The 144,179-nt window shown below is 38.6% G+C and overlaps 2 protein-coding genes across 2 annotated transcripts; one reads left to right on the forward strand and one right to left on the reverse strand.

Moving 5' to 3' along the window:
- The first annotated feature begins 44,296 nt into the window (after positions 1-44,296).
- ERMN (ermin) lies at positions 44,297-52,900 on the forward strand. Its single transcript, XM_010586309.3, has 3 exons — positions 44,297-44,596; positions 45,275-45,367; positions 48,968-52,900. Exons 1-3 carry the CDS (start codon positions 44,356-44,358, stop codon positions 49,483-49,485), a joined length of 852 nt encoding a protein of 283 aa, XP_010584611.1. The 5' UTR covers positions 44,297-44,355; the 3' UTR covers positions 49,486-52,900.
- Positions 52,901-58,665: 5,765 nt separating this feature from the next.
- Positions 58,666-105,707, reverse strand: GALNT5 (polypeptide N-acetylgalactosaminyltransferase 5). Its single transcript, XM_003406011.4, has 10 exons — positions 104,176-105,707; positions 84,064-84,230; positions 81,886-82,005; positions 76,051-76,186; positions 75,342-75,461; positions 72,783-72,900; positions 71,418-71,741; positions 65,205-65,285; positions 61,790-61,951; positions 58,666-58,856 (listed from the first exon to the last, which is right to left on the reverse strand). The coding sequence occupies exons 1-10, from the start codon at positions 105,624-105,626 to the stop codon at positions 58,716-58,718; spliced, it is 2,820 nt and encodes a 939-aa protein (XP_003406059.1). The 5' UTR covers positions 105,627-105,707; the 3' UTR covers positions 58,666-58,715.
- Positions 105,708-144,179: the final 38,472 nt, after the last annotated feature.

Raw genomic sequence — 144,179 nt, forward strand, 5'->3', positions numbered from 1 at the left:
GACCTTGCAGGTCAGTTTTTATAAATGAGTTTCTATTCTCTCTCTGTTACTGGAGTCAGCACGAACCAACTTTTGCTAAAGGGATGCACTCAGGTTAAAAATGGTATATTGCCAGGTGTATTTGCTTTCAGCAAAATTTTTCGATTTTAATGTGTGATCATGTTTGCAGTATCTTTGCTGATTTTACAATTTTAGGGGTTATAAAAAATTGATGTGCCTTATGTTATGACTCCAGTTTCTTGATTGCTGCTGTTTTATAGAGATTTCATAGCCAAAAAGGCTCAAAAGATATTCATTTTTCTTCTAAAAAAAAAAAAAAAAAGCTTGCGTAAGTATCATTTAGGCATGGAACAGATAAAAATTTGGCCGCCCTTTAAGAAAGCAATGGAAATATATGTGACCTTTGGGGTTATTTTGGAAATAAAAATAATTTGAAAATGTCAGATGTTTAATAGCAGAATCCCCTTGTGAAACACCAGAACAGGGAACATGCTTAACAGGCGTTAAGTAGGATTATCAAATGTGCTCAGATGAGAATGTTCATGAGCAAAGTTGCTTGGCAATGACAAAACAATTTTATTTATTACCAACTAGAAAATGTTTCCAGTTAACTCTTACTCATTTCCCCAGAGATATCACTGCTAACATTTTAGTGAGCTTTCTTATTGGCCTTTGTCTGGTATATTCATAAAAAACAAACATGTTTAATACATTTACATGAATTATAAAATATATAAAATACTCTGCAATTGGTGTTCTAAATTTCATTAGAGGTATACTTTCTCAGTCCTTGACACCTGAAAATGTCTCTCCTTTACGTTCTCATATGAATGCTATGCTAGCAGGATAGTACATTTTAGAATCACAGTTTTTTTCTCAAGATGGTTGTAAACATATTTGTTCTTTTAGCCTTCAGTTTCACAAATAAACAATTCAAAGGTTTCTTTTGCGAAGTTGAAAAAATTATTCTTGGAATTAAAAAAAATTCACACGTATATCTGCATAAAAGTATGAGGACTGTGTATGTTTTATTACTCTTGTCTAGATTGATGTTTTGATCTGAAAAATTCATGTTGTTTTTATCTCAAGATGGTTTGATTCTATTTTTTCTGTGATTATTGCCTCTTCCCCATCTTTTTTTCTCTGCTTCTTGAAGTCCCATTTTTTACAGCTTAAAAACCTTAGCTCTGTTCTCGAAGTCTTCTATTTTTTTTTTTTTCTTGTGATTTCTATTACTAGCCTCCATTTTTTACTTTGTCTGTGAAGGTGGTTGTTGTTGTTGTTAGGTGCCCTAGAGGTGGTTCTGACTCATAGCGACCCTATGTACCACAGAAAGAAACACTGCCGGTCCTATGCCATGCCAACAATCATTGTCATGCTTGAGCCCATTGTTGCAGCCACTGTGTCAATCCATCTCGTTGAGGGTTTTCTCTTTTCTGCTGACCCTGTACTTTGCCGAGCACGATGTCCTTCTCCAGGGACTGATCCCTCCTGACAACATGTCCAAAGTGTGTAAGATGCAGTCTCGACATCCTTGCTTCTAAGGAGCATTCTGGTTGTGCTTCTTCCAAGACACATTTATTGGTTCTCTTGGCAGTCCATGGGATGTTCAATATTCTTTGCCAACAGCACAATTCAAAGGTGTCGATTCTTCTTTGGTGTTCTTCATTCATTGTCCAGCTTTCCTTCTTCCTAGTCTGTCTTAGTCTGGAAGCTCAGCTGAAACCTGTCCTCCATGGGTGACCCTGCTGGTATCTGAATACCGGTGGCATAGCTTCCAGCATCACAGCAACATGCAAGCCCCCACAGTATGGCAAACTGACGGGTACGTGGGGGTCTGTGAAGGTGCTCCTTGTCAAATCATGTTCTATTTTTCTATTCAGTATGTCTACTTACTGTTTTTTCAATCATAGTTTATTATCTAAGACTTTTTTTTTTTATCATTTAATTATTTTAACTTAAAATTAGTGCTAGATAGATAGCTGCCATTGAGTCAACTCCATCCCTTGATACCCTTATGGACAACACATTGTCTGGTCCTGCAGCATCCTCATGAGCTCCAGCATGTTCAAGTCCATCATTGTGGCTGTTGTGCCAATCCATCTTACCAAGGGTCTCCCTCACTCTCACTGGCCTTCTACTTCACCAAACATGATGTCCTCCTCTCTTGATTGATCCCTCCTACTGATGTGTCCAAGGCAAGCCAGTCAGAGAATGTTTTGTTGTGATCCAAAAGATTTTTATTGCTAATTTTCAGAACTAGATTGCCAGGCTTTTCTTCCCAGTCTGTCTTAGTTCGAAAGCTCCCCTGAAACCTGTCCACTGTGGATGACCCTGCCGGTATTTGGAACACCAGTGGCATACCTTCCAGCACAACAGCAACATGTAAGCCACCACAGTATGACACACTGACAGATGGGTGCTGTATTTATGCCCCCACTGCTCTTTGTAGCTATTTTCCTCTTTTATTGGCTTCTTTTGTATAAGTCAGATATTTTTAATACCATTTTGTTTCCTTTATTCACTTATTAGTTAAAACTCTCCTTTTAAACATTTGCTTTAGAGTTAATAGCATACATCTTCCACTTATCAAAGTCTATCTCTGAATAATATTATACAACTTCATCTATAAGAACTTTATAATAGAATACTTCCATGCCACCCTTTCAGATTTTGTGTACTTGTCATTCATTTTACTTACCTAGGACCACTTTGGTTCCCTTTAGGTTCTAGCTGAACGTGTGAATCTCAGATTCAGCGTCTCTCACTTTCAGAAGGAAAGCGTCTAGATCTCAGACTGTTGTTAGTATTTCCTCTTAGGAAGGCTTAACTTGTTTATGTACTGTTCATTGTTCTTTTTTCAGTTCACCTTTTATTTTCGCTTTACATCTGGACAGTTCCTTTTCTTTCTTGTAAGCTCAGTAATGCTGTAAAAGGTACTATTGTTATGATTTACCCAGATTCTAGTTGTATTTGTAACCCAGGAGGCTTCCTAATTTCCTGGTTCCATTGCTAGAAGCAGAAGTCCCTCACTCTCTTTTCACCAGTATCTATGCTATTTTTCCTTGTTCCTAGTACGGTATTTATTTAGCTAGTTCTTTATGTTTTGTTTCTGATAATTTTCTGAGCTGTGCCAGCTTGCTTTTCATTCACCTCTTGGTGTTTTACTATATATATATATATATATATATATATATATATATATATATATATATATATATATATATTACTTCTCATAGCTCTTCTTTGGAAACCCTGGTGGCCTAGTGGTTAAGTGCTACGGCTGCTAACCAAAGGGTCGGCAGTTTGAATCCGCCAGGTGCTCCTTGGAAACTCTGTGGGGCAGTTCTACTCTGCCCTATAGGGTCGCTATGAGTCGGAATCGACTCGGAGGCACTGGGTTTGTTTTTTTTTTGTTGTTGTTGTTGTTTATAGCTCTTCTTTGAATCCTTTTTCAGAACACATATTCTCTTTAATTTCGTAAGAGAATAGAGCAGCATAGGTTTATTTTCTTCTATTTTTAGTATACTATTTTATTTGATTTTTACTTGTTCTTATTCTTTGTTTTAAAACATTTTTATTTTTGTAGCTTCTGGTCAAGGGTCTCATGTCGGAATCTTTATGAGACCCAAGTCTTTGAATGGGCTAATTTCCGCGCACCTGCACTTTGGTTAAGAGCAGTGTCGGGGAGTACCACTGGCCTGAACTGGGCATGGGCAACTTCCAATCAGGAATGTTGTCTCAGAACTCTTTCTCACCAGTGCAGTGTTGTTTTCCGATCTTGTGGCATGTTTCCTTTCAGGTGAGTAGGTGACTTAGGCAGAGTCATCTTGGATTTCAGTAGAGCCTGTTGGCTTATTATGGTTTTAAAAATAATCATTGTAAATTTATTTCTCCTCAGCTGCATTTAGTCAGTAACTACAAATCTGGTCTTTGTTTACCTTTAATTCTCCTCATGTTACCTCCAGATGGTTCTTTGAGGTTAAATATTCTTGCTTCAGTGGAAGTTTCTCCTAGGTCTCTTGGCAGTGTTAACTTTGACTCTCTCAGGGATATATTCTGAGCCGTTCATGGACCACCTGTGCCCTTTTTTCTTCTTGCTTTTTTTTTTTTTTATATAAGATGTCATTGGCTGGGTCTCTAGAGAACCTCTAGCTTTCTTTAAGACATATTAGTTTGTGGCCTTCTCCTTCAGTTTAGTTCCCATTTCACTGACACTGGTGGTTTACGTGTGCGACTGGTTTTTGTTGTGGTGGTTTGTTTTGTTTTGGCAGCTGTTTCCTGAACTTGTAGATACAATGTTTTTTTTGTTTTTGCCATTTTAAAAAATTTCTTTATTGCTTCTGATAAATTCCAAGGAGGTAAGTAGAATAAATATGCCTTCAATCTGACATATTTTCCTGAAATTTCATACCAAACACTTAGAGGGACAGGGTTAAATGTAAGACCAGTCTGCTTCTTTTTTAGTGTACATCAGCAGGACAGTTCTTTGCTGTGGTGTGATATGAGAAGCTGCCACGTGGCCAACTCCAACAGCAAAACAATGAGAGAAAGAGTGCGCACTCAATTAACTGTTTCCTAGAAAAGCACTTTTAGGAGAATCCCTCCCCTTCGCCCACACGTTATTTCAATCATAAAGAAATGACGCCTTGTACTCTCCTTTCTATTCACCAGTCTTATAAGCATTTTGAAGTACAAAAGTACTATTTGAGCTTTTACTTATAGCCCTACTTTCTATAGAACTCAGACACTAGCTCCCAATGAGAAGTGAATTTAAGCCAAAAGAAGAAATACAAGCAAGAGTAACCACCAACAACTAGAATTTTAACAGTATGTCATTAGGTTGTGTTCTTTCTAGCAAGTTGCTCTGTCTTGTCATGATTGCATCTGGACCCCAGATAGAACCAGATGTGTCTATATAGAGTTCGTCTTTCCATTCAAAGAAAATGGAATGGTTTTCTTTTTAATAAATTCCCTTGGGAAAAAAAAATAAGAAAATAGGGAGATATTCAGGTCCTTACAAAAATGGCAACAGTAAGTTGTCTGACTGCATCATATCATACTGTTCTTTTTGATGAATTAGATCCCTAGGGTCTGCCTAAACACCAAGAGCTGTGAGATTGGTAAGTGAAAATGTTATGGAGGGAGGCAGTCAGTTTGTGTAAAGGCCAACTACTGGGTGGGGCTTTGGAACCAGGACCAAAAGACCAAATTGCTTTTTTTAGCAAAGTGATTCTACATCATGCATAAGTCTTTTAGTTTCTCTTAGTTCTTGAATGGATGTTGATTTGCTTTAAACACAGATTGCTATACTTTTCCGTCCTATACTTAGTGAACACCCTGTAAAGATGTCCTAGATAGTATCTACATGAGCCAGTGCTTCTAGGGTAGTACCGCATTTATTTTTTTCAATAGCCCCATGAGATATATTTTTGAATCTTTATTTTAAAGTTCAGGATGCTGAGGCTCAGAAAGGTGAAGTAATTGGCAGGCATCACCCAGCTAAGTGATGAAGCCTGGATGTAAATATGTCTTTCTTAACAGATACTTAGTGCTCTTTTGCAGTACCACACAGCTTTCCAATAAAGTAGCCTGAATACACGGATTGTACTGTATGCATTACCTTGCTTTCAGTATTTTATTTTTCCAGATTTCCCTTAACCACTCCAATATAGACATACTAGTTCTTTTTCCTCTCTTTTTTTTTTTTAGTTCTTTTTCCTCTATTACTAGAAAATATTGTTTCCAGAGGGGCATGCTAGTACTTGCTGATGACCATTAAAAAAGGAAACTTATTTTCTGCTTTTAAATCACTAAAAATAATCCACTCCTACTTGCAACTTCATTATTCAATTTGCCTTGAAAATGCTTATTTAGTGAAGCAATATCTTTGATTTTAACTCAAGTGCCTCTTTGTATTACTTACTCATGTTGACAAAATATGTTCTGTAATTGTTAAAAAGAATGAGTTAATAGAGTTTAGAGCTTTGAACCTTTAAATTTCTTCCACTCTTTATTTGATTACTAAAATGAGCTGAATAGTTCCCAAATGCAATACATTGAAAAAATTGGATGTTTACAATTATATTGAGACTTCAGAACTAAAAGCTTTATGAAATTTTCTACAACCAAGTCTACTTTCATGATGTTCTGATTGAAATTCTCTTGCCTCGTTTATAAGGCTATGCAACTAGGTTTACCAAAATACTAAGGGCCATGAAGTTCAAGGCAGAAGCTTTCCATGGGCAATCTTACACAATGATATTTATGCTTCAAGGACTTAGCCTGAGATGCCATGCTATTCTTCCATTAAGGACAAACGGTCCTAGGCATTATCCCTGCAATACAAACATAGATTGCAGAGCTTTTTTTCTTGTTTGTTACTCTTCACCTACACAGAGACAAAGCTTTAACAAAGATAATGTGATTATTTTTAATTCCCTTCACAAAGAGCTCAGAACTTTGTCTTGTCTGTCAACAAGATATAAGTTTCCTGGGTTAAAAAAAAAAAAATTTTTTTTTTTTTTCTCTAAGTTAGCCAGTAAAAAAGGATGAAAAAACAAAACAAAACAGAGGGGAAAGGCCTGAAATGCAATAATTCAGAGTCCCAATTCTCTGCAGTTTTCCTGTCAGCATTTCATAAAAGTTGGCTCACTAAACTCCTCTTTCAGTGAGAGAACTGATTTATTGAACCAGGATTAGGTTCAGCTTTTTTTTTTTTTCCCCACTGAGAAGCTCAGTAGAGGGCTTCTAAATACGCCTCCCTCAAGTAACTCAGTTAGATTTTTCTGTTAACAAAGACCCTTTCATCAGTCTTGACTACTTTTTGAACTCAACTCAGCTCAAAACTTCCTTGTTCAAAAGTATACACAGAAGCTGATGATTAGAATTGAACTTTCTTTGGGTTTTCCAGGTGCATTTCAGACTTTTCATCCTCTTTGCCTTGACTTTGTTTTTAGCTTTTATTTTCTTCTTGTGCTATCCACATCTATGCTGACCGAATTTTATTGATACTCGGTAATCTGGCGATGGTTCTTAATGAAGCATTACACAAGATTTATAGTCTCCTGTAAAATGGAAAGGCAGAAAGAAGATAACTTGTTTTAACATAGAAAGGAGGTGGAAAAGTCCACACACCCAGGATACTTGATCTTTCTACGGTAATCACAAAACTGTAGATGGTATTTAACTTTGACTCTACAGGGACCTCACAATGCACTGATCTGTAGTTCTCTAATATCCAATAGACGCTTTTTCATTCTCAAACCTTTTGTTAAGTAGATATAGTTTATTTTTAATATCAACCCTGACCTGCTACCATGCAATGCGGAGGCCATTTCAAAATGGACTGAGGAATAAAAAATTGCAATCTTGATTCCTCATTTGTTTTCTTTATCCCATGTCATGTCAGACATAAAAACTTTTGGTCTTGTCTCTAAAATATATCCTGAACGTGACCACCTCTCACTGTTAACATGCCTGCAACAGTAGTCCAAGCATGTTTCAAAAGCCTAAACGGTTTCCCTACTTCCATTCTTACCCCCACATAACCAGAATGACCTCTTAAAAACCTGAATTAGGACATATCAACCCATTGCTTAAAACTCTCCAATTGCTTCCCATTGAACTTGAGTTAAATCCAAACTCCATATCATGATGTACATGTCATCATAGGATCTGGCTTCTGCCTACCATACTGACCACATCTCTAGTACACTTACTTTCTGTGCTTCTGCCACACTGACCTCTCTTCCCCAATCATGTCATGCTTACCATTGTGGCTCCATCTGCATTAATGGTTCTTCCTTCCAGTGTTCAACTGTGGGCTTTTCGTTACTCTGTTATTCACTTCTTTTTTTTTTTTTTGGTGAAAATATACACAGCAAAACTTACTCCCATTCCACAGTTTCTAGACATAATTATCTGTGACATTGGTTAAATTCTTCACATTGTCAACATAACATGCTCATTATTTCTGTTCTAGTTGTTTCACTTCCATTTACTTACTCTTTCTGCCCCCCAACTTTCTCATCTATGCTTTAAAATTGCTGTTAAACTTTTGGTTTTATATAGGTAATTTTTTTAATGTAATGCAATACTCAAGGGTGACAATCTTTACTCTTTGGGCTAAACTGTTACTTGGTATAAAAGTGACTTCAGGGGATAGTTTTCAATTCAAGGTGTGAAGAGCAACTCAGGACATAGTCTTGGGATCTCTTCTAGACTCAATAGGTTCAATAAGTCTGAATTCTTTAAGAATTTGAAGTTCTGGTCCAAATTTTTCTCACTTTTTTATCAGGGTTTCTCTATTATGTTCCTGATCAGAATGTTCAGTAGTGGTAGCTGGGCACCATCTAGTTCTTCTGGTCTCAAGGTGGACGTTCTTCACTTCTTAAAAAGCCTTCTATAATCATCCAATCTAAACAAGCTTTTTCTCATTTCCATCCCTGTTGCTTTTTTTTACTCTATTACCCAGTCTAGTTTCTTTATAACACTTATCTCCATCTGGAATTATCTATAAATGTATCTTTTTGTTTATTGTTTGCCTTTTTCACTCAGAATTTTAAATTTACTTGAGTGGGATACTCATCTGTTTTGTTGATTGCAATATCCTCAGTCCCAGCACAGTGCCTGGCACATTGTAATTACTCAATAAATGTTTGTTGAATGAATGAATATCCAAACAAAGATGTCTGACATTTCCTACTTCAAATGTGAGTTCTTTATGAGTAATCCACAGCAAGATTTGTCTCAAACAAGTCTATTATTATGAACAGGAAGATATCTTTGGTTTTGGCAAGTTTGATTATAGTATGTCTTGGTGACTTTCTTTTGGAATCTACCTTGTGTAGGGTTTGATTAACATATTGGATAGATATTTTCACATCTTTCACAATATCAGGGAAGTTTTATGCCAATAAATCTTCAACAATTCTCTCTGTGTTTTCTGTTATCCCCCCTCCCCCCGTTCTGGTACTCCAATCACTCGTAGGTTATTCCTTTGATAGAATCCCACATAATTCTTAGGGTTTCTTCATTTTTTTAAATTCTTTTATCTGATTTTTCCTCAAATATGTTGGTGCCAAATGCTTTATCTTCAATCTTGCTAATTCTAATTTCCATTGCCTCAATTCTACTCTTACGACTTTTTGTTGAATTGTCTAATTCTGAAATTTTATTGTTAATCTTTTGAATTTCTGTTTACCGTCTCTCTATGGATTCTTGTTGCCTATTAAATTTGTCATTATGCTCTTGTCTAATCTGCTTAAATTCCTCTGATGTTTTGTCTGTGCATTCCTTGGCTTGTTCTGTGTTTTGCCTGATCTCCTTCCTGATCTCTTGAAGAGTTCTGTATATTAATCTTTTGTATTCTACCTCTAGTAATTCCAGGAAGTTTTCTTCATCTTTGTTTTGTGAGCTTCCTGAAACCATTGTGGTCTGCCTCTTTATGTGATTTGATATTGACTGTTGTTTCCCAGCCATCAATAAGTTATTGTATTTATTTTATGTTTGCTTCCTGCATGCTGGCTTCTTGTTTTGTTTTGATATGGCCAAATAGGCTGCTTGAGGAGCTAGTTTGATAATTGGTGCTTTGAAGCTCTAACATCCCGCCATCAGGTGGTTAGAGCTGTTACTAGGTATGTGAGCCCAGGAGCCCATTCACTCTTCTGGTATGGATTCAGCTCAGGTGTCCAGATAGTCAGTCACCAAGTCTGTGGTGTAGGTCCTTACCTACAGTCCTAGATGATCAGAGGTGATTGGCGTAGGCACAGGTATCTGGGTGGAGTAGGGGGTCATGTACTAAGCAAGGCAGGGGGCTGACAACTGCCCCTGAGTGTCTGTGAGGAGAGCATGTCCCTGTTCCCTAGAGCATGTAGGTGGGTGGGTTTTACACCTGGACTATGGGCACAAAATGCTGTTGTCTGTAAGGACTGGGAGGCACCACTTGTTCTTGGACCCCTGTCATGCGTGGCTAGGTATTGTAGGTGGAGCTATCAGTCCTCAGGCCCCTGATGTGGGTAGATGAGGACCCTGCTTAATGGGCAAAGCGGTGTCAAATGACATAAATTTGCCTCTCCACTATGTAGCTGAAACAGCTGAAGTTAGACTTCAGGTATATACCCTGCTCTACTGTGCTAATGAGGGCCTATGCTATTGAAATGGGCCCACACAGGCTTATGCAGGGGTTAAAGGCATTCAAAGTCCGTGCATACCTTATGCCTGTGCCTAGGCAAAGGGGCTGTTTCTGCCCTGAGTTCTCAGCTTAGGGGAGCTGGCAGATTATTTTTTCCCTGTTTGTTAATTTGTTGCCTCTCCAAGGGTGGGAGAATGGCTCAGGGTGAGTGCAGCGTCCTTCTTCTGGCCCAGGGGATACAGCCAGCTGGGACCCAGTGCAAAGCAGGAAGGGAGCAGGTAGGTGGGTGAGAGGTTTGTCCCGAGGGGTATTTTTGGATCACGGTTGGTTAAACATAGGTACTTATCATTTGCCAATTATGGGCCATTTGTTGTTTGTTCTGGAGGGTGGAGCAGACTCTCCGCCGTTTGGCCTCCCCTGATGTTGTACCTTCTCAGCTACTCAGTAAAATGATTCTTGGAGGCTAAATGTGTTTAAAACAAACATTGAAGAAGCAAACAAACAAAATAAAACAAAGAAAAACATGCTTAGATGTGTGTATGACAAAAACCACACAGGAAACCTATTTTTAGAATGAAATGTGCTGTGATGTTTTTAATAATATCTCTGCTTATGCCAAAAAACAAAAAATGTGTCATGGTATTCTTTTTGGCATTTCACCTAGGATTTATTGTCTAAGTTGTAACATAATTTAGTTTTCAGAGCATAATAAGAAATATAAAATAACTGGTGGCTCTATACTTATGAGGAAACCCTGGTGGCATAGTGGTTAAGAGCTACGGCTGCTAACCGAAAGGGTGGCAGTTCAAATCCGCCAGGCGCTTCTTGGAAACCCTATGGAGCAGTTCTACTTTGTCCTCTAGGTTTGCTATGAGTTGGAATTGACTCAATGGCAATAGGTTTGTTTGTTTTTTGGTTTTATACTTATGAATCATTAAAGGAAATCAAGTGGCAGAAAAACAGGGGAAGGAAAAGTGGCAATCAAGGCAGAACAGCTGGCTGGTAGTAAATTGTTCACCTAAGAGAATGCCTGAATAATTTTTACCCCTTTGAAAACTCCAAATGCTTAATCATCACCTATGCATGGAACAGGTACACTAGAATTGCTTGTAAGACCCTACTTTGTTAACTAGGGATACTGGGGAAAAAAGTTTTGTATTTTTAGCCATTTCTGGATTATTGGTTAAGGGTTCTGTAGAGAACCTGCAATTTATAAAGAACTACCATAGCAATGTTATAAAATTTGAACCCCATATCCTGTAAGTCAGTTGATAGTTTTTCATTTTTTAAACGAGAAAGCTGAGTCTCAGAAAGATCAAGAGATTTGCTTAAATTCAGCAAGTAAGAGTCAGGGTGGAATGTGTTATATTTACAACTTATTCTAATTTTCCTCTTTTGCTTCATTTATTAATAAATGGTCTGCACTAGAGGCTTCTGTTGGAAGTGGTTGTAATTAGTTCAATTATGCTTTGAGTTAAATATGGTGGTAGTAAATCTATTCTTTCCATGACAAATATTTAGTTTATCAATGTGAATAAAAATGATGTATTAGAGTTATGCTCTAATAATAAAATATTAGTGCTGGAAGGGACTATAGAGGAGATCTTATTTAACCTCTTATATAAAACAGAAGTCCCTTTTAAATTATTCCTATGAGATGGTGGTTCTGGACAGGCATTGAGAGATGTTTGCCCTTTATGTTGCCTCTGAAGAACTTCCTTTACATAGGTTGCAGTATTTATCATCACATGACTCCAGCATCCTGGTCACAGCTGAGTGGACTATGGATGGGTAGCTTTCACGCAGTCTATAAAACGATCTGGTGAGAAAAAAACTAACAGTAACGCACCATACTCTATGTTGACAGGTCATCCAATAGAAGTATTTATAAGGAAGTTATAAGTATCTTGGTGACTTCAGGCTTGTTATGAATCTCCTTGAATCATGGCCTCCTAATCCATAAAGTAGTTGTAAAATAGCAGTCCTCTCATAAAATTATTGTGACTATTAAAGGAGATGGTGCATTTGAAGTACCTGTCTTAGTGACGACCCACGTAAGGGGCTCAATCATTGTTTTTTCTTTTTCTTATTCCCTTTTGTTAAGATTTTTTGTACACTATGTTTATGACTTTTCCTGAATATGTTGTTGTATTTACTCATATTGTTATTGTTGTTGTTAGTTGCCTCGGAGTCAATTCTGACTCATGGTGATCCTATGAGCTTTAGAATGGAACTAGTTTTCCGTAGGGTTTTCAAGGCTGTGAACTTTTGGAATCAGATCACCGGGCCTGTCTTCAGAGGCGCTACTGTTGTGACAGCGACCCTTCACCCTTTCGGCTGAAGTTAAGAGTTTACCATTTGTTCCACTCAGGAACCCCATTTACTCATGTTAAGTCCACAGAAAATGTTTATGCTTGTATTCCTTCAGTTTTTCAATAGAATTACCAGCCATCCCGTCTTCTCTGGTGTTTTCTCTATTCTTCGTGGTATGCAATTTTATCTAGAATTACTTCTGTCTTCTATTCAAATATCAAATTAAAGTTCCACTTTGTCATTTGATTAAACTTTTGATAAAGTTCAATTCAACAGTCATTTCTTGAGAATCCTTGTGAGCCATGTTAACCCTGGACTTTCCCAAGTGCCATGAACCATCATTATCCCTCTCCATCCGTTTTCTCACTTCTCCCCTGAGTGCCATCACATGAGGTTTCAGACTTTCTTTGACTGTTTCAATCCAACCTCTAAATCAGACACAAGTGCTTGCCTACTGAGATGAATAGCTGTTTACAATAAAGTGACTATTTCAAATGGAAACTCAATTTCAAAGTTACTCTTGGCTGATATTTGCAAAGTTTCTCCAGTTTTTTTTTTTTTTTTTTGTCTTTTTCTATTTTGCCTGTGGTGGAAATTGAAAGAAGAATTAAAGAAACACGTGAGAATGAGCTGGGAATTGGGACTATATTTTCAACTTTTCTCTTTCAGTGGACCCTCTGTTCATATAGAAGATGCACTATCTCCCTGGTATCTCCCAACCCAGGTGTCTGGGGCAGCCCCAGGGAATGGCCCAGATGTCTCACTTGCTGTGCAGTGACCCAGAAAAGAACAGTGATAAAGGGAAGAGAAACAACGGGGTGTGAAGATTGTAGTAGAATGAGCACATTGGTTCTAAATTAACAACTCCTAACTATTTGAAGTATTAGGACACATTTTTAATTTATTTTTCTCAATGCCTCCTCCTGATAATTGTTGTACTTTTATTTATTTGGTCCACAAAAAATGCTAGGTAAGTATTTAACATGGAGCACAGTTTTACAGTGCAGCACAGGGGATTGTCATGAGTCAGAACCGACTTGACTGCAGCTAGGGAAAAAAATGGCTCTATAAACCAGTTACCACCAAATCCAGTCCAACTTACGGTGACCTCATGTGTGTCAGAGTAGAACTGTGCTCCATGGGATTTTCAGTGACTGACTAAGTGGACTTGAACCTCCAGCCTTTTTGTTAGCAGCTGAGTGTGTTAACAGTTTGCATCACCCAGGGACTTCCATTGGTTATATAGGATTTAGGTATTTCAGACATAAAACGTGAGAAGCCCAAAAGTAGAGAATACGGATGTGGCGGAGATCCCTGAAAAGTCAAAAGGTCTCACCTTACACCTCTCTTAAAAAAGACCCTTTTTGTAGGATGCATGTTTTCATGGTGACGGGGAAGAGGGACTGAATGGGAAGGACGTTAGAGAAGACAGTATAAAAAAACCTGCTGCTGTGGTGTCAATTCTGAATCATAGCGACCCTAAATGACAGAGTAAAACTGCCCCATAAGGTTTCCAAGGACTGCCTGGTGGATTGAACTGCCAGCGTTTTGGTTAACAGCTGTAGCTCTTAGTCACTATGCCACTAGGGTTTCCGAGAAGACAGTATAGTGTGGTAAGAAAGCTTAGGATATCTAAGCTTTGGAGAAAAGTACACTTCCTTGATCTAGTCTTGGACATTACACAGCCTGTTCTCAGGAACTTGGAGACACTATGGAATAAATGCATAGTTAAAGATTCTGTGAGCCAGATTGCTTTCTTTCATCTCTACATTTTGTGAGCTACAATTTCAAAATTAAGAATTAGAGGAAAAAAAAAAAGGAGGGGGGGATGAAAATTGTCCTGACGATGTTAACGTTGGGAGACACTTTGAGAAGAGGTGAAGAGGCATTGATATTTTAAACACAAAGTAAAAAAAAAAAAAAAATTTTTATTTTTATTTTTTTATCTTCATACATCTGAATGTCAGTTGAACTCATTTGAATATTTATTTAGCAACAATTGCACATTCAGTACTCTGATGGTTGCTGTAGGCAGGGCCAGGTTAAAGCATGTGAGGGCCCTAAACACTGATAATATTTGGTGCTCCCTCCTACATTTACTCACTTTTGAACAGGATATGTGAGTTAGATATATACATGTGCATATATGTGTGTATGTGTGTCTTAGCTTTCCATGAGGTAACTTTTTTTTTGTATTAAATTTATTGAGCTTCAAGTGAACGTTTACAAATCAAGTCAAACTGTCACATATAAGTTTATATACACCTTACTCCGTACTCCCACTTGCTCTCCCCCTAATGAGTCAGCCCTTCCAGTCTCTCCTTTCGTGACAATTTCGTCAGCTTCCAACTCTCTCTATCCTTCCATCCCCTCTCCAGACAGGAGATGCCAACACAGTATCAAGTGTCCACCTGATACAGATAGCTCACTCTTCATCAGCATCTCTCTCCTACCCACTGTCCAGTCCCTTTCATGTCTGATGAGTTGTCTTCGGGAATGGTTCCTGTCCTGTGCCAACAGAAGGTTTGGGGACCATGGCTGCCGAGATTCCTCTAGTCTCAGTCAGACCATTAAGTATGGTCTTTTTATGAGAATTTGGGGTCTGCATCCCACTGATCTCCTGCTCCCTCAGGGGTTCTCTGTTGTGCTCCCTGTCAGGGCAGTCATCGATTGTGGCCGGGCACCATCTAGTTCTTCTGGTCTCAGGATGATGTAGGTCTCTGGTTCATGTGGCCCTTTCTGTCTCTTGGGCTCTTAGTTGTCGTGTGACCTTGGTATTCTTCATTCTCTTTTGATCCTGGTGGGTTGAGACCAATTGATGCATCTTAGATGGCCGCTTGTTCGCATTTAAGACCCCAAACACCACATTTCAAAGTGGGATGCAGAAAGTTTTCATAATAGAATTATTTTGCCAATTGACTTAGAAGTCCCCTTAAACCATGTTCCCCAAACCCCCGCCCTTTCTCCGCTGACCATTGAAGCATTCAGTTTATCCCGGAAGCTTCTTTGCTTTTGGTCTAGTCCTGTTGAGCTGACCTTCCATGTATTGAGTATTGTCCTTCCCTTCACCTAAAGCAGTTCTTATCTACTAACTAATCTGTAAAAAACCCTCTCCCACCCTCCCTCCCTCTCCGCCTCGTAACCACAAAGTTATGTGTTCTTCTCAGTTTATACTATTTCTCAAGATCTTTTAATAGTGGTCTTATACAATATTTGTCCTTTTGCCTCTGACTAATTTCGCTCAGCATAATGCCTTCCAGGTTCCTCCATGTTATGAAATGTTTCACAGATTCCTCACTGTTCTTTATCAATGCGTAGTATTCCATTGAGTGAATATACCACAATTTATTTATCCATTCATCCGTAGATGGACACCTTGGTTGCTTCCAGCTTTTTGCTATTGTAAACAGAGCTGCAAAAACATGGGTGTGCATATATCTGTTTGTGTAAAGCCTCTTATTTCTCTAGGGTATATTCTGAGGAGTGGGATTTCTGGGTTGTATGGTAGTTCTATTTCTAACTGTTTAAGATAACGCCAGATAGATTTCCAAAGTGGTTGTACCATTTGACATTCCCACTAGCAGTGTATAAGAGTTCCAATCTCTCCGCAGCCTCTCCAACAATTATTATTTTGTGTTTTTTGGATTAATGCCAGCCTTGTCGGAGTGAGATGGAATCTCATCGTAGATTTAATTTGCATTTCTCTAATGGCTAATGATCGAGAGCATTTTCTCATGTATCTATTAGCTGCCTGAATATCTTCTTTAGTGAAGTGTGTGTTCATATCCTTTGCCCACTTCTTGATTGGGTTGTTTTTCTTTTTGTGGTTGAGTTTTGACAGAATCATATAGATTTTAGAGATCAGGCGCTGGTCGGAGATGTCATAGCTGAAAATTCCTTCCCAGTCTGTAGGTGGTCTTTTTACTCTTTTGATGAAGTCTTTAGATGAGCATAGGTGTTTGATTTTTAGGAGCTCCTAGTTATCGGGTTTCTCTTTGTCATTTTTGGTAATGTTTTGTATTCTGTTTATGCCTTGTATTAGGGTTCCTAAGGTTGTCCCTATTTTTTCTTCCATGATCTTTATCGTTTTAGTCTTTATGTTTAGGTCTTTGATCCACTTGGAGTTAGTTTTTGTGCATGGTGTGAGGTATGGGTCCTGTTTCATTTTTTTGCAAATGGATATCCAGTTATGCCAGCACCATTTGTTAAAAAGACTATCTTTTCCCCAATTAACTGACACTGGGCCTTTGTCAAATATCAGCTGCTCATATGTGGATGGCTTTATATCTGGGTTCTCAATTCTGTTCCATTGGTCTATGTGTCTGTTGTTGTACCAATACCAGGTTGTTTTGACTACTGTGGCTGTGTAATAGGTTCTGAAATCAGGTAGAGTGAGGCCTCCCACTTTCTTCTTCTTTTTCAGTAATGCTTTGCTTATCCGGGGGTTCTTTCCCTTCCATATGAAGTTGGTGATTTGTTTCTCTATCACCTTAAAAAATGACATTGGAATTTGGATCGGAAGTGCATTGTATGCATAGATGGCTTTTGGTAGAATAGACATTTTTACTATGTTAAGTCTTCCTTATCCATGAGCAGGGTATGTTTTTCCACTTAAGTATGTCCTTTTTAATTTCTTGTAGTAGAGCTTTGTAGTTTTCTTTATATAGGTCTTTTACATCCTTGGTAAGATTTATTCCCAAGTATTTTATCTTTTGGGAGCTACTGTGAATGGTATCGATTTGGTTATTTCCTCTTTGATGTTCTTTTTGTTGATGTAGAGGAATCCAAGTGATTTTTGTATGTTTATCTTATAACCTGAGACTCTGCCAAACTCTTCTATTAGTTTCAGTAGTTTTCTGGAGGATTCCTTAGGGTTTTCTGTGTATAAGATCATGTCATCTGCAAATAGAGATAATTTTACTTCCTCCTTGCCAATCCTAACAAAAACTAGTGCCAATCCAGATGCCCTTTATTTCTTTGTCTAGCTTAATTGCTCTGGCTAGGACCTCTAGCACAATGTTGAATAAGAACGGTGATAAAGGGCATCCTTGTCTGGTTCCCGTTCTCAAGGGAAATGCTTTCAGGCTCTCTCCATTTAGAGTGATGTTGGCTGTTGACTTTGCATAGATGCCCTTTATTATGTTGAGGATTTTTCCTTCAATTCCTATTTTGGTGAGAGTTTTTATCATAAATGGGTGTTGGACTTTGTCAAATGCCTTTTCTGCATCAATTGATAAGAGCATGTGGTTTTTGTCTTTTGTTTTATTTATATGGTGGATTACATTAAAGGTTTTTCTAATATTAAACCAGCCCTGCATAAAACAAAACAAAACAAAACAAAAAAAACTATAAATCCCACTTGGTCATGATGGATTAATTTTTTGATATGTTGTTGAATTCTATTGGCTAGAATTTTGTTGAGGAATTTTGCATCTATGTTCATGAGGGATATAGGTCTGTAATTTTCTTTTTTTGTGATGTCTTTACCTGGTTTGGTATCAGGGAGATGGTGGCTTCATAGAATGAGTTAGGTAGTATTCCGTCATTTTCTATGCTTTGAAATACCTTTAGTAGTGGTGGTGTTAACTCTTCTCTGAAAGTTTGGTAGAACTCTGCAGTGAAGCCGTCCGGGCCAGGGCTTTTTTTTTGTTGGGAATTTTTTGATTACCGTTTCAATCTCTTTTTTTGTTATGGGTCTATTTGGTTGTTCTACTTCTGATTGTGTTAGTTTAGGTAGGTAGTGTTTTTCCAGGAATTCATCCATTTCTTCTAGGTTTGCAAATTTGTTAGAGTACAATTTTTCCTAATAATCTGATATGATTCTTTTAATTTCAGTTGGGTCTGTTGTGATGTGGCCTATCTCATTTCTTATTTGGGTTATTTGTTTCCTTTCCTGTATTTCTTTAGTCAGTATGGCCAATGGTTTATCAATTTTGTTAATTTTTTCAAAGAACCAGCTTTTGGCTTTGTTAATTCTTTCAATTGTTTTTCTGTTCTCTAATTCATTTACTTCAGCTCTAATTTTTATTATTTGTTTTCTTCTGGTGCGCCTGATGGATTCTTTTCTTGCTCACTTTGTATTTGTTCAAGTTGTAGGGACAGTTCTCTGATTTTGGCTCTTTCTTCTTTTTGTATGTGTGCATTTATCGATATAAATTGGCCTCTGAGCACTGCTTTTGCTGTGTCCCAGAGGTTTTGATAGGAAGTATTTTCATTCTCACTGCATTCTATGAATTTCCTTATTCCCTCCTTAATGTCTTCTATAACCCAGTCTTTTTTGAGCAGGGTATTGTTCAGTTTCCAAGTATTTGATTTCTTTTCCCTAATTTTTCTGTTATTGATTTCCACTTTTATGGCCTTGTGGTCTGAGAAGATGCTTTGTAATATTTCGATGTTTTGGGTTCTGCAAAGGTTTGTTTTATGACCTAATATGTGGTCTATTCTAGAGAATGTTCCATGTGCACTAGAAAAAAAAGTATACTTTGCAGCAGTTGGGTGGAGAGTTCTGTATAAGTCAACGAGGTCAAGTTGGTTGATTCTTGTAATTAGGTCTTCCGTGTCTCTATTGAGCTTCTTACTGGATGTCCTGTCCTTCTCTGAAAGTGGTGTGTTGAAGTCGCCTACTATAATTGTGGAGGTGTCTATCTCACTTTTCAGTTCTGTTAAAATTTGATTTATGTATCTTGCAGCCCTGTCATTGGGTGCATAAATATTTAATATGGTTATATCTTCTTGGTCAATTGTCCCTTTTATCATTATGTAGTGTCCTTCTTTATCCTTTGTGGTGGATTTAAGTTTAAAGTCTATTTTGTCAGAAATTAATATTGCTACTCCTCTTCTTTTTTGCTTATTGTTTGCTTGATATATTTTTTTCCATCCTTTGAGTTTTAGTTTGTTTGTGTCTCTAAGTCTAAGGTGTGTCTCTTGTAGGCAGCATATAGATGGATCGTGTTTCTTTATCCAGTCTGAGACTCTCTGTCTCTTTATTGGTGCATTTAGTCCATTTACATTCAGCGTAATTATAGATAAGTAAGTGTTTAGTGTTGTCATTTTGATGCCTTTTTTGTGTGTTGTTGACAATTTCATTTTTCCACATACTTTTTTGTGCTGAGACGTTCTTCTTTGTAAATTGTGTGATCCTCATTTTCATAGTATTTGACTTTATGTTTGCTGAGTTGTTACGTTTTTCTTGGTTTTTATTTTGAGTTATGGAGTTGTTATACCTCTTTGTGGTTGAGGTAACTTTTTTATAAATGCAATTATAATATTAGCGATTGGAGGCAAAAGTGGTGTACACCGTTTTAGTGGAATCAGAGGAACTGGATTATAAAATTTTTAGTGGATATGGGGTACTAAGATTTTTACTATATACCACATTTCCTACAAAAAAGAATATTCCGCATATTCTACAACAAAGGAAATGAGTCAGCCAACTTGGTTGTTTCAACAATGAATGTAAAATTCTGTTGATTTCCCACAACATAAAACTGACCTTCACCAATTTTGTCTTAAGCAACTCATACTTCAGTTTTGATGTTTGTTTCATAATAAATGCTATAATTGTAAATGAACAAATGAAGAGGTGTAATTAAAATAAAATTCAATGATCAGAAAAGAAATACACCTACTCCTCACTTACTATCTCATTATCCAACATTTTACATTCACAGCAATAGTAAAAAAAAAAAAAAAAAACCCTACTATCCTACTATTTCACACAGGAAAGACATGTGTCTGGCAGTAACAAATTCTGAGGTGTGAGGTGAGAGTAATGGTGGCTGTGATGGTTAGGGTTATGGGTCAGCTGGGTTGGACCATGATTCTCAGTGATTTGGCAGTTATGTAATGATGTAATTTGGCAGTTATGTAATGATGTGGTCATCCTCCATTTTCACATAACACTGATTTTTGCATAACCACCTGGTCTTTGGAAACTGACCATGTCATTAAGTGAGGAGTGGGTGTATTACAACAAATCAGTATATTTTATTTTTAATATCTCTTTCACCTCTACCTGTTATAATTAAAAACATTTCTATTCTTTGCTCTTATAAATTTTTCAAAGATTTTGTCACAATTAAGCTGTCAAACAATATCTAATTTTACACATAATAAAGAGAGTGAGTCGAGTCTTTCTTGAATCATTGTAGTGCTCACTTTTCCTTGTGTCCTGTCTGCTTGGCATCTATGGGCCTTTGCTTTGGAGAACTGGTACCCTGTTTTGTTGAACCCCTAAATACATGCTTACCTTGCTTATTGGGTTATCCATTATGACATAAAAATGAGGAAATGGTGTTATCCCCACCTTACACCAAATAAAAGTCAGATATCAAATGCAAGTTGTATTTTTATTATTTACTCAAAAACCCTTTAAACTTTCTTTGCAGAAAGTCTTGGAACTTAAGCTTAGGAAACGGGACCAACCACTAAATTATCAAATAATTATTTTCTTTAAGTGATAATTAATACAAGTGTAACTTTATTGATAATACCAGTGCAACACATTAAAAATGTGTTCATTATATTATAGTGTATTTCCTCGGTCTTCCATATAGGAATTTCATGATTTTTTTCTAAACCTCAAACCACCTGTGCTAATTTTTGCTTGTTATTTTTTAAAAAACCAAATTCTTTTTTTATTAAAATTAGTTTATTTGAAAAGGAAATGGAAAATTGAAAACAAATATTGATTGCCATAAACAGAAGATAATATAAAAATAAATATAATCAAAACAAAATAATGTGAATAAATTCCAGATAAATGTTGTTGCCTGCTGAAGAGAGGTCTGTGACTTACTCTTTCTTTGTCTGAAATGGACATTAACAAGTGCTGGAGAGGTGTGAAACAATACTAGCACCAGGAGAGATTTTTCTTCCATGTTATAAGGATTAAAAGACAATTGAAATAATTTTGATACTACGCGACTCAATGCTATTTAGTGCATGTCCAAGGGACTTTAAAATCATCCTGTTCCACACTTTGGAATTTACTGCTTTAAGGCTTGCAAGGTTAACTTCAGGCACTGTATTTCATTTAGCCTAACAAGAGCCTTATGAGGTTGGCATTGGAAGCACATTAGTTTATTAGCCCAGTTTTACAAATCTGGATATGTATAGGTACACATGCCTTTAGTATGAGTATTTATGTTAATTTGGCTAGGAGTTGGGCAGTACTTAATATTTGCTATAGCTGTAGATACCAGAGGCTTCAGATTCTTCTTTTGACCTTGATTTTGTCTCCTCTTTTGACTTTGAACTTCCATAAGTACTTCTCCTTAAAGAGAGCATGTGTCTCATGGCTCTTTCAGTTGTAATCCGCTGCTATTATACTGGCACCCTGTTGGTATGCTGGGAAGGTATGGGGAAGTGTTCAGTAATCTTATTATTAAATCCCAGCCTTTTATTGGGCCTGTGACCTTCCAAGTGTTTCTTCAGCCATATAGCTTTTTATTTTTCTCTCAGGAATGGAGGAATGCCCATTCCTTCCCTGAAATAAGACCCACAGGGAATGCCTTTCCCTCTGGAGAGTTGTTGTTGTTAGGTGTCATCAAGTTGGTTCCAACTCATAGTGACCGTATGTACAACAGAAAAAAACACTGCCCAGCCCTGCACCACCCTCATGTTCATTGTTATGCTTGAGGCCATTGTCACAGCCACTGTGTCAATGCATCTCATTGAGGGTCTTCCTCTTCTTTGCTGGCCCTCTAATTTACAAACATGATGTCTTTCTCCAGGGACTAATACCTCCTGATAACATGTCCATAGTATGTGAGATGAAGTCTCTCCATCCTCGTTTCTAAGGAACGTTCTGGTTGTACTGCTTCCAAGACAGGTTTGCTTGTTCTTTTGGCAGTACAGGGTATATTTAATTTTCTTCACCAACACCATAATTCAAAGGTGTCAATTCTTCTTCAGTCTTTCTTATTCATTGCCCAGCTTTGCATATGAGGCAATTGAAAACATCATGGCTTAAACTTAGGTCACGTGCACCTTAGTCCTTAAAGCGTCATCTTTGCTTTTTAACACTTTAAAGAAGTCTTTTGCAGCAGATTTGCCCAATGCAATAAGTCTTTTGATTTCTTGACAGCTGCTTCCGTGAGCATTGACTACGGATCCAAGTAAAATGAAATTCTTGACAACTTCAGTCTTTTCTCCGTTTATCATGATGTTGCTTATTGGTCCAGTCGTGAGTGTTTTTGTTTTCTTTATGTTGAGGCATAATTCATACTGAATGCTGTAGTCTTTTGTCTTCATCAATTAAGTGCTTCAAGTTCTCTTTACTTTCAGCAAGCAAGGTTGTGTCATCTGCATATCACTGGTTGTTAATGAGTCTTCCTCCAATTCTGATGCCACTTTCTTCTTCATATAGCCCAGCTTCTCAGATTGTTTGCTCAGCATACAGATTGAATGAGTATGGTGAAAGGATAGAACTCCGGAGAGTAGGCCTTTATAATGGAGAAGGCTCTGGGCATATTTCACAATGATTACTCTTCTCCTCTTCCCGCCAGAGCCACAAAGGGATTTTTCTCAGATTTTCACCAAGAAAACCTGGTCAGATTCCTAAGACTGCAGCCCTCAGGAACTTCTCCGCTTATGTTAGTCTACACTTGGCCTCCAAAAATTTGTCAAAATAAGTGTTCCCACTAGCTTATGGCTCCAGCAGGTTCTGCTTCATGTAAGCAGATCTCGGCTGTGTCTCTCTGAATAAGCCTGCCTCTCTAGATTTGGGAGTAGTGTTTTGCCCTGAAACCTCAGTTCTCAGGTGAGTCCAAGGAAAGTCATTGATTTTTGGTTTTTCCAGCTTTTTCTTGTTGTAAGGATCAGAGCAACCACTTCCAATATTTTCATGTTGGACCTGAAAGTAGAAGTCCTCGGTTCTTCTATGTTTAAAATTTTTAATTGTCAGTCTAGGTGAAGATGCAGAAAACATGGTTAACAAGTCTGAGGATAAATTAAAACCAGGTGATACAGTGACTACTGTTTCAGATTTACGAGATCGATAAACAGGAACAAAGCATGACTTTAACTAAACCTAATATAAGAAGGATACATTCAAGCTCCTGCCCTTGGGTCCAAATACACATTTTTCAAGACTAGGAAAGGGGAGTTGATCCTTAACAATGATATTCATGAAAAAGATGGGGAGCTATGAATCATCATCTAGATTGCCATGAACTAACAGTGAGGATCAGCTTCCAAAATAATTAAAGTATTGGTCTCCCAAGTGCTTATGGTTATTAAACAAGAAAAGGGTCAAACCTCAGATATAAACCTCTTCCTTTATTGAAGAATTTAGAATTTTTAATGTGTTCAAGTTCATTCTGATTTTCCAAAAGGATAAAGAACCTACAACATTAACCAGATTTATTTGACCACTATTCTGGTTTTTGAGTCTTGCTGTGACATTTAATAGTTGTGAAAGAATGAACGAGTTATGTGAACTCTAAGAATCTTAGTTTTCTCGTTTATAGAATAACAGTTCCTGCTTCATAGTCTTGATGTGAAAATTAAGTAATGCTTGTAAAACACACTGTGGAGCTGGGCATGTCAGAGATGTTGACAAAATGTTGAACTTTTTAAAGTTATTAATCTTTCTATTTCTAGGCATCACTTTTAAAGAGATACACAGGAATGAGTTATATTTAAAATACTTAGCAAGTGGTGTGATTTGGGTACTTACCAAACAAAAAGGTACTGGCCCAGGAACAACCCTTGAATTATCGGTTGTGGAGATATCACAAAAGTTCCAAGTAAGGGACAGGGCAGTGTTGGGCACTCAACGAGGGACTTAGGACCATGACATTATATTGATTGTAGTGAAGGTATTTAAATATTTTAATCCACAGTTTGCTTATGCTAGTATATATCTGCCCATTTTTAGCCCTGAACATAGATGGGCAATGGAGAATAAGTTCAGGGAAGAATAATTTACAGAGTGAAGGTACTCAAAACAACGGCATATAAGGAACAGCTAAAGGAGCCAGTGATGTTTATCCTAGCAAAGGAAGACTTGGGGGAAGAAGGTGGGCATGAAAGCTGTCTTCAGATATCTGAAGGATTGTCAGGTAGAAGACAGACTAGACTTGTTCTGTGTGGCTTCAAAGGGTTCAATCAAGAACTATCAGCATGTGAAAGCTTTAGGTCATGAAAGTTCAGCTCTGCACCAGAAAAAGTTTTCAGAAATCAGTGCAGTTCAAAGAGGGGTTGCCCCCATTAAGTCTTGAATTCTCCATTATTTAGAAAAAAAAGAAAAAAAAAACCCTATAATCCGTTGCCATTGAGTCAATTCCGATTATGAGTCCATTATTAAAGATGTTCAAAAGGAGAATAGTCAAATGCCTAGGGTGGATGTTGTAGAGGAGATTCAATTATTGGTTGGTCAGTTTCATAGATTCAACTCAACGATCCCCTCATCTCTGAGCATTTGTTTCTATGATGAGTAATTAGCAGTTCTCAGTGTTTTTTTTTTTTAACTAAATAATTACAGACATTACGTCAAGTTTATTTCACTCTTTAGCCCTGAGTAAAATGAGAGAGGAGAACTATATAAGTTATCCAGCAAGATAAGTTATCCAGCAAGTTAGAATATAAGTTGAGGACCTCTCCACCCCTGAGAACTGCTAACCCAAAGAGGGACAAGTAAAGGTAATTCAGTGTCACAGAGAAGTATATAGCAACTCAAACCTAACTGGCCAGCTTATTTTTTAAGAAGAATTTTAAAATGTTCAAATTTTTCATAATTCAATATATAAGCAATATATTTTAATTTCACAGTAATGCCAGTTAATTTAGTGAACAAGAATCTAAAGGAGGATAAAAGAGATTCAGAGAAATACAGGGAAAGAAGGATAAGGAAAAGCTGGAGAAAAGAGGTTATGAGGAAGAAGGATGTACTCTTTATTTGCCTGACTCCCTTGTCCCTCTCAGGTCTTCGCCTTTGCCTCATAAAGCTTTCCACTTCTGTAAAATTCAGGCTGTTCATTTATAAAAGAAGGGTGTTGGGTGACATACTTTGTTTATTCATTCAACAAACATTTATGAACTGCATACTTGATGTCAGGTGTCTTAGTCATCTAGTGCTGCTATAACAGAAATACCACAAGTGGATGGTTTCAACAAACAGAACTTTATTGTTTCACAGTCCAGTAGGCTAGAAATCTGAATTGCGGGAGCCAGCTCCAGGGGAAAGCTTTCTCTCTCTGCCAGCTCTGGAGGAAGGTCCTTGTCTTCAGTCCTCCCTTGGTCTGGGAGCATCTCGCGCAGGAACCTCAGGTTCAAAGTATGCACTCTGCTCCTGGAACTGCTTCCTTGGTGCTATGAGGTCCACCTCTCTGCTTGCTTCCCTTTCCTTTTTATCTCTTGAGAGACAAAAGGTGGTGCAGGCCACACCCCAGGGAAACTCCCTTTACGTTGGATCAGGACTGTGACCTGGGTAAGGGTGTTACAATCACACCCTAATGCTCTTTAACATAAAATTACAATCACAAAATGGAGGATAACCACACAGTACTGGAAATCATGGCCCAGCCAAATTGACACACACATTTTTGGGGGGACATAACTCAATCCATGACACCAGGCATTGTGGTAGCTCTCTGTGTGTGATGCAAAGGCTCAGATTCTTGTTCCCTTAGAAGGTCTCTAAGCCTATGCTCAATCAGTGACCAGATATCTAGGAAACTGCAAGGTGTTGCCTTGGAAAAGCTCACAATTACACTGAGCTTGAAATGATTTGCTTCATTTGTATCAAATGAATGACTGATTGTGAAAAGTCTGTGAACACTGGGATGCACTAATTCTACACATTATTATTACCCAAAAGCCTGTACACCAAGAGTGTGAGGGGTTAGAAATGAGAAAGAGGAAATCACTCTTGAATTGCCACAAATTTTCCCTTAAAGATAACTATGAGTTCTGATTCCTGTTATTCTCTTACTCATATTCCTCTTCGCCCTCAGGATTTTGGGATAAAGGAGCAGCACGTTGTTCCTTAAAATCTGTTCTAAGAGCCTGCCCTAGGCATGACTTTTATTCTCAGCCATAGACTATCATGAGAACATAGCCTAGGGAATGCTACCATTAAAATATGTCTCTTACTGTAGACAGTAAGGACTTGGTATAACCTTCAAGTTTTTGGTGAACATTAGCTCTTTCCCTCAAAACTGGCCTTACATAGAGGTTGCTTAGGGCTTCCCCATCCCTTCTTTATCCCTCTGAACTTTGATGTTTAGTATGGAGCAGTCACTGTATCAGTAAATTCATTTATTTTATTTTTTAGAAATGCAAACAAGTATCTTTTCAGGTCTGTATCCATGAATGCCACCAAAAAACATCAACAATGGGAACTCAACATTGGGATATTGCAAAGGAAGAAGCGGAGAACAACCTAACAAGGATAGATGAAAAATAAAGATGGTGAAATGAGTTAGAAAAGGTGATTGTGAGACAGCAATTAATCAAGGTTTAGGATGCTCTGTTCCCCGAGGGCCTCTACTTAAATAGAATAGTCCTGTGGGAAACTCGGCTCCTTATTTCAAAAAATAACTGTCTAGTCCATATGATTTGGTTAGCCAGTGAATCTTGCTATATTTTTAATGAAGTGTGAATTTGTGTTTTAGAGCATAGCCTACAGAGCCAGACTTTGGCTCAAATCCTGGCTCTGTCCGTTAATATGTAGGTGACCTCATAAAGTAAAACCAAAGTCAACTTTCTGTATCTCGGTTTCTCATCTGAAAAATGATGACAACAAAAGTATATGCCTCAGAAGATTGTTGCGAAGATTAAAGGATTGTTGTATGAAAGCTCTTTGAATGTTTGGCATATATACTCTATAAGTGTGATCGTTACTGTTATTATTCCTGCTGTTTTTATTAACGTTATTATCAGAAGTTTTTTTGTCTGTAAGACTTTAAGTTCTTAAGTAACATGAATGCTGAAAAAAAATTTTCTTCTCCAAGAGAATTGTTGCCTTTTATTTCTCCTTATTTGGATGTGGGTTGGAAGTTAGAAAGTACTGTATTGCGTCTTAGATTATGCAACAGAATAACCCAGGGGCTTGTTTAAAATGCACATTTCTGGGCCTTGCCCAAAGTAGAATTCCTGTGAGTAGGGTCTAGAGACTTGTGTTTTAACTGAGGTGTCCAGAGGGTTCTGAGGAGCACTAGAGTCTGAAGACAACTGGGTAAAGCAAGTGCAGCCTGATTCAGCTTTAATCACAGAACCAGGTTCCGTTCATAGAGCATGTATTCTATGCCAACTACTGAGAACTCTGGTTATGACCTTATTAATTTGTCAAAAGAGCCCCCTAGGGTAGGTTCTCTTATGATCTCCGTTTTCTAGGTCAGGAACTGAGGCTTTCATGGGTTAAATAATTTGCGCAAGGTATTCAGTTGGCGAGGGGCCTAACAGAGTGTGGAATTGGGTCTACCTAGCCAGAATTCTGGGTTCCTAAGAGTGAGAATCAACTCAATGGAAACAGTTTTTTTTTTTTGAACCATATTGCATCCCTTTAAAGCATACATTCTCCCTGTACTGGGACTTTCTGCTCTGGGAAATCTGATCTAGAACATTCACCTTCAAGTTAGCCAAGGCTGGTTTAGAAGCCCCGCTACATAAATTGTTGTTAGTTGTCATTGAGTTTATTCCAATTCGTAGCAACTCAAAGTGTGCAGAGTAGAACTGCTCCATAGGATTTTCAAGCCCCTGACCTCTCAGAGGAAACACTGGTGGTGTAGTGGTTAAGTGCTATGGCTGCTAACCAAAAGGTTGGCAGTTTGAACCCACCAGGTGCTCCTCGGAAATTCTGTGGGGCAGTTCTACCCTGTCCTATGAGTCAGAATCAACTCGATGGCAGTGATTTGTTCTTTTTATTTTTTGACCTTTCAGACGCAGAGCAGGCCTTACTCCACAGGAGACTCTGGGTGGATTTGAACTGCCAATCTTTTGGTTAGTAGTCCAGTGATACAATGTGCAGTCTACTGAGAAAGTCGAACAGGGTCTACAAAGTTGCCCAGAGAACCGCCAGGAGAATGGATGAAGATGAAAACGCTCTGAGAAAGGTCTTCTTTGGGCCCGTATTGGTGTTTATTTCATTTTCTAACTGAAACTCTGCCTATATGCCAGTAGGTGGCATCTTCTAAATCCACACCACAATCCCACACTGTAGAAAACCCAACAATCCCTGAATAAATCCTGAATCCTTAATGTTTAATTCAAACAGATAGAAACAGATTTATAAAGAGAGGTTGGAAAATAGGGTCAGGGATATGTTCAAATGACTTTTATAGTCGCATTATAATGCTAGAAATCTCTATTTATTGCCAACTCAAAGCATATTTATATAACATAGACCATGAACCAGGCTCTATACTTGTCTGTATAGAAAGGCAACAGTTAATTGCACAAAGACTGCAAGGACCTGACAATGTATTAATCTATTATTCAGCTCCCGCTATGTGCCTGACACTATACCCAGTGATTCACATGGATTTTGTCATGTAATTTAATCTTTTAAAAAGCACCATGAAGCAGACATTTTGCAGATGTGCTGAGCCTCTGCAATGCTAAGTAATGTGCCTAAACTCCTATCGCTTTTCAGTGATGGGACTGAGGTTTAAATCCAGCTCTTTTTATGACAACATAAGCTTTTCTGGTAGCAAAGTAAGACAATTGCTCAAATAATGCAAGTCAATGTAAGAGAGGTGCCACTAAAAAAAGGGGAAAAAAAAATTGCTTTCAGTGTTCAAAGAAAAGCACAAGCAAAGGCATTTCGGGAAAAAGGGTCATAAAATACTTTGTGGAGGATGTAATGTTTGAGATGGGACTTGAAGCATGGCTCGCTGTCAGGAGACACCTAGAAGGATGCTAGGGGTTGTGGGGAGGCATTCCAGACATTGGAGAGAGAATAAGCCAAAACATGGAAATGGCAACCCACGTTTGGTAATATGGAATAGTTCATTGTTACAAAGATAGAAAAATAGAACTGTATGATTTGAGGTAATAAACCTGAACAGTAGCTGCACTGAGGGTAAGGTGTTTGTGGTGTCGTTAGCTGCCAGGGAGTCGAGCTTTCACTCACAGCAACCCCATGCTCGACAGAACTAAACGCTGCAATGAAACGCTGCCCATGAAATGCTGCCCGTGATCAGTTGTGTGTTGGACTGTTGTGGTCCATAGGATTTCCATTGGCTGATTTTTGGATGCAGATTTCTTCCCAGTCCATCCTAGCCTTGGAAACTCCACTGAAACCTGTTCAGCATCATAGTAATATGCAAGCTTCCATTGACAGACAGGTAGTGTCTGCGTATAAGGTACATTGGCTGGGCTTCGAACCTGGGTCTCCTACAGGGAAAGTGAGAATTCCATCACTGAACCACCAACAACCTAAGGTGTTTGTACTTAGTACTTAATATGATAAGCAATGGGCAAATGTTGATTTTTAAAGTGCGTGTTTTGTGTATATAAAGGATCTTTTAAAATAAATTTTTTATTGAGCATCTGTAATGAACCAAGGAGTCCCCAGGTGGTGCAAATGGTTAAGTGCTCATCTACCAACTAAAAGATTGGCAGTTCAAATCTGCCAGAGGTGTCTTGGGAGCAAAGCCTGGCAACCAGCTTCCGTATCTTCCTGTCCATATGGAAGGTGTATGATTACATTTCTTAGTCCCTCTTTATTATTTTAATGTTGTCTTCATTTATATAATAACATCGCTGTTATCCTGTGTTGGGCTTCTTTTGTTTTAAATCTTGCTTTGTTTTTTTTTGGATTTCCCTGTCTGGGTTGACTTCTGGTTGCTCTGCCCAGGGTTCTAGTCTTGGGTTGATACCTGATATTATTGATTTTCTAACCAAAGAACTCCCTTTAGTATTTCTTGTACTTTTGGTTTGGTTTTTACGAATTTCCTCAATTTGTGCTTATCTGGAAATGTCTTAATTTCACCATAATATTTAAGAGACAGTTTTGATGGATATATGATTCTTGGCAGGTAATTTTTTTCCTTCAATTTTTTAAATATGCCATCCCATTGCCTTCTTGCCTGCGTGGTTTCTGCCGAGTAGTCCAGTGGCTCTCCTTTGTAGGTGACTTTTCTTTTATCCCTCGCTGCTCTTATAATTTTCTCTTTATCTTTGGTTTTGGCAAGCTTGATTATAATATGTCTTGGTGAATTTCTTTTAAGATCTACCTTATGTAGAGTTTGATGAGCATCTTGGATAGATATCTTCTCATCTTTCACAATATCAGGGAAGTTTTCTGCCAACAAATCTTCAGCAATTTTCTCTGTGTTTTCGGTTATCCCTCCCTGTTCTGGTACTCCAGTCACTCGTAGGTTATTTCTCTTGATAGAGTCCCACATGATTCTTAAGTTTTCTTCATTTTTTAAAATTCTTTTATCTGATTTTTCTTCAAATATATTAGTGCCAAGTGATTTATTTTTGAGTTCAGAAATCCTCAGCATCTACTTGCTCAATCTTGCTTCTCTGACTTCCTATTGAGTTATCTAATTCTGTAATTTTATTGTTAATCTTCTGAATTTCTGATTGTTGTCTGTCTATAGATTTTTCCAGCTTATTAAACTTTTCATTATGTTCCTGAATAATCCTTCTAATTTCTTCAGTTGCTTTATCTGTGTGTTCCTTGGCTTGTTCTGTGTATTGCCTCATTTCCTTCCTGATGTCTTGAAGGGTTCTGTGTATTAAACTTTTGTATTCTGGTTCTGGTAATTCCAGGAATGCACTTTCATCTAGAAAATCCCTGGATTCTTTGTTTTGAGAGCTTGTTGAGGTGATCATGGTCTGTTTCTTTATGTGACTTGATATTGACTGTTGTCTCTGAGCCATCTATAAGTTATTATATTAGTTTATGCTTGCTTACTGTGTCATAGCTGCTTGCTTTGTTTTGTTTTGGTATACCCCTATAGGTTGCTTGAGTGAGCTAGCTTGATTATTTTTGCCTTTGGAGCTCTGGTGTCCTGTCCCCAGCTGGCTAGAGCTGTTATCAGGTATATCAGTCTAGGAGTCCATTCAGTTTTCTTGCATGAATTCAGCTCAGGTTTCCAGGTAGCTGATATCAAGTGTGTGGTACAGGCTCTGTCCTACAGTCTTAGAGGGGCAGGGGTGATTGGCATATATACTGGTATCTGACTGCAGCAGGGGGTCATGCTCTGAACAAGGCAGGGGGCTGAGAACCGGCCCCCAAGTGTCCCTGAGGAAAACGTGTCTCTGTTCCCTAGAGCATGCTGATGGGTGGGTTCTGCAGAGGGACCATGGGCACCCAAAATTTTTAGTTGTAAGGACTGGGAGGTATCAGTTATCTTTGGACCCCTGTTGCAGGTGGCTGGGTGACCTGAGTGGAGCTACCAGTCCTTAGGTCCCTGATGTGGGTAGGTGAGGACCTTGTTTAATAGGCAAAGCAATGTCAAACGTCAAACACCCACCTCTCCACCACAGAGCTGAAATGGCTGGAGTCTGCCAACAAAGGCCTGTTCTCCTGAAATAGGCCCACACAGGTCCATGCAGAAGTGAAAGGTGCTCAAGGTCCATGGATGGTTTATGCCTGGACAGGAGCCTCTTCTGTCCTGAGCTCCCCCTGTTAACGGAGCTAGCAAATTATCTTTTCCCCGCAGTTGCAAATATTTCCTTCCCCAAAGCTGGGAGGATGGCTCTAAGTGCTCACCAGGGTCTATCTCGGGCCCAGGGATTCAGCTGCTGAAGCCAGCTTGGGGGTGGGGGAGGCACCGTAAAATAGATGCAAGCACTTAGCTTTTGCCGAGAGCACCATTCTCAGGTTCTGGAGGTTTGAGTGGGCTGTGTGGCTGGCTGCTTCTCCCTGAGGAAACTGCAGCCCAACGCTAGTACCAACCTGCCACTGCTGCCGCCGCTCCGGGAATGGTGCCTGAGGGCTCCCCGTGATTCAGGTCTGGTAATTCCTCTCCGCTTCTGAAGGGCCTCTTCTTCCCCCTGCCCCTTGGTTCGTTGTCTAAGCTTGCCTTTGATGCCCAGGGCTCCCAGCTTGTCCCAAATATACTTGTTTCACTTGTTTTTTTGGGTCTTTGTTGTAAAGAGGGCTCGTCGGAAGCGTCTGTCTATTCTGCCGTCTTGGCTCTGCCTCAGCAATCAGCTTCCAAAAAATCATAACCAATGGAAACCCTATGGAGCATAGTTCTACTATGACATACATGGGGTCGGCAACTGGAATTGACCCAACAGCAGCTGGCTTACTGTTTATTATGAATCAGGTACTTTACTAGGAGCTATGAGGTATCATCTCAATTCTTTTCTGACCATGATTGGAGGCATGCTGTCAGAATATTACTCTATGGTAGTAGGCATAATGGATGGAGGCAGAGATTGGAGGTGGAGACCAGTTAGAAGACTATTATAGTGGTCCAGATGAACAACACTGAGAGCCTAAATTCACTTGATTTTGTCGACCTACGGAGTGTGGTGTGGTTCTGTCTACATTTCACTGAGCTACAGGCTCCTGAAGTACATCTGCCTTGCTCTGTTCTTGGTAGTGAGTAAGCTAATCATTAATAGAGCTTTAAAATCATTGCTGTCCTCATCGAAAGGTCAGGCAAATCTGCACAGCTGTTCAGTGTTCCATTCTCGGATTCAACACAAAGACTTGACAAGAGATTCTAATGTATGTGCAGATTTGTTTCACTCAGTGAGAGAGTATGAATTTCCCAAGTTTACCCTGAGACAAAGTTTACTCAGCTAAATTATCAGAAGCATCCTAGGAGATGCTGTGTTTGTTCATAGTAACATCACTGTCAGCTTCTTAAAAGACAGATCATCATAGCAGGCTCATTTTTTTTTCTTAAAGAAAAATGTATTTAATTATTGTGGCTGCATATCCCCCTAGAAAAACAACATGTTGCCTTAAACTTTTAGTGATATTCGAAATAGTTTGAGAGGGATGATGCTGACAGTGATATTACTTTCATACAGCTCTGTTTCCCCAAGAGGCTTATAAAATGCTTTCAAAAAACCAAAGAGTGTGTATGCATATGTAGCTCAAATTTCTCTTTCTGTGGTTTTATAAATACCCATACAAATTCCATTTCTATCTAGCTAACGCTTATGAAGTCTCCGTGAATATAGAAGACATTCTTTCCATTAAAATGCATCAGGAAAAAAATCCCACTGTAAGTGACAGAATTAGAATTGTTTGCCTAAATGCCTTAGGGAGCCCACCCCATTGGGGGCATTCTCTTATGCATTTAGGATGTGAGCGAAGCGAGTTTATTGTATGGAAATTTTCCTTTTCCTTACCTATGCTATTATTACAGAACGATCTCAAACACTTATTCTCTACCTGCATGAATTCTTGTTGGATATAGAGTATCTACAGATCAAGTTCTATAGAGACAATCTGTTATTTCATACTCTCATAGAATCAAGTTCTACTAACTCAGTGTACTGGGCTTTTTGTAGATGATAGTTGCCATAGGCTGTTGCTGTTGCACTAATCTCAATCCAAGATGAGAAGGGTGGAACCATATTCTGGACATGTGTGTTATTAGATGAAACAGATGTCAGCATTCATTGCAATGGCCCCCTATAACATGCCTTTATAAAGGGTGCCAATAAATCAAATTGTCCCATGGACTACAGGAGGGAACAGGACTGAAATCTCGTTAAATCTGGACTCCAGGTTTGAAGAGCCAGTCTCAGGCGCAGGTATGGCTTTGAACCCATCTTGCCTCCTACTGTGTAAAAAGAGCTCTCTAGTTAAAAATCTAACTTTACCCCATCTCAGAAGTCAAATTTCAGAGTTTGGATTGTAAAAAAATTGATTCATATATAGATGAGATATATGTGTGCCTTGTCCCTTAAGGAGATTTTTCTTCTCAAATAACAATAAAATTAGTATCTACTACCTACTGTGGGTGGGAACCCTGGTGGTGTAGTGGTTAAGAGCTATGGCTGCTAACCAAAAGGTTGGCAGTTCAAATCCACCAGGCACTCCTTGGAAAATCTGTGGGCAGTTCTACTCTGTCCTATAGGGTCGCTATGAGTCAGAATCGACTTGGCCACAACGAGTTTGGTTTGGTTTTGGATCTATCCTTGGTAACCTGGTGGTGTAATGGTTAAGAACCACAGCTGCTAACCAAAAGGTCAGTGGTTCGAATCTACCAGGTGCTCCTTGGAAATCCTATGGGGCAGTTCTACTATGTCCTATAGAGTCACAAAGAGTCAGAATCGACTCGATGGCAATGGGTTTGTTTCTTTTTCTTTTTTTGTATCTATCAAATGCCTCTATCATGTGCAAACCCTGTGCTTGGCATGTTGTATACACTAACATACAGTTATGCTGCAAGTATACATCTTCATCCCCATTAATGGATGAGGGACTGGAGCCCAAGAACATTAAGTGACTTTTCTAAATCTGCAAGGCTAGTAGTAATAACAACACTAACAGAGCTAAAAACCAAAAAACTGAACCCACTGCCATTGAGTCCATTCAGACTCATAGCAACACTATAGGGTGGAGTAGAACTGCCCCATAGTGTTTCCAAGGCTGTAAATCTTTACGGAAGCAGACTGCCACATCCTTCTCCCTTGGAGTGGCTGGTGGGTTGGAACCACCTACCTTTCAATAGCAGCTGAGTGCTTAACCACTGCACCACCAGAGCTCAGCAGAACTAAGTAGTCTTAAAACAATAAAAATAAAAACTAACCTTGAATGAGTACTGTCTTAGTTATCTAGTGCTGCTATAATAAAAATACACAAGTGGATGGCTTTAATGAACGGAAATTTATTTTCTCACAGTTTAGGAGACTAGAGGTCCGAATTCAGGTCACTGGCTCTAGAGGCTTTCTCTGTTTCTGGGCTCTAGGGGAAGGTCCTTGTCTCTTTTCAGCTTCTATTCCTTGGCAATCATGGTGATCTTCACGTGGCATGGCTTCTATCCTCCCCCATCTCTGCTTGCTTGCTTGCTACCATGTTTCCTCTGCTCTTTCAAGACATACCCTGGTGGTGCAGTGGTTAAGAGCTTGGCTGTTAACCAAAAGGTCAGCAGCTCAAATCCACCAGCCATTCCTTGGAAACCCTATGGGGCAGTTCTACTCTGTCCTATACGGTCACTATGAGTCAGAATCAACTTGATGGCAACAGATTTTTTTGTTTGTTTTACAGTAATACTGCCTCATTAACATAACAAAAAGCCATTCCCAAATGGATTATAACTACAGGTATTGGGGTAAGGATTTATAATACAACTTTTTGGGGGGACACTGTTCAATTCCTAAGAAGTACTTACTATGTTGGGTGTGCTAAACATTTTCCCTGGATGAACTTATTTAATTTTTACAATGACCCAAACACCTTTTACAGATAAGAATCTGCATCTCTTAATGTAGTAGGCATCTACTACTTGTTTGTTTGCCCTACAGTCCCTCTCATTCTCAATGCCTATTTTTTTGCTTTGGGATGAACACCTGTCTCAGGCCTGGCTAATTGGAGTATTCTATCCCCTAGTCATAGCAACTGTTTCGGGAATTAACCCACGTCCCAAGATAGCCCAGTGAGGGTCATCCAAGGGACTTTGGCTGGAATAAATGGGAAAGAAATGCTCCCTTCTCTCGCATCACTAATTATACTGATGATGTAAACTTAGAGTTGCCAGTGAAATATTTGCCATGTCATAGAGAGAACGTGTCTGAGAATAAAAAGCTAATATAGAGGAAAGCAGAGAAATGAGAATGGGGTGTTTGTGTGTGCGTGTGTGTGTGTGAGAGAGAGAGAGACACAGAGAGAGAGAGAGAGAGACTCGATGAAAAAATTCCTAAAGCCAGAATAATTCCTATTTTGAGTTGAATCTATGTTAAGTTGATTCTGCTTCAACTTCAACCAATGAAAAATTGTCTACTAAAGAACTTGACATCAAGAGTGGGATGAATGGCTACCACCAATGACTGCCCTGACAGGGAACGCAACAGAGAGTCCTGGACAGAGCAGGAGAGAAATGTAGAATAGAATTCAGATTCACATAAAAAGACCAGACTTAAAGGTCTGACAGAGACTGGAGGAACTCCCAAAACTATGGCCCCTGTATGCTCAGTTAACCCAGAACTGAAACCGTTCCTGAAACCCACTCTTCAGACAAAGATTAGACAGGCCTATAAAACAAAAAATAATACATATGAAGAGTATGCTTCTTAGTTCAATCCAATATATGAGACCAAATGGGCAGCTTTTGTCCAAAGCAGAATGAGAAAGTAGGAAGGGACAGGAACTGGTCAAATGGACACAGGGAACCTGGGGTGGAAAGGGAGAGTGTGTTGTCACATTGTGGGGATTGCAACCAATGTCACATAAAAATATGTGTATAAATTTTTGTATGAAAAATTAACTTGAGCTGTAAACTTTCACCTGAAGCACAAAAAAAAAAAAAAAAAAAAAAGGAATGAGATGAAGGTTATAGCCCTTAAAATGTGGGAGTGGACCAATAGAGGTGTGATGAGTAACAGTGAGAATCTACCTGTACTTGTTAGTGAGGTTGAAAATCATTGTTAAACTGTTCCCCCATCTTGATTCAGACCATCTCCTACTAAGGATTGAATTTTAGGAGACTTGTTAAAAAATAGCACTCATAGTGACCCTACAGGACGGATTAGAACTGCCCCATCGGGTTTCCAAGGAGCGCCTGGTGGATTTGAACTACTAACCTTTTGGTTAGCAGCTGAACTCTTAACCACTATGCCACCAGGGTTTTCTAAATTTTACTCAGGGAATATCAGGATATTGGAGTATTGGAGATTTTCTTATAGTATTTAGTAAACTGCTACAAGTTTCTATCAAACCGGAGCTGTCAAAAAGATCAGAGAGAATATAGCTTTGCAAGGCCAGCAACAAGAAATCCAAAATACATGAGATTCAGAAGAACACATCCCTCAAATGGTTGAAAAGTTGGATTTTCTGCCCCTAGCCCGTCAGTGAAAATGAAAGTAGACAACCAGGAAACTCAGTATATTAGTTTCCTGCCGCTGCTGTGACAAAAATGCAAATTTATTTTACTCCAGTTCGGGAGGTCAGGAATCTGAAATCAAGGAGTTGTTGTGCTGCGTTCCTTCTGGAGGTCTTAGGAGAAGTGTTTCCTTGCCTTTTCCAGCTTCTAGAGCCTGCCTGTACTCCTTGGCTTACGACCGCTTCCTCACATCTTTCCAACTTCCTTTGCCACATCTCCTACTGCTTTTGATCTTGTTGCCTCCCTCATATAAGAAACCCTGTGATTACACTGGGTCCACTTGGGTAATCCAGAATAATCTTCCCATCTCAAGATCCTTAATCATATCTGCAAAATCCCTTTTCCCATGCAAAGTAACATGGTCACAGGCTCTGGGAATTAAGACATGGATATCTCTTTGTTTTTTTGAGGGGGTCATTATTCAGCTTATCATACTCAGCAAGAGGTATTAGGGGACCCAGAAGAAGACTGAACCCTCAGGTCCTCCCAAATATCTCCTCATGTGGGTTCTCATTGTGACCAAGAGAGACAGGTTATTGGTGATATTGTTAAATCCTTGGATCCAAACAAGTACAATGCCAGTACAATTACCATTACAATGTAAAGTACAATTTTATCGTTAAATGAGCTGTTAAGTTTACAGAGTTTAAGATTCTTGGAATTAAAAAAAAAAAAAAAAAAAAAAACCACTGCCCCATCGGGTCAATTCTGATTCATAGTGTCCCTGTAGGACAGAGTAGAACTGCCCTGTAGGTTTTCCAAGGTTGTAAATCTTTATGGAAGCAGACTGCGGAACCGCTGACCTTTTGGTTAACAGCTGAGTTCTTTAACCACTGTGCTACCAGGGCTCCTTTTCTTTGAATTAAGTTTCTATAATTTACAATCCAGACAGTCCTGATTTGTACACTTGTCCAAGGGCACAGAGCAGCAGAGCTGGGATTTCGTGCCAGGGCTTTTAATGGCCGAGTCCATCCTCTTGCCCACTGTAGGGGTCTCTGATGATATTACTCATTGTCTTCCATATGAGGGGGGCTCTTTATACCTCATTAGTGGCCTCCCTTTTGGTTCCCCCAGCCATTCCCATGTCTTGGTCACAGGGACCTACATTGTGAATCCTTTGTGCAGGATCACAGTCTCCTCTAAACCTCGCCAAATACCCGATCTATTTCTTCCCTTATTATTATTTTTAATGGTGTTTGGTGGCTCAGTAGGAAGCCAGGTCCCAAATTCTAGAACCACAATAAAATACATACCCTTCCCAGCACAGAGGAAAGTCTGTCTCTAAAGAGTCAATAGACAATCCCCTCACTACCTTTATTGTTGGCATACGTCTTTTAAGCTGCAGGTGAATTTTCAAATTTCAAGCTCACCTGTTACTCTTAGGTTTCACCAGTAGTGCGCTGGCAGAAACAATTTTTAACCTCAGGATTTTACACTTCTAGAATGGCAGCTGTTGTTTCATATGAGGCATAAATACAAAGGTAAGGTATAACATGGCACAAGATAATGTGGCACAGTGGTTAAAGTGCTCGGCTGCTAACCAAAAAGTCAGCAGTTCCAACCCACCAGACCACTCTGCAAGAAAAAGATATGGCAGACTGCTTCCATAAAGACTTACAGCCTTAAAAACCCTATGAGACAGTTCTACACTGTTCTATAGGGTCGCTATGAGTTGGAATCGACTCAGTGGCAGTGTTTTTCTTTTTCTTTTTTTGAGTAGGCAATTATTGTTTTTAGAAGGGAAATATATAGATACTGATTGATTTTATTATGTTATAATATTCCATGTTTCTGCAGCAGTTCACTTTAGCTGTCCCTTCCGCCTGGAGTTTTAATCTCTCAGATAAACCAATTCAGACTACTCTGGCTCCTCTAGGTCTTTCAGTGTTAAACATTCCCCTGTGGCATTTGTTTATTCTCCAGAGAAGATTCTGTGCGCTATTGGTAGAATTTTGAGCTGAAAGTTTACACATGGCACCATGCTGGATCAGAGAGATGTTGAAAGTCCATACCTGTGGTGACTTTGTCATGTGTCAACCTACTGAGGATGAACCAAATTTCCCATAATTCCCTTTCCTGTAGGTTTCCAGTTAAGGTGGGCCAGAGGAGACATTCTTGTGTGAGAGTTGGAGGGTAGAAGGGAAGCAGCAGCTGTTTTGTAGCTCACACACATTGTTGCTGATCTGCCGGCTCTCTGTTGGCTTGGGGTAGTAGCTAAGCCTACACCTGCTCCGCCTTCTCCTGGGCTCCGCTTCAGCTTCTCTGATTCCTGCGTCAGGTGAATGTTCGTGTTCAGCTCTATAACGAATGGTGCCAGCTTCTCCTGCAGGACAGCCACATCACTAATGTCAGAGGCAATGAGAAATGACCCAGGTTTTAGTTTGTCCTTGTGTGTTCTGGCTTGTACTTGTGGTTTCAGCTTGTCTTTACTCTTTCCCTTTATACTCATCTTCTCTTCCCAACTGCCTGTCCTGTGGACATCAAACTCCAGCATCAGATGTGACAATAGTCTTACAGAGACAGAATAACCAGTACCCATATTGCTCAAGGCAAATCCCAGAGAAAGAGAGAGAGAGAGGTAGCGGTTCTACTTTTCTATGGTTTGAACCCTGATAATTACCATATGCCTGTCCCCTTTACTATGTAAAACTCCCTATGTATAAAAACTGGCTCCAACCCGCCAAGATCAGAAACTGTTTAAATTTATCACTTGTTGTAATTTAGTGCTTACTGGCAATCTGTTAGTTATAATATTAACTTGTGGCCTGGCTTTTCACATACTATTAAATGTCAGGATTTTATGGCTCCTTTTCAATGTGGTTTTGTTTTTGAACCTAATATAGCCTTAACATTATGCATATAGCTTTGACAAAAGGGATATGGATATTTACATAATTTTTTTTTCCAAATTCTTCTACTTAGGTATGAATGATCCTTTCATTATCATATTTTGTTATAGATTTGATAATGATTACGTTTACAAGACTTCTTTCACCATTCAGAATAACTAGAGAAAAAGCCAAAAAACTGCAGTAAATTATTATATTATTTTTAAGTTGTGTTTCATGCAGTGAAATGGATTATGCCATGTTTGAATTAAGAATGTGTTTCTAAGTCAGGCATTGTTACAATGGGTGACAATTTACTTTTTTGTTTACAAAATACGCTGTGTTTTATTTGGTGGTTGAATGGACTCATCTAGGTGCTGAGTGTGTCTCTTGTTGCACCTACTTGTAGGAAAAATATGCTTGTTATAAACCATTTATGGAAACCCTGGTGGTGTAGTGGTTAAGTGCTACAGCTGCTATCCCAAGTGGTCGGCAGTTCAAATCCACCAGCCGCTCCTTGGAAACTCTACAGGGCAGTTCTACTCTGTCCTATAGGGTCGCTATGAGTCGGAATCTACTCCACGGCACTGGGTTTGGTTTTTGCTTTGGTATAAACCATTTACCTGACCTTCATTGTTCCATAGGACAGCATAAAGACATTGCTTTTTTATAGAAGTGAATACACTGGTTAGCTGAGGTTGACAAAACTGGATCATGTTTCTGTCTTTCCAAATCTGAAATAATTCAAATGCCAGAAAAACAAAAACAAAAGCATCCAAGCACGACATTATGGTCATTGTTGTTAGGCGCTATCGAGTTGGTTCTGACTCATAGCGACCCTGTGTACAACCAAACGAAACACTGCCCGGTCCTGTGCCGTACTCAAAATCATTATGCTTGAGCCCATTGTTGCAGTCACTATGTCAATCCATCTTGTTGAGGGTCTTTCTATTTTTCATTGTTTTTTTCTATTTTACCAAGCATGATGTCCTTTTCCAAGGGCTGATCCCTCCTGATAACATGGTCAAAGAATGTGAGACCTAATCTTGTTATCCTTACTTCTAAGGAGCAATCTGGTTGTACTTCTTTCAAGACAGATTTGTTCGTTCTTTTGGCAGTCCATAGTATATTCAATATTCTTTGCCAACACCACAATTCAAAGGCGCCAAATCTTCTTTGGTCTTCCTTATTCATTATCCAGCATATGAGGCAATTGAAACACCGTGGCTTGGGTCAGGCGCACCTTCTTTGTTTTTCAACACTTTAAAGAGATCTTTTGCTGCAGACATTAGAAAGAAAATAATCCAAAATACATTAAATTTCCATAAAAGCTAGGCTATAAATTACAATTGCTATAAAACCTATAGAAATCCAGGAGTAGGAGAGACAATGGGCTTAGCCTCTCTAAACCCTGCTGTGTCCCTGATGGCTGCTCTTGACTTCATTGTGATTGGAGATGAGGTTCTTTAAAGCTATTGTGAGCCTTTCCATGTACCAGGCACTATGTTTATTGCTAGGCATTTGGTTGAATTAGTGACTTTTCCTGCGCTTAAGGAACTCACAATTTAGTGTGTCCCCTTGTTGCTAAGCTCAGTTTCTATATTCTCTCTGTGTGAGTCCATTCAATATTTTCTTGTTTTCCTAGATCCTGGTTTTTTCTAGCTCCAAGTTAGTGAGGTAGGGCCAACCTGGCCCTGAAGCTCCAGATAAAGACCTTTGAATTAAGTGAATAACCCTGTCATCAGCATCCCCCTGCAGTGGAAGGAAACTCCCAGGCCTCCAATGGTCCTTCCAATGCTCCTCAGCAGGTGGGCTGTCTCTCTTAGAAAAAAAACCCATTACCGTCAAGTTAACCCTGACTCATACTGACTCAACAGGACAGAGTAGAACTGTCCCATAGGGTTTCCAAGGCTGTAAATCTTTATGGAGGCAAAAAGCCACATCTCTCTCCTGTGGAGTGGGTGGTGGGTTCGAACCACCCACATTTTGGTTAGCAGCCAAGTGCTTTCACCACTTCACCACCAGGGCTCCTTGTTTATCTTGAGAAGGCCTTAGCAATCAGTCTTGCTTGATACCACCCTTTGCTGCCCTCTCCTGGCAATAATTACCTCTGCTGCCAAGGTGACTAATTCTTTAGGCTGGAGCCCAGTTGGATATCTGGCCCATGGAAACAGCAGCACAGGATAGGAATGGGACTAAGCTTTATCTATGCTGCAAACTCTCATCAGTAGGCTTACTAGCTATGTGATCTTGGGCAAGTTCCTTAATCTCTCTGTGCTTCACTATTCTAGTCTGTAAAATGGGAATAATAATAGCACCTACCTCACAGGTTGTTAGGAAGATTAAATTAGTGACTACTTGTCAAACAGTTATATGCCTTGCATATAACTGTTACATAACTGTTCAAGAAATTAAAAGAACAAGCAAACAAATGAAAAGTTGGGGTGTTAAGTAGGAAATACCTAGTGATGACAAGGGAGAGAGTTCTAGAATCTACTAGAAATGATTTCCATGTACATGGGAGAAGGGGATGCCATCAGAAGGGCCATGTATTGTCATCCCTGGTAAAGGCCCTAACGGGTTCAGCCCTAGATACAACTCTAAAGTTGATAAATTTATAATTATCCTCCATCTCTTTTTCTTCTTCCCTTTAGAAAGGACCTGAAATGTGTTCTCTCAGAGGTAAATTTTATTCATTAATAATTTTTTTTTTTAATTGAGTATATACCTAGTTCAAAGCAGATGATCTGTGCTGGGGATGCAATAATATGCAAGCTAAACATGGTTCCGGGCCAGATGAAGCTTACATTTTGATAAGCACAAGGGATATTACAGATAATTGTGCAATTAGTCATTTAATTACAATTTGAAGAGCACTCTGAAGGGCAAAGGTAAGGTGTAACAAGAGTCCTGTCTTAATCCTGTGGGTAAGGAGAAGTGTCATTAAAGAAATTATATTTGAGCCTACGAGCTAAGAACTTAAAGAAGCTGGTTAGACCAGAAGCTTGGCTTTGAGGAGAAAAAGGGCTGGAATTCCAAGCAGAGGGAGCAGCATGGGTAAAGGTTCCAGAATCTTTTCTTTCTGAAGAAGGAAGGAATAGTGGGATAACAGGTATTTTACAGAATCACCCTTTACCCCAAGGACATACTGTGTTGGTACTGTATAGTTTTACAGGCATCACATAATTCCAATAGAGAATGTGGAGATTATTCTGATTGGGGATGGGGAAACCTTCACAGAGAAAATCATAGCAGAGTTTTAAAGGATGGGATGGGCTTCTGCAGACATAAATGGATTTGAGCATGGATTTGAGAATAAGAAGCTATAGGCCAAGTAAATTACTCTAAACTTTTAAAATTTTTGGCACTGCCAATTTTGTAGAACTTTGTTTGCTAGATTTTTTCAGAGGTCCTGTCTCTGGGCTCCTAGAAGCATCCCAAGAAATCTGCTGCCAAGGACCACTCACAGTAAAATTGCCCTGTTTGCACGTTTTGATTGCTGTTTTTATTCCCTAATAAATAAGAAACAAGGCCATCGTCCCTTACAAAATAGCTGAGGTTTTCCTCAAACAAAATCTGTTTGGAAATGTTAAGCTGGTTACGTAGAACTAATATGCCTCAAGGTGGTCATTCTCTCTGGATTAAAGCTGTGGAACAATTGTAGCTCCTGTTACAAGGAAAATGACAAAGGGCTATTATGAAAAGGGACAAAAATCTCTGTTCCCAGAGGGGGACTGACAAGCTGAAAGTCCCCCTCTACATGCCTACACAAAAGCCTGATTGCCTCAGATTGTTTGTTTATGGAAATCAAGAGAGTGCCATTAATTCTGCAAGTGGGACTGCTAAGCAACAAAGAAGACTATGATTGGCTGGATTCATGCTCAAGGGCTGGTGGCAAATCTGACAGATTCTATTGCTTTTGCTCTAAGCTCTGTGTGGACACCTTTAGGAAAAGAAGCTTGTTATTGTGTATTAAAGTTTTTTTTTTTTTAATTCTTATAGTACGAGTTGAAATTAGAGAACTTGAAGGCAAGATCATTTATCTTATCAAGGATCTGCTCACTCAATTTCGTCAAAGCTCTCTCCAAATCAGACTCAACTGTACATCATGACAGACATTCCAGTGACATACAGTGGGGCTGAGTGTAATGGGGACACCCCACCTGAAAATGGGCAACAGCCAATCACTAAAATCACGGATGAAACTACTAATACCAGTGGCACCCTGCCGTACTACAGGGTAGACCCTAGTCTTGAAGATGTACCCATAAAAGAAAATCAGGAGAAAAGTGAAAAATCGCAAGGGAACATGCTACTCAACTGGTCCATGGATGAGAAGTTCCTAAAAGGTAAAGTATCTCTGTCCTCCTCAGTTTGCTTGCTTTGATTTATAAATTCACTCAGGATTGTTTTCATAAACTGTTATAACAGGAATGACCTGGACACCAAAAAAAAAAAAAAAATTGTAGCCCCTTATTCTACTGAGGTTGCACAGCTTCAGGGCTAAATCTCTGCGTTGGCTCAAAGCTAGAATTATTTATTTGTTAGCTTTGTGACACTAGACAACTTTCCTAGCCCCATAAAGCCTCAGTGTTCTCTTTAGGGGAAGGCAGAATTGTAATACCTACATTTGTAGGGTTGTTGTGAAGATTACTTAAGATAATTCATATAAATTATCTGCAGATAGTAAGTATTGGTTAAATGTTAACTATTGTTAACAACAATAGAACTTTGTTATTATTGTGAACAGTCTCATTATTTGAACAAGGAGAATTCAGACTTTTATATTCCTCTTCTAAATATATCTGAAGATGTCTGAATTAATGGTTCCATATTTTATATAGATATAAAAGGAAAGATTACTATTATGCCTATAAATAAATGGAACTAAGGAAGAAATGAGTCAGAGTAATTTTTAGTCATCATAATTAAGATTAAAAAGTCTACCTGGAGTCTAAATTGGTAATTTATTTTCCCTCAAACTATGTAAATGTTTAAATATTAATGTTATGGTTTCTTCCCCCTAGAAAAACCAGAAGAGAACCTCTTTATTGTTCATAAGGCTATCACAGATCTTTCCCTCCAAGAAACAAGTGCTGATGAACCGGCATTCAGAGGAGGTAACAGGAACTACCATTCTGCACACAGACATTGTTTGACTGAATATGAATGATGGTTTTTTCATGGGATGTTGTGTGAGTGTGGAGTTACAAAAGCAATCCAGGCAATGCCTTCAAAAATCTCCAAACTGCTGTAGGCAGATAAAAGAGTCTTGACTTATCTGTGGGACCCACCTTAGAAAGCATTCTAGGTGGTTGGAGACTGATACTGTGTGGATTGGTACAGCTGATTGGTATGCTTTGACCCAAGGATCTGTCTCTTATTAAGTTAGTCCTCTAAGCCAATATTTCTTTTTGATTTGATGTCTCCAACCTGTGTCAGGCAACTTGTGAAATGTAAATATTTTAAAAATGGGTTTATTATTAAAAAAACAAACTACCATTGTCATACAATTTAAAATAATCTTAAAAATGGATTAATCCATAAGAAAATGCTAGATCTCTGAGGTAAACCCAAAATGGTTGCCAAATTCTTGTCACAGAAAGCTCCCAGTGAGTTAAAGTTAACTTTAGTTGTGTTATTTCAGAAAATGGGAGAATAAAAAGAACATTGATTTTTGAGCAAATACATTAGATTTTAAATAAACTCAATAGATTAAGAGCCATGAGTTCTTAGATGTCTGTTCTAAGAAGATGTCTACATTCAAGCAGTTTCTAAATGAAGTGCAGGATAGATTAATCGTTCATTTCTTATCTTGTAGCTATAAATATCTTATCTCAATATTGAAGCCAACTTGTTAGGACCTATCCAATTTAGTCTGATTAATATCTAGGACTTTACAGACAAAATATCGATGAGATTATTGGTTGAAATATTAAAGCATCACATAAAATAGTATATGCCAAGAAGGATGTGATTGGCAATTTCCTGCATTTGTCTCTTTGCAGGGACACTTCTCAGACTGTGTCAGTTGACCACATTCAGTGGTCCGCTGGATAAATTCTTCAGAAAGAATATACTGAGCAACAGTCACCTTCAAATTTTTACATTTTCAGAGACAATTTCTAAGACTGGTTGTTGTGTGCCAACAAGTTGATTCCAACTCATAGCGATCCTGTAGGACAGAGTAGAGCTGCCCCAGAGGGTTTCCTAGGCTATCATCTTTAGGAGAGCAGATCACCAGTTCTTTTGTGGAGCTGCTAGTGCGTTCAAACTGCCAACCTTTCCATTAGCAGCTGAGCATTTAACCTTTGTACCACCAGGGCTCCTTTTATAAGGTTTAGTCTCCACTAAATGAACTAAGAGTTTGGCTGCTAACCAAAAGGTCGGCAGTTTGAATCCACCAGGTGCTCCTTGGAAACCCTATGGGGCAGTTCTACTCTGTCTTATAGGGTTGCTATGAGTCAGAATCGACTTGATGGCCATGGATATTTAAAAGAACTATATAACCATTTTTCCCTAATCCATATGCTTTCAATGAGTCAAGCTCTCAGAGGCAGGGATCTCAATATTTCAGGTAGAACCTCTTTCAAATTTCTGATCAGGAAATCCACTGTATACAACAATTTTTCTAGAATATTACATACACTTTGATCAAATAGAGAATGAAAGCAGTCTGGATTTTTAGAGTGAGTCCCACCAGACAATTTTTCCCTGAATTAATCCTTTCTTCTTAGATGAAGTGTATGTTTTTCCTGAATGATAAACTAAACTAAAAAAAAAAAAAAAAACTCACTGCCGTCAAGTCGATTCTGACTCCTAGCAACCCTATAGGACAGAGCAGAACTGCCCCATAGAGTTTCCAAGGAGCACCTGGTGAATTTGGACTGCCGACTTCCTGGTTAGCAGCTGCAGCACTTAAGCACTATGATAGAGGCACAGATTTTGGTGTCTTTTATTTTCACAGTGGCAAACAGCTATAAAATCTTTAAGAGAATGTTCCTGGATTGAAAAATATGAGGATGCTAAAAATATTGAGGAACAATTATAATTTAAGCTCAAGGAGTAATTTCATGCATGACAACCTCATGCCTGAGTGACGACTATGAGCAAAAAGATCAGTTTCTTTGGTTCTTGTGGAAAAAAACAAAACAAAAGAAACCTTAAGATTATAACAGACATTCAAATGTGTACTTACTTACAATGTAAAGAACACTGACTGGGCACTACCTGTTAAGAGTTATGAATAAGTAGTTAGCGGTGATAATTCATATGCATGCATACATTTCTCTCTAAGTTTACAATATAATTCCTAGTTGGGGAAATGAAAAATGAAGAGAGCAAAAAGCCTGGGATAAAAATGGATTTGTGAACATCTTTCAGTGAGAGTAGAAAATTGTGGGGAGAAGGGCATAGAGCAAAGAGGAACATTACCTCTCACCTTATTGGAGGCTTGCTGGCGCAGTGGTTAAGAGCTCTCCTGCTAAGCAAAAGGTTAGCAGTTTGAATCTAGCAGCCACTCCTTGGAAACTTTGTGGGGCAGTTCTACTCTGTCCTATAGGTTTGTTATGAGTTGGAATCAGCTCGTGGACAATGAGTTTTATAATGTAAAAAGGAATGGTGAACCCAGGCCTAATGAAGGATATAACCCAGAGAATATTTTTGAGTCATGTATGTTCCCAAAGTTTACCACAAAAATTCTTTAGGGTTGAAAGCCCAGAGAACAATCTCTACTCCTTTATAATTAATTCCTTTTAGCATGCTTCACACATGTTGAGAGTATACTGACATGATGTAATTGTTTAAAAAGTGAAAATTGTAATAAATTCAGCCTTTTAGAAGTCACTTCCTGGTGCCAAACAACTTGAGTCAATTTAGTTGCCTTTAGGGGTATATCTAAAACAACAGGCTAATTTATCAATAGGTAGATAGGAGCTCAATGTGAATTTTAAATCCTGGCTTTCTTGCCATCAGTGGTGAGGCTTAGACCACATAACATGTGCTTCGGTAAGCTGATGCCTAGGTTAGCCCAGTGTTTAACTCCTGAACGTGTCTGGTCCTCTGCTCTTCCTCCACACCTGGTTACTTTAGGCTAACTCTCAGAAACACACTGGGAAAGGTTGAGTGTGCTACCCTGAGTAGAGGAGCCCTGGTGGCGCAGTGGTTAAGAGCTCGACTGTTACTTCAAGAGTGACCAGGCATGGACAGTCATAAGTTTTATTATTGGAACAAAATCTTTTTGCCCCTGAAGCACTTTTCTAATTTTACGAGGTGTATGAGTGTATGTGTGTGTGTGTAAGAGATAGATCCAAATATTTTATTTTACATATTCATCTATCAAGTTGTGACAGGCTAGACAGACTTTTTAAAGTGTGTCTCAAGGAACACCAGTCCCACTAGATATAACAGTCCATAAGAAAAGAGTTCTGTAATCAAATGAGGTTGGGCTACCTACTTTCTTGGAGAGTTACAATATTCATTAGCATTTTAAAGGCATGAATAAATTCTGAATAAGCTTATTTAACTGTATTTACTATAGTGTTTCCCAAGCTGATATGACTATAAAGCCTTTTTTACTGTGAAAAAATATTAGAGACCTACAGAATAATGTCCCATAAAAGACATGTTGGGAAATGCTTGTCCACAAAAATAGTTTGGAGAATAATAGATGGGTATTTTGGAACCTCTGCACAGCTCACTATCAATTGGCTTTGCTATAGGGCATCGGTGGGAGAAGATTCCTCTGAGCAGCAACAACCAAGAAGTAATTAGACAGAGGGACAGGATTTGTGAAAAACCTCTAGAAGAAGAAGATGGGGATAGGAAGAACAAAGCCCATCAGGCAACTGCGATCGAATGGTTGGGATTTCAGAAACCTAGCCAAGTTGACGTGTTGCATTCTAAAGATGATGAGGAGCAAGAGGGTTGGGATGAAGAAATTAATAATGACGATGATGATGATTGCAATGATGATGAAGATGAAGTTCGAGTGATAGAATTTAAGAAAAAAAGTGAAGAAGGCTCTCAATTAAGAGAGGAAGGCAATGTAAGCGAGGACTCCCCTCTAAGCAGCCCCAGTTCCCAACCCGTGACACCAGATGAGCATCCAACCTTAGGGAAGAAGAATGACATCTCCAGAAATGCTTATTCAAGATATAATACAATATCCTACCGGAAAATCAGGAAGGGGAACACCAAGCAAAGAATTGATGAATTCGAGTCCATGATGCATTTATAAACTGAGAAATTCTCATGCCTCTAGAGCAAAAGCTAGCTCTGTTTCCTTGAGGTGCATCTTTGGATGCCTGATTTGAGTCGTTCCCTTTGAGGATATGGAAGCTTACTCTCTGTCTCACTGTAGAATAACATGAAAATAAATCTAGACAACATGCAGTCTGGTAACCTCAAATCAAGAAGTATTAAATTCATTCTAGGGCACTTGCTTTTTAAAACTTCACTAATAATCACCAAATAGCACCTCTGAGGACTCTGCCATGATTTGGTTTTCAAAGTGGCTGTGCTAGGGTACGTCATCAAATGAAAGAGATGACTACTTGAAATGATCCCTGTCTTCCTTTTGATGTCTTTCTCCCTGTACATCGAGAGTGATGGAAAGTTTGCTATTAAACCCTTTACTTCTAAACATAGTTCTGTAGACTTTTGCAATAAATTTTCCAGAATGCTTTGCCTTTCCTGTTGTCTTCAAAAAGATTGATTTTAAGTGGTTTTCCTTGGCATCTACAGAGTGAAAATTCTATAGGCCTCCTTCCTAGGTGTTACCATTCACTGAATTTTCTCACTGGAGGGCTGAGCAATTGTCAGCCAGAAGAACTCTGTTCACTAAATGTTGGCTTTATGTTCTCAAACTGAATTAAACCCATTGTGAGGTTGATACAAAGGAGGGGCTAGAAGATGGGTGGGGAAGAGACTTAGGAGTTATATTCGATAGTTTCATTTCCGTGCCTGAAAATAAAATCTTGTCTACAACAGTTTAAGCCATTAAAAGTGAAAATGAAAGTTTTATCACACTTTTAAGCAAATACTGCTCTCTATTACCGTACTTGCCCACATTAACAGCTTCTCAGAATAATTTTCTTGCCTGAGAAACCTGAGACAACTCTAATCATAACTATACTGGTTACTATTAAAGTGGAAATAATTATCTTAGGATATTTTCTAAGTAGAGTGGTGAGCATGTATTTTTAATGACAAAGCTCTGATGGTTGTTGGGAATATATAGTTTACTGGACTTGAGCCCAAATCTAGATGTTTAAAAGTGTGTTTGTAGGAGCTTTATTCAAACCAATATGTGAAATAATGTATATTTATGAAAATGGAGAGTATATTTATATTCTTCTTAGATAGTTTATTCTACAATTTTTCATTTCATGCTTCCATATATATTACCCTTAAGTTTTTTTTCACCACAGATAAAGATATTTTTTGGCCCTGCAAATAAAAAGACAATTCCTTATTGTCCGAATGTAATACTGTCATTGTACTGTTCAACCCTTTGTTTATTTCTTTTTCGTTTTGTGAAAAACTCGGGTTAGCTTTTCTTAGATTATTGCTTATTTATGTGTAACAAATCCCACAAATTCCAATGGAAATTTCTTTTAATTCTTCCTGGTCATATAATATATTTCCACAGTATCACATACTTTTAGTTTTCACAAGGCTCAATTTTGAGTTCAAGATTGAAGTGTTCCTTCTGTTATTTCAGAGAGCTTACAAATGGGCCATATGAAAGTTCTTAATACAGACCTACAGATCTCATCCTTCACAATGCAAGTTTTCAGAATGAAACCAAGGTCTCTATTGATAAAGCCAGGTAGAAGACTGATACACTAAGACAATTTCCTGACTAATTTAGATCTTCTAAATCTTTCCACCTGGACAACATATTTTCTTTTTGGATTACTGAATACCCTTACAATTTTTCACTTAACTTCAAATCCTAGTGTGTAATCGGGCCATATTGTTAACCTACCATCAATACAACATGTATTCTGAGTTACTCCATCAAAGATGATGCATTCCTATAGAACTTCAGTGAGATGAGAAGTAAGTCTATGGCCATATGGCATGACAAACCAAACAGTTTTTATCAGGTTTCAACACATAGTAACCGTGGCCTTTTTAGCTTTGTGCTCCTGTCAAATGACTAACCAATCTGAAAATATTTTATCAATGAAGATTATTTTAGCTTATGTTCAATTAGTGAATGTTTAATGCTCATGGATGAAGCAATGTATTTGCAAGAGAGCACTGAAACTATTCTTTGTCATCAGTACCCATTGCCCTATACTGCCATCTTACATCAAGGCCACAAAGTTAAGTGACCTTAAGTAACATGATGGTAATGGACGGCTGTTAGATTCTTTTTTAAACTAAGAAAGACAACAGTCTGGCTCAGATCACATGGGGGCATTTAAAATGTTTGAAACACAGATGGGAGATTATGAAAAACACAAATTTGTAATTCAGGTTTACCGGAGCTTTGATGGTTCAAAGTTCAAGCATGCTAAGAAGGGCTCTGGTACCTGGTAGGAGTGAGAATTGATTTATTATGTGAATGCTGATATTTTCTTACATGACTTTTTGTTTTCCTTAGTTGCTGGGTGAACAAGAACTAATAATATCTGTATTTCTCTTTTTATATAACACTATCTTCAAATATACAGAATATGCTAGAATATATAATTGTTAACGCTTTACATAAAAACACTGTGTCCAACTTGCTCTCAATAAAAATTTGTGTCCTTGTTTGCAGTTTCTAGACTTTATTTTCTTTGGCTTCCTTTTGAAACTTACAACTCTCAGGTATCGGTAGGTACTAAAACCATCAATGAATGTTTCTTCAGAAAACAAGAGACCATATCATTTTAATTCATTTGCACTGTTTATTTTTAAAACTTCTTAGAGTGATTGTATATGAAATTGCAAAAAGAATTTCTGGTAAGTAGATACAAAATGTACATGAAAATTTTCTATAGTTTTGTAGGAACGGAGATACTATTTTAGATGCTTCTTAGCTCCAACAACTTGAAAAAATATATGTATCTTTGTAGTCATCAAGGTAATACATTTAAACCACAATGATACTTTCATAGTAATTGTTTCTGCCTATTTACATGAAGTAGTACTTTTTCACATATTTTCAAATGTAGAACAGATATTTAAGTGTTTCAAAGTGATAGGGAAAACATTTAAAATAAGTAATGACAGCCAATTATGAAAAAGGATGCAACACCAGAGCACCCTAAAGAGGAAATACTTTTGGCCATATGAGGAAGACAACTACTCCTTTTAAAGCTTGAACATTCATTGCTCTATAAAAACAGCAGGGCTGTAAAAAGTAATGTCAAAAGTTATAGCAAATATTTGCCAATATTAAAATATCAGACAGTAACATCACATAATAAATATGAAAACAAAAATGTATACACAGCTCATGAAGACCATGAAGTGACTTGGCCATAGAATCAACATAAATACAATGACACAGGTACTAATGAGCAGCAGAAATCTTTTAGATCGATGGCAATGACAAAACCAAATGACCATATCTAATAACTGACAGCTCTGGAGAAATTTTGGAAATAAGTTTGGAAAGCGATCTGGATTTTTACCCAGAAATTTAAAATGACATATTTGGCTCCTTTTTTTTTTTTTTTTTAAATAATAACTTCAGCTAGTCAGAGGCAGAGAAATTGGGTACTTAAAAATGTTCAAATAAACTCCAAAGTCTTTCATGTTCCATAGTGTCAACCTAGTTCTCCCACCAAAAAATGTTCACTAGGAAATCAGTAACAAAATTCATGAATTTGATCTTGACGTTATCTTGTTTTTAAGCCTACCTTCTATAAAATTAGAAACATTTGGGCAGTTGTTTGAAGAATTAAACCATGTGCATAATCCTAAACTAAATAATGAGCATCCTGATAATTTAGAGTTGGATTACTCCTTTCAAATCTGGAAAGGACTATCCAGAGCAAACTAAATTTAGTCCACCTGAGATACTTCTTTCCAGACGTCCAGATGCTGTCAAATGTATGCACTTAAAAGAGAGTTAAAAATATTAAAAACAATTCTTAATTTTCTTTAAGTTTTAAGTAGAATCCCCTAGTTTTTCTTTCTTCCAATTAATGCATCAAATAAAGAGGAAATTTTAGATATGTATTTATGAAGATTGATATGTTTTTAAATTGGATTAGAATTTTAATTTAATTTAATTTCAATTTTAAATTTGAAGACCATTCATGATATAAAAAATTTTAGCTTTGACATCTAATATAAAGGCTTTAGTTTTATAGATAATTATGACCCATATCCTTGAACTGGCAACTATCTATTATTCTATAAAAATATTGAAAACCTCTGTTTTCAGATAAATTATTTATTACTTGATGGCAACTGTCATCATTAGAATCTCAGCATGCTAAAAGTTGCTGTATTTGCTGGAAAATGAGAATTTTTAATTGTGTTCTGTGTGTGTTTGCAAAGTAAAGATTCATATAAATTTGCAGAGATCCTAATTGGAATGGTAGCTATTCATCGATTCATTAGACTGAAAACAGAGGCATTAAATCTGCTTAGTGTGATGGTATTTTTTTTTCTTTCTTTTACGTACAGGCACCACCACCACTTGAAATACCATTCATTAAGCTTCATAGGGATATGTAATACTTTATATGGCTTATTCGAACCTGTCCATGTAATAGTTATTTGCTAAAAATAAATCTTTTGTACAATAACTTTGGTTAGTGTTCCTTTTCTAATTTCAAGGCATTTTGATTTGTAGCAATTGTTGAGTAACCCAGGTAAAAGTTATTGCAAAAGCACTATGGTGACAATCTACTCAATGAAGTGAAGTTAAAAGTCATGGTTTGTGCCTTAAGTTAAAGGACTCTTCAAATTTTCATCTTCCAACTCTGTTCAAATTGAGCAAACTGTCAGCTTTGCTTTGTGTACCAAAAAAGAGTTGCTACTACTATTTACAGAGAATTATTAACTTCCTACATGTCAACTTCTCCCTCTCATACTTCTTCCAGGAGACGGGCAATAACAGTTCGGACATTGAGCCTTTAGATCAAGGAGACAGATCATAGCAAAGCATGTGGAGGTAGCTACCCTCAAGCCTATACATGAGTTGTTGAATAGAGGGGCCCAGCCTCTGCTTCCTTTCTATACAACATCAAAGAGAGACAAGAGGTTTGACTTCACCTCATTGCATTACCGTGGGCATCAATAATCTGCAATACAGGGACTTTAACTGAGCCCACCTGAGTTGACTGCCATATATAAATAGATAGGTAGATGATAGATAGATAAACAGATAGATAGACAGATAGATAGATAGACAGAGAGGTAAAAATCATAGCATCGTGGCCTATTTACCAAATTCCCCTCAGCCATCTTCCTGGTCTGTGTAATGGAGAGAATGAAATCCCCCTCACTAAGTTGTGCAGACCAGTGAGCACATACAGTGCCTAGCACATAATAGGTAATCAACCATAACTGGTCCCCTTCCATTTGCCAGTCACCCTTTGTGGCTTCCTTGTTTTTGTCCAAGACAATGGGGCCTTCATCTGAAGCATATTTATTTCCTGTGTTCTAAATATGGAAGTTAAGTTAGAGAAGTTAGAACAAATAAAGAGTGTATCGTATGGTGCATCTCAATCCCATTACAATCCCATTATCTTGCATGAAGTCCTTTTGAAAACCATCCTAAGGCATTCATGAAATTCAAAGTTGACTGGCAAAATTGAATTCCTGTACACTGTAACTGATGCCCTTCTATAATCTCAAAGTCGATGCCAGAAGTAAGGTGTTCTAATATCTAAGAGAATGTTTCTAGTTTGGGGTGGTGACGCTAACAGTGCTTTGTGATCATGGCACATGGCGGTTTGTAGCCCTGTGATGAATGACAGCCTATTGAATGTCAACAAGCAGAATTGAGTATATTTGATGCTGGTGATAAAATATGACTGTACCAACAACAGCTGTGACATCTTTTGGGGGAATGGGGTGGAGGTTCTGGGTAACTGTTGAAAAGGGAAAGGAATTCAGCAAACTGACAGGCTCAGAAACACTTTAACAGATGATTTGGTAATTTAGCTTTGGTCAAATAAGTCCTGTCAAATATTGTCAAGACTACAGTGTGTTCAAGGTAACAAAACAAACGGTTATCTTTCTAAGACAATACCAAAAAACAAAACCCAGTGCCGTCGAGTCGGTTCCGACTCATAGCGACCCTATAAAAAAAAAATTTTTTTTTTTTTTTTTTAAGCCGAGATAATCCAGGAAAAATCCTGACGCCTCCAATAATACAGCTCCCTGTTGAAGAGTCCAGGGTTATTAGGACTCTTATGTACACCATCCAAGGGCTTATTGTTACAAGTACCAGAACACCTAGTAGCATTTATGCCTTGAACAGATTCTTCTGAAAATAAAAGTGCTTGAAAAAATTTTGGTAGTAGACTTAACAATTAGTCAACACTGAAGTTTAGGCCCATAGAGATTCCTAACTAGTGATTAGATACTTGCATAGAATAATTGAGCAAATATATGATAAAGACTTTTTAAAATTCTATCCAAGAACAAATATGTGATGTACAAAAATAATCCTTTGTTATATTGACAATATAGATTCAAAAGTAGCTTCATATAATACGCACATTAAGGTCAAGTCAGGAAAAGCATACACTGAGGAAACCATAGAACACTGTTTTGAGAAAACATTCAAATTCTTCCAGCTGGTGTATTTAAGGTAAGTGTATAATATATTCTTCTAAAACGTAATTTGTCTTTTTCTGAACAGTTAATGGAACAGTCGTTCTGAACAGTTTCCCTTGTGGAAATGGTTTTGGGGTATAAAGATAGTCTATAGACTGGCACAGAGTCCTGGTGGCATAGTGGTTAAGAGCTCGGCTGCTAACCAAGATGTTCAGCAGTTCAAATCCACCAGCTACTCCTTGGAAACCCTATGGGGCAGTTCTACTTTGTCCTGTAGGGTCGCTATGAGTCAGAATCAGCTAGATGGCAACGAGTTGGTTGGTTTTGTTTATACACTGGGGTAAAACCGTTTAACCTCTTTCATTTCCTAAATGAAGAATTATAGGAAGCACCTGGTATATTCAGTTTGGTCGGTAACTCAATCAATCCTTTGGCAACTGACTTGTGTTTTTCCCCCATATTGGCTCTTTGAAAAGTATCTCATTTTTTAGTCACTTATTTGAATAAAACATTTTAAATATGATGCAAGTCTGCAAAACTGTCTCTCCTTCCCATTCTTAGTTATAGCTCTGGTTTTGTGTAATTAATTGGAAATTAAAATTTAATTTGAAATAGGAAGTCAGAACTAAAGATGCCAAGTTTTACTAGCAGCTCAACAAAACAAAGGCTTGATTATACTAATGAACATATAGTGAGGCTATCCTTTGGGTTCAGGGGGGCACTGGTGGCTCAGGGGTAGAATTCTCGCCTTCCATGTGGGAGACCTGGGTTTGATTTCTGGCCAATGCACCTTGTGTGAAACCACCTGTGTGTCGGTGGAGGCTTACATGTTGCTATGATGGGCAACTGGTTTCAGCTAAGGTTTCAGACTAAGGCCGTCTAGGAAGAAAAACCCTAGGAAGAAAGTTTTGGTGATCTACTTCTGAAAATCAGCCAGTGAAAATCTTATGGATCATAACAGTGATCCAATCATAGGGATGGCACAAGATTGGGCAGGGTTTCGTTCCATTGTGCATGGAACAAAGGCTGACTCAACTTGACAGCAGCTAACAACACATCTTTTAGGGACCCACCCCAGCAAAAATATTTATGCATCTCTTTCTTAGGAATACTATGAAGCAGTTTTGCTTAGGCCAGTGGCCTGGGATGGCGGAATAAGCACTTTCTCTGGAGAATCAAATTCTAATAATCCTGGTTCTCTAACTGGCCTGGGATTTTTGAGGCACTAGAAAAAAAAAAAAAATTTGTCTTCTGGGCATCATTTATTTTTTAACCAAAATGAATGTAAAGGATTATTATGATCTCTCAGATTCTTTCTGGTATACGTAAGTATTGGCATACCTAAGACCACAGGCTCAATTTGAATCCATGAAATGTGTAATGTGACTTTTCCCCAAAACCATCAGTGTTATCATTGGGTCCACACCTGGTACTTGACTTCTTTTTTTTACTTTGTTTTTGGCCAAGACTGGGCAGTTTTTCCCTGACGGTTTTCCTGATGGTTGTTTATCTCTTGCCCCTCATTCATTATGTTTCCTTTTCTTATTTCTACTTTGGAATCTTTTAGAGTGAATTTTTAGCATACTTTCTCACTGTGATTGCTGTTAAATCTAAAACGGTAATTTACCAGTTTCGTACAAAAGAACTTAATATTTTTCAATACTCTATTTCCACTTTATTCATTTCAACTCTTCTTGTTTGGTCCCACATTAAAGTTTGTTCAATGATTAAATCAGTTTTTGTTACTACAGTGTGTTGTGACCTAGCCTCTTTTTTCTTTTTTTAAATATTGACATAAGTCTTGGAAGTTACTGGTGCAACCCTTTTTTTTTTTTTAAGTATAGTTTTAAAAGCACAAAATAAGCAGCTGAAGCAATGTCCATACTTTGAATTGAATGAGCTTTTGAAGATCTCGTCTCAGATTGGGAAAACACTCCATGTGGTTATCTAGATTAACACTCTGCCATCGTAGGATCATGTCAGTACATTTCAAACAGTTGGGCAAAGATGTACATATATCATCTACAGAGATTTCACCAAGGTAATAGCTGTGTGTTTCTGAGGTCCTCCCAGACATAGCAACTCAAGCAGTTTTTGTTGATTAAAAAATAGCAAAGAAAGGACCAAATTTTCATTGATCATACCCACTGTGTACCTAAAAAAAAGCTGGTTATTATCAAACACAGCCATAATGAGTGTCTTTGTGCTTCCCAAAGTGTTTCTGCTTTACTTTCCAGTAACCTGTTAGATCGTGGAAAACTTGCAGGATGAGTTCTAGTGGGGGCTGGAGGGGTAGAAGGCTTTTAAAAAGGCCACACAATTCTGAAAAAGGACTCTACTCCAAAGCTGGACTGCTTCCTTGAGTTATCTTTTCATGTCCCAAATATTGTGACATTTTCTTCCATTCAAACGCTATTAAAATTGAAAATTTAAACTACCATTGAGAAATACAGTCACCAAGTTTACTGTTATTTTCACAGCACTTAACGGGTTTACTAGGTCCCTGGGTGGTCAAAGGGTTTGTGCTTGGCTGCTATTTGGAAGGTTGGCGGTTTGAACCCACCCAGCAGCACTGGGAATCTGCTTCTGCAGAGTATAGCCAAGAAAACCCTGTGGAGCTCAGTTCTACTCTGTAACCCATGGGGTCGCCATGAGCTGGAATTGACTTGAAGACAGTAGGTTTGGTTTTTTGCTTTAATAGTTTTGCTATATAAAAGCACCAGTTCCTCTTCAATCTTCATAATATTTTTCAAATCTCCACTTTTGATTTGGCTTCTTTGGGTCACAAGTAGCTGCCTTCATGGTCTTCTCAGGAAAATTTCCTTCTAAGCATAACAACTGATGATAGTTTTCAAAAACAATGTGATCCACCTGGAGAGAAAGGGTATCTGGGAATGAGTCACAGACTGAATTTGACAACTGAGATTTAAAGAAACGGAAACCAATAAAAATCATAGATAACTATATTTTTGATTCCTCAGGAATTCTCCTAAACTAAACAGATAGTATAAACACAGGTTTTGGAAAATATTAAGGTTGTCTCTGCCTCAAAATAAGTTTTCATATTTCTTTACGCTACAAGAACTTTTAATCCTTTGGGAATGAAAAAGAATTTTCTTACAATTTAATAATATCATTTAAAGAAAATAATTTTAGATGACATTTACTGTATTTGATGAGTGATTGCTACCTCACTGATAGTGCTAAGAAACAAAAAACCACATACCATCATAAAAAGTGATTTAAGTTCTTAATTAAATCCAGCCCGTAAAATACAAATCTGGATTATAAAACACTAGAAATGATACATTTTATTTATGAGTTCCCTACCATAATCTTTGACAGTAACAATGCCTAATGTCCAGATGTAATTAGAAAAAAGTCAAAGATATCTCAGAGATTCTATTATTTTGTAATATTTATCAAATCTCCTAGAGATAGTAGATAACCTACTTAGCACTTGCTCATGGTTTCATAATTTCCACCTATAAGTCCTTTCAATTATCCATGTCTTCTTAAAAGATAATCTTAATTACATACTATATGTGTATATATATATGTATTTTAAAATACTTTAAAATATTTATCAAACGAAAGTGACTGTCATAATTATTTTAAAGATGCTCCTACAAAAGCATTGTCACCCTTGCAGGACTTTGGAGATATGATGCTAGTGTTTGCTCAAGGTTTTGTAAAGGAGCTGGCCTTGAGAAAAATCACTCTGGATTATACACAATGTTTTGCAGGCAAATTGTAAAAAGATAACTAAATGACTAACCAAAGACACTTGATATGGGAACTAGTGGTAAAAATAAGTGAATAGAGATACAGTCTATATCCAAAGTCTGATGGTCACTTGTGAGACTATTTTCTTTGAGGTGGCCACAATAAAGAGTACAAGAGCACATTGGGGGGATGGGGGTTGGAATGGGGGTGGGGGGGGTGGCTGACCTAGAGAGTGCCTTTTAAATTCAGATTTATAAATGTATAATTTTAATAACTCATTGATATCCAGGGTCAAATTCACTATTACCTCCCTTCTTGCATGAAGCTCACAACATTTCATGCTTTCGAAATGGAAAGACATGTTGCTATTTCTCAATTTCTTTTGTTCTTTAAGATTACATGTCTTGGGGGATTTAGGAGGTTTAGTATAAATGGTACTGAAAAGATAAAGAAAAAAGTCAACTGTCAAGATATTTATCCACCTGACTCCTAGCAGCATCCAAAGGCAGAAGGTCAAAAACAAAGGCAGAAGGCAGCTATATATCACAAAGTCATAGTCACAAACAAGGCAGGGGAACAGATTTCTAATTTCTGCTACCTTAATTAAATTGTCTTGTCTACTAAATCGTCTTAATATCTAGGGGGATGAAAATTGGGCCTATATGGAAATCAGCTAATTAAGACTTGAGTTCTCAATGGGGCCAAACCAATTTGTAAATAAGCTCCATATGATTTAAGGGCTACCTGCTCCCCAAAATTTTCATCACCAGCCTGAAATCTTCTCCCATAACCAATTCACTTCTGGAGATGAAGAATATGTTCTTAATCTCATTCTCTCTCTCTCACTTTCTCTCTGCTTCTCTTATCTATGGCACAGGGGTAAGGAGAAGGTACGATTTAATTTATTCAGTAGATATTTATGTATTTCCCTAGAAGTATGCAAAATAAAATCAATAACTTATGTACTAGCAATTCCTAGTTTTTTCCTGAGAGGGGGTGGGAAACATCCTGAAGGAACTGAAAAAGAAAAGAGACTAATGGGAAGAAGATTGGCAAATGTGTTGTTCAGGCTCAGGAATTTTGGCCCTGATCAGGAAAAAAAAAAAAAAAAAAAGTCATGAAGAGAACAGCGACTATCTGTGCCAACAAAAGGAATGGAGGAATGCCAAGTAAAAAAAACTGGGGTTACTTTGGGGCCAGCCCTGGGCAAAATGATGGTTTCCAGATACCCAATGCATTCAGCAGATTTGGTGGTTACCTGAGAGTGCGATATTAGGAAATTTGAGAAGGCAGACTTGAAATTATTCCTACCACCCCAATATCCTACACCGAAAGTTATGAATTTGTGTCCTGTTAAGATATAATTGGGGAAGACTGAGAGGGCTTTGAGAGTGAATAGGGTAGCAGAGGTGTTCTGGTAAATAGTAACAACTGGATCTCTGGAAAACATGCCCTGATTTGTAGCACCTACTACCAATTTCCGTGGTGTAAATACTCCCACCATTGCTGGTTTCAAATTACCAACCTGGCACCACTGAATGCAAAGTTGGGGAGTGATGCACACAGTTAGCTCCTGCCAGCTTGTGCAAGTAGGCTCCAGGCCACTACCGAGAGCCCAGGTCTCTGGGGACCAGGAAAGGGGCAGAATGAGGAAACAGATTCACACTAAAGTGCAGGGCTTGTCAGAAGCACTCTGCTTCTTGCTTTCCCCCATATCCTCTCCCTATAAGCTTATCTGGTATGCAACGAGAATCAATTCTAGCAATGAGCCTTACTTTTTACATTGTTGACTGACTGAAGCAAATGACTTTTTGAAGCAAAGATGATGACAGCAATATACCCAAAAGAATCTGGTGACTTCTATTTAAAACCACTGGTTTGAAAGATTTCATGAAAGAAAAGAAAGGACTTGACAATTTACAAAAAATATCTATTTGTCTGTGTGAACTTTTACACTGCACTATTGTCACAAACACATTTAAAGCTTCCGATTGAGGAAGCTGACAAAAAACATTTTATGTTCTTTTTGATTGAAAGTTGAATTTGTGGTAAAGAAAAGATACAAATATTTTGCTTACCAGTTCTGGATGAAAGACTGATGTTGACTTATGCAGCCATTTTAGCCCTTTGTTTCTGTTATCACAAGGGTGCAGCCTTAGGGTTCCTGTGTCAGGGATGGGAGCTAAACACCAGTCTCCATGTTTAATAAGTCTTAACCAGGTGTAATTAAATTGTTGAAACTGTGGACCAAATGATAACACTATGGGTCACTTCAGGCAATAAACACAGATTGTGGCTTTTTCAATCATTTTCTTTCCCAATGGATAAGATGTTTTATATTCAAATCCTGTAATCAGATGTTTTATATTCAAATCCTGGTACTGCCACTTTCAGTTCTGATACTACAGGAAAATTATTCAGATTGTCTAAGCTCATTTTTCTCATCTTTAAGTTGGATAGCAATAATATCTCAAAGGGTTGAAGAAATGACTACAAAGTGTTTAGCACATAAGTCCTCTATAAAAGTTGTAATAATAAAAATTATTTAGTTCCATTAGTTCATATCTAAAAATGGATATAATTTCAGGTGTTCTGAGTCCCAGACAACTCAGGTGCTTGAACTAATGGAACATTCCAATCCTAGGGCCCTGAGTCATTGGGGCTCTCCATCATAGTTTCCTTGTAGGAATTATTACACTTCCTTGTTTAAGACTATCCAGACTATTGGACTCTAGAGGATTGCTCTGTTATAGAAAAGGTTAAAATCTATCTTTGCTGATAGGACAAGGAATCATCAATTTGTCCCTGTGTTAGCATCCCATACGTTGTAGGAACTGCTCTGCGTGAAGCTTCCAGTGAGTCTAGTTTGGGGGGTCGTCAACGTCTATAATAAATACTGCTTCAGGTCAGGGAGCTGTGTTTTCAATACGTGTAAGTATTTTCTCCAGTTGTTCACAACCTAGTATTATCTGCCTGGTCAATTTACTCTAAAGCTCTGGGTCTGCAGAAAATTTGCTGTTTTGCAAAGTAATGTGGACCTATTAGAAAAAACAAAGAGACAGCTGGTAAAATCTAAATAAAGGCTTTTACCTAATGAGTCATGTGTCATGTATTTGAGATATAATGAATCATTTATAATATAATTGAGATTTAATTTCGGCTATCAGGCGTGTTCTTGCCCTTTGAGCATCAGCATCACCTAGGAGCTAGTTGAAAATGCAGAATCTCAGGCTCCACCATGGACCTACTGAATAGGCTCTGCTTTGTAACAAGCTTCCCAGGTGATTTGTGTGCATGTTAAAATTTCAGAAACTTGATATATAATATAATATTAGGAGTGTTGCTAAGTGCTACGGCTGCTAAGCAAAAGGTTGGCAGTTTCCATCCACCAGCTGCTTCTTGGAAACCCTATGGGGCAGTTCTACTCTGTCACATAAGGCTGTTATGAGTCAGAACCAACTCGACAGCAATGGGTTTGGTTTAGTTTTTGTTTGGTGGATACTAAAAGATGCTAGATACTATCTTGAAAAGGGACATCTCAACTGGTTTTAAAGTTGATTAAGGAGACGTAGGTAAATTGAGGGATGAGGCTTGAAAGTTCAGTCTTAGAGTTTATGTTTCTTCTGAGCTGTTTTTGATAAATGCTGCAGTCATTGGCTTGGTAGCAAGCCTTATTAATTCTCCTGAAAATAAGCTAACATCTTTCATGTTTCTTTACTGTTTATTACTCATACAAACCACATGAGGCAGATGCTAAAAATGAGCAACAAGACTGAAAAGGAAGATGGGGTTGTTGGAAGACAGAGGCTGCCTGATTCATACTTTTGAATAGTAGCATCCCCAAGAGAGACTTAATGGTTATCGAGAACAGAACTGGGGTTTTCATGTGGAATACTTGGTTATCAGGCCCAAAAAGTCACTACAATGATCTGAGTCTTGAAAAATTGCATTATTTAATACTTTCTTTCATATATTTGGACAAATTGTGGTTTTGGTCTAAAATTTATCTCACCTTTGAATTGTTGCTAAGCATAAGTTCTTTCAATTAATTTTTGATATTTTACTCTTCCCTCTGTGTCCTCCCTTTTTCAAATTAAGAAACAGTTCCATTAGCTACAAATTTACAATTGCTGAACTATAGCAGCAGAGATTACAAAATGCCTTGTCTTTTAGGTGGTGGTGTTAGTTGCTGTCTAGTTGATCTGAACACATGGGGACCCCATATGTACAGAGTAGAACTGCTCCATAGGGTTTTCAAGGCTGTGACGTTTTGGAAGTAGATCGCCAGGCCTGTCTTCCAAGGCACCTCTAGGTGGGTTCGAACCATCAACCTTTTGGATTAGTAGTCAAGCGCTTAACTGTTTGTGCCAGAATTAAGAGGTTGAAATGGAGTATACTAAAAATATAAGGAATATCTCTAAGTTAAGGCAAAGAAGTCTTGGAAGCCTAGGCTATCACCACAAAATAATTTCTCTACCAAAGAGTGATCTGCAGGTTTTTAGACTGATACCAGAATTTCTGATCACTCTCTTATTTGGCATCCAAACCAGATAACTGCCCCCACAGAATGTAGAACTGTAGGGGACATATGTTGGAGCAGGAAATGTGAAAACTCAGAGCTCACCCCTAGCATCGCTGAGTCTCTGTTCTACTCTCTCTGGCCCTACTCCCACCGCTAACCGCTGGGATCTGAGTTTGTCAAAGTTTTTCTGTCAAGTTGTCCACCATGGGTCACGGATTATGAGATTTCCCTTACTCCTTTATGATGCAGGAGAAGTGGGGGACAGAAACAGAAACTTAGGTTGGGGTGATTATTTTTAAAATATATTCTCTATTGTCTGAATTATTATCTTGCTATGTTATGAGTTATTTTTCATATTTTTATCTTTGTTATTGTAGCAGTGAACATTGTGTTAGTTTGGAAACCCTGGTGGCATAGTGGTTAAGAGCTACAGCTGCTAACCAAAAGGTCGGCAGTTTGAATTTACCAGGCGTTCCTCGGAAACCCTATGGGGCAGTTCTACTCCGTCCTTTAGGGTAGCTGTGAGTCAGAATCAACTTGACAGCAATGGGTTTGGTTTTTGGTTTAAGTGTTAGCTGTTGTTCTTCATATGCACATGAAGCATAACAGTGCTTCATATCTATCACTTAATTCTATTCTCACAACAGCTCTAGAGGCGTACACTATTGCTACTCCCGTTTACCCAAAGTTTAAGTAATTTGTGAAAGGAAACAGACTTTTGTAAGCTACGGAGCCAGGACTGGATCCCTGGTGGGTTGGCTTCAGTACCCAACCTTTACCCTGCTGGTCATTGCCCTCTTATCACTGAGCTTATGATTACTTAGAAATTTCGAGGTTAATTATGGTTTCTATTGGGCAAAGATGAATTTCTTGAACGTTGAATTACTTGGTGTCATACCTTGCACCTGTCAACCTTGCACCTGTCAACCATCCTAGGTGAAAAAAAAAAAAAAAAACCTCTGGTTGCATACCTTGCTGCTTGCATCGCAGTCTTCCAGAATAGCTGTGGTGTTTTCAATGGAAATGCATTTATCCAAGGCCACATTAATAAGCTAGGAAGCAAAACATAAAATGAGAATTAAGAAAAAAAAAAATAGAACAAGACGTGTTCAGACATGTTCAGAAAATACAGAATTTAAAACTATAATAAGGTTAAAAGATAGCTAAGTTAATAGCTTAACATTACTTAACACTATACCATTTTATTTGGTTGCTATCTCTAACAGACACATAATGTAATCTTGCTAAAGTACAGCCTCAATCTGTCAATTTAGGTCTTTGATTCAGCCAAAGAACCAGAAAACAGAAGCTTTTAATTAACCCTTGCCTGGAATACAGAATGGGGAACAAGCAAAAGATGGCGTGAAAAGTAGTTATTTTCTTTTCTCAAGTTCTCCTGATGCATGTATTAGAAGTCAGTGCACATCCTTGCAATTTAATCAAACCAACAGTTAGTTACCAGCTCTGTTCCCTCGCTGACCCCTTCAGCTATTTGACTGCTTCAGCACTGAATCATAGATAAATTGAGTCCTTCAAAGGACAGCAGATACCAGCTGATTCCCTGTCAGAATCTTCCTAATGACTCAGGCAAGCTACAATTCATTACAGGAAAGTCACGAAAGCTAATACAGAGCCAGCCTTAAAGGCACTTTCTGGCAGGCCCCCAGCTTTTTAATGGATTTACAGATCAAACACGGAGGCAGGTTTCTATAAGTCACCATTTAATGCAGAAAAATGTTGATTCTCTTGCCCCCTTTGACTTCCTGGGGCAGGGCTAACAAGATGGTGGGTTAATAATGCAATTTAGACTTTCTGATTTCTAGAAGAGCTGTGTAGAGCCAAGTCTAAATTATATGTCTCAGGAAGGCCTCTTGAGCTGGGAGATGGTAAGGTTTTTGTCGTCAGGGACACTATTTGTGTCCCTTCCTGTTCCCTGTGGTGACTAACACAGAACTCTGATTCCAGAGAGCTGAATCAATGCTGGTCTTGCAGTGTACACAGTTGCCAGATATCACAACAGGGTGGTCAGTGGGCTGGTTCTTGCTTTTAAATGCATAGCTTAGCTTGCAGGAAAGTAAGGAGAATCTTCAGGGACCAGAAGATGCAGAAAAACTAAGAACCAGAGGGAAAACTGCAAATCCTGATAAGCAAGAGGCTTGCACTCACGTGAAGACAGGAGGAAAATGTGGGCATGGATAAGCTGCAGAGTTGAAATTGAGATCATCCACGTGAAGATGGAAAACTTGAACAGATAGAACCTCAGTGAAATGGTGTACTGTTGTTGTCAATCGCCGTGGAGTTGATTTCAACTTATGGCAACCCCATGTGCGCTGAGTAAAACTTCTACATAAGGTTTTCAAGTCTGCAACCTTTCAGAAGCTGATCTCCAGGTCTGTCTCCTGAGGGCCTCTGGGTGGGTTAGAACCACCAACCTTTTGCTAGTAGTGGAGCACTTAACTTGTTGTGTCACCGCGGGACTCTTAAATGGCATACTAGGAAAAGCAATTTACCCATTAGCACAAGGGAAACAACAGGGAAGCTTGATTACATTTTCCTGGGCCTTGGGTTTCTAATAAGCTTCCCTGATAATCTGAAACCTTACCCCAATCTTCATTTTGATTTGAGAGGCAAAAGTACACTACTAGTATTAGATGCGACCCTTGAGGCGACCCTTAGAGGTGCAAAAACAAACATAAAAATAGTACCAGGTTGGTTACTTCTGGGGTGCCTGGTACAGAAACACACAAACCAATTCTAGGAGGACAGAATCTCCATCAAAAACCCTCAAACAAAGCTTTGTTCACAATTTAAAATTATAAACATGGGAGGGAGGAGACAATTCACCCTCAGTAAATGTGGGCAGTCACAGCATACAGGATTCATCCACTGAGAAATTCAGAGGAGAGTTCCTAGAAATTCACGAAGGTGGAATAAGCATGGGGCTTTTTTAAAGAAATGAAATGGTGGCCCAGTTGTTCTCTGGTTCTTAACAACCATAAATATAAGTATTGTGCATTTATGGAATATACAGAAAATAATCTGCCTTCAAAAGAGTTTGAAAAACCCTTGATTCAGCACAGCTAAACAGGCCCTTCTCCAGAACTTCTTTTCAGAACCTTCAGTGTGCTAACGTTTCACTTGCCATGTAAGCAGGAATGTAGTATAGGTGTTTGTCAGATGTATTCAACCATGGAATCTTATTTTGGCTGCACAACTAACAACATTGTCTGGAATCCTGTTTGGGAATCCCTGGCTTAACTAATTTTCACAACCTTTCGTATAGTTATTTCCCATAATTGATCCCTCCAAGCACTGAAAGGCATTGTTAGAAAAGAGAAAAAATTTCCATCCCCTGTCCACCCCCATCCAACTTCATCTGAAGCTTTGACAGAAATTACTGGGAAAACTTTTATTCATACAAAATGGCCTATGAAGTGTTAAGGAATTGTGAATAACTTTATTTTATTGTGAGTATTTTTATAATTTATTTCTCATTTTTATTTTGACTCCTATTATAAACCATTTTAATCTTTTTTTTTTAAATCAAGCAGTGAATAAGTTATAAATAAGCTACTTTGAATTATTTTATCTTCTAATTTAAGAGGTGGAAATTTCCTGTAGTTTATCACAGAATTGTTAAACTACAGGTTGCTTGCTAACAGTTTAATCCAGTGTAAATACATACTATTGATTACTTTCTTTTAGTAGTTTAAATATTTTTTAGTTCAATAAGATATTATTTGTTTCCATTAAAAAACAAAGCAAAACAAATACCTTTTACTGGATATTTATTTCTAAGTGTGTAGGTTAGAAGAAGGAAAAACATGGAACAAATAACAAAAAGAAGCTGTGGGGTTTATTTTCTTGGTACTTTGAAGATTGCTGTTACAGACTAAATTGTGTCTCCCACAAAGACATGTCGAAGTCTTCACTCCTGTACCTGTGAGTGTGACCCTGTTTGGAAATAGGGTTTTACTTATGTTAGCAGTTAACAAAGTCATACTGAAGCAGGGTGGGCTCTAATCCCCTCTGAGTGGTGGCCTATAAAAGGGGAGAACAGATGGAGTCAGAGACACACAGGGAGAAAGATACCTATGAGTATGTATCTGCAAGCCATGAAACTTCGAGAAACACCGGGGGCTACTAGAAACTGAAAGAGAAAAGACTCTTCCTGGAGAGAGAGCTAGAGAGAGAATGGTCCTGCCCGCCTATGCATGGACTTCAGACTCCTATACTACAGAACAGTGAGAAAATCAGTTTCTGTTCTCTAAAGCTATCCACTTTGTGGTATATTGTTATAATAGCTCTAGGAAACGAAGACAATTGTGAATCTAAAATCATGGTCTAATTAGTCCTACTCTCAGTTACCTGGAGAAAGGCCGCCCAATTTTTTATTTTTTTTATGGTAAGAATGCTCCGTACTGGTTGCTTCAGAAAGGAGCGAAAGACATTTCCGTTAAAATTTTGTCTAAGGAGGGCAACAAATAGCGAGGAAAATATAAAAGGAAACAATATGTCATAATCATTTAAAAAGATATTTGCTTAATTTTGACATATTATAGTTAAGGCATCGACAAAAGGGTGTTTCACTAGTAGGAAAAAAACAAAACACCAAACCGGTTGCCTTCCAGTGGATTCCGACTCTTAGCGACCTCCAGAATCCCATGGGACCTATTATAAACCAAAAACCAAACCCAGTGCCGTGGAATCGATTCCGACTCATAGCGACCCTATTGGACAGAGTAGAACCGCCCCATAGGGTTTCCAAGGAGCGCCTGGCGGATTCCATCTGCCAACCCTTTGGTAAGCAGCCGCAGCACTTAACCACTACACCACCAGGATTTCCAGGACCTTTATTATATACACTAGCATCACCATGGAAGCAAAAAGTAGTGTTTTAGTTCCCTCTGGTGGTTAAAATTTAGTAATGCTCTTGCCAAGATTCTGTGTTGCTAGAATAAGAAACATTATGGTGGGTTTTTTTTTTTCATGCTGGGGAAGGGAATTAAAAATTTGAATTTATTTCACAGTCGTATTTGATATGCTATTATTTGAGCCCTAGTGGCATAGTGTTTAAGAGTTTGGCTGCTAACCAAAAGGTCGGCAGTTCAAATCCACCAGCTGCTCCTTGGAAACTGTGTGGGGCAGTTTAAAAAAAAAAAAAAAAATTTTTTTTTCTCTATAGGATACTGTGAGTTGGAACCGAGTTGAAGACATCTAACAACAACAACAACAACATTTCAGCAGTATATGAATCCAAGGTGTTCTACTGAGCTACATGGGATAAAACATTAGGTTGAACCATACAAAAAGTGCCTGCTATCCTAGGGTTTAAGAGACTGAGAATACAAATAGAATATATATAAAAATAGAACTACAGACCACAACCTCTGTAGCAACCAGCTCTGGGAAGCCAAACCACAACCACAACCTCGTAGAAATTGGCTCCAAATGATCAGGACTTGGTCAATAACTCCAGCTTCTATAATTTTTTCCTTGCTTCCAACTCAGGACTAATCCAAGAAAGCCAACGGTGCTCCCAAACCAATGACACAGGATGCCCTGCTTCTAGTTAGCCCGTGCTGACAACTTTAGTCAGGCACACCCGAAGCTGTTCATTTTTTCCACTATAAGCTTTCCTACTCCCTGACTGCCTTTGAGTCTCTGCCAAACCCAAGCGATGGTGGCTGACTCCCTTGCTATAGCAAACTCTGAATAAATAGCTTTTGCTTGTTCTCATTTGGGTGGTCTACATTTATTTCCTCAGGTTTTAGAACTATAAAAATGGTTATTTCATAATATACTGTATTACGTACAAACAGGTCACATATACTTATTAGTTGAATTTTATAAAAATGGAGCACATTTTTATGCTAGTCCCCTCTTTTATAAATTCGTCCAGGATTTCACTAACACTGGCAAAGGGAATGGCTTTACTAAGTCATTGCCATCAGGAGATTTACTAGGCAGAGACGGTGTGGGCTGGTTTGTACAATGCGCCTTCTAGGAAAAATTTTTAAAAACTTGGCCTCAAAGAGCAGACTTAACAATGGTCAAGTCTAAGCACCTTTTAAGTGAAGAAAAGTGAAACTTAAAAAAACAAAACAGAAAGCTAAATAATACTGAAAATATTTGTAGCTAAAATTAGAAATAAAACAATAAAAGAGATTAGAAGTGCAAATGACCTAGAAAGAGCCAAATTTAGATTCATCATTACCAAACCCATGCTATGGCAAATGTCCTATGTCTTGCCATCAAATTAAGACTCATTCCTAGAATGGGTTTTAAATGGCTTTCTTCTGGTTTCTCCTCTTCCTTGCTTTCTTCTTGGCTTTTTCCTCCAGGGACCCTGTCTAGCTTGGCTTCTTCTTTTTCTGTACCTTCCCTTGTGCCCTGAAATTTTTTTTCTGCTTTTCTCTGACAATTTCCATTATCTTTCAGCCCTTCCTTGAAATCTTTAAAAGTCCTAACTGAGTTATGTTATCTCACCATTTAATACTGCTGGATAATTTCCCGTTACTCTCAGAAAGAAGAAAAGAGAGAGAGAGAATGAAAGAAAGGTTTTTGCTACGCATACAGGAACGTGTGTGATATGATCCCTGCCTCTTCCTCCTTCTTCCTCTTGTGCTATTATTCCCTCCTTCACACCCCTGCGACCACATCAACCGTGTTCACCATTTTACCAGTTCTTGAATGCCCCAAACTTTCACCTGTCTTAGAGTTTTTGAGCGAGCTGCATTCTCTGCCTAGACCACCCTTTTTTAGAGCATGGCTGCCACGCTCTTTCAGATCTTGGCGTCAAAGTTTCGTCCTCTGAAAGGGCTTACTTGACCACCCTGGAGTAGGAGAATTGATGGCTTGTAGCCTGTTCTCAAAATGAGAACTGCTGTATTTGCATTTATACTTTGCTTGTTTATTATCTCTCTTCCCTCCCGTACTTCAAGCTCCACAAAGCAGGGATCAAGTCTATTTTATTAACCACTTTATAATCCAATTCTGAAATACTGCCTAGTCTATCGATACTCAGTAAGTATTGGCTGAATTAATCAACGAAAGCAACCTCACCCAGGCTTTGTCCCATCTGCACTCATTCATGGTATTTACAATGTACTAATCCATCCTTTTCCATTTTTTGAAAGAGATGTTTTTATGCAGTAAGATTTAAAATTGGAGCTTGAACTTACCACACCACCAGCTTTCACAATGGGGGCTTTCAAGTCTGGAAAAACATTCTCTAAGTACCATTTGAAGCTTTTGCATTTCAGTTTCCTTCGAAGTTCCCTTTGCTGGGTGAGGTTTCCGACATCTAAACCTTGGTCAATGAGGTGATCTCCATGGCCGTAGAAGAGCTCCTTGTATTCATCAAGCCAGACCTCAGCCACCCGCACCAAGTTCCGCTCCACTGTTTTCATCCGGTCTTTGGGGAAGGTATATGGATTGTCATTTCGGAATATGTGGCCCACTCGGGAACAAGGAATAATTTCAATTTCGCCACCACACATCCACACCTGGAACAGTTTTGATGATAAGCATCTATTATCAAATGATGGCTCACAAATTATGAGCAAATAATAATGCTAAGAAACACCTGGCCACTTCCCTGCCACTGTCCATTGGAAGTAGTATTCTCAGCCTCTAAAAACACTCTTTTAACAGGAAATTCAACTCCATAGGGTTTATTTATGTATTTATTTATTTTTATATTGCTTTGGGCTAGCTTAGAGTTAGTTAAAAAAAAAAATTTTGTTTTCTTCCTACTCTGCAGAGGAAACTTGCCTTCCCAATGAAATCTTCACAGAATTCCAGTATATAAAATGTGTAACATCAGTCCCTATTTGGTTAAATCAGGGAAAGGGGAATGGATTTCCATTTGCTGACCCCTTCCTTCTCATATCTTGTGAAGCTCCATAAGGCTTGTGGAGCACAACATGAAAACCATTCTCTTTATTAGGGGTCCCAAAGTAACACCCCTTGTAACATGTATCACCCAACTCCAGGGGGAAGCGGTTGCTGTTCTGACATTTTCCACTATGGCTGCCGCTGAGGTTTTCTTAGATGTTAATGGGTGATGGCAAAAAGACCCAGAGTTGTATGAAATGGCCAAAGGAGCAGCTCTGTTGGAAACACCTGGGCTGCTGGTGGCTGCTCTAGGGGTACATTTTGTACCTCTGCCACTTGTGTTCTCTAAGATGGACTGGCCCTTTACTGACTGATTCTATTGCTTCAAAGAGAGATGTTTCAGGAGAGTTGTTTTGTATCTAGTGCAAATCCCAAAGCATTTTACTCCAAATGGCAGAAAATTATTTTCCCCATTCGTAGATGCAGAAACGGTGTTGTGATTTTTAAGAAAACCCTTTTAAGTTTCATGACAGATACTGATTCTCCCAAATTCCATCTGGGCTATGAAAACATTAATCCAGAGACCATTGAATTTCTGTGAAATTTCTTCCCAGATGCAGTCACATATCTGATTACATTAGTTAAACGAAACCATTTAAATCTAATAAACTGTTAATTATAAAGAGAATTTGAGAAATACTTGGTGATACCTTGAATGAGAGCTCCATATTTTCTCCACCCCACACATCAAGCCCAGGGTCATATGTTCCAAGTTCGAAAAAGTAATTTTTATCAATAGAAAATAATCCACCTGCCATGACGGGGCACCTACAAAAAAAAAGGGGGGGGGGCCTTTAAACTTGGATTTCATGGGAATAAGCTTTTAAAGTGTGGGTCGCCCACACCATTGTGATGGAGTTCGGAGGCATTTCGGAATAGTTACCAAGTATAGGGAGGCCTTAGGTTGGAGCCACAAATACCATAGAAGCAATAAGTTACCTGGCTTAGGGTGGCAGAGCTTGACCAGGGTAAGCAAAGATGGGACCTGGAACTGGGATTGTTGTTTTTCCTTCATACTATAATACAACCTTCTAGAGAAATTGTTCTTCTGAACACTTTTTTTTAGTGCAAACCAAGTGTCGGGCACTATTCTCAATATATGTATTAAGGCAGACTTTACAATAACCTCTTGAGTATTATCATTATGAAGAAGCTGCAACACAGAGAAAGCAAAAAACTTGCCCGAGGTCACATACTTTTATGTTTTTATACACCTGGGGTTCAAAGGTAGGCAGCCTGGCTTGTCTAACAAGTTAATGAGGCTCTTATTCATTCCACTCTGCTGTCGCTCAACCATAGCCAAATTTTTAGTGCACTTTATATGTGTATGGGAGTCCTGGTGGCACAGAGGTTAAGAGCTACGGTGACATATGGCTGTTAATCAAAAGGTCAGCAGTTAGAATCCGCCAGCCACTGCTTGGAAACCCTATGGGGCCCTCAGTTCTACTCTGTCCTGTGGCGTCACTATGAATTGGAATTGACTCAACAGCAAATTTTTTTTTTTTTATATATATGATCTCATATATATAAAGGGTAGCTACTTTTATTAGTCTTAATGTAAAATGAGGAAACAGCATCTCAGAAAGGTTAAGTAACTTTTTTGAGCTCACACTGCTAGTAAGTAGTAAAGTTGAGATTCAAATCCAGACACTCTGACCTCAGGGCCTTCACTAATATTTTTGGCCAGAGAGGATAGAAACTACGTATAGTTAGCAGTTAAAAACAAAAAAAATGCATAAACCACTTGCCATGGTAGTCACTGCTGAGCCAGCCCAGAATGGTTTGTGTGAAGAGCCTGCCTTGTGTTTGGGGTATACAAAAATCTCAAGGAGAAGGTGACTCTTGAACCTATCCCGTGCCCCGTTTATGCACATAGTCTATCTGTACTCCCCAAATATTCTTACCAGGCTATACGGAGTGCATGCTCTTTCTAACATTATTTTGACGATAACCTGGCCTCAGCCACCGCATTGGTCCTCAAAATGGAAGCCCAAATTAAGCAAAGAGGTTCTTCAGGTGTGGGATTAGAGAAAAAGTGTTAGATTCGGGTAAATCTGGGTTTACATCCTAATTTCTTCTTTTATTAGCTATGAATTCTTAGACAAATTTCTTAACTCTCTTAAGGCTCAATTTCTGTATCTCCATAAGGGGACCCTTCTCCATCTCTCTCCTAGGGTTATCAAGGTGATTGACACATAGTGCTTAATAAATGGTAGGACTCCCACTTTACTACCTAGGGGTATCAATTCTGAAGGCATCACATCTGGTAAAGGCAGAGGTATGTGTTACTGAAGGGCAAATTCAAGGAAAATATGCTGCAATGTGTAGTCTAGCCTCCGACTTTCTCTTGGGACTTGCTGGCTTGTGTCTGCTCAGGTTCTTTCTCCAGCAGGGGAAGCTTCAGGACTCCCGCTGCTCTGCCTGTGGCTGATTGACTGCCTTTCTGCAGCTCTAGACTTTGAGGGAAGTAAGAAGAAGCCCTTCGCTTTGGCTTCGGGCCAAAATTATTCCTCAGTTAATTCACAGAAGCTGGCACCCCTCCTGCGGAATATGTTGGATTAGATTCTGAAAGAAAATCCTAACAGTAGCTATTATTGCAGCAATATTTCTATTACTACTATTTACTCTTTTAATTTTTACTTATATTTAATATTATGTGTTATACAGAATTTTGCAGCACATTGAAGTATTTTTATGTTTCTCTGGTGGTAAATAAACTCAGGGTGAAGGAGCCCTAATGGCACAATTGTTAAGCGCTTGGCTGCTAACCGAAAAGTTGATGGCTTGAACCCACCAGCCGCTCTGTGGAAGAAAAGACCTAGTGATCTGCTCCCGTAAAGATTACAGTCTTGGAAGCTCTATGGGGCAGTTCTACTGTGTCCTATTTGGTTGCTATGAATCGGAATCGATTAGATAGCACACAACAACAACAACAAACCCAGGGTGAACAAGAAAAGTGTTAGTGCATTTCTCTGAGTTCAGGACTGAAAAGAATGTGATCAACCATTTAAGAAATGAGGTTTGGTAGCAGGGAAATAATTTGTCAGAAAAATTTTGTTTGCTTTTAGTCATCTATTGGCTAGAACTGTAATCCTTGATGTTAGAGAGTAACAGGATACAGTAACAGGATACAGTGGGTTTGTGGAATTGTTTTCTAGGCCTTGAAAAAAAAGATTTGTGACTGCTAGTCTTGAATTTCACATACTTACCTTATTACATCAGTTTCTTTAATTCTATTTTTTGCAACAACGTCTGGAGGAATTGTTCTCCAACCAAAGTTCATGGGCCACACAAAGACACCTCTTTGAAAGTTGTCCACTGTCATGTAACTAATCCAAGGAAGCAAAAAAAAAAAAAAAAAAAAAAAATTGCTGCCTGAGATAAAATACACCTTTGAATTCTTCATCAACCCAACTCAATATCTTGTTAAAATAAGTAAAACAGGTGCGTATGAAGATGATTTTAGACTATCACAAAATTTTTAATAACAATTGAAGGTTTATGAGTGTAATTTGCTTGTTTTTGTCTTATATTTTTCTTTTAATAATGTCCTGGCCATTTTTGAGGGGAAACAAAAAACACAACACACACACAATGACTTAGCACCATGTATGTGTTTCTAACAATTAGAAGAACTCAAGGAAAATAAATATTTTTGGCTCTAGCTGAATATAAAGAGGGAAGAACTAGTCAGTGAGGATCTGGAGATTTTGGTATTTAAGGTTAAGAATTTGTGGTGACCAAATAAACTATTGGATTGATTGATTCTTATCCCAAGATATCTGTCACGGGTTTTAATTTATTTAAGCGGATAAATTGTATATTTCTTAGATTTGCAAAGATGGGCACATTAGGATTAGGACCACTATTATTTGCTAGTGGTGGGAATAGGCTCACTTATAAATATGGCAATATTACCTCATGTCCTTATCATTGATGACTTCAATAACTGGACAGGCCACTTTCTTTCGACTTAGATAAACTCTTTCTAAGAGAGGTTCCAACCAACCAATGTTACATTCCACGTGAGAATCTAAGAATGTCAACACATCACCTAGAGAACAACAAACAAAAAAAGCAATCATTTCCAGATGCAGTATCCTGAATGTGTGCCCTTCATGTTCAGAGATGTTGGGGGTTACTCAAGAAATCTGGTTGTAAAGGCAGTAATCTTTTCTTCTCACTGAATTCATGGTCCCTGTAGTTTCATTCTATAATGAAATGGGAGAAAATTCTTTCATCAGGATTTCTGTAGGGTGAACATCATTTATGTCTGGAAGAAACTGATTGGGTATTTAGAATGCGTAGCAAGACTCCAGAGGGAATACTTAGTATTAAAGGTAGTTGCTGAAGTCTCTTCTAAGGAGGGTGAGTCCCATTAACTCTGGGAGTGGGTGGTTGAGGCTTTCCTTTATGGAAGACCAGGATGAGTTTGAAAATACAAGTACGGCCATAGGAATGATGAAGAGGATAAATCAATTTATATAAAGAAGGGGGGGGGAATTAAAATGGAGAAACCAGCAACACTAGGAGATGATGGAAGAATGGTGGCAGAAAAAAAAATTACAAAGAAATAAAAGGACAGAAATGTTTATTAAAGAAATATTTTTGTTTTCTGTTAGTTGTAAAAGTAACCTTCTCTCTTTCCTTAATACCATCTACTACGTTGCTCTGAATGTTTTTACACAAGTGGATTGTGTGTCCATGTGTGTGTCTCCATGAGTGTGTAGGGGGTTAATAATAACCTGTAACAAATTATTTATCAAGTGTTTATGTGAGACACTGTTCTAAGCATCCTACATGGCTGTCTTAGTTAATCCTTAAAACAAACTTACAAGACCTGATCTTTTTGCCTGAATTAGATTCTGATAAAGAAACTATACTGCTCTGGAACCTGAATGAGTAGTAGATATTGAGGATGGCAAGAGAGATTTTCATTTTGCCCTTTATTATTTTGTAGAAGATTATTTCAGACTTCCAGAGAGCAAAATGAAGTGCTTGATTTCTATTTCTGCACATCCTAGTGTCAATGATCTCAGTCTTGCCTCTGGCTTCCATTTCCTTTTCTCTGAATCCTAAAGGGTAAATCTTTAGGGAACTATAGCTGTCAAGGCCTGTCAGATTCTGGATCCAGATTCTTATCTTCAAACTTTTTGTTTGGCTAAGGCATTCTGGAGGCAATTTTTGCCCTTATATCTTTGTTGATCTCTGAAGACTGGCACTGTTTAGGTCCAGAGCTATCTCCTATCTATGCCCTACTTGTGAGGGCTGGAGGATGTCCACAGGGAGTCTCAGAGGACCTACCAGGTTGGCCACCCTCACTCAGTGCCAGTCTCTGGATTATATTCTCAGCTATGGGGTTTCTGAGTTCCCCCACAGGTGTCAGGTACATTTCAGAGCAGTCTGATGTACCTTTAGGCTAGGCTGTGACTAATCCTCCTCAGACACACCTTTTTGCTTCTTTCTAAACTCTCAGGCATCGGTCTTTCACTAAAGTTACTCAAAGTGTGGGCTTCAGAGCCTGACGTCTACAGGGAGATAGGATCAGAAATTGAGAGCAAATGTTTTGAAACTTCATAGCAATTTGCCAGAATAATTTATTATCTATTGACTGCATATATATGTTTACCAAAACAATATATATATAAAATGTATATATAACATACATCATATATAGGTATACATAACAAAAATGGGCTTATGTTTTATATATCAATGGTTTTTCCATTTATTTTTCAGGTAATTTATTTGTATTATATTACACATTTATATATATATATATATGATAAAAAACAAAAATAAAACCAAACTCATCCCAACTCATAGCGACCCTACAGGACAGAGTAGAATGGCCCCATAGAGTTTCCAAGGAGCGGCTGGTAGATTCCAAGTGCCAACCTTTTGGTTAGCAGCCGAGCTCTTAACTACTGCGTGCAAAAATGGAAATTAGAGTGAAAAAAGTCCCTCTCAGCTATTTTGAGAAACACAGCTCCGCTAGGTAAAAAACCAAAACCAAACTAGTTGCTATTAAGTAGAGGCAAGCAGTTAAGATATACCTAGCTGTGGTTTTTCAAACGGGAAGTTGTGACCCCTTTGTGGGTTATTAAATCAATTTACTGGAGTTGCATTATCGCCAAAATTAAAAGAAAAGAAAAAAAAAAAAAGGAAAGAAAAGAAGGTATTAGAATCCCACTGCACTTGTCATTTCATGAGATGGCTGCTATAGTTACATGTGGAATCTACATGTATATGGCGTTGTGATGTAAAATTTATTTCTTAACCTGGGTCATTGTCAAAATAGTTTCAAAGTTACTGTGTCAAACTGAACTAATGTGCTCAAGGTGCTAATCAATGACAAATTTATGTTTTACAGGAATCTAAATCCAAAGGAATTATTTTATGGTTGAAACTACATGCACTTGAACGGGCCAGTTAGGCAGCTGTTTTTGACCGAGGTCGTCCCGCCACATCTGAAGGCAGTCTCTAAAGTTGTCTATAGGTTGGACTATCCTGGAGCCCGTTATTAGCATATTTTGTGCTTCCTGCAGGCAGAGAAAAAATTTTCTATAAACAGCACATTTTCTATCTAGTATTCATCAATTTTCTCCACATGGAGGTCTAAGGGTCATTTCAAACTTAATTGGAAAAAAATCAGAACTCATTTGCAACCCCAAACCTGCTTCTCCAGTTATGGACCTGCTACACATCCAAATGCACAGATTCCAATCCTAGGGTTCATCTTTGATTCCTTTTATTCTTAATCTCTTCCCACCCTGTCATGATGGCAAGCCCTGTAGGCTCCATACATTCTGAATCTGTCCACATCCCCCATCTGCCCTGGTAACTCCCTAGTTGAAGGTTCCTAGACAACTACAATAGCCTGCTAACTAGACCCTCTATTTTCTTTCTCATACCTTACTGAGAAGAATGGAACTTGTGCAAGTCTCCACTTAGTGACCAGAGTGAGCTTTTAAAATGCAAATCAGAAAATTTTAGGTTTTACTCCCTTGTTTAATGTCCTTCATTGGCTTCACGTTATACCAAGAACAATGCCTATACCTCTTTAACGAAGTACGAACTTTAGAGAGCTTGCCTTTTTCCTTCTCCCCAATCATAGCTCTTACCATTCTGCTATGGCCAACTCCTACCATGCATGATGGCCTTCTTTCTTTACCCTGAATATGCCAAGCACGTTTCTGCACCAGGCCTTTTTGCTTGTTGCTCCTTCTGCCTGGGATGCTCTTCACCCAGGTCCCAGCTCAAAAGTTACTTACTTAGACTATTTCTTGATTTTTTTCCCTTTGTGTCATTTGTGGGTCACAATTTACTTTCCAAAGAAATTTAAACATGGAATGCTATTTAATTTTTCTGACTGCCGTCCATCACTAAACCCCAAATTTAGAGTTCCTATTATTCTGCTGGTTTGCTAATATATTTCTTCTCTTCGTGGTGGGTATTTTAACTTGACAATAAAATTGCCAATAAAATTGAATAATAACAACTCTAAGTTTGGGGTCTAGTTACAAGGAAGTGACACTTAGGTGAGCAGATAGTTTACTATCAGAACATGCTTGAGTCCAAGGTGGTGGAGGTCCGTGACACCACAGCTTACAGAGGCAGAACGGTGGCTAAATGTTTAGAGGCAGCACAGTGTAGTAGATCAAAGTAAAGATTCTAGCATCAGGATGTCTGGATTCCAATCACGATTCCAACACTTACTAGCTGGGAGATTTTGAGCAAATCATAACCTCACTGTGCTTCCAGATCCTCATTTGTAGAATGGGGAAAATGACCATCCTACCTCATAGACAGGAGCCCTGGTGGTGCAATGCCTAAAGGGCTCTGCTGCTAACCAATAGGTCAGTGATTCAGACCCACCAGCTCTCCCATGGGAAAAAAGATGTGGTAATCTGTTCCTGTGAAGATGACATCCTACAAAATCCTATGGGGCAGTTCTACTCTGTCCTGTAGGGTTGCTATGAGTCCGAATAGACTGATGGCATGCAACAACAACCTCATAGACAGGAGCCCTGGTGGTACAATGGTTTAAGCACTTGACTGCTAACCTAAAGGTGGGTGGTTCCAACCTGCCAGTGGCTTTACAGGAGAAAAGACCTGGTGGTCTGCTCCCATAAAGATTTCAGTCTAGGAAACCCTATAGGGCAGTTCTACTCTGTCCTATAGGGTTCCTATGAGTCAGAATAGAATTCATGGCATAGAACAACAACATTAACCTTATAGAATTATTGTGAGGATTAAGTCAGTCAATATAGAGAGTGCTTAGAATGGTACCTGGCATATAGTAAGTGCTATATAAGGTCACCTATTATTACAGGGACCCAGCTTCTTCCATAGAAGAATGTTAAAAATGAAACAAAATGTTTGATGTTATTTTTAGAATACTCAAGAACAAAGAAGATTCACTTCCTTCCATTCACCTACCAACATCCATACATTATAGAGAGGAGAGGAGAGGAAAGGAAGGCAAACTGCCCTTTGGGAAAGCAGAAAGGGCTCTACAAAGAGCAGATATAGATCAGAGAAAAGAAATTAATGGGCGGTAAGGATTCAAGAATTAACAGAATCTGAACACCTCAAATACCAATGGGGTCAAGTCAAAAAGGTTCAGGCTTGAAGGGGCTCCCAGTAGACAAATCTGGGGCAATTTGAGTACCAAAAAGAATAATGCTAGCAATATACACATTGAATTTTTTTTTTTTTTAAACCACAAGTCCATAGTGATGGGAGGTGAGGGGTGAGAGGAGAACAAAGAGAGAGAAAGAGAATGAGTGTAGGGGAGCTCATCTTTGCAATTAATAAAAGAAAAAATGATAGAATTAGAAAAAACACAATTTCGTGAACCTCAGTGTAATAATTGTGTAGTAATTGCTTCAGACAAGGGTCATCAATGGATGCTAAACCATTGGACAAAATATTATAGGAGAAACAGGATAGTCACATGGATCAAGGTAGCATCCCACAAATTACTTTTTACTCCAAAGGGACCCATTTGGTTGTCAACACCTTAACCAAGTGAAAAAATTAGTTTCACCAGCAAGCAACGGGAAAGCCTGACATTTTGTATCTCTTGATTTGAAGCAGTAAGTCCACAATTTCTACCATCTATGTAGTATTCATGCCAAAGACAGTTATCCTGTAGCTAATATGAGGAAACAATCAGAAACATTTCCAATGTGGTCAATTCTACCAAACAAATGGCCTGGACTCTTAAAAAAAAAAAATCAATGTCATGATTACAGAGTGTGTACAGATCGACTATTCTAGATTAAAAGAGAATAAAGAGACTAGATAACAAAATGCTGTGCATGAAGCTTAATTATAACCTAAATTATAAAAAGAAGAAGAAAGAAAGAAAGAAGAAAGCTATACAAAGCATTTTGTGAGCAGGTCAGGAACCTTGAGCAAGAGCATGTCTATTAGGTGGTATTTGGTATGAAAGTTGTGCTCGTGTAAGAGAGTGTTGATTTTCTTCCAAGATGCCTGCTGAAGTATCTAGGGGTCAACATCATGATATCTGTAGATTTCTTTTCAAAGGTTCAGAAAAAAAGGTATGTTTATATAACTGGATGTGTGTGTGTATGTGATAAAGCACATATTACAAAATGTTAAAAATTGGTTAAATTAAGTGATGGATATATGTGCATTCACTGTACTACACTTTAAAATTTGCTGTATGCTTGAAAAATATTAAAATAAAATATAACCAAAAAAAAAAGATTAGTAGCTTCTTACCTGTTGCATTCTGTGCTCCCGCCAGCCTGGCTCTTATTAAGCCATGTCTCTCTTTGAGGCGAAGTATCCGAACTTTCGGAAACTGAGACATGTATTTATCCAAATTATCTTTTAGGTAGTCTATATCAGAGTGGGCAGAGGTAAGGAAACAATTAGATTAACTAAGGTCTGGATAATTCCAGAAGAAATGCCTCCCCACTGTCAAATTCTAAAAACATTTACTATAACACATAAAACCCATTGCCATCGAGTCGATTCCGACTCATAGTGACCCTAAGGGACAGAGTAGAACTGCCCCAGAGGGTTTCCAAGGAGCGCCTGATGGATTCAAACTACCAACCTTTTGGTCAGCAGCTGTAGCTCTTAGCCACTAAGCCACCAGAGTTCCCAACATTTACTATAGTCACTAAATGTTATTCCTTGGAGCCACGATTTTCTTTTCTGATGTCATTTTCTGGAATGGATTTTTGTCTGAGTTCAATGTTATAAGCTGCTTGATTCTTCAAATCCCAAATCCCTCTCTTTAGTGTTGCCACATTATACTGAGGAGAGCTCGTATTTCCTGAGTATTTATCAGGGTGGGGACAGATTTACCTTTAAGCAAATGCTGCTCAGGCTTCAAGACCCCCACTTGCAAAGGCCACTTCCAAAACTCAGGCAGGAGGTTTAGAAATGTGTGCAAATTTTACAATTTGCACACAACCCCCCAAAAGATATCGTAACAGCAAGCAGTCACAATCACCACCACTTTCCGCTTTGACATTCCCGTTCATCACATCTCCCCTCTCTTGCTGGGGGGCTGTAGAAGGATTCAGCTAGAGGAATATTTTGGGGGGTTTCATTGTTATATTTATGTGGCATGCAGTCACTTCTGTGTGTAATTAAGCTATTGACAGCTGTCCCAAGTAGGGAGAGCTTCCAGGAAAATGTCCACTGCTTACTTTTCTATTAATTTTGTATTTGTAATTTTATGTTATTTTTCTAATACTGAAAAAGTTTCAGATCCCATAAAATCTGGATCTGGCTCTCACAAAGAGACTTTTATTGACTTGGTAACTGGATACTATTTCTGTTTAAGCTTTCAAGGCCACTTAAAATTTTAAACTAGTTTTCCTCAGGCATCTCAATGCTCTCTAAGCATTGTGTGGTTCTAGAAGGAACTCTGAGGCTAAGGAAACTGGCTCAAATCACTGTGGTCACAGATCAAAGCTAAGCTTTTCTATTAAGGTTGCCATCCTTTTACTATTTTCTAAAACTTTCTGAGGTGGGTTGAATTTTAGAAGTCTGTAATGTGTGTGGTCATGGGGCCTGTGAGACCACCCACATGCACAATTTGTTGGACAACCCTAAGAGTGAAATTCCTCACTGCAATAAATAACAACAGGCAGAAAGGCTTTGGTGGATTCTGCCTTCGAATTCTGTTGGAACTTCATCTCTAATCCCAGTGGCAATTTGTTTTCTCAACAGTTGGTTGAATGTATGATATGCATTGTTCTCGAGGAAGAAACCATAGATGGCCTGTGTCTTTATTTTCCCTAGAGACTAACTCCAACTCTAGTCATTACCTGTAGGAAAAACACCCCATTAATTGCAAGATATTTGCCTGTTGGATTGTATTAAAAGGTATTTGTACAATTATATAGGATATCCTCCAGTCTCTGGCACTTCAAAGTGCCCATCTGCAAGAAGCTGGTGATAGAAAATCACTCCTCGCAGCTGAGGAGAAGCCTGAGACAGCAGGCTGAACGAAAGGATTCAGGACAATTTTTAGAGCTGACTTTTATAGCCCATATACTGTTAGACTTATCTCTCTAAGGCACCACATAAAACAATGATTTACCATTTGTAAAATGTTTATGCTTCGCCAAATTAAAACCCAAACCCATTGCCATTGAGTTGATTCCGACTCATAGTGACCCTAGAGGACAGAGTAGAACTGCCCCATAGGGTTTCCAAGGCCGTAAATCTTTACAGAAGCAGACTGCCACATCTTTCTTCTGTGGAGCAGCTTAAGGGTTCAAACTGCTGACCTTTGGGTTAACAGCCGAGCACTTTAAACACAGCACCACGAGGGCTCTGTATGCTTCATCAAATTGTCCTGTAATTCTGTCATCCAAACTGCGATTGCCTGATATCAAACTTTGGTTTTTCAGAAGAAAGCTTGAGTTGTTTTCTTACCTTTGGTGCTGAAGTCATCCACCAGCAGAATCTCCTTGATGAGGTGTGGAGGAGAGCGGTTGAGGACACTGTGAACAGACCTCAGGAGAGTGGACCATACTTCATCCACAAAGCACATGATAACACTGGTGGTTGGGAGGTTACTGTGAACTAGCTGTTCTGCACACCTGGAACGGAACACAAGCAGAGCACAAGAGATGTGCTAATAAGATCCAAAAGATGTTTTTGAAAGTCGCAGAGTAGAATTGTATACGTAGATCTCTCAAGGATGATTTTATCATGTGCTTTTTTGTTGGGGGAGGAGGAAATGGTACAAGGAAAATAAAAGAGAAGAGAAAGCATAACCAGTAACAGTAGTTGCTATAACAGGATTAGCGATGCCTTCTGTGGAGGCATCATGTAGTGGAAAGAACATGGGCTCTTCAGGTGGTTAAACTCCAGTCTGAATGCCACCTCCAATATTCCACAGATCTTTATCCATTGGTACCTACTTAATCTCTCTAAGCTTCAGTTTTCTCATTTGTAAAATGAGGTCATTGTTCCTATTTTATAGAATATGGTGAAGTTTACCGATAACGCACATAAAATATCTAGCATACTGCTTAGCACAGGAATCTACTAAATGGTAGTTATTGTTATCATTATTAAATTATACCTCACAAGGGAAACTTCTGGTTTATTTAATGCTACAAAATAGTTCATGACTGCCCTTCCAAGTGGCCATCTTCTGAGTGTCAAAGGATATATTCTTTTCCCCACTCTTCATGTGGATATATTTATGGCACACTATAAATATGCTGAATAATTATACTCTCTTCAGCTTCCCTATCTATCTGAAAGTTCCTTGCTGAGATGCTCTCTGCTACAGAGGAGCCACAGTTGAAAACATTTTGCTGGCATAAAAGAACAGGGCTACAGTGTGAGTTGGTATTAGGATGGGTTGCTATTGGTCTTGGATTTTTTCCGTGCCCTGCAGTTCATACTGCCTCACTGCTGGTACTTCTGCCCCCATCTCCCTCCTGTCTTACTCTCTACTGGGCAGTACCCAGTGGAACCTCACAAAGAGGATTTTCCATCATCCCATCACAACTACTGTTAGTAAAGTAACAATTAATGATGATGAAGATGATTATAAATGTTATGGACAGTCTGCATTATTTCAATTTAATACTCAAGCCACCAGCATCATCCTTTCCCTTGCCTAGATGAAAAATCAAAATCAGAGAGAAACTAGTTCATGATTATACTGTTAGTAAGTGGCAAAGTTGGGACTTGAACCATTGCCTAGGTGGTTCCAGAAATAACCACTCAGGAAGGATTAATTCCACAATAATAATAGTGACTGGGGGGGCAGTTCTACTCTGTCCTATAGGATCGCTATGAGTCGGAATCGACTCAAAGGCACTGGGTTTTGTTTTAATAGCGATTAGCAGCAGATGTAGCATTTTGTGGGAGCCAATGTTTCTGACAGGTAACATAGCTACACTTAAAAAAAAATCGTTTATTAGTTTATTTTGTCTCTACTAAACACATTAATCATTCATCATTTAAATATTTGACTTCATTAGAAACCATTTTAACACTTTTTCTCCCTCCCGCCATAAAAATACAGGAAGTAATTTGCTTAAAAACAACCCACTATGAGTAAGTGTCTGGTTTCCTCTCCCTCAACTACTGTGTACCTCAGTGACAGCAGTTTATCAGTTAGTTGTTCCCCATATTTACATGGCATTTTACAGTTGGCACAGTACTATGATGTACATAATTTAATCTTTATAACTGCTTGAAGTATATATTATTATTCTCTTCAAATAGAGAAAACTTCAGCTAACCAAAAAACCAAACCCATTGCCACGGAGTTGATTCCAACTCATAGTGACCCTATAGGACACAGTAGAACCGCCCCATAGAGTTTCCAAGTCTGTGCCAATATTTTTACAGAAATAACACATGCCTTTTACGTTTGTTTGCCGATCATGCCCTCCCCCTTAAAAAATTAGCACAGTGCGTGCACTTATGAAAATACATCTTGGGGAGGGCACAGTGGGCAAACAAATGTAGAAGGTCCATGTTATTTGCATAAAAATATTGTAAATTTTTATGGAAGCAGACTACCACATCTTTCTTCCGTGGAGCAGTTGGTGGATTTGAACTGCCAACCTTTGGATTAACAGCTGAATGCTTAACTACTGTGCCACCAGAGCTCCTTTAAACTACAGCTAAAAAAAAAAAAAAAAACCAAACCCATTTCTGTCGAGTTGATTTCAACTCCTAGCAACCCTATAGGACAGAATAGAACTGCCCCACAGAGTTTCCAAGGAGCACTGGGTGAATTTCATCTGCTGACCTTTTGTTTAGCAGCAGTAGCACTTAACCACTATGCCACCAGGGTCTCCAAACTGCAGCTAGAGGAGTTAAATGACTTACCCAAGATGTTGGTACATCTAGAAAGGATGCACAGGGGATGTGAACAACCACAGTTCTTATTCCACTGCACTATGCTGATTTTTCTGCACTAAGAGCATTGGTTTTGGAACTCTCAATTACTGGCTTAAAGAAGTTATGTATCTTCTTTGAACCTGAATTTGCCAACTACAAAGCAGAGATTAAAAATCTACTTGTAAGATTAAATGCAAAAATATTAAGTAAAATTTACCTAGTGTATATCTGACAAATTCGGTATTTGGTGTTGTCGAGTCAACTTCAACTCATAGCGACTCCATGTGACAGAGTAGAACTGCCCTACAGGGTTTCCTAGGCTGTAATCTTTATGGAAGCAAATCACCACCTCTTTCTACTGTGGAGTCGCTAGGTGAGTTTTAGTTGACAACCTTTTGGATAGCAGCCAAGTGTTTAACCATTGCACTCTTAAGAACTGGTAAGCAAGGCAGCTACAGTTTGTAATTTCAGTGGTTTCCTTAAATTATCAGTCATCATAATAACCTATGAAGCCTTAGAAAAACATACATTCCAAATCCCTTAGCCCCAGAAAATTGATTCCAGAGGTCAGTACCTGGGAATCTGTATCTCACAAAACAAAACTTAATCTTAAAATAATAATAATAAATCGAGGGCCAATAAAAGGATGACCTGAATCTTCAGCTGACAGAAATCAAAATAACACTTATTGAGCTAGTGATCAGGCATATTATGTTAACATAAAATAATAGGATGCCTAAACTGATTTGATTTCACACAAAGGATCCGTGAACTGGCATATCTGAATACTACATGATAGTCTTTACTTCAGTTAAGGGCTGTTTCAGTTTCCTGTAGATGCCACAGAAATTACCACAAACTTAGTGGCTTAAAATAAGAGAAACTCATTCTCTCACAGTTCCAGAGGCCACAAGTCCAAAATCAATGTGTCGACAGGGCCGCACCCTCTCTGGAGGCCCCAGGGCAGAATCTGTTCCTTGACACTTCCAGTTTTTGTCAGCATTCTTTGGCTTGTGACTGCGTCACTCCAATGTCTGCCTCTATCTTCACATCACCTTCCCCTCTGTGTCTGTCTCTGTGTGGAAACTCCCTCTACCTTTCTCTTATAAGCATACACTTAATTGCATTTACAGCCTACATGGATAACTCAGGTTAAACTCCTTTTAAGACCCTGAACCTAATCTCATCTTTCGCTCTATAAGTTAATATCCACTCTTTTGCCAAGTAAAGTAATATTCACAGGTTCTGGGGATAAGGAGTGACTTACCTCCTCGGGGGGTGGGCATTTATTCTTCCTATTATAAGGGTTTAAATAAGTAAGGAATTTTCTTTTGGGGGGAGAAGACATGTATTATTTCTTTGAATGGGTGGGTGCCCAACCACCCCGCAACAAACAGTAAGTTTACTTCACATTTACAGAGTTAATAAAGGAGGGGAATACATTTTTATTCACTACGTTTGAAGTTTGAGATTTTGGAATTTACACATTGAAGTCCACGAAAATGTTAAATGGATAATGCCAAATTATAAATTATAATATTGAAACTCAATTATAAAAGGAAAATTAATTAGACAAACTAGGGAAGAATATGAACTGAGGGACTTCCTAGCCTTAAATAAAAGAGTATATTATTTACTTGCATGATTGCCAAGAATTCTAAAAATTGAAGGACTGAGACCTGACAAACTTTCAAACTCTGAAATTTCCTTCAAGGAGCAAAAAACCTCTAATGTGAAACTCTAATTCTCACTGTCTCTGGTGGTTAATTTCAAAGACTGGAGGTGATGAGACTAACATTTCCCAAGGACAGAGTAGGTAGAGCTAGGTGCAAAGAATTAGAGAGCAAAAGGTAGGTGAAGGAATGGAGATTCCCATAGTAGACTGTTTTGGAGGGAACCTGGGAAGGGGAGAGGTAGGGTAGCTAGGTGGGATGCAGAATAAAATTTTCATCCCTGTTCTCCCTCACTCTCTTGAGTAGGAAGTGACAGAATCATATTTATAGGTTTTAAGGAAGGTGTCAATAAAGTGGAGAGTTGGAAGAAAAATCAGTGATTGATAAGATTATTGATGGAGCAAGGCCTTTCTCCCAACATTAATCAACCTTACAGTCATAGTTGATTCAATTGACCAGTATGTTGTTAGCTGCTATTTCAAGTCAGCTCTGACTCGGCTACCATATATATAACAGAATGAAACATTGCCTGATCCCATGCCACCTTCATGATTGTTGTGGTTATTGTGTCAATCAATTTCATTAAAGGTTTCCCTCCTTTTTGCTGACCCTCTCCTTTAACAAATGTGATATCCTTTTCTAAGCACTGGTCTTTCCTGATGACGTGTCCAAAGTAAACATCTTCGCATCTAAGTAACATTCTGGTTGTACTTCTTCTTCCAAGTCTGATTTGTTTTTCTGGAAGTCCACAGTATATTCAATATTCTTCAAATACATCGATCCTTTTTTATTGCCCAGGTTGCATATGCATATGAGGTGATTGAAAAGATCATGGCTATGGTCACGTGCAAATAAACAAATGACCAGTATAGTCTCCTTAAAACACTCCTTCTTTTTTTTTTTTCCTTTGAGACATTTTATCCTCCCGGTTTTCACCCATCAATCAATCACTCACTAGCTTTTTTTCTTTAGTCTTCTGCCAGCTTTCTCTCCCTCTTATCTCTAAACAGAAGAGTCTTAAAGCTGGGAATGTCTCACATGCATCTTACATATAACATGTTTTATGGCTTGAATTTGAGTCCTCCCAAAAATCTGTATTGAAGTCCTGGCCCCTAGACTCTTGGATAAGATTCTGTTTAGAAACAGGGTTTTCTTTGTTATGTGAATTGGGTCATAACCAGGTAGGGTGAGTCATGAACCTAATTACTTCTTAATTATAAAAGAGCTGAATATACAGAGGCACACACAAGCGAAACACACACCCAGAATTGTCGAGGAACTCTCATGTTTGCCAAAAAGGAAGGTCCTCTCCCTAGAGCTGTGCCCTAAATTCAGGTTTCTAGCCTCTTGAACTGTGAGAAAATAAATTTGTTCTTTAAAGCCACCCATTTGTGGTACTTTATTATGCCAGCACTGAGTAACTAAGTCAATATGTCCGAAACTGAAATCTTGATTTCACCCCACCCGACTCGACCAGTTTCTCTGCATTTTCCCCTCTTACTCAATGGCATCATCATCTACCTTGCTGCAAAAGCAGAAACATGGATGTCATCCTAAACTTTACCCTCTTCCTGATAGATTAAATCAATCTATCATCAACACATATCCATTATATTACCAAAATACATTTCAGCTTCAATGTCTTTATATCTCTACCATTGCAACCCTTAGTTCTTGAGCTTCCATCATCTTTTTCCAGTATTTTTGCTGAAGCCTCCTAACAGGCTGCTCTAATTCTACCCTTGCCCACATCCATACCACTCTCCAGTTTCCTGTTTCCCAGTGAATTCCTAAAGGCCATTAAAAAATAAATCAGAATTTTTAATGTAGCCTAAAGGACCCAGTATTCAGTAGCTCCTGTCCATCTTTACTACTGCCTGTCATCCCGTCCCTCACACACTCCACTCCAGCCAGACAGGTCTTCTTTCGTGCCTTGAAAGATGTCAAAATCCTTTCAGCTTTTGTTATTTCCTTAACAAGCTTGCTTAACAACCCCAGCCCTTCATGACTGGCTTCCATTAGTTTCCACAACTAATTTAGGTCTTAGCTTAAGTACTGTCTCCACAGAGAAGCCTTCTCTAATCTCCTATCAAAATTCTGTTGCTCTTCCATTATTTTTTATTATGGCCACCTGAGTTTCAGCAATATCATTAATTTATTGGATTTTATTTCCTTATCTTTTACATCCTGAATGTCCTAGAGAGTAGGGCAAACCTACCTTGTTCACTATAGAGCCACAAACGTTTAGCACAGTTGCAGATAAAAACATTTGATAAACATGTATTGAATGAATGGATGAATGCATGAAGATGGGATGGAGCTTAGATTAAAAGCTCAAATAGTGGGAGAAGAGAGATTTTACTTTGATATAGGAAGAGAAAAGGTGATGGTGTATACAGTTAAGTTTGTGTGTATGGGATGAAAAGTTGAAACAACTTTGTAGCTGATACTGGAGGAAAGGTTATTTGCGATAGAAAAAGATAGGAGGCTTGAGGAGAATGGAGAATATTTGGGACAGACACGAGGAGCAATGAGAAAGAACGCTGCCAGCTACACGTAAAAGGATTTCTACAGGGCATTGAACACTTTCCTGAAGCTGGAGATCCCAACATTTTAGTCAAAGGACAGCATGTGATTCGCTCCAGTGGTGTATGGCATCCTGGGCATAGGAGGAGATATAGTAGATTATCGAATTAATTCAAGCCTAGGGGTTATCAGAGCAAATGTCGTACAAAGAAAATGGTAGAGGATTTTGAGAGTACCAGTGAAAAAATGGTTAAATGTTCAATCATGGTTTCTAGGTCCGGAAAGGGAAAGTCAAGCTTCAAGGTGTTTAATAGCCTAAGTGAAAGTGAGGGTACAAAAGTGTCAGAGAGTTTCTCTGACTTCCTGTCTCTAATTTTACAATGCAAATGAGTAGGACATGCATATTTCACTTTTAAATATTATTTATGCTTGGTGCTGAAAAAAAATAAATCCATTCTAAAAAGTAAGGGTCTGCTGCATAAATTCTGCATGAGCTATCTGAATCAACAAGCCTAGCTGCGAAGTCCTGAGGGTTGCTTTGTGGTTAAAATTTGGTTGACTTTAGAAACTTCCAGTGACAGATGGAAATATATTGGAAAGAGCTAAGCAAGCAGACTCATGCAAATGATTCTCTCTGCACTATGAATTAATAGATTTTTGGTCTGTTTTAGAAGGAAGTGCTAAGAAGCATTGCGATTCTAGGCGGGTCTGAAATTGGAGGTAGGAAAAGCTGGAGGCTGGCAGAGATTTAGAGAAGGCTCCTCAAGCCACCAAATATCTATCTGATTCTGCATTCCCCCAATGTTTCATGGTACCTTAATTTCACTGTTACAAACCCATATGTGTAGATCATGTAGGACTCCACTAGATGCTAATATCCCAGAAAAAAAATAGCACCTCTAAGAATTATTGACAAACATATATTTTAGATGTGTTTAAGAAATCATCTTGAAGAGGGCACTGTGGAAGATTCTATTACACAGATTATATTGATGCCTGGTGAAAGGAGCAATACTAAAGGATAGGGAAGAGAGGCACAGAAGGGAGGTTTTATGTACAGGTTTTAGACTGTGCTTTGTTTTGGGTGGCTGAAATATTAGGCCCCCCTTTTTTTTTTTTAACATTTAGAGGTACCTGTTCTGCCATATTGCAAAACAGGTTAAATATGTTGGCAGGTGCCTAGAGAAACCAGCATGCTTAGTTTTTTTTTTTTTTGCATGCTCAGTTTGTTTGGGCCTCTGGTGGCGCAGTGGCTAAGAGCCACAGCTTGCTATGGCTCCAGACCAAAGGTTGACAGTTCAAATCCACCAGCCACTCCTTGGAAACCCTATGGAGCAGTTTTGCTTTGTCCTACAGGGTCGCTATGAGTTGGACTGGACTCGATGGCAATGGGTTTGTTTGTTTTTTGTTTTAGTTTGTTTAAAGGCACAGTGGGTCAGACCAAAAGGTCTTTAGCATTAGTCTTGCATCATTCTTATATTCTTAGTCAACTCGTTTCCACAGGTTGTAAAGATGGTTTCAAGTTATTCCACACTGAACCAATGGAAGCAAAAAAATTTTTTTCCAATTTGCCAATTGAAAGTGTTGCTGTCTACTATATTGAGGGGAGGACTTGTAGCTAAAGTCTAATTTAAATGCAAGGTATTTCTGGTTTTGTAACTTTTGGGGGGTTAAGAAATCATATTTTTGTTCTATAGTCATTACACAGTTCAGTATTTAAGTATAGAAGTCCCCTGATATATTTCAAGATTCACCCCAATTTTTTTTTTTTTTTTGGTCTGTTTGTTTGGGGGATGTGTAGGTTAGCAGCAAACCCAAGTACTTCAAACAAATGAGGATTCTAATGTGGGAATTTCAGTGCACTTGAGCATAGCTGATAAACTACTGTGGTAGTGTGGAAAGACTCTGACCTAGGAGTCAACTTGAGAAAGATGATTAAGGATTAAGATTTGAATCCCTTCTGGCACTTATTGGCTGCATGACCATGGGCAAGTCACCAAACCTTCTCCAGAGCCTCAGTTTCTTACTTTTCAGATGAAGATTATGATGCTTTCATCACAGAATGGCTGTGAAGGTTTGATGGATGGAGGTAAAAGTACTTTGGAAGTTCCATGGTGAAAAACACGTGTGAAGACCTATTCTTAATCCACCATGCTAATACCCACGTTGTGACTGGGTGTTCTGCCCTTTTCCAAAGCAGTTCTTTGATCTGAATCTATCCAGCGCTTATCATTTATTGACTTCAAAAGTGATGTGTTTCACCCTCTTGGCTTGTGTGTGCCGAATGCTCAGACAGAGACCTGCTTCGAATGTAGCCTATCAAATAAAGGTGGTTTCAAATCAGCAGATTGGGGGAATGATAACATTCTCTCATTTATATGAATTTTTCATTTTATTCCAAGACAGTCAAAATGCACTATGTGGGTCAGGTCTCAGTCTTTGCAGGCTTGAACAGAAGGCCAAGGCGAATATTTTTGCAACTTCTATTTGCAATTCAACTACTGCCTGATATAAGCCTTAAGGGGCCATCACTCCCAATGCTGCAGTATCTTTGGGAAGATCTGAAGAGAATGAAGCCTCTAGCAAAGTGCTCTGCATTGAGTTATATTCTTTTTCTCCAAAACCTTAGAATTATTGGGGTTTTCTTTTACTCTCACCGATAGAAAGGTATAGCTATATAAAATATTTACTTTTCATGCTTTGTTCTTTCTTGGGCAGACTACTCCAGACATTAAATCAGAGTCACTTGGACACTGATTTAGTATATTTCAATCAAATTCACCACCTCTCCTCCAAGGCCTTAGCCAACTGAAGCTGCGGTTTCTGAGGTAACTATATATCCACCAGACCTAGTGTATTCAGGTTTAGAAATAGAAAGCTGTCATAGTGAAACTGGGGTGGGAGGGAGAAAAGCAAAAGGCGTTGTGATGTAGCAGAAACAGTGCCCGGTGGAAGTTAGGACACCTTGGAGATAGTTCTGTCCTTCCTGATGTGTGTGACCTTGGGCAATCACGTCCCTCCTCAGACATTCTCCGTAAAATCGAATAAGATCATTTTCGAGACTTCATCTAGTATTAACGTTCTGTGATTTTCTGTGCAATTTTTAGTCATATTTACTCACAAGTGCTTCCTTCTGGATCACATTGTTGTTGTCAGGTGCCATCCCTGTTGATTTTCGACTCATAGAGACCCCATATGACAGAGTAGAGCTGCCCCGTAGGGTTTTCTTGGCTGTAATCATTAAGAAAGCAGATCGCCAGGTTTTTCTCCTATGGAACCAGTGGGTGGTTTCGAACCACCAACCTTTCCTGCCAACCTTTCCATTAGCAGCTGAGCACTTAACCATTGGGCCACTAGGGCTCCTTTTCCTAGTCATGAGATCCCTGAAAAAATGCAAATTAAACTGTTCTTTCTACAGGTTAAAATCCTTCAACATTTTCCCACTGGCTCTTGGAAGAACCTTAACAAGGTCTTGAGTGATATGGACTCAGCTTACCTCTATGGCCTCATTTATAGACCCCCTTCTCTCCTCTACAACCCCGCCATGTCAGAATTTCTTTAGTTCTCAATGGGTCATACTTTTTACCTCCTTTGTCACTTCTCTAAGTTTCTCTGCCTCCAGGTTGCAGTTTAAACATTTCTGCTCTCTCCTCAGGCCAGGACAGATCCTTCTCTTCTGCGCTCTAATAGTATACTGTACTTGTGCCTAACATTTGCTCTACATGCTTCAAAGGCAGTGGCCATGCTCTGATGCTGCACTGTGCGGTAGGAGCCCAGAGATGCTTGTTCACTGCCGGGCTGCGGTTGTTGGATAGTTTTAAAGAAACGTTTTTGACTAATGCTGTACAGATAATAATTTCCTTATAAAAATCTTCTCTAGCTAGGTTCATGGCATGCAGAATGAATTCCCCTCAGGCATCCCTGGCCTAGGCAGAAGGAAGAGGGGTTTTAATTTCTCCCACAGTCTTGTGCGCATAAGGAAACAAAGGAAGGAGGAGCTGCCTTCTGTGAAAAGAACACTAGAATTACAAGTCTGAAAACTTTCTTTTGAATCTCAAATCAGCTAACTAGGAAAGCAGGTATATCATTTATTCTTCTAGCTTCATTTTTCTCATCTGTAGAGCATATGAGATATAATATCTCTTTCATAGCGCTGCTTTGAGGATTTTTAGAATGAAAAAAGTATGTGTATGTGTGTGCATATATAGGCAGATAAGGATATATATATGTATGTATATATATATATATATTTATATATGTTGTTTTTAGCTGCTGTGGAGTTCACCTCTGACTCATGGCAACCCCATGTACAATGGTATTGAACGGTTGTGATCTATAGGGTTTTCACTGGCTGATTTACAGAAACACATTGCCAGGCCTTTCTTCCTACTCTGTGTTAGCCTGGAAGCTACACTGAAACCTGTTCAGCATCGTAGCAACACTCAAGCCTCCACTGACAGAGAGGAGGTGGCTGCTCATGAGGTGCGTTGTCTGGGAATTGAACCTGGGTCTCCCATATGGCAGGTGAGAATTCTACCAATGAACTACACGCATGTATAATCTATACACACACACGTACACATTGCTGCCTGAAACATAAAAAAGCACTTTTTGGGGAGACTCAGCCAGTATCCTGTGCTTGGTCTGTGGCTGGTAATGAGTCAATATGGTATGGAATGAAGTTATCTAGTTGAGTGGCTAACTGAAATCTCAGCCTCAATTTTTCCTTGTATAAAGCTAGATGATGATTGTATCTACCCTGAGGAATTGTTTTAAGGATCAAGAAGAAGGCGAGTAATAAAAAGTTTTGTAAATGCTAAGTATCTCCTGCTTTGCTTCTTCTCACATGTGTTCATATACCAACCTTTTAAAGTAGGGCCAATTCAGAAGGCAGTTTAGTTCAGAATAATATAGATGTTTTTCCAGGGGACCCTAAAAAGCTTTTTTTCATTTTGGAAGCAAAAGAAAAAGAACTTCTGAGAATTGCTATTTTCCCTGAATTTTCTGACCCTTGAGCAAAACAAACAAACAAAAAAAGTTATTCACCTCTTGAGAGGCTCTGTTCTGAGTAGGTCAACCAGAAGAGCCCCAAACCAAAAAAAAAAAAACCAAACCCATTGCTGTCGGGTTGATTCTGACTCATAGCGACCCTATTGGAGAGAGTAGTACTGCCCCATAGAGTTTCCATGGAGTGCCTGGTGGATTCCAACTGCCTACCTCTTGGTTAGCAGCCATAGCTCTTAACCACTATGCCACCAAGGTTTCCTAACTGGAAGTTATTTTCTGGAACAAGAATACCCAGGGCAGTATTACGGCAAGAATTTGGTAAAATTAGTTTGAGGGTTAAGTTGGGTCCTAGATTAGATGTGTGAAAAAGCAGTGTAAAGAGATTCTAATTCTTACATTTACTAATTATTCTCTCCCAGAAATATTTCTTTGTCTTTGGTAGCATTTAGAAGGAAAAGTCACTGATTTGCTGTAACATTTCTCACTTTTACATTAATTAACTGTTTAATGGTTTTCTTTGTTTGAATAGCAGTAGAAATATGTTTAGCATTTCTCTCCTCTGATCAACTTTCTCCTCGTTCTTCCCTAGTTATAGGGAGAGTGTGATAAACAAAAGTATCTAAAGACCTGTACTCGCTTCTTGGCCATATTTAATCTTGGCTATGTTATGATTGTCCCTGGGTGGCTAAAACTGTTAAGGGCTTGGCTGCAAACTGAAAGATTAGTATTTCAAGTCCACCCAGAGGTGCCTTGGAAGAAAGGCCTGGTGATCTACTTCCAAAAAATCAGCCACTGAAAACTCTTGGAGCACAGTTGTACTCTGACGCACCTGGGTCACCATGAGTCGGAGTCGATTTGACAGCAACTTTTTTTTTTGGATGTTATAGTCTAATGGTCCTGCTTTAACAAATTTTGCCTTTTATTCCCTTCTTTCTTATTTGGCCCACACGACTTTTCAGTGAAATAACACACTGTGCCCTAACACACACACGCACACATACACACACAAAGACACACACCATTCAAAAGGGACCACTGCATTGTTTTCATTCACTGGAGTGAAAACAGAAAATAATCCTTTTAAATCCATAGGACGAGTTTTTTTTTTTTTTTTTTCCTGACCCAACTGATTTCTCATAGTTTTCCCAGTCAATTTCAGATTATGTTTTCCAGTTATTATTTGTCACAAAAGCAGTTTCATCAATTAAAACAATTATCCCATGTAAAAATGAAAACCTCTAACTTCATTGAACTTTAAAGTTTCCCTCCTCCCTAGACTGGTAAACTTTTAGAAGCCTGACTTATAGGAGGCTATACAGTCAGTTTGTTTTCTCTCTCCTAACTTCTCTTCCTCCAGTAACTCATTAGCCATGGTTTTTGCCTCCACTAGAGTTGGAAGGATAGAATAGGGATGAAAATTAAGGTTCCAGAAAGCTTTTTCTTCCACCTCAGTAATTTAGACTGGTTTGTGGCAAATGCGTGGTGTTGTCTTTTTTTGTGTGTATGTGCCAAAAGAAAACTCTCTTCAGCTGTGTAGGAAGGAATCAAATTATTGGTTGACGTTCCTGGCTCTGCGCTAAGGGGCTTGCAAGAGTTCTGTAGGAAACGCAGTGCATTAAATTAAGCGATCGAGTAACATTATGACGATATAGCAGTGGTAGAAGAGAATGCCATAAGTCTTATCGTACCTTAAAAACTAAATTCTGGCAGCAAAAAGTTCTTTGAGTCATGTCTTTCTAAATGCAGACCCAGGAAGCACACTCTTAAAATAAGTTCATTTTTAGAGTGCCATCTTAACTACCACTACAGACCAAAACTAAGACTTCTTTAAGTAGAATCGCTCTGCAATTTCAGTGGACTAGACCATGTCCAGCAAAACCTGTGTGTGTGTATTGATTATTGCTGACAGAAACAAATTTCAAAAATTAAGAGCAAAAACTGCAAAGATTAACTTTTTACAAAGAAAGGATCAAATATGAAATTTGAAGACGATTGTCAAAAAAGTATTTTAAGTAGATTTTTTAACTCTAGGCAAGAAATGAAGTTGTATTGTACTTACTAACGTAAAACAAGCTTGTAAATGAGATTTTTCCCTCTTGCACACTAAAACATTAAATGTAAAAAACAAAGCAACAAAAATTTGAACTAATGAATACACATAAGTTGATGAATAGATTGTACTGTAAAAAACAGGAGTATTTTCCTCAAACCAGGTACTGGCATATTGCATATTTCTAAAGTGAAAAATTAGGAAATGATTATTAAATTACAAAAAAGACTCATTGTAAGTTTCATTTGAATAGTTACCTCTTCTTTACTCTTAAAAGTAATATTAATTTCCATGTCATTTCAGAGAAACATATCTTTCCAATCTATATTGTATAAACGTGTCTCTCTTGAATGCCCAGCACCGCGATGAGTAGAAAATAAAGTAACAGACAGTGTTTCTCTCCTTAAGAAGCTTATAATTTCACCGAGAAGACAAAACTGATTTTCAAGGCTCTAGTGAGTGGACAGCACACAAGAAGTGTTTCAGTGATAAAGATGGCTGCATGCATTGAGGGTCATTGGAATTTAGAGGTCACAGTCAAGTCATGGTCCAGCTGGAGGCAGAGCTACAGTTGGATTTTAAGCAACGACAGATTAGAATGTGTGGGAGTGATGTGGACCATGCAAGGTGAGGGTAATCGAAGGCTGTGGGAAGGAACTAGTTAATGAGAACATAATGTGCAGAAAACGGTAATGAGATGCTTTCCTACACTGAGGGCCCATGTTGAAAAGCATGTCATACGCAGGGTGTGATAGCTACACTGCAAGGGGCAGAATCCTGGGTGGCACTGAAGAGAGGGGACAGGGTAGGTGACACTGATGTTAGCAAGGAGCTCTTATCACAGAATTGTGTTGTTGTGCTGCTGGAAGACTTTGCAAGATTGCATGTCAACAATATAGAAAGGATTCACTTCATGGTGAAAAGAAGGCTGCCCTTTGACTGAGAAAGCTCAAGGAAGATGAAGTCTCAAGTTCAAGAGCCAAGTATTTAGTTTTATCAAATCACAGTAGATTGCTAATGCACGATGTTAGTTGGAGGAACTATGCAGAGGCAAGAGAGGGTACAGTGGAGCTCTTTGTACTTTCTGTGCAATTCTTTTGTAAATCTAAAACAGCACTACAATATAGTGTATTTAAAAAAAACAGAAGTGCCAAAAACAAAAATAAGACAACAACAACACAAATCCAGCAGTAGGCTGGATCTATTTCCTGAGTGTCAATCCAAAAGCAGTGACTGCAGAATTTCTATCAAACCGATCCAATTTATTTAGTTCTTCTCTCTTCCTCACAGTGAACCTGAAAACGAAAGCGCACACACCAGCAGAGAGAGGTGCCAGAAGTTTCTTTAAAAAAGATTGTAAAAAAAAAAAAGACTGGGAAATTTTCCTTTCTGAATGTGTGTATCCACTTGCCCCAAGTATTATTTCTCTACAAGATCTGAATGTTTCTACAGTAGTTACTATATAAATCATTGGTCTCCTTTCACAAATACCCCCTTCCAGGAGAAATTTGAACAAGTTTGGCTATGTTATGAAGGGTATCCCAATGAGTGTGTGGAAATGTTACTTAATGAGTGTTAAATTTCAGTTAATCATCTTTGATGTCTTTCTCCTCTTTATTGTCCTTAATCAAGCCTTACAGCATTTTCATCTATAGAGATTTTGCCAGACCAAAGTACTTCGATAATGAGAATAATTTGAAACAGGTGGTGGAAGAGTTTGGGCTCTATTTGTGTGTACATTGGGGAGGGTCTGAATGCTTTTGGGGATGGGTCTGACATTGCCAAGCCTGTGCATGAGGGAATGGGCACTGGGAGGCCATTTGGAGGTTATTGCAGTAGTCTAAATGAAATGTCATGAGGTCCTGCACTACGTGGCTGCTGTGTGACAAGAAACATAGGAGACAGATTTGAGAGGGAATTTGGAAGCCCAAAACAGAACCTATTATTGTCAGTGTAATGAAGAAGAAGGAGGCAATAGTGTCTCCAATTCTGAGCCTAGGTATATTGGAGAATGGAAGGAACACCAAGTAAGCCTGGCACTCAGGAGGAAAAGAAGGAGAAAGCAGGTTTGAAAGAGAGGGTCTGATTTCACAACTAAAGTAGGTGCAGTTGCCCTGGGAATCCTGTTTGCCTCTTCTAACCAGTTGCTGTCAAGTCGATTCCGACTCTTGGAGGCCCCACGTGTGTCAGAGTAGAACTATGCTCCGTAGGGTTTTCAGTGGCTAATTTTTTTTGTAAGTAGATCACCAGGACTAAGGACTTTCTTCCAAGGTGCCTCTGGGTGGACTCCAACACCAACCTTTTAATCAGCAGCTGAGTTAATGACAGTTAAGTACTGATGTGGGTTAACAGTTTGCATCACCTAGAGACTCCTTGGCTCTTCTACTTAATGCCAACATCATCCCAGCATATCAGTTAAATCATCCTTAAGAAGATATTAACTAATAACTAGTTATTAATTTAAGGAAATTAATTGAATTTAAATGCATATACTAGCAAATCTATAGTTTTATCGCTTTTTTTTTTTTACTCAGTCTGTGTTCAATGAGTGCTTATGATGTGCCAGTTACTATGTTAATCAATTTGTAATGTTAGATTTTGGGGAAATGTAAAGGGCAGTTAGGGAGATATTGCCCAGAACTCTTAAAATTGAAAGGTCGCAGAGAGCGGCTAGTGTAGCTAATTTTAAGACCAGCCCTCCTGGGTTCTTACAGATCTCTTTCTCTCTCTGTCACACACACACACTCTTTTTCTTGTTATATTCTATAACAACTTTCTCTTTATGCTGATTTTTTTCCTTTTATTTTCTATGGCATAGCCAATTTGAATTTTATTTATTTACTTTTTAATTGTGCTTTAGATGAAGGTTTACAGAACAAATTAGTTTCTCATTAAACAATTAATATACATAATGTTTTGTGACAATGGTTGCCAACCCCATGACACGTCAATACTCTCCCCTTCTCAACCTTGGGCTCCCCGTTACCAGCTTTCCTGTCCCCTCCTGCCTTCTCGTCTCTGCCCCTGGGCTGGAGTGCCCATTTAGTCTGGTTTTGTTTTATGGGCCTGTCTAATCTTTGGCTGAAGAGTAAACTTCAGGAGTGACTTTACTACTGAGTCAAAAGGGTATCTGGGGGCCATACTCTTGGAGTTTCTTCAGTCTCTATCAGACAAGTAAGTCTGGTCTTTTTTTGTGAGTTAGAATTTGTTCTATGTTTTTCTCCAGCTCTATTATGATCCCTGTCAGAGCAGTCGGTGTTGGTAGCCAGGTACCACCTAGTTGTGCTGTACCGTGGTGATTTTTAAAATTTATTATTTAAAAAATAAATCTTATCGTATGTATTCATATAAGCCACCTCAGATACTTTTTGGGCAAAAAAGTAAAGTAGATAACATAACATAAATAAATAACATGCTAAGTTAAAACATAAACTCTTAAGTTAAAAAGCTTCACTCTGTTCCTGCCAACCTGATGAATCAAATGGACTTCATTTGTATTTTCTTCCAATCTTTACCCATATAAATATATAATCTGCACAATTTTGTAGTTAGAGTATATTAAAAAAAAGAAAAATGATTTGTCCTCTTTCAAAGAAGAGTGGCACAAAAGGGCTGTAAAGACTTCAGGGGGCTTCACATACCTAGAATCTCTGCTGGTGAACCGGTCACCCGGATCTTGCTGGTGGAACAGAGCATCAGGAGCTCAGAGCACACCTATATTTAGCCAAGGTGGGCTGTGTGATAAGAGGGAGGGGCCTGGGTACACGCTCTGACTCATTCTCTGAAGCGCACTCATTAGTTTCTCCACAGTCGGGACAGCCACCATCAGAAGACAAAGCCTGATTGTAACTTCCGTGTGCTGAAACTTTTTAATCTCCACAGACCAGATTGCAGGGACTAACAAATGCTGGGAGCCACCTTGCCTTCAATAAACCATGTGAATGATAACATCATTATTATTTGCTCTTGGCTCTCACACAATTGCCCACACTCTGGTTGGGAACTGCAGCCTGTGCTTCCTTTCAGCATCTCTTTCTTCCCCCAGACTCCGTAAGAGTCTGCTGGGCCAATAAGAGGATGTTAAAATGAAGCTGCTTTATCTACTACTTCATTCGCCTGCATTCTGTTTTCAAACTGGTATAGGTGATCCTGTGAAATACAGGATTTAAAATCAGAGGTGGCCTAAAATAGTTTTTAGGATCCCTTTTTTGGGGGTAATCAGCAAGAAATAGAAGATGGCACAGCATAATTTTGCACATGGGTTTCAATCACTTCTCTACAATTCCTTGCTGGATGACCCAAGACAGTTTAAATTTCTAGGGTATCAGTTCACTCATCTTTATTTTGGGTAGGTTTTTGTAATCTCCTCCACGGTGTGACTATCTCCAGGGTGAGGTATATGAATGGCCCAGAACAGCTTGGTCTGAATGGGCAATTAGTATTTGGCTTAGAGCCATTTGCCAGTGGCCAAGGGAGCTGAAAAAAAAAAATTTTTTTTTTTAAGGGAGCTGAAAATCACTTCATTGTAGCTGACATCAAAAGATACTCCTCTTATTAATATGAAAAAATATTTACCTGTATCTGTCTTCCTCCTGATAACACTGACTGAAATACGACACTGACTACCTAGATCCCAAAGAAGAGTTTTCACCAGAAGCCACAGGTTGTGGATTAAATTCTGTCCTCCCAAAATATGTATGAAGTCCTGGCCCCTGTACCTGTGGATGTGATTCTCTTGGGAAACAGGGTTTTTCTTTTGTTATGTTAATGAGGCCGTACAAGAAAAGAAAATCAAAAAACCAAACCCAGTGCCGTCGAGTCAATTCCGACTCATAACGACCCTATGGGACAGAGTAGAACTGCCCCATAGTTTCCAAGGAGTGCCTGGTGGATTTGAACTGCCAACCCTTTAGTTAGCAGCCGTAGCACTTATCCACTATGCCTCCAGGGTTTCCATACAAGAAAAGGGTGGGTCCTAAACCTAATCACTTCTGAGCTACAAAAGACCAGAATAGACACAGAGATGTACATGGGGGAAGACAGGTACTATGTTAGGATCTGTCTACATGCAAAGGAACTCCAGGGATTGCCAGCAGACACCAGAAACTAGGAGAGGTCCACAGAAGGAATCAGCACTGCAAAGACCTTGATTTGATTGGATATTAACCTCCAGAACTGTGAGAAAATAAATTCCTGTTCTTTAAGGCCACCCATTTGTGGTATTTCAGTTATGGCAACCCTAGGTAACCAAGAGGAAAAAAGGCCATGGCTTTCATAGCACACGCGCTAAGTCTGATTGTTGACACTCCCTAATTTTGACTTCCAGGCCAACATTGTTTTGGATACCAAGGCATAGTTGGAGCTATGTTACCAATTAATGGATAAAAAATGTAGTTACAAAGCATCCTCACATATGGGTGGGCCACAAAAGACCAGAAACTACAAAAATATTTGAATTAGATCAAATATTTGTGATTTGATTCCCCTGCTGGTTGTGTAGTTACAGCAAGGTGGTCCTTTGAAGAATGGGTTCATGAAAGCTCACGGGTAGCTCTACAGCTGCACAGCCTTGGAAAAGTGACATAACTCCTGAGCGCCCTCACATGCTCACTTGAACCTATAATACCTGCTGCCTCCTTTCTAGGGCTCTTATGAGTTCATCTGATGTGTATGCAGGCTCTTTGTAAATGGTAAAACTCTACACAAATACAAGTAATTATTGTAATGCTCTTGTACCTGTTGTGGGTACTTGCTAGTTGGTGCTTTCCGACATTAATCCTCCTATGTAACTGAACCCCTAAAATGTCTATTGTTCCTATCTACAAAGAATATACAATTTTAGAGAGCAAAGTCACTTCCACAGGTTGTTGTACTGATCATTACTCATGATTTAGGCTGAATTCTGCTGCTTAAGATGTGGCTCCAATGAGACCTAGGAGGCCACTCATTCAGTTCATTTTCCAAATATACTCCTGACAAACTTTATAGTAATGAAAATTCCAAAATCAGAAATTCACTTTATTGTCACAGTTATAATGGGATACTGTGAACATATGGGGTCACCATGAGTCAGAATGGACCCAACAGCAACTAACAACAACAAATAATGGAATTATACTTTAAACTCTACCATTCATATATACCTAATTACAACTGAGTTCATTTAATTGTCTTAGAGGAAGGAAATGGTTCATGAGCTAATAATAGGGGTTAAGGACAAAGTCTTTGGGAAATAAGTGTAGAAAGAGAACACAGTGAGTATGCTGATATCAGAATTTTTCTCTGGGCAGTGTCTAATGATTAATGTTGCTTTTATTCTCTAGGTGACCAAAATCACACAAAATTTTCTAGCATTAAATCTCTACACAAGAGCCAAAATACTTGGAGTTGAGGAAAGAGAAGAAATATGGTTCTTACCCAGTAGGTCTTGTGTCCTCAATGGCTCTATCCACCGGGATCAAATCGCTAAGGTAGACATTGAAGTTTCCTTCTTTCCATCTTCTCTTTGCCTCTTTCTCCTTTCCATGGGGAACAATTACTGGGCGTCCAAACTGGCCTGGAGCTTTGGGATCCCTTGGAGAAAGTGTCACATCAATTCTTAACACGTGGTGCATTCCGTGATCTTCTACTAAATGGGCTTTTACATGACTTAGGTTCTGCTCTGCAGGTTGGGCCTTGTCAGTTAAGTTGATTTTTGCTGGCCTTAGGCCTTCAGCTAAGGATTGGTTGGCTTCAGACATTGTTGCTCTCTGTAGAGCAAGTGAGGAGAAAGATGCCTCACTTCTATTCCTGGAAATAAGTTTCTCTTGGCTTTCACCCTTTACTTTAGGAAATACAGTTTTGGTTTTAGAATTGGTAACATCTTTGGTGTCTGTCTTTAGCTCCTCTTCCTTGGTTATAATCACAACATGGCTTTCAGAGAAATTGAGTTTCTTCCCAAGAGCCAATTTAGCTCTCTCATCCTTTGGCAGGCCTTCCACCTGTGTCTCATTAATAGATTGCTTCTTTAATCGATTGGAGCTGACAGTGAACTTGGAGAAGAGAAGACCTTTATTGGCTTTCTGTTTATTTGTATTCAGTTCTTTGCTCTGAATCTCAGTTTTACTTAAGGCTAATGTTTCCCCAGATTTTGGCACTGGGGGGCTGCCAGGGAGTGTCCTCTTATTTGCCACTGTCTGTGATTGCTGCTTTGGTCTGTCAGTATTAAGACTGACAGTCACATTCAGGTCCGTTTCAACTGCTTCTTTTGATGCGTCACTGGTGACAGTGTGACTTTTCAGGACCTTCTGGTTTACATCAACAGGTCCTGTGTGTACAGATATTTTGACCAATGAAGTTCCTCTTGCTTCCCCGAATGGGGTTTTCTGAGCCCCCCGAGCTGTTGTTTGCTTTGGTCTCACCTGGTGAGAAGACATTTCATGTTTGATATCTGGCCCCTCTGTCTTCTGCTTGGTAGGAGTCACTGGGAGGGTCTGCAGACGTGCAGGGTGCCACAGAGGCACAGCCTTGCCCCTTCCTGGGGCGTTCTGTTCTTTTCTTTCTCTCCAGGTTTGGTCCAAGTCATCTTCAACTTTGTGCACACTCTCCTTAGTCTTTCCAAAGTTCTCTTTGCCCAACGTCCCCTTCCTATTCCACCTCAGGGGGAGTTTAGTCTCTTTTATGTTGCTGTAAAAGATTTTCATTTGGCCTGGCTGAACTCTGAATCCTGTCCGCTCCCTCCTGATGTCTTCCTTGAGGACACGAGTGTTGATCTCGCTGAATGAGAGGCGGAGAGCTGCCATGTCAAAGAGCAGCCAGATGACAGAAGCTACAAATATAAATGCCAGGACTCGCCCACTTCCTCGGAAAAACTTTCGGATCTTGTTCATGGTACAAAGGCTTCCCTTGCAGCCTGCCCTCCCTTCGAGCCTGCTTACCTTGAGTAGAGAGGGAGCTGAAGAAGTAGTAGCAGCAGGAGCAGCAGCAGCAGAGCTGCCAGAAAGCGCCCCCCTCCCCTGAACACAGCAGGAAACAGCAGTCCAAAGGGAAAGCTCAGCTCCTACTGCTTGTCAGTCTCTGCCTGCGTGGCATTTCACAGCAGAGCATCCGTGCCTGCTCTGCTGGTCCCTGGTTAAACCCTGGTAAACACGGGCCTTAGGTCACTCTGGGAGCAGCTGATTCCAGCCACAAGATAGTTCAACATATCACTCCTCTTGTCTCATTGAGCCCATGCCTACCTTCCTACAAGCCCAAGAAAAGGTGGGGGCTGGCTGGGGCTGCTGCTTCTCTCCTCCCAGTTCTCAGTCTGCACGCTGTAACTCAACACCACTTCTCATAAGGAAAACATTTCAAGCCATTACCCAGAAAACTTCATTCAGCTCTCACCTTCCGTGTTATGTGAGAGTGTGTGTGTGTGTGCGCGTGCGTGTCTGTGTTTTAAGTGCAATTAAACAGAAAGAACTCTAGCTATCTGACTAGAGAGCATGTGTTCCTGGTTTATAACCCCACCTAACCCATTCCTACTCGTTAACCCTATTTTACCCAGGTGCTCCGAATGACCTTGCCTGGGCAATCCATCACTGAACCTAATGCTTTAGCTTTGCAAGGTAACAGCTTAAAGAAGGGGCCCAACATACCCTCAATACCAGTGGTGGGCGTTTCCTTATTCAGAAGCCATTCTTGGGGGGGGGGACAAAATATTTCAAAGTCAGCTTTTTTTTTTTTAAACCAGCCCATCTACTTTTATTATTTGATTCAACAGATATAAACTTAGTTTGTCAAATTGCTATAAAAATTTCTAAGTGTTTATTGTCAGTTTCGGTTGTTACCTTGCTATGGGCCAGCGCTAAACATTTTAAGGATTGCACCTGGACTTGGGCCACACTTCGACTGGTGCTGGTAGGAGTGGCTGCCACACAGGCTTCACTTTAGAAACAGGGAAAAGTCCCCTGGTGTTCCGATTGATGGGGATGAGGGCTGAGAGTTAGTCTCACACTTTTTAAAAGTGTCCTATGTTTTTCTAATGTGCAGCCAAAATTGAGAAACACTGATGTAGAATAAAATACTTTATTATTATTATTTTTTTGGTTTTCATTGTCCATAATTTTTTTGGAAATTCCTTCCCAGATACATAGAGTAAAAAACCTATACATTCCCAGAACAACTAAATCAGAATCTTCATTTTTTTAAATAATTTTTATTATGCTTTAAGTGAAAGTTTACAAATGAAGTCAGTCTGTCACATATAAGCTTATATACACCTCACTCCATACTCCCACCTACTCTCCCCCTAATGAGTCAGCCCACTCCCTTCTTAAGTCTCTCCTTTAGTGACAATTTTGCCGGTTTCTAACCCTCTCTACTCTCCCATCTCCCCTCCAGACAGGAGATGCCAACACAGTCTCAAGTGTCCACCTGATACAAGTAGCTCACTCTTCATCACCATCTCTCTCCTACCCATTGTCCAGTCCCTTCCATGTCTGATGAGTTGTCTTCGGAAATGGTTCCTGTCCTGGGCCAACAGAAGGTTTGGGGACCATGACTCCTGGGATTCCTCTAGTCTCAGTCAGACCATTAAGTCTGGTCTTTTTATGAGAATTTGGGGTCTGCATCCCACTGATCTCCTGCTCCCTTAGGGGTTCTCTGTTGAGCTCCCTGTCAGGGCAGTCATCGGTTGTGGCCGGGCACCATCTAGTTCTTCTGGTCTCAGGATGATGTAAGTCCCTGGTTCATGTGGCCCTTTCTGTCTCTTGGGCTCATAGTTATCGTGTGACCTTGGTGTTCTTCATTCCCCTTTGATCCAGGTGGATTGAGATCAATTGATGCATCTTAGATGGCTGCTTGTTAGCATTTAAGACCCCAGACACCACATTTCAAAGTGGGATGCAGAATGTTTTCATAATAGAATTATTTTGCCAATTGACTTCGAAGTCCCTTTAAGCCATAGCCCCCAACCCCCCACCCTTGCTCCGCTGACCTTTGAAGCATTCAGTTTATCCCGGAAACTTCTTTGCTTTTGGTCCAGTCCAGCTGAGCTGACCTTCCGTGTATTGAGTATTGTCCTTCCCTTCACCTAAGTAGTTCTTATCTACTAACTAATCAGTAAATAACCCTCTCCCACCCTCCCTCCCCCCGTCATAACCACAAAAGTATGTGTTCTTCTCAGTTTATACTATTTCTCAAGATCTTATAATAGTGGTCTTATACAATATTTGTCCTTTTGCCTCTGACTAATTTCACTCAGCATAATGCCTTCCAGGTTCCTCCATGTTATGAAATGTTTCACAGATTCCTCACTGTTCTTTATCGATGCGTAGTATTCCATTGTGTGAATATACCACAATTTATTTAACCATTCATCCATTGATGGACACCTTGGTTGCTTCCAGCTTTTTGCTATTGAAAACAGTGCTGCAATAAACATGGGTGTGCATATATCTGTTCATGCAAAGGCTCTTATTTCTCTAGGGTATATTCCGAGGAGTGGGATTTCTGGGTTGTATGGTAGTTCTATTTCTAACTTTTTAAGAAAACGCCAGATAGATTTCCAAAGCAGTTGTACCATTTTACATTCCCACCAGCAGTGTATAGAAGTTCCAATCTCTCTGCAGCCTCTCCAGCATTTATTATTTTGTGTTTTTTGAATTAATGCCAGCCTTGTTGGAGTGAGATGGAATCTCATTGTAGTTTTAATTTGCATTTCTCTAATGGCTAATGATCGAGAGCATTTTCTCATGTATCTGTTAGCTGCCTGAATATCTTCTTTAGTGAAGTGCGTGTTCATATCCTTTGCCCACTTCTCGATTGGGTTGTTTGTCTTTTTGTGGTTGAATTTTAACAGAATCATATAGATTTTAGAGATCAGGAGCTGGTCGGAGATGTCATAGCTGAAAATTCTTTCCCAGTCTGTAGGTGGTCTTTTTAGTCTTTTGGTGAAGTCTTTAGATAAGCATAGGTGTTTGATTTTTAGGAACTCCCAGTTATCTGGTTTCCATTCATCATTTTTGGTAATGTTTTGTATTCTGTTTATGCCTTGTATTAGGGCTCCTAACATTGTCCCTATTTTTTCTTCCATGATCTTTATCGTTTTAGTTTGTATATTTAGGTCTTTGATCCACTTGGAATTAGTTTTTGTGCATGGTGTGAGGTATGGGCCCTGTTTCATTTTTTTGCAAATGGATATCCAGTTATGCCAGCACCATTTGTTAAAAAGACTATCTTTTATCCAATTAACTGACACTAGGCCTTTGTCAAATATCAGCTGCTCATATGTGGACGGCTTTATATCTGGGTTCTCAATTGTGTTCCATTGGTCTATGTGCCTGTTTTTGTACCAGTACCAGGCTGTTTTGACTACTGTGGCTGTATATATGTTCTAAAATCAGGTAGAGTAAGGCCTCCCACTTTCTTCTTCTTTTTCAGTAGTGCTTTACTTATCCGGGGCTTCTTTCCCTTCCATATGAAGTTGATGATTTGTTTCTCCATCACATTAAAAAATGTCATTGGAATTTGGATTGGAAGTGCATTGTATGTATAGATGGCTTTTGGTAGAATAGACATTTTTACTATGTTCAGTCTTCCTATCCATGAGCAAGGTATGTTTTTCCACTTATGTAGGTCCTTTTTAGTTTCTTGCACTAGTACTTTGTAGTTTTCTTTGTATAGGTCTTTTATATCTTTGGTAAGATTTATTCCTAAGTATTTTATCTTCTTGGGGGCTACTGTGAATGGTATTGATTTGGTGATTTCCTCTTTGATGTTCTTTTTGTTGACGTAGAGGAATCCAAGTGATTTTTGTATGTTTATCTTATAACCTGAGATTGCCAAACTCTTCTATTAGTTTCAGTAGTTTTCTGGAGGATTCCTTAGTGTTTTCTGTGTCTAAGATCATGTCATCTGCAAATAGAGATAATTTTACTTCCTCCTTGCCAATCCGGATGCCCTTTATTTCTTTGTCTAGCCTAATTGCTCTGGCTAGGACCTCTAGCACAATGTTGAATAAGAGCAGTGATAAAGGGCATCCTTGTCTAGTTCCCGTTCTCAAGGGAAATACTTTCGGGCTCTCTCCGTTTAGAGTGATGTTGGCTGTTGGCTTTGTATAGATGCCCTTTATTATGTTGAGGAATTTTCCTTCAATTCCTATTTTGGTGAGAGTTTTTATCATAAATGGGTGTTGGACTTTGTCAAATGCCCTTCCTGCATCAATTGATAAGATCATGTGGTTTTTGTCTTTTATTTATATGATGGATTACATTAACGGTTTTTCTAATATTAAACCAGCCTTGCATACCTGGTATAAATCCCACTTGGTTGTGGTGGATTATTTTTTTGAAATGTTATTGAATTCTATTGGCTAGAATTTTGTTGAGGAATTTTGCATCTATGTTCATGAGGGATATAGGTCTATAATTTTCTTTTTTTGTGATGTCTTTACCTGGTTTTGGTATCAGGGGTATGGTGGCTTCATAGAATGAGTTAGGTAGTATTCCGTCATTTTCTATGCTCTGAAATACCTTTAGTAGTAGTGGTGTTAACTCTTCTCTGAAAGTTTGGTAGAACTCTGCAGTAAAGGCATCCGGGCCAGGGCCTTTTTTTGTTGGGAGTTTTTTGATTACCTTTTCAATCTCTTTTTTTGTTATGGGTCTATTTAGTTGTTCTACTTCTGATTGTGTTAGTTTAGGTAGGTAGTGTTTTTCTAGGAATTCATCTATTTCTTCTAGGTTTGCAAATTTGTTAGAGTACAATTTTTCATAATAATCTGATATGATTTTTTTAATTTCAGTTGGGTCTGTTGTGATATGGCCCATCTCGTTTCTTATTCAGGTTATTTGTTTCCTTTCCTGTATTTCTTTAGTTAGTTTGGCCAATGGTTTATCAATTTTGTTAATTTTTTCGAAGAACCAGCTTTTGGCTTTGTTATGGATGAATCACTTCTCTGATTTTGGCTCTGTCTTCTTTTTGTATGTGTGCATTTATCGATATAAATTGACTTCTGCGCACTGCTTTTGCTGTGTCCCAGAGGTGTTGATAGGAAGTATTTTCATTCTCGTTGCATTCTATGAATTTCTTTATTGCCTCCTTAATGTCTTCTATAACCCAGTCTTTTTTCAGCAGGGTATTGTTCAGTTTCCAACTACTTGATTTCTTTTCCCTAATTTTTCTGTTATTGATTTCCACTTTTAAGGCCTTGTGGTCTGAGAAGATGCTTTGTAATATTTCGATGTTTTGGGTTCTGCAAAGGTTTGTTTTATGACCTAATATGTGGTCTATTCTAGAGAATGTTCCATGTGCGCTAGAAAAAAAAGTATACTTTGCAGCAGTTGGGTGGAGTGTTCTGTATAAGTCTATGAGGTCAAGTTGGTTGATTGTAGCAATTAGGTCTTCCGTGTCTCTATCGAGCTTCTTACTGGAAGTCCTGTCCTTCTCCGAAAGTGGTGTGTTGAAGTCTCCGACTATAATTGTGGAGGTGTCTATCTCACTTTTCAGTTGTGTTAAAGTTTGTTTGGGGGGGGTGGGAGAGGGTTATTTACTGATTAGTTAGTAGATAAGAACTACTTTAGGTGAAGAGAAGGACAATACTCAATACACGGAAGGTCAGCTCAAGTGGACTGGACAAAAAGAAGTTTCCGGGGTAAACTGAATGCTTCAAAGTTCAGTGGAGCAAGGGCGGGGGTTTGGAGACTATGGCTTGAGGGGACTTCTAAGGCAATTGGCAAAATAATTCTATTATGAAAACATTCTGCATCCCACTTTGAAATATGGTGTCTGGGGTCTTAAATGCTAAAAAGCGGCCATCTAAGATGCATCAATTGGTCTCAACCCACCTGGATCAAAGGAGAATGAAGAACACCAAGGTCACACGACAACTAAGAGCCCAAGAGACAGAAAGGGCCACATGAACCAGGGACTTATATCATTCTGAGACCAGAAGAACTAGATGGTGCCCGGCCACAACCGATGACTGCCCTGACAGGGAGCTCAACAGAGAACCCCTGAGGCAGCAGGAGATCAGTGGGATGCAAACCCCAAATCCTTATAAAAAGACCATACTTAATGGTCTGACTGAGACTAGAGGAATCCCAGGAGTCATGGTCCCCAAACCTTCTGTTGGCCCAGGACAGGAACCATTCCCAAAGACAATTCATCAGATGTGGAGGGGACTGGACAGTGGGTAGGAGAGAAATGGTGATGAAGAGTGAGCTACTTGTATCAGGTGGACAGTTGAGACTGTTTTGGCATCTCCTGTCTGGAGGGGAGATAGGAGGGTAGAGAGGGTTAGAAACTGGCAAAATTGTCATGAAAGGAGAGACTGGAAGGGCTGACTCATTAGGGGGAGAGTAAGTGGGAGTATGGAGTAAGGTGTACATAAGCTTATATGTGACAGACTGACTTGATTTGTAAGAGTTCACTTAAAGCTCAATAAAAATTATTAAAAAAAAAAGTTTGTTTTATGTATCTTGCAGCCCTGTCATTGGGTGCATAAATATTTAATATGGTTATATATTCCTGGTCAATTGTCCCTTTTATCATTATATAGTGTCCTTCTTTGTCCTTTGTGGTGGATTTAACTTTAAAGTCTATTTTGTCAGAAATTAATATTGCTACTCCTGCTCTTTTTCGCTTGTTCTTTGCTTGATATATTTTTTCCATCCTTTGAGTTTCAGTTTGTTTGTGTCTCTAAGTCTAAGGTGTGTCTCTTGTAGGCAGCATATAGACAGATCATGTTTCTTTATCCAGTGTGAGACTCTCTGTCCCTTTATTGGTGCATTTAGTCCATTTACATTCAGCGTAACTATAGATAAGTACGTGTTTAGTGCTGTCATTTTGATGCCTTTTTATGTGTGTTGTTGACAATGTCTTTTTTCCACTTACTTTTTTGTGCTGAGACATTTTTCTTTGTAAATTGTGTGTTCATCATTTTCATAGTATTTGACTTTATGTTTGCTGAGTCATGTTTTCCTTGGTTTTCATTATGAGTTATGGAGTTGTTATACCTCTTTGTGGTTACTTTAATATTTGCCCCTATTTTTCTAAGTAAAAACCTAACTTGTATTGTCCTATATCGCCTTGTTTCCCTCTCCATATGGCAGTTCTATGCCACCTGTGTTTAGTCCCTCTTTTTGATTATTTTGATCTTTTACATATTGACTTCAATGATTGCCTGTTTTGAGCATTTTTTTCTTTTTAAAATTAATCTTAATTTGTTTTTGTGATTTCCCTATTTGAGTTGATATCAGGATGCCTTGTTCTGTGACCTTGTGTTGTGCTGGTATCTCATATTATTGGTTTTCTGACCAAACAATTTCCTTTAGTATTTCTTGTAGCTTTGGTTTGGTTTTTGCAAATTCTCTAAGCTTGTGTTTATCTGTAAATGTGTTAATTTCACCTTCATATTTGAGAGAAAGTTTTGCTGGATATATGATCCTTGGCTGGCAGTTTTTCTCCTTCAGTGCTCTATATATGTCATCCCATTGCCTTCTTGACTGCATGGTTTCTGCTGAGTAGTCTGAACTTATTCTTATTGATTTTCCTTTGTAGGAGACCTTTCTTTTATCCCTGGCTGCTTTTAAAATTTTCTCTTTATCTTTGGTTTTTGCAAGTTTGATGATAATATGTCTTGGTGATTTTCTTTTTGGATCAGTCTTAAATGGGGTTCGATGAGCATCTTGGATAGATATCCTTTCGTCCTTCATGATGTCAGGGAAGTTTTCTGTCAACAGATCTTCAACTATTCTCTCTGTATTTTCTGTTCTCCCTCCCTGTTCTGGGACTCCAATCACACGCAAGTTATTCTTCTTGATAGAGTCCCACATGAGAATCTTCATTTTTAATGTCCCTGGTTATAAAGGTGGAAACCCTGGTGGTGGAGTGGTTAAAAGCTGCGGCTGCTAACCAAAAGGTCGGCAGTTCAAATCCACCAGGTGCTCCTTGGAAGCCCAATGGGGCAGTTCTACTCTGTCCTATAGGGTCGTTATGAGTCAGAATCGACTTGACGGCAATGGGTTTGGTTTTTTGGTTTTTTTGATTATAAAGATTGTGCAAAAAGTTGGAGAAGCACTGCTTAGGATCACTGTTCTCTGAAGGATTCCAAGTGATTTGTAGACATCGATGTCACATATTGCTCTAGTGTTGGGAGGTGGTTAGCGCCCATGCTTTGAGGTAGACTTAGACTTGTGGGGGTGGGGTAGGAGGAGAGACATTCTTTTTTTTTAATTCTTACCTGTTGCCTTTTGTAACATTTGGCCTGTTTGTGTGCGTTGACCCAAAGGAGGAAATCTAGATGAATGCAGCTACAGTGACTTGTTTCTTGAATCCTTGATTCCTCTTTCTGTTCAGTACCTCCTTACCCGATTTGTAGTATCAGTGTGGATGGCCGCATTTTTAGCTCAGCCATGCATTTATTATTCCCTTCAAGCACTTCTGCTTCAACACATCCACCCATTCAATACTTATTGAGTATGTTCTATGACACAGTTCCTGTGCTGGGAATATTGAGTAAAAGAATATAGTCCTTGCCCTTGAGGACCTCACAGTCTATTGGTGGACATAGATAGGTGGGCAAATACATAGTATGCAGTAAGTAATATGAGAGAGAACTATATCCCAGATTTTATGGGGACACAGCCTAGTTTGGGGAGGCATGGACGTGTTTTGAAAAATCTATCCTTAGACGCAAAGGATAAATAAGAACATAATTATCTATTCTCATACTGTGATGCAAGAAAGGAAATGTTAGTTGAATGGTGAAAGGCAGATAAATTAGCAAAAGTATAGAGGTAAAGAGAGAGCATAGTAGCTTATGGAAAGAGCCTATCTGAGATCCAGTATGACGGGAAATGCAGGTATGGTGTCAGCTTACATGTATATACAATATATGGATACATGTTCTGATCTTGTGGTAAGCTCTTTCCACTGATCATCTCACTCAGTTTTCACATCAGTCCTATGGGGAGGATACAATTTTAATTCCCATTTTGTAGGTGAGGAAACAAATTTTAGGGAGGTGAAGCAACTTGTAGTGGTGACATAAACAAAAACTGGATGTGTTGGATCTGGAATATATAGCTGTACGACCCCACAGTCCATGTACTTAAACTTTTTATTTATTTTTTTCCATGGGATTTTTCATTTTTTAGGGCCCTTTAACAGTTTTTATAGGACTTTTTAAGAAACTGCTTAACAGGAAAGTTCTTTAAACAATACAGAAGTATATCAAGTGCAAAAGTTTAAAGACTAACAATAGTTGAGAGTACTCAACAGTAAGAGTGGAAACTAAACCTTTAGACTTAAAAAAAAAAAAAAAAAAAGCAAACACTCTTGGCCATAAAATTAAGTTTGACTCTAATTTATGATTGCACAATACTGTTTCTCTAGCTATATGTTTTTGCACAGTAATTAATTTTATGTGTTTTCTTGACTATAAATCCAGAAAATATTTTTTGTCTTGTAGGTTAATTTTGAAGATTAGAGAAAATGATTAGTTCTTGTTACAGAAAATGTGTTCTGTAAATGATAGCCACTGCCATTAATATTATTGCTGAAACTTTGCTGTGATAGGTGTGTGGGGTGCATTGGAGGTAATGTATCAACTCTTTCCAAGAATCAGATGGAAGACTGTTGACTAATGGAAAGTATATCTGAGTATTTTATTTTTTCTTGGTATTCCAATTTGCTTATATTACAGACTAAATCAATGAATAATTGTTCATGGAGACCTCATGGTATGCCTCAGGCAGGAGGATGGTGATGTCTTTGTCCCTAATGACTCTAACAGTTAACTGAGTAGAACGCCATCAAACCGAAACATAGCACAATGAGTTATGATCAATGTTCTGGAATAAAGTGGAAAATGATTTTTCCCCCAGTGTCATAAATGGTTTGTAGTAAAATATTGTTTAAACATAAAAATAGAATGCTTTGGAAATATTTCACTACACAAGGTCCAAGTCTTATCGAACCACACTCCCAGCCCAAATGGCAGCTGGAATTATTCAAACTCTTGTTAGAAAAGTCAACACTTGTTACATCATTTCTATGCTTGACAGCTTTAAAACACTGTTTGAAATATATCCTCACTCTTCCATATTCATTTGATCTAAAATGATTCTTTCTTTCTCTTTCATTTGACCTTACCAATCAAAACTTAAATTACTTGAAACAAGAGAGAAGAGTGTCAATAAAATTAAAGGGTAGCTTTAGCTTCACCACCCCAGGTAAAGCCACTGGTTAACTCAGGCTTAGCCCTCACTTCTACCTGTTATAGAATTCAGAATGAGACATGAAAAGTATATAGGAGAGAAAAGAAATTTTGACCAAACCAAGTACCCTAGAAAAGGAAGAGTAGATTGGGAGTTAGACCTGGCCTAAAGCACTGACTTGGCCATTAAAAGCCATATGACCACATGTCACACATGAAAGAGCTCTTCCTACCCTCAGAACTGGAATCTGTGAGGATGCTAGAAGTTGGTTTTAAGGAACGCTACTGACTCAACATTATGAAACTTTAGGAATCCAGTACCAATTTATGGTGGCCCTACAAACTATATATCACTAATATTTTTCCTTTTTTTTTTCCTGGATACATCTGAGGTTTCACATCTTAGACCAAAGACAAAGTATGGGTAGAACAGGAACTGAGAAATTCTAAATTTAATAGAAGTCCATGCACACATAGTCTTTATATAGGTGAATAATGCTGTTTTTTTTTTTTTTTAATTTCAGTTGGATTAATTTCATTGTTACCAGTAGGAAATTAAACACATATATGAGTTGGTTATATTGAGATACTCTATAGTTGGAGAGCCTGGCTCATCATCCTAAATGGAGAAATGGAGGTAGCTGGTTAAATTTCCCTAGAACCTATACTTAGTTGGAGTGGGTAAAAGTCTTAAAATCTAAAATTACGAAATGATTCTGGGGAGGCCTGTGGAGGGGTTATTCCCATTCTGGATCTGATTCCTGCTGTGTATTAAAAACTTAAAAACACATTTTATTTTTGTCTTTTATAACATGGGTACAATAGTATATGGGTATGATAGTATACTCTGTTTCTGTCAGGATAATCATATTAATAGAAACCATTACAGAGAACTTACTAAGTACCCCATTAGACTTGTCATTTGACATTAGTTATTTTTTTTTAATTCTCAATATTTTATTCTCCCAGGCTAGGTCATAAACTGTTTAGCAACACAGCTCTACATATCATGAGAGTAGAATCTGTACCCGTGTTCTACTCATATTGCAAAATCTCCCAATCATTCTCATTGATTATCAGTAGGAGCCCAATAAACATGTCTATTTGTATTCTCAAACTTCCCCATTGAGAATACAGAATCATGGAAGTGCTGGTTCTTGTTCTCAGGACTTGCATCTTGAGTTACTCTCTAAGGGAGTTTGACTGTTTCTTGAGTACCTGAGTATATTCTGTGTGACTAATTTCTGTTTTCTTTTACAATAACAGGTTTTGGATAGTGTGTTGCATATACAGGTTGCCTTAAAGGCTGTCTCCAGATCCCAAATACCCACCAGAGTACTGGTAGGAAAATTCTACTCATTGGTACCAACCACTCTGTGGATGTTATATCCATTTATCCTAATCAAGTCATAGAAACAAGACACAGGTGTTAGCAATAGTGAAAACCATTTAATTACTCTCAGACAACAGACAGTGTACAACAGAGAAAGTTCCATCACAAGTGGTCCTTCCTGGCTCAAAAGCTGTTCTGGCATGATGGAAAACTTCCATATGTGTCCATTCTATTTGCACCATGGACAGAGGACGCTGAGGGTCTTCACCTACCCTGTTTTATATCAGGGGTTGTATATTTCACTATACGGAGTGCAATTCAAGTTTTCCAGGCTGATTACCCAAAGAGCATGTAGTCAGACATGAGGGTACCAGCCCAGAATTGGATCTCTTTAGCCCTACTTCCTATTTAGAGAAACCATTGGGCTTCAGAGGGGTGGTGCAATGGTTTGTTTGGAAGCCCAAAGATGCTAGCAAGGGGATAGGACAGGGAGTAATTACAGCTGTTTGGGGCATCCGAAGGACTGCCTCCTCTGAAGTAGAGAGCTGTGACAGTATGGAGAATGGAGTGGTAGTGGGCAAACTTCAAGCTGGGAGACAAACAGGAAGATTGCTACCTATTCATTGATTCTTCTTTCAGTCTAGTCACACATGCAATAGAATAAAAACTTTTATTGTAGATGGTATATTTGTGTATTTATGAGCTAGTTTCCCAGATCCAGAGATTGGACTGGAAGCAGGATTGTTTCCTGCTAAAAGAAATAGACTCTCAGAATATTGATAAAGCACAAACAAGTATAAATGTCTCCTGCTTTCCTTAAAAATCTCGGGATGTTTAACTGTTAAGAAACTGCCAAAATGTTTTCCAAACTAGCCTTACCATTTCATTTTCCCAGTGGATGAGAGTTCCAGTGCTCTACATTCTCAACGTCACTTGGGTTCTTAATTTTAACCATTCCAGTGTGTGTTTGTTCGTATCTAATTGTGGTTTGGAGCCCTGGAGGCGCAGTGGTTAAGAGCTTGTCTGCTAACCAAAAGTCTGGCAGTCTGAATCCACCAGCTGCTCCTTGGAGATCCTATGGGGCAGTTCTACTCCGTCCTATGAGTCTGAATTGACTTGACAGCAGTGGGTTTGGTTTTGTTTTAATTTACATTTCTCTCATGACTAATGATTTTGAAGAAAATTTTTATGTGTTTATCATTTATATACATTCTTTAGTATATGTGTGGAGACCTGAGAAAATCTTGGGAAAAATATTCTAGGTGAAGAAAAGAGAAAGAGTCAAAACCCTAAGTTGGAAACCAGCCTAGTGCTTTGGGAAATGTTAAGAATGCAAGTATGACTGGAGTAGAGTAAATGAGAAGGGGAGTGGAAAGAGGCAAATTTGGAGAGGTAGGCAGGGGTCCAATATCATAGCAAATTTATTCCATATATGATTGGACTTTTTGAAATAGTGGTTTAACACTTCTAGCGTTATATATATTTACCTCATGTGGTCTGTATTTTTAAATCAACTTTGTGAAGTGGGTGCTATTATCGCCATTGCACAGGTGAGGAAACTGAGACACAGTGAGGTTAAGTGTATAACCTACCAGAAGTCACACGACCAGTAAAATAGCAGCAGATTCAGGATATGAACCCAGGTATCCTGGATCCACTACATCAGTGTTTCTCAACTTTTGGGTTATCATGCACCCCTCCCTAGAAGAAAAATTAAATTAAATAAAAATTCTCCCTAACAAAAGGAATTAAATACTAAGAAATACTATTGTGTTAAGTACGGTTGAGTTTCGAGGGCCACAATTACACAATTACCGTGGTTATTGTAATATTTTAGAATTTTTTGTCTCCCAAGAACAAAGTTTTGCCACCTGAAGGGTCACGGCCATTGAAGCCTCTATGTGCAGTTCTACTCTGAAACACTGGGGTTGCCATGAGTCAGAATAGACTTGATGGCAGTAAATTTTTTTTTCTTATTTTTTTCGGGGGAGGGGCAATATTGCCTCCATTGAGAATGCATGCAACATGCTATAATTCCTTTCCTGTAAATACAAAACTTTGTAGTAGAATTTTATATAAATAAATGGTATTCCTATGTGAATAATTTTTCTTATAATAAACAATGTCTCTCTTATAAATAATTTTATTTTAATATGCTCTTATAAACAAGGGAAATAAAAGGGGTGAAAGTAGCTTGATGAGGCTGCCTTTTGTTTGAGGATGGAGAAGCCCTGAATGGTTTGAAGGTTGAGGGAAGGTGGTAAGATGGGAGATCAAGAGCGGATAAGAGTGAGATCCCAGCGGAAGCAGAGGAAATAGATTTAAGACTGTAGGCGGATAATTTCATTCATTTGGGAAAAAATTATGGCTACCTTTTATTTTGAAATTTTACCTCTTCCAGGGGCAAATAAGAATTAATAGGGATGGAGGGAAAGAGGGTTCAGGGAGCTCTCGCCAGATGGCTTTTAGCTTTTTTTTTAAGGAGAAGTACAAGGCTGACTTGGTTGTGCAATGGTTAAGCCAATGGCTGCTAACTGAGAGGTTAGTGGTTAGAACCAACCCAGTGGCTCCATTGGAGAAAGACTAGAAATCTGCTCCCGTAAAGATTATAGCCAAGAAAACCCGATAGGGCACTTCTACTCTGTCCCATGGAGTCACTACAAGTCGAAATTGACTCCATGGGATCTTACCTAACAAGGCTGACCAATTGCAGACAGCGAAGAGTTGGAGGCGGGTGGGTGGAAGTCTGGAATCAGCTGTCAAGAGGAGAAAGAACCACTGCTGACTCTGGAGAGTAAGGACTGTCAGAGAGTTTTGAGAGTGCCGCTTACATTTAAACTGATGCCTCTAATCCAGGGGAAAACACGCTGGGTGACAACCGGGCAAAGTGAAGGTGTGAAGAGCCCCACAGTATCCCTGAGGCAGAGGGACAAAAGTAGATGGAGAAGCAGACATGGAGTGATGATTTCCGAACAGCCTGTGAGGGATATGGTCAAGAAGCGCTTCCTGTAGGAACTGGGATTGCTGCATCTTGAAGCATTAGTAGAAATTTTAGGAGCTCAGTAGGAAGTAGGCATTAGGGTTGTTTATCGGTTTTGTTTTGGTGGAAAGAGGTGTTCTTTAATGACATAGACATATTAGGGACATTGCCCTTTGAAAGTCTGTATATTTGTGATTATAGAAAAATACTTCTGTCTTTTTTGGCAGAAACTGGTTTAATCTTCAGATGCTCTCTGACATCACTCATTAAAAGTTGCAATGACTTACGTCCAAGGCTTGAATTGGGAGAACAAAGACCTGGGTGAGTCTCTGTAGGGCTTGGCCTGGGTAAAATTGTTGCATAAGTAAAATGAGTGCTTGGTGCCCAACCCTCTGCCCTAACCTCTGAGGAGCTCCCTCTGCCCAACTAGCTGCTGCCCTAGTGTTCCCCCAGGTGCCTCACCAAGCCCAGGAATAATGCCCTCAGAGCATCATGTTGGCTAGACTTGACTCTTCTTTCTCTTCTCGCCCTTCCTACACTGGAACCACCCTGTTCTCCTTATACCCTCCATTTTAGCAAAGAGAACAGAAGGAAGAGGGGAGAAGAGGAGGAGTAGAAAAAGAAGTGTCGTGGGAGGGGTAGACAGAAGGCAGTATACAAGGCATCTGAGGGCACTTTTCAAGTGTTGTGAAGAAGTGGGATGAAATGAAAGCCTTTCAAAAAGAGCTGGGATGCTGCTGCATTTCTCTCCCCACTACCACCAACTCAATTCCTGCCCCCTCCCTCCTTTCCCCCTCCCTGAGAAAGATCAAAATAACTTTCTGTGGGATGAAATGATGACAATGATTTTGGATCCAATTACTTTATCATAACCTGGAAACAACCCTTCCATTTGTGGCTTGCTAAAGTCTGAACTCTGAAACTCAGATTACAATGAGAGAAATGAAACAGACTTGAACTCAGAACCCTTTGGAGGACAGATTTTTCTTTCCTCTCTTAAAATAGGAAAGGAAATGGGTAAGTGAAAAACTAACTGAGGACGTGTAGAAACAATACCTAGCTGAAATGAAACTAAGATAGGGAAAGAAAAATGGGTTCAGATTCATGTCAGGCTTGCAGTAACCACAGGCTCTGAATTGTGTTTACATTATCACGTTTTTAGAGTTACTCAGTTCTTCTGATGTGGAATGTCTGAGTGTTCTTATTACCCTGGGAAGTCAAAGACTGGGTACACAGGAGGGAGGAGTGCGCAAGGGTATGCTCACAGCTAAGCTAAGGAACAAATGCAGCTCCAACGTGCCCACCTCATTTCCACAGGGAAGAATCGAGCCTGGAAATAGGTGAACTCGACCCATGCATAGGGATTGGACTGGAGCCAGGCAAAGAAAGAGCACTCAGAAGTGAAGGCAAAACGAGCAGTGTGCATATTTTACACTCGTGCAAAAGTGTGTCTATATATTTATATGTCATTGTTGTTAGATACCATCGAATCAGTTTCAACCTAGGGTGACCCTACGTATAACAGAAAAAAATCTGGCCAGTCCTGTGCCACATTTATGATTGTTCGCATATTAAAGTCTATTGTTTTAGCTACTGTGCCAATGTATATATTTACATATAAACACACAAACTCCACAAGTTTTTTGTTTGTGTGTACACGTTCATACTTATATACAGTCTGCAGAGCATGCTCACATAAATACAAACCTGACATGCTGCACTAGAACTCTGTTAAAAAAAAAAAATTATCATCAAGAAAGAAACAAAATAAGGCTTTTGAGGGTAATGGACATCTGACTAGGTGTACTGTGTTTCTGAGGGCATATCATATGTTTTGCTTTTGTTCCTTCGTGGAAAGGGGAGATTCGGGGGCAACATAGTAACTTCTTCGAAATCTTTGAGGGGTATCAGGTGGAAGAGGGATTAAACTCGTTCCATGTGGTTCCAGAGGGTAGAACTGAGATCAGGACATAGCAGATTTCTGTTCTAAACGAGAATGATTTTCATGGAACAAATGACTTTTTATAGAACAATTAATACTATACAAAAGAGAAATGAATTCCGTGTAAAAGTAATTAATGATCTGCCTGTTCTTGGGAGTGACATGTGGCAGAGGCTGAATGATCATCTGTCACACAAGTTGTAGGGGGCACTCTCCTATATGGTGGGGATTTGGACTACAGTCATCAGCTGGCCACCTCCATTCTGAGATTCAGTGATTATCTAAAATACATAAACAACTTTTGAGGCATGGCAAGTCAGGTAACAGTTTTGGTGTTCTGACTGCTTTTATTTTATTTGGAAACCCTGGTGGCGTAGCGGTTAAGTGCTATGGCTGCTAACCAAGGGGTTGGCAGTTCGAATCCGCCAGGCACTCCTTGGAAACTCTATGGGGCAGTTCTACTCTGTCCTATCGGGTCGCTATAAGTCAGAATTGACTCGAGGCACTGTTTTTTTTTTTTTAATTTTTATTTTATTCAGTAATTTATGAACAGCTAACCCTTTTCAATAGGCCCTATAGGTAACTATCGGTTCTGTCTTCCATGTAATTTCTGTTCTTCCTCTTCTTTTTCTCACCTTTAATTTTTTGTATTTTCTGTTCTTTTTCCCTTTTCTTTTCCTCATCCTGCCTGGTGCATAGCTTCTCTGGAGATAAGGAATGAAGTGGAGGCAAAGATTACCGATAAAACAAAACGAGGAAGAAAAATATTAAATGAATTCAATTAATTTTATTTTCATTTCAAATCCCGGATGTGTGGATATGTATGAGTGTGTAAATATGCATACTGGATTGTGTGTGTGTGTGTGTGTATGTGTGTGTACCGTGTGTACCCACAGTGAGTTGTGGCATTCCGTGGAGAATAAGGTGCAGTATTTTAAACAACTCTGCTCTCAAGGTAATGTCTGGAAATGCTCAGGGTTTGGGATCACTTTTGGTGTCACAAAACCTGGAGGCTGCTACTGGCATTTAGTGGATAAGGGAAGCATGCTCAGTGAACTTCAGTGTGCAGAATAGTTCCATCCAATCAAGTATTATTCAAGCCAAATGACAATAGAGCCCCACTGAGGAACACCACATAAAGACTTTAGAGACAGACTATCTGGGTTTGAATCCTGGTTCTGCCATTATTAGTTCTGTGATCTTGGGCAAGTAACTTAGCCTTTCTGGGATTTTGTTTTCTCATTTGTAAAATGGAGGCTAATAAGAGCACCTACCTCAGAGAGTTGTTTGAAGATTAAATGAATTATTACAAATCAAGTGCTCTGAAAAGCACAAACACATGAAACACTTCAGCAAGCATCAGCTGAGATTTTTATTTTCTGAAATGGCTGGGAATAGGCTATTTGGATTCATCTGTTTTATGGAGTGAATGTATGAGGTTTTCTATATGCTTTAATTAGTTTTTTTTTTAGGGAACTGGAACCTAATGAATCAGTGTTTACAAAAATGTGGCCTATGGACCCCTTGAAGTTATGAAGCTGCTGTGACATCACCACGGACACATATGTACACTAAGCATTGATAAGATGAAATTACTCTTTCTTTCTCCCTGTTTCACATATATGGTTGTGTGTGCAACTATTTCCCTAACACACATACACACAGCTGTAATTAATAAATCGTAAATTCATTTAAAGTCCTGAGAGTTTTGTTACTATTTATTTTTGTAATAAATGATACTACAAATACATTGACAATATGCGGGACACCCAAATTTTGCTCCACCACCCATCTGCCAGTTTGTTATACTGTAGTGGCTTTCATGTTGCTATGATGCTGGAAGCTATGCCACCGGTATTTCAAATATCAGCAGGATCACCCATGCTGGACAGGTTTCAGGGAAGCTGCCAGACTAAAACAGGTGAGGAAGAAAGGGCCTGGTGATCTACTTCTGAAAATTAGCTAATGAAAACTTTATGAATCACAACAGAATATTGTCTGATATGGTGCTGGATGATGAGCCCCCTAGGTGGGAAGTCACTCAAGATACACAGTGGCCACAACAACAGTCTCAAGCATACTGACAATCACAAAGATGGTGCAGGACCAGGCAACATTTCCTTCTGTTGTACGTGGAGTCACCATAAATTGGAGCCAACTTGACTGCAGCTAACAACATCAAATTCTGAAAAAGATTTTCCTCAATTTCTTATGCATGAAAATGTTGTGTTTCATACAACAGACTATTCTTAAGCCTACACTGAATATTATTTTACATTCTTTTTTTTATTCTCAAGACAGACTCAGAAGGTGTTTCAAGATTTTGTCACATCCAGGGGTCATAATCATGGACTTTTAATGATCATTCTGTCATAGCCAGTTCTAGAAACACATTTGATTAAGCAGAATCTGTTAAAACATTACAATGCCATAGAAAATGCTTTTAGAAAAAAAAATCCTTGACATTAGCTTGTTTATTTTTCATTTTTAATCTATTTTATGAAAACAGAGTCAAGATTCTTCATAATAGTGTGTGCTTTGCTATGATGAACAATGTTTCCAATTGATTTTGTCCCATTTGTTTAAATAATTTTGCATTCCCATTTTGACCAGCTCATTTGGAGGGAAACACAAGTTCACATGAAAATTTGTGAACTGAACCATATAATCCCCAATGATATGGTTACTGTATTTTTCTACAAATACATATTGAGGAGAGCTAATCGTTTTCTTTCCTTTCATGGCTATATTTGTTGACCAAACTCTGGCACACGTAATCCACATATGCTGGATGCCACACATTCCAAGAGCTGGGTAGGGACCTCTTATATTTTACTAAAATATAAATACCCATTTTTCAACTCTTTGCAAAAAAAACAAAAACACTGAATAGAGAACCACATGTACAAAAAGACCTCTATAGGGAGACGCTTGGCATAATAAAGAGTAGACACTGCGTGAGGTCACCAAATCTTAAATTTCAACTCCATCACTTTCTTGTGATATGAATTAGACAACCCCAGTATCTTCTCTGAGCTTCAGTTTTCTCATGTGCAAATTGTGGGTTATAATGGCTCTTTGTTAAAATTGTGAGAATTGGAGATGAGGGGTATAAAGCTACCTAGTTTTGTGTCTGGCATATATTGTTGTTGTTGTTAGGTGCCATCAAGTCGGTTCTGACTCATAGAGAACCCCATGCACAACAGAACAAAACACTGCCGGGTCCTGTGCCATACTCACAATATTATTATATTTGAGCCATTGTAGCCACTGTGTCAATTCATCTCGTAGAGGGTAATCCTCTTTTTTGGTGACCCTGTACCCTACCAAGCATGATGTCCTTCTCCAGGGACTGGTTCCTGATAACACGTCCAAACTACATGAGACAAGTCTCACCATCTTCACTTCCAAGGAGGTTTCTGGCTATACTTCTCCCAAGACAGACTTGTTCGTTCTCCTGGCAGTCAACGGTATATTCATTATTCTTCCCCAAACTCAAAGGCATCAGTTCAAAGGTATCAATTCTTCTTTGGTCTTCCTTACTCATTGTTCAGCTTTCACATGCATATGAGGTGATCAAAAATACCACGGCTCAGGTCAGGGACCCCTTAGTCCTCAAAGTGACATCTTTGCTTTTTAACACTTCAAAGAAGTCTTTTGCTGCACATTTGCTCGGTACGATACCTTGTTTGATACCTTGACTGTTGCTTCCATGGGTGTTGATAGTGGTTTCAATTCAAATAAAATTCTGACAACTTCAGTATTGTCTCCATTTATCATGATGTTAAAAAAATTTTTTTTTTTTTTTTTTTTTGTGAGAACTGGAGATAAGGGATGTAAAAAGATGTAGCTCTGTATCTGGCACATAGTAGATGCTTATTAAATGGCAGGTAACAATTAATTGCAGTTGCTGCTACTACCTTTATGTTGAAGTTTTTTTTATAAACTTTAAAAAAATTAAGTATTTTTGTCATTTGTTTTCAATTATGACACTATAGAGTAGTGCCCACAGCAGTGACTAAAAAGTACTGAGAACTAGCCCCAGTGATTTGCTATATAGTAAGTAGAAGTCTACAGACACCAGAACAATATTGGGCACAGACTTTAGGGACAAAATACACAACATGAAATATACATGAGATTCTTTAGCATGCGTGAGATTAGCATATGCTTGAAAGTTTCCGGAAGTAACGCATATCAAATTATGATTTGGATATAGTTACCCACTGAGCTTTTATATTGTATATGTACATGTACATGTGGATTAATTTATAATCAGAAGGATCCAGACTCAGTTGTAATAAAAGGAAATTAACCAAGGCACTTTAAATTTATTTAGCAACTATTCATTCCATAAATGCAATGTGCCAGGGTCTGTGTTACATGCTGGGAGTGGAGGCGTGGAAATGAGTTTAGTGCTGTCATTTTCAGGTCTTTTTTCGTGTGTTGTTGACAGTTTCTTTTTCCCACTTAATTTTTTGTGCTGAGTAGTTCATCTTCATATGTTGTCTTTTCCTCTTATTTGTTGTTGATTTTGTTTTTGCTGAGTTTTAGTTTGGGTATTTTATTTTGATGAGTAGGATTGTTAGCCTCCTTTGTAGTTACCTTAATATTTACCCCTATTTTTCTAAGTTTAAACCTAACTTTTAGTTATTTATATCACCTGGACTCCCTCTCCATATGAAAGATCTATGACTACATTTTTTAATTGCTCTTTATTGCTTTAATGTTGTCATCTTTTACTGAATGACATCACTGTTTCCCTGTTTTGAATGTTTTTTTTATCTTGATTTATTTTTGTGATTCCCTTTCTGGGCTGACATCTGGTTCCTCTGTCCTGTGTTCTAGTCTTGGGTTGATATCTGATATTATTGATTTTCTAACCAGAGAACACCCTTTAGTATTTCTTGTGGCTTTGGTTAGTTTTTTTCACAAATTCTCTAAACTTCTTTTTATCTGGAAATATCCTAATTTTGCCTTCATATTTGAGAGGCAGTTTTGCTGCAAATATGATTCTTGGCTGGCAATTTTTTTCCTTCAATGCTTTATATAAGTCATCACATTGCCTTCTTGCCTGAATGGTTTCTGGAGAGTAGTCTGCGCTTATTCTTACTGACTCTCTTTTGCAGATGACTTTTTGTTTATCCCTAAAACCAAAAACCAAACCCACTGACATTGAGTCAATTACCTACTCATAGTGACCCTACAGGACAGAGTAGAACTGCTCCATAGAGTTTCCAGGGAGCGCCTGGCAGATTTGAACTACTGACCCCTGGTTAGTAGCCATAGCACTTAACCACTATGCCACCAGGGTTTCCTACTTATCCCTAGGTGCTCTTAAAAGTCTCTCTTTATCTTTGGTTTTTGCAAGTTTGATTATGTCTTGGTGACTTTCTTTTGAGCTCTACCTTATGTGGAGTTATATGAGCATCTTGGATAGATATCTTCTCGTCTATCATGATATCAGGGAAGTTTTCTGCCAAAAAATCTTCAGCAATTCTCTCTGTGTTTTCTGTTCTCTCTCCTTGTTCTGGTACTCCAATCACTCGTAAGTTATGTCTCTTGATAGAGTCCCACATGCTTCTTCATTTTTTAAAAATTCTTTTATCTGATTTTCTTATCTTCACTCTCACTAATTCTGGGAGGCATGGAAATGAATAAAACATAGTCTTTAAAATCAAGTTTTTTTAATGCCAGTAAAGCAGCATTTAGAATACAGAATAGTGATAAATGCTACAGAAAGTTTTATGCAGTAGATAATTAATATACACAGAAGGACATGAGGTTAACCTGGAAAGGTCATGGGAAATGACCTAGGGATGAGTAAGGAAGATTGAAAACAGCTATCCAAAAAGACAAGGGGATTGGGTAATTCCAGTCAAAAGAAACAGTATGTGCAAAAGTACAGAGGCTTACGAGAACGTGGCACATGGGTGTAGGTCAGGGGAAAAGCAGGAGATAAGACTGGAGGGGACAACAGGGACCAGAACATGATGTTCTTTATATACAGTACTAAGGAGCAACAGAAGAGACCCAACAACCAGCGGTAGCAGGGAGAAATTTCTTAGTTTCCCCTTTATGTTAGTGAGCTAAGTCTTTCAGGGCCCAAATCACTTGGGTTTTGAGAGAAGGAAGTCCTTCGGATGCCACAAATGGCTATAATTACTCCCTGTTCCTTCTCCCGTGCTAGCATCTTTGGGTTTCAGAACAAACCATTGCATCTCCCCGTGTGAAATCTAATAAACTCCATTACCACTATTGTTGAGTTGATTTTGACTCATATCCACCCTATAGGACAGAGTAGAAATGCCCCATTGGGTTTCCTAGGCTGAAATATTTACAGAAGCAGATATCCTGCTCTTTTCTCCCATGGAATGTGTTTGAACTGTCAACTGTCGGTTAGCAGTTGAGTGCTTAACCATTGCACCACCAGGGCTCCTTTGAAGCCTAATTAAAAAAAAAAATCCAAACCTGTTGTCGCCAAGTCAATTCCAACTCATAGTGACCCTGTATGACAAAGTAGAACTGCCTCATACAGTTTCCAAGGGGTGCCTGGTGGAAGCAAGCTGCTGATCTTTTGGTTAGCAGCCATACCACTTAACCACTACACCACCAGGGTTTCCACTGAAGCCTAATTATTTGTCTAAATAAACAACAGGGCTAAAGAGATACAATTCTGGGCTGGCACACCCATATCTGACTACCCCCAGGCAGGAAAATTTGCATTGCATTCTGTACATTGAACTACAAAATTGGAATTTAAAACCAAATGGAGAAATATCTTCAAGGTGCTTTTCAACTGTGCAAAGAGAGAGGGCACCTGTGGGAGTTTCCCATCCCCTCTACACCAGAACAGTTTTTGAGCCAGGGTGGAGGACCTCTTGTGATGGGACTCTTCCTGGTCTACACTGTCTGTTGTCTGTGAGTAATTAAAACGGCTTTCACTATTGCCAACACTGTGTACTTATCTAGTCTCTACAACTTGATCAGGGTAAATGGATATAATACCTATGAAATGGCTGGTACCAATGGGTGAAACCCTCATCCTAGTACTCTGGTGGGTACTTGGGGATCTGGAAACAGCCTTTAAGGCAAACCTGTGTGTGCAGTGTTCTCTCTTGCAGGTTCTTTTTTCCCTACCTTGGATATTCTTTCCAAGGAAACCCCATACATTGTGATCACATTGATGCTACAGAGCATTTTTGCGCTTTATGTGGGGCAAGAAGTGGAATTTTAGGGACAGAGACAAAGGGACCTGTAATAAAATTTTGTAATGTAGTCCAAAATCTGTTGGTGTACTTACAATAGCCAGAACCTCTTCTGCAAAATCATCCTAGGGACTACTCACCAACCAAACTGCTTTGGTGTCTAGCTTGTTCCTCCCTTTAGTCACATTCATTTCAGGAATTAACAGCCCTTATGATGTCTTCCTGTGTCTTAAGACTCCATCTATTATTTCTAATCTGAGGTTGTTCTTGCTTGATTGGATCCCACATGCTGAGGTTCCACCATCTTCCCTTACCCTCCATGGCAACTTCCAGCAAAAATGGCTCTGTATGCCTTAAGTGACTAGTTAGATCATTTGGCCAACTGATTTATTCTCAGGTATTCCTGGTTTATCACAGCTTAGAAGCTTGACCTTTGTTAAGAAGATTATCATCATACTTAATATCTCCATCCTTTTACTCTCATTGCTTCACTTTTCTTGCCTACACCTAATTTCTGTTCTTTTAAAATATTTCATGTATATTGTAAATTATTTTCAAGGTTTTTTGAAACAAAGCCATTGAAATAAACAATAGGGGAAAAGCAGTACCTTTTTTCTCAAACGATCCTTTAATGTTAAAACTGAAGAGATACCTCCGTGGTTGGAGTGGCACCATAGTAGGCTCCTCGGCAGACATTCTGAGAAAATGTGCCTTTGGCCTCTCCTCAAATCACACAGCTCAAGGATGTCACTGATTTCGCTACATGTAGGAAGTTCCTTGCTGAAATCCAATGGTTCTCAATCTTTTCACTTTCAGAGCTTGCTAGAAATATTAGTAATCTGCTTAAAAGAATTATAAGAGTCATAATGTTATTGTTGTTGTTAGGTGCTGTTCAGTTGGTTCCGACTCACAGCGACCCTATGTACAACAACAAAAGGCTGCCCGGTCATACACCAACTTCATAATTGTTTTTATGCTTGAGTCCATTGTTGCAGTCACTGTGTCAACCCATCTTATTGAGGGTCTTCCTCTTTTTTGATGACCCTTTACTTTACCAAGCATGATATCCTTCTCTAGGGGCTGGTCCTTCCTGACAACATGTCCAAAGTATGTGAGATGAAGTCTCACCATTCTTGCTTCTAAGGAGCATTCCGGCTGTACTTCTTCCAAGACAGATTTTTTTTTTTTTTCCTTTTGGCAGTCTATGGTATACTCAACATTTTTCACCAACACAATAACTTAAGGGCATCAATTCTTCTTTGGTCTTCCTTATTCATTGTCCAGCTTTCTCATGCAGCTGAGGAAATGGAAAATACCATGGCTTGAGTGGGGCACACCTTAGTCCTTAAAGTGATGTCTTTGCTTTTTAACACTTTAAAGAGGTCTTTTGCAGCAGAATTTCCCAATGCAATGTGTCATTTGATTTCTTAACTGCTCCTTCCACGGGTGTTGATTGTGGATCCAAGTAAAATGAAATCCTTGACAACTTCAATCTTTTCTCCATTTATCATGACATTGCTTATTGGTCCAGTTGTGAGGATTTTTGCTTTCTTTATGTGGAGGTGTAATACATATTGAAGATTACAGTCTTTGATCTTCATCAGTAAGTTGTTTAAGTCCTCTTTCCTTTCAGCAAGCAAGGTGGTGTCATCTTCATATCACAGGTTGTTAATGAGTCGCCCTCCAATCTTGATGCTGCTTTCTTTTCACGTAGTTCAGCTTCTTGGATTATTTGCTCAGCATACAGATTGAATAAATATAGTGAAAATGTACAACCTCGGCACACACTTTTCTTGACTTTACACCACACAGTATCCCCTTGTTCTGTTCGAACAGCTGCCTCTTGATCTATGAACAGGTTTCTCATGAGCACAATTAAGTCTTCTGGAATTCCTGCTCTTCTCAATGTTATCCATAATTTGTTATGATCTATTTAGTTGAGAATACCAGAAAGATATTTTACCTGTTTTTTATTGACTCTGCAAAGGCATTCAACTGTGTGAAGAGTCACAGTAGCAATAAACAAATCAGGGATCCCTACTGCAGTCTAACGATATTCTAATATGTTTACAACAGCAACTATGGTTATTGAATTCTTGAATTTGTCACCACTCAACCATTTTTTTCCTTTCAGATGTAACATTTACTGTCTTGACCATGATTTCCTGTATCCTCACCAAGAAAAGTTCTTCGGGAAAATACATTGCATAATGCCAGCAGGCACCACTACTTTATTCTTTGTGAATGGGGCTCTTGGAGTTGTGCAATGCTGCAGTTTGGAACGTGCGTAAGCACATTTGTCTGCCTTTGGCTTGACTATTACTCCATGCTTCCTCGACCTGTGCTTTTCACCATTTCTTCATACATCATGGTGGACTCAATGTCCTATCTGACAAATTAAAATAACATTGTCTATATCAACTAGAGTAATATGAGGTCTTCTTGATATTGACTTCAGGCCAGTTTCAGCATTCAGTCTTAGGGAGTAGAGTTGGATGGAGTAGAGTCCTGTGGCTATTTATACTTTGATAACTTTGTCCTGATTACTTGGTCTCAATTGTAGCAAAAACAAATTTGACATGTAGATTTAAAGTTACTTATATCACTTCTAAAATCTTTTGAATACAATGACTCTTCTTGCAGTCAGGCATTTTATACCCTGGCATCTGCATAAACACTGAGGATCATAAGCCATTTACAAATTGTTAGACTTGTTTCCTCTTTCCTTGTCCCTTTTGTGGCAGCTCATCATTTTGATTTCCTCTTAATCCTCAGCTAGAGGAGCTTCCTAGTCACACAAGGAATAATTTGTCCGGTTCTGCTATTGTCACTACTTTGGACAGTCTCTCAATATTTAAATCAGAAACACCTCATCTTTGAGTGTTGAAAATATAGCTGTTCTTGCTATTTTAAAACCAGAGTGGCATAGACTTAATTGATCAATTTGCCTATACAAAGATAGCCGTCTTCTCAAGGCAAATAGAAATGTGTGTTCTGTAGTGCTTGCAGTGAGAATGTTTGGCCAGGCCAAAAGAAATAAATTTCAGGCTTCAAATCAAGAGCACAAAGTTTAAAAGTATAGAGGATTATCTTAGGACTCTTGGAAAGAAGTTTTGGATGATCATTTATCCAACTGAGCTGTGACAAATAACTGTTTTAATTATTTCTAACTATTTACTCTACTTTTACTGTCTACTAAAAATAATAACTTTTAAAATGATAGGGCAGACATAATCACTACTTGCTATTGAAAATTTGATTTAGAGGCCTTTATATTTGGCAGGAATGTGCATTTTTTTTCTTTTTAAAATGAGCTTCTTATTTAATTTTTATATAGAAATAACTACCTTATTTGATGTCGGGGTATTTCAGGCATTATTCTCTAGCTAGCTGTAAGCCTTTAGTCCCTGTGTGTATTCCATCATTCAGAAGAAGAATTTTATTATGGGAGAGACCTTCATGACCCTTGAGTATCTGGATAATTTTCTTTCCTTTTGCTCTTTTTCCATTAGTTTATCCTCAGTATCTATGTGCTCGGTGCTGTGTTAGACACTTGGGATATCGAAATGGTCCCAGCTATCCAGAAGCTCTCTAAATAGTGAGGAAAATGGACATATAAATTTAATTCCTAAGTAAATTCCAAGGAATCTTGACAATGAAATGTGGAGCCATTGAGGAAGGAGAAGTGAACTATGTCTGTTTGACTTTATTTTTTGGCTACTCTTTGACCAAAAACCAAAACCAAACCTATTGCCATTGAGTCGATTCTGACTCTTGACCAAAAAAAGGGTTCCTTTATTATCCTTTATTGTGAATTTTCCAAGAATTCTATCCTGGCTTTATGAATGCTGGCTTCCAATATGTTTCTTCTATCATTCATTTACTGTCCAAAGCTTAGCCTGACTGAAATTAGCCAATGGAAGGCAATAGCCTAGATATCACTCGCTTAAATCAGATTCAGTTAATCAAATACCAATTTGACTGAATTTATGAATTAAAGGCAAGGCTTTGGAAAACTGTATAATCCTAAGAAATATTTACTTTTCTAGTCATGTCTTATACATAGAGCAACCCCGATAAACAACCTGGATTTGAATCCTGGCTATAATACTTCCCAACTGAGTGACTTTGAGCAAGTTGTCATTGGGTTTCTGCAAAGAAGAAATAATGTACGTGAAGGATACAGCACATTAAAAGCTCAGCTACTATTTTCTGTTGACAACATAATCCTTCCCCTGCTCAGGGATGTTCTTAGGGGGCCACTTAGGTGGTACAATTTGAAAGAAGTATATCAAAGATATTCGCCCACAAATCTATAAATAATATTTTCAAGTTCCAATAATTGTGTTTCAACAAATTATTAATTCTAAATGAAAGCTTTTCACATATTTGGTAACCTAAACTATTAACATCCCTAATTAGCACAGGGGACAAAAGATTGGTTTGAAAGCCATACGTTATGGATTGAATTGTGCCCTGGTGACACAGTGATTAAATACTTAGTTGCTAACCAAAAGGTTAGTGGTTCAAACCTGCTGCTCTGCAGGAGAAAGATGTGACAGTTGGCATCTGTAAAGATTTTAATCTTGAAAATCCTATGGGGCAGTTTTTCTCTGTCCTACAGATTGTTATGAGTCAAAATCTACTGGATGTCAACAGGTTTTTAAAATTTTTTCTGGGTTATTACCTGTGAATGTGACCTTGTTTTGGGAAATAGTGTTTTTCTTTTGTTATCAGTTAGATTAGAAGAGGCCATACAAGAGCAGAGTGGGCAGCAAACTTAATAATAAATTCTGGTGGTGTCTTAAAAAGGGTGGTACAAACACAGACAGACACAAACACAGAAGGAACACAGATGCTATGTGATGATGAAGGCAGATGCGTCTATGAGCCCACTAATCCCAACAACTGTTGACAGCTATGTAGACCCTGAAAGAGACACAGAAGGACCTTCTCATAGAGCCGATGCCTTAATTTGGACTTCTAGCCTCCAGTACTGTGAGAAAATAAAATTCTATTCTTTAAAACCACCCACTTTTGGTATTTTGTTATGGGATCTAAGACACCAAGGCACCACTTTCACCCTTCTCTGGCATAACTGACAAGGCCTTGTGAAACTTGGAGCAGAGAATTCCAAAGGGCACTGAAGACAAACTTCACCTATACCACAATTTTGTGAAAAGCTGTGTATCTTTGTTTCTTCAAACTATAGGCTTTATATCTAACTCAAGAAACCAAGAGCATCAACCCAAACTAATCTATAGATGGTTTTCTAATTCCCTATTGTGGATGTCTTTTAAAGGGTTAGGAAGATGATTCAGCCTTTGGGAGTGTATTGCCTAAGAAGGCATACATTTGTCTTTTACAGATTATAGGTGATAGTGGAAGAGATATATCAGACCCATTCTTCTTCAGAGTAAAACTATAAAATTTGGGCAAAATATAAAAAAGAAGCATTTAAATGAAGTCTTGATACATGCTGCGGTAAGGACAGAGCTAGAAGACATTATGCTGAGTTAACTAAGTCAATCACAAAAGAACAAGTATTTTATGACCTCACTTATATAAAAAGACAAGAACAGGAAAATGTATAGAGACCAAAGTTTATTGGTGGTTACCAGGGGTGGGAGGGAGGGAGAAAGTGGGGCTATTGCTTATGGAGCACTGAGTTTCGATTTACAGTGATGGAAAAATCACATTAATTAAGGGTAAGGTTTCACAGCATCTTAGTGTAACTGCTGTCAATAAGTCATACAACTGTAAAAAGTTATAATGTAGGTATATCTACAACAACCAAAAAGAAAGAGAAAGGATAGTTGCTGAAGCTGCCTATGTACAACTAAACACTTCATGGGATTTGGCTTCTTGGTTTGGAGGTTTAGGGTCATGGTTTCATAGGACATCCCAGTAAATTGTCTTAATATCATGTTTAGTTCTTCTGTTCTACCTCCTTGTTGGTTGCATAGTTCCTGGGATCTTAAAAGCTTTCAAGCTGCCATCCAAGGTACAACAATTAGTTTCTATTCACCTGGAGCAACAGAGGAAGAAGGAACGTCAAGAATAGGAGGAAGAACTGGAATGTGTGGCTAATTGCCTCCATGAACAACTGCCTCCTTTGCTGTGAGATTAGAAGAACCGGATGGTCCCTGGTTATCATTACTGAACATTTTGATTAGTCTACAGAAGAATTCTTATCCAAAAGGAAAAAATGAAGAACAGAATTTCAAATTCTCACAGAAGCTGGATGAACCCACAGAGGCTGGATGAACCCCCAAAAATATAGCCCTGAGATAATCTTTAAACCTTATACTAAAAGCATCCGCTAACGTCTTCTTAAAACAAACAATAGTTTAACTTAACCAGTAAAAAATGTTTACCTTGAGCACTGTGCTCTTTTAAGATCTATCTAAAAGATTGATCTTTTAGAAAGATCAGAACTTGAAAGATTAGACAGGCAACTTAAGGGGCAGTGAGTTTATGTTAATGGGGGAGAAACAACTAGGAAAAGAAGGGTGGGTATAGTTGCACAACTTGAAGAATGTAATTAATGTCACCAGATCGTACATGCAGCAACAACAAAGATTAAATAATTAGAAAAAAAAAAGAAAGAAATATTTACTTGAGTTCTTTTGAATGCTAATGAGAGAGAGAAATATCAGTAGGCAGCGTGGGTGAAAAATGGTGGCAGAGAAAGGTCAGTGAGGGAGGGTTTAGAGAAAATTTTTGCCTGTGGAAATTTGCTAATTCCAGAGGGATACCACAGGGAGCCTAAGAGACTGAGCAGCACTTTAGACATCTACTTTAGAGAAAAAAGAATAGAATATACAAGACAGAAGGTAAGAAGGGTAAACGTATGTTTAATTCAAGTCTAAGAGAAGAAGAAAAGAATGGGCCAGAAGCAATAATTGAAGGGATAATGGTTAATTATCCAGAACTGATAAAGACATTAAGACAAAGATTTAAGAAACCCTATAAACTCCAAGTAATTATAATGAGAAGAAAGTGACACCTGAGAAAATTATGATAAAGGTATATAGAAAGGTAGAGACAAGAAGAAAATATTAAATGTAGCTGAGGAAAAAATACTCATTTTCAAAGAGGGCAATAATTAGATCTGAGTTTGCAATAGAAATAAGAAACCAGAGAACAACGGAATGATCTCTTTAAAGAACTGCAAGAAAAATAATTGCTGCCATGGAATTCTATAGTCAATGAAAATATCCTGAAGAAGAACACATTCAAGATGTGTACAAATCTTCAAGGAAACAAAACTCAAGGGAATTATGACCAGGAGACCTGCAGTGAAAGACATACTAAAGATATGACTGTTAAAGTTACCGAATCCAAAATTAAAAAAAAAAAAAAATCAAAACTAAGAAACAAATGAAACAAATCCCAATCTTTCCACAAAGAATATTCCCAACTCACTTGTCTTCTTTAGTGAGTTTTATCAAGTATTTAAAAAAAGAAGTACACCAATTTAGATAACTCCACGAGAGTCTAGACAAAAAGGGAACATTCCTCAACTTGGTTTATTAGGCATGCATAACCTTGATAAGAAAATTTCATAAAGACATGGTGAATTAAGAAATTTACAGGCTAATCTCACTCATCAACGTAGATATAAGAACCCTCGACAAATTATTAGCAAATATATTACAGAAATATATAAAAAGGATGATACATCATGATCAAGTTGTGTTTATTCTAAGAATGCAAAATTTTTATAATTAAAAAAATCAATGTATTTCACCAAATTAACAAAACAAAGGAATACAATCATGTGGTAATTTCAACAGATACAGAACAAGCTTCTGATAGAATTCAATTTTCATTCATGATCAAACGTCTTAGCAAAATATGAATGGAAGGAAACTTTTAATTTGATAAATGGTATCTATGAAAAGTGTCCAGAAATATCATACTTAATGGGGTATGCTGAAAGCTTTCCTTTTGATTTTGGGAATGGAACAAGGTGGATAAAAATTTACCACTTCTCTTCAGCATTGTTGTCAAGAGCCCAAACAATGCAGTAAGCCAAAAGTAAGGAATTAGAAGAGTTGGGAAAGAAGAAATACAATTTTTCATTTTATTTCCAATGATATTATTGCATACATAATAAATTTGGAGACATCTATACATATTTATGCCTATCCTATCCCCAAGAAAGATGATCCCACTGAATGTGAAAGTTATTGAACAATATAATTAATATCACTCACAAGTAAAATTTTGCTGAAGGCCATTCAAAAGTGGCTGCAGTGGTGTATCAACAGAGAACTGCTGGAAATTCAAGCTGGATTCAGAAGAGGACAGGGAACCAGGGATATCACTGCTGATGTCAGATGAATCCTGGCTGAAAGCAGAGAATACCAGAAAGATGTTTACCTGTGTTTTATTGACTATGTGAAGGCATTTGACTGTGTGGATCATAACAAATTATGGATAACGTTGTGAAGAATGAGAATTTCAGAACACTTAATTGTGCTCATGAAGAATCTATACATAGACCAAAATGCTATCATTTGAACAGAACAAGGGGATACTGTGTCATTCAAAGTCAGGAAACGTGTGCATCAGAGCTATATCCTTTCATCACACTTATTCAATCTGTACGCTGAGCAAATAATCTGAGAAGCTGAACTATATGCAGAAGAACGGGGCCTCAGGATTGGGGAAAGACTCATTAACAACCTGCAATATGCACATGATACAACCTTGCTTGCTGAAAGTGAAGAGGACTTGAAGCACTTATTGGTGAAGATCAAAGATTACAGCCTTCAGTATGGATTATACCTCAACATGAAAGAAAACAAAAATCCTCACAACTAGATCAATAAGCAACTTCATGATAAACAGAGAAAAGATTGAAGCTGTCAAGGATTTCGCCTTGCTTGGATCCACAATCAACACTTACAGAAGCAGCACTCAGGAAATCAAAAGACTCAGTGTTGAAAAGCAAAGATATCACCTTGAAGACTAAGGTGCACCTGACCCAAGCCATGGTGTTTTCAATCGCCTCATGTGCATGTGAAACCTGGATGAAGAATAAGGAAGACTGAAGAAGAATTCATGGCTTTGGATTGGGGTGTTGAAGAAGAATAGTGAATACACCATGGACTGCCAAAAGAATAAACAAATCTGTCTTGGAAGAAGTGCTACCAGAACACTCCTTGGCAGCCAGGATGGCAAGACTACATCTCACATACTTTGAGCGTGTTGTCAAGAGAGGCTCAATCCCTGGAGAAGGACATCATGTTTTGTAAAGTGGAGGATTGGCAAAAAAGAGGAAGATCCTCAATGAGATGGCTTGACACAGTGGCTGCAACTATGGGCTTAAGCATAACAACGACTGGGAGGATGGTGAAGGACCGGGCAGTGTTTTATTCTGTTGTACAAAGGGTCGCTATGAGTTGGAATTGACTTGACAGCACCTAACAACAGCATGACAATAGATAAATTATTAGAAATTACAAATTTATTTAGCAAGATTGCTGAGGTCAATTTTAAAGATTGCATTTTATATGCTACATATTATAACTAACAAGTTGCCATGGCATCAACATGATCCATGGAGCCGCCATGTATGTGAGAGTAGAACTGTAATTGATAGGGTTTTCAATGGCTAGTTTTCCAGAAGTAGATTGCCCGGCTTTTCTTTCAAGGCAATTCTGCACAGGCTTTAAGTACCAACTTTTCAGTCAGCAGCCTAGTGGGTTAACCCATTTGCACCATTCAGGGACTCTGCTAAATACTACAGGGCCTGAAATAAATTTCAAAGATAAGTATTTGCTAACTCTGTCACCTAGCCAAATCAAAAATTTAAACAAACTCAGAAGTGGAACCAGTTTTTATTCAACTGAATCTGCAGGATGATTTTATCCCAAATGTCTTTAAAATTCCCTGAAGTTTGTTTTTCCTAGTCTCTTCTCAGAAGAATTCGACAGGAAAAGTGATAGTCATTGGAGGAAATGAGCCTATTTGTTGGTCTGGGCACATCGGTAACTGTAACACTTCTTCCTCCCTTTCTTTCCCTTTTCCCCTACCAAGAAAGTAACGACCAGCACTGCTATAAAATTCTCACCAGAAAAGCCAACTTCAGTAGTTAAATGAGATTTTGTTCTGCTACATTTCCTCTCTGCTGTCTTCCCACGTGTCAGCATCTCCTCATGAGCAGTTTCTCTTTCTAAGCTCTCCCTGTGGTGAACCCAAATGTTGCTGATCAGATGGGCATAATTCAACCCAGTAAAATACACCCCTGTCAACGGGATTGTGCAGTGAGCTCCAACCCCCTCTGTCTAGTGACATACGCATTTTCTTCTCAATCTGCGTCATGAAGATCCGTAGGCAAATGTAGGTGGTGCCTCACAGATGCACTTTTTTTTTTTTTAGCTTTTCCTTTGTCATTTGGACATCATGGTAGGAAAACAATAATTCCTTAGTTACAAATGGTTCAGACAGAGTCAGCTGTTTCCCCTAACATTCACTCTCTTGCCCAGAGTATCCTGCCAGATCTTGGAAGAAAAAGAGGCCACAGAAGACTTTCATTCTGCAGCTCACCCTACTCATGCCTGCATGTGTTTCTCCAGCTGGGCCACACTTATCTACCATACATACCTTGCTGTTTTTAGTTGTCTTCGAGTTAGTCCCATTCCCCTTCATGGTGGCCCCATGCACAATGAAATCCAGTAATGTGATTCATACATACCTAATTAAAATAAAAGAGCAGGAAGACAAGAGACGCCAGAATAGAATCTAGAACGATAAACATTGCATTCGCCTCCACCCTTACGTTAATTAAAAATGTAGTTGATATTTTTTGCCGGTAAAATTGAAATGTTTCAAAAGAGATTTATAGGACTCCAAAAATGTAAGCATGTTTTAATTACCTAGCAACCCTCTAAGGGTTCAGTAGACATATGAGGAATATGAGAAAAGCAAGTAAGAACATGATTATTATGAATAATTTGTTTTAAAAAATCTCTTACCAGGAAGAAGAGCAGGAAACTATATTTGGGGTTTGGAAAGTTCCTAAGTTTAGTTAAAACAACGACAACAAAAACACCTGAACATGTAGCCAATATTATTGTTGTTATTAGGTGCCATCGAGTTGGTTTCTACTCATGGATGTCCAACAGAATGAAACATTTCCCGGTCCTGCACCATCCTCACAATCATTGTTATGTTTGAGTCCATCGCTGCAGCCACTGTGTCAATGCATCTTGTTGAGGGTCTTCCTCTTTTTCATGACCCTCTACTATAACGAGTATGATGCCCTCCTCTAGGGATTGGTCCTTCCTGATAAAATGTCCGAAGTATATGATACAAAGTCTTGTCATTCTAGCTTCTAAGGATCATTTAGGTTGTACTTCTTCCAAGACAGATTTATTTCTTCCTCTGGCAGTCCACGGCATATTCAATATTCTTCGCCAACACCATAATTCAAAGGCATCAATTCTTCTTCAGTCTTTCTTATTCATTATTCAGCTTTCACATGCGCCGGAGTAGATTGAAAATCCTTGTGGCTTGGGTCAGGCACAGCTTACTCATCTTTGCTTTTTAACACTTTAAAGAAGTCGTTTGCAGCAGATTTGCCCAATGCAACGTGTTGTTGATTTCTTGACTGCTGCTTCCATGGGTGTTGATTATGGATCCAAACAAAATGAAAGCCTTGGACAACTTCCATCTTTTCTCTGTTTATCATGATGTTGCTTATTGATTCAGTTGTGAGGATTTTTGTTTTCTTTCCGTTGAGGTGTAATCCGTACTGAAGGCTGTAATCTTTGATCTTCATCAGTAAGTGTTTAAAGTCCTCTTCACTTTCAGCAAGCAAGGTTGTGTCATCTGCATATTGCAGGTTGTTAATGAGTCTTCCTCCAGTCCTGAGACCCAGTTCTTCATATAGTCCAGCATCTTGAATTTATTTGCTCAGCGTACAGATTGAATAAGTATGGTGAAAGTATTCAACCTTGACGCATATCTTTCCTGACTTTAAATGACACTGTATCCCCTTGTTCTGTTTGAATGACTGCTTCTCGGTCTAAATACAGGTTCCTCCTGAGCACAATTATCTTATCGATAATTTGTTATGATCCACACAGTCAAATGCCTTTGCATAGTTAGTGAAACACAAGTAAACATCTTTCTGGTATTCTGTGCTTTCATCCAGAATCCATCTGAAGTCAGCAATGATATCCCTGGTTCTATGACCTCTTCTGAATCCAGCTTGAATTTCTGGCAGTTCCCTGTCCATGTACTGCTGCAATCATTTTTGAATGATCTTCAGAAAAATTTTACTTGTGTGTGATATTAATGGTATTAATTGGATAATTTCTGCATTCTGTTGAATTACCTTTCTTTGGAATGGGCACAAATATGGATCTCTTCCAGTTAATTGGCCAGGTAACTGTCTTCTAAATTTCTTGGCATCTCCAACTACGCATCTGTTTGTGAAACATCTCAATTGGTACTCCGTCAATACCTGGAACCTTGTTTTTTGCTGATGCCTTTTCAGTGCAGCTTGGACTTCTTCTTTCAGTACCATTGGTTCTTGATCATATGCTACCTAATGAAATGGTTGAATGTCAATCAATCCTTTTTGGACAGTGACTTTGTGTGTTCCTTTTATTGAGACAGAACCTCCACATTGCTTGCTCCCCTGCAGTGCTGTATTGCAAAATCATTTCCTTTGCTGGGCTGTCCACACCACACCCCTTAGCTTTGTATTTGAATCCTGCTTTTGCTTAGAGGTTATATGTAAACCCCAATGCACCTGAGTAGTACAGATTAAGAATGTTGCTGATGTAAATTGAATGAACTCTGTACTTGTAAACCCCTTTAAAAGTAACTTACCTGCCTGACCTTGGCAAGCAGTCTTGGCAGCAGTAAGCTCCCACTGACTCCATTTCCTTGTACAATGAAATAAAGGTGCCTTTTTTGTTCTGCCACCTCGGTCTCTTATTTATTGACCAATACAAGTCATGCCCGGTAAGAAACTGGAGTTTCCACCTGGTAATACTTCTGGCAAGCCAGGCAGGAGCCATCTGATCTGTTTCTGAAGGGGCTGAAAACAGAACAGCCCTGATGTCTGGCACCACCAGGAGATTTATCCTAGAGACATTGGGGCAGCTCTGAAAGCTTATCCCCTGCCCTGGGACCCAGAAGATAGCTCTGTGAGAGACATGAAATGCACCTGGGTTGTTTGGTAAGTGCCTGGGTAATACCTTAGAAGAGTCCCAAGAAGCCAGAGATATTGACTGTTGAGGACATGAAGAATCTGAGGTTATTGGGAAGCAACAGGGTAGTTCCTAGCTAAGGCCTTAGAAGAGTCCCAAGAACTCTTGGACTTGATGGCTGAGGGCATAAAAGGTTCAGGTACCTGTTAAGTTGGTGCACCGAATTAGGCTGTGTAAGTGTGTAAGTGCGTGTATCTAGAGAATGGAGACTGTTAACAGGATCCTGAAATCCACCTGCTAAGATGCACCCTTAAGAACTGGGAACTGAGACTTGAACAGACATGGCTCTGGCAGCATGCTTGTCCCTTTTCTATTTTTGCCTCTTTAGATATATGTCTCATAAAACCTTTCTTTTTGCTTTACTAAACTTTGTGGTGTTTTCACCCTAAAAGAGTTAGTTGTTGCAGGACTTCTAAAACTACTAATCCAGTGGACCTTGAGGAGACCTGGACTGTGGAGCAGAAGCCAGGAGAAAGAGAAGTCCTATCTTCTGGACTCAAGCATTTGTACACCATATCCCTTTGACACTGACTGGGTGAGTGCTCTCAGAAAATGAGCCTTTGCTTATTGTTTTTGTTCTTTTTCTCATGTTTTCTTATGTTTTGTTTGGCATATTTATTTGAAAAACCAGCTGTTTGACTAAGGAGAACCTTTCTTAGATTTTTGCTTGATTGTTAGTTTAAGAGTGGTATGTAGTAACTCTTGATGAACTACAGTTTAGGTGTGGATTCAGGCGTTTGAAACATTGAAGAGGTAATTCTATTTTCAAAGAGCTCTGAGCCACTATAAACCTCAAAAATTCGGGCTTGGGCCTACCAGTAAAAGCTAAGGTTTTTCCTTCAAAATCTTTGGTTAAATAACTTAAGTATTGTTTCACAGTGACCTATAATAATAAACTTCTGACAAGTCCGAAACTTCATGGAAAGCCACAAAAACTTTCTGTAAAGGAAAAGTGCTAAAAAGTTTTATTTAATAAATAACATGAAAGGTGTTGTCGAAATCAAGAGAAACACCTGATTCTCTTTGCGTTAAGATTTATATGTCAGCATTTCCTCATGTGTTTTTGCCTAATGTTAGACAGCAAACATGTAATATGTCATAATTTTATTGTTATTTAATTGCTAACTTATTCAAAACTTTATCAAAGCCAATGGTTGAATTGAGAATTCACATCATTTATCTATGAAGTTTTCTTTTATTTCTATTCAGGTATTTAAAGATTTAATAATCTTGGTATATTCTTGGTATTATGTCTCAAGATTATTATGTATTATATCTGAAGCTCTTTGAAAAGACAGTTAATAGTTATATTTCGAGATATTTTTATCTAAAGCTTTTTTTTTAAAAAAAACTTATTTGGCCTTTATGTTATGCTTGTAATTAATTTCTATCAGATCTTTCACTAGAAGAATATAATTTTTGTAAGTTAATCATGGGCATATTAAGTTTTTTCATCTGCAGATAAGTTTTTACTTTGCTGATTTGCTGAGAATGTTTGACCAAAATATTTCAACAAAAAGATGGACTATAACTAATGGGTTTAGATAT

The sequence above is a fragment of the Loxodonta africana genome, chromosome 6 (genome assembly GCF_030014295.1).
Source record: "Loxodonta africana isolate mLoxAfr1 chromosome 6, mLoxAfr1.hap2, whole genome shotgun sequence".
Taxonomy (NCBI): Eukaryota; Metazoa; Chordata; class Mammalia; order Proboscidea; family Elephantidae; genus Loxodonta; species Loxodonta africana.

Coding starts and splice junctions, on each gene's coding strand:
- ERMN (XM_010586309.3), top strand. CDS start 44,356: ATGACAGACATTCCAGTGACATACAGTGGGGCTGAGTGTAATGGGGAC. Junction 44,597..45,274: donor GGATGAGAAGTTCCTAAAAG/GTAAAGTATCTC, acceptor TCTTCCCCCTAG/AAAAACCAGAAGAGAACCTC. Junction 45,368..48,967: donor TGAACCGGCATTCAGAGGAG/GTAACAGGAACT, acceptor GCTTTGCTATAG/GGCATCGGTGGGAGAAGATT.
- GALNT5 (XM_003406011.4), bottom strand. CDS start 105,626: ATGAACAAGATCCGAAAGTTTTTCCGAGGAAGTGGGCGAGTCCTGGCA. Junction 84,231..104,175: donor GAGGACACAAGACCTACTGG/GTAAGAACCATA, acceptor GTTCCGTTCCAG/GTGTGCAGAACAGCTAGTTC. Junction 65,286..71,417: donor TTGTGAAAGCTGGTGGTGTG/GTAAGTTCAAGC, acceptor TTTGCTTCCTAG/CTTATTAATGTGGCCTTGGA.